General features: G+C 39.6%; 3 protein-coding genes, 2 long non-coding RNA genes and 1 pseudogene across 7 annotated transcripts; 4 read left to right on the top strand and 2 right to left on the bottom strand.

Moving 5' to 3' along the window:
* Positions 1 to 49,525: 49,525 nt before the first annotated feature.
* LOC131015615 (uncharacterized) lies at positions 49,526 to 55,200 on the top strand. Its single transcript, XM_057944056.1, has 8 exons — positions 49,526 to 50,146; positions 50,283 to 50,304; positions 52,045 to 52,101; positions 52,186 to 52,267; positions 54,057 to 54,152; positions 54,280 to 54,404; positions 54,488 to 54,506; positions 54,649 to 55,200. Exons 1-8 carry the CDS (start codon positions 50,047 to 50,049, stop codon positions 54,892 to 54,894), a joined length of 747 nt encoding a protein of 248 aa, XP_057800039.1. The 5' UTR covers positions 49,526 to 50,046; the 3' UTR covers positions 54,895 to 55,200.
* Positions 55,201 to 55,840: 640 nt separating this feature from the next.
* On the top strand, positions 55,841 to 57,607 carry LOC131018529 (U-box domain-containing protein 40-like; annotated as a pseudogene).
* Positions 57,608 to 83,354: 25,747 nt separating this feature from the next.
* On the top strand, positions 83,355 to 99,348 carry LOC131018528 (methionine aminopeptidase 1A-like). Its single transcript, XM_057947247.1, has 8 exons — positions 83,355 to 83,534; positions 83,921 to 84,079; positions 94,655 to 94,726; positions 94,934 to 94,984; positions 95,096 to 95,134; positions 98,884 to 98,983; positions 99,087 to 99,138; positions 99,227 to 99,348. Exons 1-8 carry the CDS (start codon positions 83,355 to 83,357, stop codon positions 99,312 to 99,314), a joined length of 741 nt encoding a protein of 246 aa, XP_057803230.1. The 3' UTR covers positions 99,315 to 99,348.
* Positions 95,722 to 97,374, bottom strand: LOC131015614 (uncharacterized). The gene is made up of 3 exons (XR_009098596.1): positions 97,056 to 97,374; positions 96,085 to 96,136; positions 95,722 to 95,928 (listed from the first exon to the last, which is right to left on the bottom strand). It is a non-coding gene; the product is annotated as an uncharacterized LOC131015614 (long non-coding RNA).
* Positions 99,349 to 104,722: 5,374 nt separating the features above from the next.
* On the bottom strand, positions 104,723 to 109,211 carry LOC131015613 (uncharacterized). Of its 3 annotated transcripts, none has more exons than XR_009098595.1 (7): positions 107,888 to 107,963; positions 107,074 to 107,184; positions 106,651 to 106,699; positions 106,060 to 106,143; positions 105,431 to 105,817; positions 105,071 to 105,095; positions 104,723 to 104,973 (listed from the first exon to the last, which is right to left on the bottom strand). XR_009098595.1 is itself a non-coding variant. In XM_057944054.1 (7 exons), the coding sequence occupies exons 1-5, from the start codon at positions 108,637 to 108,639 to the stop codon at positions 105,516 to 105,518; spliced, it is 528 nt and encodes a 175-aa protein (XP_057800037.1). In that variant the 5' UTR covers positions 108,640 to 109,211; the 3' UTR covers positions 104,723 to 104,973; positions 105,071 to 105,095; positions 105,431 to 105,515. The 3 variants fall into 3 exon arrangements, 2 of the variants coding, with proteins under 2 accessions (XP_057800037.1, XP_057800038.1); XM_057944054.1 differs by lacking the exon at positions 107,888 to 107,963 and adding an exon at positions 108,388 to 109,211 and having other exon boundaries at positions 105,431 to 105,547; XM_057944055.1 differs by lacking the exon at positions 107,888 to 107,963 and adding an exon at positions 108,388 to 109,210.
* A 1,833-nt stretch (positions 109,212 to 111,044) lies between these two features.
* Positions 111,045 to 113,566, top strand: LOC131015612 (uncharacterized). The gene is made up of 3 exons (XR_009098594.1): positions 111,045 to 111,268; positions 112,656 to 112,716; positions 113,319 to 113,566. It is a non-coding gene; the product is annotated as an uncharacterized LOC131015612 (long non-coding RNA).
* The last annotated feature ends 30,613 nt before the right edge of the window (positions 113,567 to 144,179 follow it).

Below are 144,179 nucleotides of genomic sequence, written 5' to 3'. Positions count from 1 at the left end.
TAAGGGTTATTGTGCACAGAGTTGTGATCGTGAGCCGTCTTTCAATCGGTCGATCATGGTGTTGGGAAGGAGGCCTACTTCTCTTCACCTGAGTTGATGTTATATTGCCATAGTTGGTGATACACATATATTGTTTACAGATATATGTTATATATATATATATATATATATGATTGCTTTGATGTTATGACAGGAAATGCATGCACATGTATTTTAAACTCACTTATCCTTGTAATTGCAAAAATGGCAAGTTTGACATATAACTCTAAAGAGCAAAGTTTTCAACTGTTTTGGCTTTTGTTCACTAGGAACCTTTGTACTCAACCCTGCATATATTTTCTAAAATATGCAGGCCAGGCTTGGCGTGGTGATGGGGGAGGATCGTTGGCAATGTCAGTTATTGTTGTCGAGTTCTTTTTCTATGGTCTTTTTTGTGGTCATGTGAACTGTTGTTGTTATTCTGACTTTATAAGTGTTTAGGTTCCCTGCTATATATCTCCATAGATATAGTCACGATTTGCTGCGATACTCTAAAAATTCTTTACTGCACATGTTTGAATTTATCTAAGTCATGTATGATCCCTTAAAGGGAGGCACACTTTTGAACCTTTGAAACCTTATCTATATAAGTATGCTTTGATAGTGTTATGTCATCCTGATTATGATATTATCTTGAATGTTAGTCATAATTATTAAATGCTTCCACTTGAAGTCTGACATTTTCTATTGCTTTCATCCTTTCTTTTATTAGTCATACAATATTTGTTCTACGCTATCACTGGCTAGGCATCGGACTGCAACACCTTGGAGATAGATGAAGTCCAAATCAGTATAGAGCACCCGGATCACAAAGTTCTGATAGGGGCACAACTCGATCCCAAACTGAGAGAGAAGCTTTCCCATTTCTTACTGAGCATTATGATTATTTTGCTTGGTCCCGTGAGAACATGACATGGATTAATCTGAGTATTATTGTTCACGGGTAGACCTGAATTACCCACCAAGGAAACAAAAACAGACAAAATTTTCTCCCAGGTGAAATCAAATCATCAAGAAGAATTCACGAAGCTCTTGTGGAACGAACTCATTCGAGAGGCCCATTACCCCGAATAGCTTCCCAATGTGGTGGTAATGAAGAAAAAGAATGGCGAATGACGAGTGTGCATAGACTTCACGAACCTCAATAAAGCATGCCCAAAAGACACATTCCCGCTACCATACATCGACATATTGGTGGATGCGACAACAAGTCATGAATTGTTAAGTTTAATGGACGCATACTCGGGATACTATCAAATCTGAATGCACTATGATGACGAGGACAATACATCATTTCTGACCAATACGAGATTGTATTGCTACTTATACATGTCACTTGGTTGAAAAATGTTGGAGCAACCTATCAGCGTCTGATCAACCAAATATTTGTTGGCTTGTTGGGTCAATGGAGGTCTACATCGACGACATGCTCGTCATGTCCATCCACACAAAATATCATATCGACCACCTTAGACAAACATTTAACATCCTCAGGGAATATAATATGAAGTTAAATCGTTGACGGAGATGTGTTTCCTTTTTGCCTTGTCGTTGTGCGGTGGAACTCTCCGTGCAAATACATTTATAATTTTCCTATGCCCATAACTAGGTTCCGCTAGCGGTAAGTATAGGGTCGATGTCACGAGGAGTTGGTGTATTCTTCTCTCTTGTCACGATGTCACAGTCACACTGGTATCACTATGGTCAGAGCGTTGGGGACAGAAGGATGTGCCTGGAAATGAGAAACTGAAACGAAACAAAGAAAAACATCAAAAGTAAAGATAACATGGTCTGGGCACAATCTCGTTAAGTTTGGGCATAGTCATCGCTCATAGGTTCAAGGATTTTCATTGTGCCTTCACATCTTTGGTTATGGACAGTAGTCAATAGGCTGGGCCCCTTTTTTACTCGTCACGTGCGCAACCTACCCCATCCTCATCCGCGCCCTTCATGTGGCTGACGGACCCAAATGACCCATAAGCATGTCCGAGGACATACGATCACCTTTCCCACATTTTCCGCACTATGTGGAGTTGGATTTCTCCATTAATGGTTCCACTTGTTGCTTGTAACTTGGTTGTGCCCAGAACGCCATCGGCCGCATGAAGCTCCGGGTTTGCCCAAGTTGTATTGGCATCAGGCCAAGTGCTTCGGGAATGTGACTGCACAACTCCTCTGCCCGTTTTGACCTCACGATTTCATATGCCCATAACTTAATTCGATATGCCCAAACCAGGAAGGAAAAATTAACTAAGCATAAATAAATAAACAAATGCAAAGGAAAAGATAGAAAATAAAATACTTGGATAAATGAAAATGGTCACACGGGAAAGCATCTCTGCTCAAAACCAACCTTGAGAAAAGCAAATAAAAATAAGAAAGTACAAACTAAACTAAGCCAGCCATGGCTTCCCAAAACTACTCTATGACTACATAGTGATAAAGTAAAGTGAACAAAATGATTAAAAGTTGCAGCTCTTGAAATTCGTCCTTTGGGCGTAGGGAAGTGCATCCTTATATAGAGAGTGGAGTGGGCCTTGGGCCAGGTCCATGTAGATTAGGGCTTCTAGGGGCAGCAGCTAGGGTTTCTAGGCATGGCGGCTAGGGTTTGTGGGCGCAGCCATGTTGCTGAGATTTCTTTCCATATATGCTTAGCCCAAATCAATTATGCATCCCATAACTTTGGTAAGTAAAGCATGGCAGATCCTCCTATGTATGGTAAGTGGATATCCGCCTTCTTCTTTCCTTATGTTGATGGGTGCGCGTTGTGTCCTTGTACGCCAGGTTGTGCCTAAAAGTCAGCATCAAAATTCTACTTAATTCTCGTTCGACCTCTGACTTGCGGCTGTGCCCGTAAACACCAACTTTTTCAGCTATGCCCTGGAATGCCAGATTTTGCTCATGTCTCGCCGTTGTGCCTTGGAATGCAATTGGATCCCGCATGGTACTTGGTCTGGGCACATGAGTACAACTGTTATGCCCATGAATGATCTCCAATCTGTGCCTCGAAATATTTTGGGCACAAGAGGACACATTTTGGGCTTAAGGACAGGTGGACGTTTCATTGCTATTATAGCCTCGAAACTTAATAGTGCTAGGACTTTAATAGAATAAAAAGGCGGGGTGTTACACACGACTTCTTCTTCCACAAAGCTGGCAAACATCTTCCGATTGTCAGGTTTTTTTGGGTTGGTCAGGTTGAACATGTTGGTCTAATTGCAGTGATTGATCCGTTTTAGGGCAAGTAGGACAATCTTGTTATAATTGCTGTATATCATGTTTTGCCTTCATGGTGATCTGGTAGCAGGATCTGGAGTCATCTTGTTCTCATTTGATCTCCTTGATGCCTCACTTGGTCGGGTACTTCACCACCTGGTGAAAGGTGGAAGAGACTGCCTCCATATCATGGATCCACGAGCGGCTGAGAATAACATTGAATGCGGAGGGGGTATCAATCACCAGAAATCTTGTTGACATATTGACCCTTTCAGCATAGATGGGAAGGTCGATCTCCTCAATAGTTGTATTGTTCTTACCACTGCAACGTATGAGCACAATGGTCTTCCTGGTTATGTTGGACTCGTTCGAGCTCATTTCCCTAAAAGCATCAATAAACATGATATTGGCATAACTGCCGTTGTCAATTAGCACCCATTTTGATAAACAATTGGCAATATAAATATAAATAACAATAACTAAAGCATCATGATGAGGGTTATGAAGCTTGTCTGATTTAGTAGTTTGGAAGCTGATTGTCTGGGCTGGCTGGTTTGCACTGACTTGACCAACTACATTTCTCTCGTTCTGCTAGACCCATCTTGTCTGCTGTGCTTCTTTTGCAGCAGAGTGTGTGATCCCGCTAACTTCTGAGCCACCAGAAATGACATTAACAGTCCTCTCATAGTTTGGTGGGTTTGGTGGGGTGACTTCTCTGCGCTCGTCTCGTCTATCTGTTCCTTGCTCTAAGGTATGTTGACCCTTATTTGTTATAAACTCGGTGAGGTGGCATTCTTTGAGTAAGTGTGCAACCTCCAATCTCAATGCAATGCAATCCTATGTCCGATGTCCATGGTCAGCATGAAACTCACACCACTTGAATCTATCTCTCTGGTAGGCTGGTGCCCTCATTCTTTCTGGCCACTTGACCTTATTGCCTAGATTCTTGAGTGATGCCACTGTGAAAGATGGAGATGTCATATTCTGGGAGCTTTGCCTTGTCACGTGGGCGTGAGTCAGGTTCCGGGTCATACTCTATTCTTTCTCTGCTTTGCCTATATGTTGGTGGATATAGTTTAACACGTCTGTGACTACCCGACCTCTTGTCAACACGGTAGTCTCTTTCGGGTCTACTTGGTGGACTGACCCTCCGCATGTCATATTGATCATCCTCTCACTTGATATGTGCCCAAGCTTGCATCAATACGTCCTCCATAGTCTTGTACAGATACTTGGTAAGAGTCTTATATAGGTCTGAGCCGGGCAATAGGCCATTGCAGAAGGCCGTGACGGTGGTCTGCTCTCTACAATTGGTGATTGGCACCTTCTCCTTTTTGAAGCAATCCATGTAGTTTTTTTTTTGGGGAGGGGGAGGGGGGTTCTCCACATGACTCTAAACAACGGCGTACAAGTCTTCTGAGATCTTCTCTAATTTCCTACTACTTGCATACTGTTTGAGAAAAACATTAGTTAGTTGAGCCAAAGAACTAATAAAATTATTCGGGAGATTTGTATACCACTAGAAGACAAGTTTTATTATATTAGAACTAAACCCCTTACACATGCATGCTTCCCTCATATCACAAGGGATGGCGAAAGTGAACATACTCTAGCGATACTGAGCAATGTGGTTGTCCGGGTCGAACGCGCCATCAAACATCTTTATGTGAGGGAACCTGAACTTGTTAGGCATTTCCACTAAAGCTATCTCGTCCACAAAGGGGGAGTCGGCATAGCAGCTCTCTACACTTTTTTTAATCGGGGCCAAAACTCTCGGGATTCATTGGATAATGGCCTTCATATCCGTCAATCTTCTAGCTAAGGCGGGGTCCAAATTCGGGTGAGTGTTGGGCATGCCTTATCTGCCTAGCTCGATTTAGGGTGGTTGATCTTGATCGCTGATATTCTGACCAACTGAAATTGTTCACCTCAAAACTCCATCTGGTTGACCCAGTGGGACGTTGCGCATGTGATCACCTTCAAGTTGTCCGGTTGGTATTGTGTACCCTTGGGCGATGTCGGTCTGTCCCTTCTATCGTTAGGTGGACCTGAGTGGGGGTTCCCACAGGGAGCGTCAAATTGTTGGAGATGGATCTAACAATTATAGAGTAGGACGTCAGGTACGTTCAGATCGGCGGGCACTAACAACCTGAAATGACAAATACGTTAGAACCCGTCTAGGAACACCAGTGGGGTTGTCGATGGAAGGGCCTACGATGCTCAAGTTAGTCCAGTGATAAGAGTAGTTGAGATAATGGATCTTGTAGGCCGGACAAGTCAGCCTGACTGGTCAGGGTCAGTCCGAATTTGAGAACGTGAGAGCATGGAGGGGGATTCATTAAGCAGGGAAGTGAATCATGTAGAGAACGTGTGTAAGTGGAGGTGATAAGAGATGAATGATTGGATAGGTCAGTAGGGTTACTAATTGCTCACTCTATTAGACAGGATTTATCTGGACATTAGTATGCTAACATTAGTTTGTTGTTCTGTGTCATCCAGCTGACTCATTATCAGCTAACCTGCCTTAGAACACTCGAGTTGAAAAATGAGCAAAAAATGATAACCGAAGTATTCGTCCCCTCCCCCCTCCACCCACCCACCCACCATATACTTGTACATACTCCCATCGGGACCAACAATATATATATATATATATATATATATATATATATATATATATAGGGGAGGGCTAAAATAAGTACACTTCTTAAGATATAAAATAAGAATCATTTTCAGCCCTTAGATCATTAAGATCTACGGTTGATTGATCATCATGTTGGATGAATTCATGGTCCTGAGTTCGAATCCCAAAGGTAGCAAAAATTTATTTTTCGCTATTCATACCTTTATACAGCGAATTCATGCGTGTTCTACATAAAATTCATACATTTTTCTAGTTCTTATTTCTTATTTTAAGAGGTGTTCTCACGGTAGCCCTTCCCTATATATATATATAACTAAATAAGCAGATCTGGAAACCCCCAATCCCAAATATATATATACTTAATTTGAAAGGGTGTTTTTTGCAATGAATATCATAAAAAAAAAATCGTTTATGCAATCAAATGGGAGATTAATGGACGAGTGATATTTTATTTATATATAGTGAGAAAGAGATTTTTGATAGTATTAATAATGAGTCAATCATGCAAATATTTTGATTAATGAAAATTTATAAATTTTAATTATAATCAACTTGAATTATTATACAATATTTTTTAATATATTTTATATTTTTGATTATTTTTGTATTCCAAAGTAAAAGAAAAGGTTAAATCTGCACCTGCTAGATGCTATGCGTAAACCTATCTAGAAGCCTTCTACGGTTTTGAGTGGGGAAATTCTTGCAGTAACCTATGCCTTGCACTTTGCATCGAGGCTGGCTTATCTGTTTTGAAAGTTCGTGTCCTTTCTACCATTGATCTGTCCTCGTCTTTGCTGGATGAAGACACGCAAGTAGAGCTGGCAAATCGGGCGGGCCGGGCCGATCCGGCCCGCCCAGCGGGCTTTTCGGATTTACCGAGCTGGGCCGGCCCAGCCCGAAATTGACCGGGCTGCCAATTTTCAGGCCCAGCCCAGTCTCGACCGGGCGGTCGGGCCAAACCCGCCCAATAATTTTTTTTTCTCTAATTCTTTTTTTTACAAAAAATTAAATAAATTAAAATAAATCCAAATAATAAATATAGGCAAAATAGAAATATAAAATCCTACGTCTACTACAATCGCAATTCAACATGAATAGATTCAATTCAAATAGTCCGACACTTAAATGAAAACTAAAAAATACAACTCCAAGTCCAAACAACATTGAGGTGTATAAAATCTTGTTTACTAATGAATGGAACAAAATCTTGTTACGGTAGGGTTTCACTAATCATTGGGCTGTGGATTGTGAGAGTACGCAGGGTGGTCGACGGGGTGGTTTATGCCTTCTCTGGATGGATGATATATCGGTCACTATAAAATCTTGGTCTCCAAATCATATTTTGGCTTCCATTGTTGATTCTTGTCAACTGGATTGGGATTTCTGTGGTATCTATGGATGGAGTCGAACGGAGGATCATCATCTCACTTGGACGTTGATGAGGTCCCTTTTAACTCAAGTTGCGGATAGATGGTTGTGTGGTGGAGATTTCAATGAAACCTTATTTCACTATGAGAAAAAAGGAGGTAATACTAAGAGTGATGCTCGATTGGCTTCTTTTCGGGCGGTGGTGGAGGATTGCAGACTTACGGATCTTGGTTTTAGTGGAGAGCCTTATACGTGGACTAATAATCAGAGCGGTGATGACCATATTCTTGAAAGATTGGATAGGTTTTTTGCTAATGAGGCATGGATTAATACTTTCCCTGCTTATCATGTTTCTCATTTCAATCGGAAATCCAGCGATCATTGCCCAATTTTATTATTACTCGAGAAACAGGAAATGGATTCTCAACCGCGACCACGGCCATTTCGCTTTGAAGCGATGTGGTTAAAAGAAGAGAAATGTAAAGAGTTTTGTGCCTCTTTATGGGAGAGTGGAGGAGCTGCTAGCAATATTGGGGATTTGAGTAGAAAACTGCTGGATATGGGGCCTGCGCTGAAAATTTGGGAAAAACAGGAATTTGGTCACATTAAACAACGTTGCAATACTATCAGAAAGAATTTGGCGGATTTGCAAAAACCTTCGAGAGATTCTTTTACAAAGGCCGAGCAACGTTTGTTGGAAGCGGAGCTGGATGATCTTCTGGCTAAGGAAGAGATTATGTGGAAACAAAGATCCAGGGCTGATTGGATGGCGGAAAGTGATAGAAACACTGGTTTTTTCCATAACATGGCGGAAGGCAGGAAAAAGCGAAATCATATCAAAGAGATACAAAGGGGAGATGGTACTGTTACTCGGAAGGGTGAGGAGATGGATGATGTGTTTAGGTCTCATTTTCGGACGCTTTTCACGACCGGTCCGACCCATAACCCTGAAGAGGTTCTTAGCTCCATTGAACCAGACGTGACAGAGGAGATGAACAGGTCGTTAACTGCCCCTTGTACCCAAGAGGAGATCGTTCACGCTCTCAAAAGCATGCATCCTCTTAAGGCCCCCGGGCCTGACGGTATGCCTGCTCTTTTCTACTCATCGTGTTGGTCTTCTGCTGAATCTGATTTAATCCCTCGTCTCCTTAGTGTTTTGAATTCTGGTGTTTCCCCTAGACCCCTTAACTCTACTTTCCCGTGTCTTATCCCTAAGAAAAAAAAGTGTCTCGTCCCCAGTGATTTCCGCCCCATTAGCTTATGTAATGTTATATATAAGTTAATATCTAAAGTTATTACAAATCGTCTTAAGCTTATTCTTCCTTCCGTTATTCATGATAGTCAATCTGCTTTTGTTCCTGGACGTCATATCACTGATAATGCTATCCTCGCTTTTGAGATTTTTCATATGATGAAAATCAATAAAGCCAAAGCCCACGGTGTTTTTGCTTACAAATTAGATATGGCTAAGGCTTATGATAGGGTTGAGTGGAATTTTTTGGATGTTATGATGCGCCACCTTGGTTTTCACCCGTCGTTTGTTGATCTTATTATGCGCTGTGTCACCTCTGTGTCCTTCCGTGTTCTTGTGAATGGTTTTCCAGGTACTGAATTTGAACCCAGCCGTGGATTGCGCCAGGGCGATCCTCTTTTGCCTTTTCTCTTTCTCTTTTGTGCTGAAGCTCTCTCGGGCTTACTTCGCCGTGCTGAAACCCGTGAGCTTCTTCATGGTGCACGTCTCTGTCGTTCGGCTCCAAGGATTAGTCATCTTCTTTTTGCAGATGACTGCATTGTGTTTGGTCGAGCTAACACCGCTGAAGTTGTTGTGATTAAGGATATCCTCCATAGGTATGAATGTGTTTCTGGGCAGATGGTCAATTTGGAGAAGTCTACAATTTCTTTTAGTAGTGGAGTTGTGGAGGAGACGAGATCTTTATTGGCTGGGCAGCTTGGTGTTCAATGCCAAGGTAGAAGTGGCAGTTATCTGGGCATTCCAAGCATTGTTGGTCGATCTAAGACAGAGATTTTTCAAATGCTTGTGGATCGTACAAGGAAGAAATCAAAGGATTGGAAACGTCGTCTTCTTTCGGGAGCCGGAAAAATGGTTCTTATTAAGTCGGTTCTTCAATCTTTTCCAACATACCTTATGAGCTGCTTTATGATTCCGGACCAAATCTGTCAACAGCTTAATAGTGTGGCGGCGAGTTTTTTTTGGGGGCAGAAGTTGGATGAAAGGCGTATTCATTGGAAGAGTTGGAAAAAGCTTTGCTTGGCCAAAGCTGAAGGTGGTCTTGGTTTTAGGGACCTCCATCTGTTCAACCAAGCGATGCTGGCAAAACAAGTGTGGCGGCTTGGTCAAAATGATACCTCTATTTTAGCTCGTTCTCTAAAAGCTCGTTATTATCCCCGAACGGACATCTTACTAGCTAGTAAAGCCCATAATCCTTCTTATGTCTGGACTAGCTTACTAGTGGGAAAGAAGTTGCTGGAAGAAGGGATTGCATGGAGGTTAGGTGATCGAGCGAGAATTCGAATGGGGGTTGATGCTTGGTTACCAGATGGGAAAGGGAATTATCGGACAGCTTCGGTGCCGTGGGGTTTGGAGGAAATTCATCCGAGTTCTGTGTTGTTGGATGACTTCAATGCGTGGGATATGAGCAAACTTTCTGATCTATTACCTGCTGCTGAGGTTTGGACAATTTCTTCTAATTTTGCTATTAATCCTTCAAGGAGTGATAGATTCTTCTGGCCTCACGGTAAAAGCAACACTTATTCGGTTAAGTCGGGGTATTTTTTTGCACAATCCATGCAACGTAGGGAGGAGGCTTCTTCTTCGGCAGACATGAGCAGTCTTTGGAAGTGTATTTGGAGTTTGAATGTCATTCCTAAAGTCAAGTTATTTTTGTGGAAAGTGTTAGCAGGGGCTCTTCCAACGGCACACGGGCTTTGCCATCGATCCATTGATGTAGACCCGTTATGCCGCAGATATGGAATTGAGGTTGAAACTACAGAGCATGCTCTGAGGGATTGCTGCTGGTCTGGTTTTCTTTGGGAGGTTTCTCCCCTTCGCCGTCGGAACGCTGCTCATTCAGAGCCTCTTCACTTGACTGACTGGTTTGAAGAGATTCGATGTATACCCCATAAGGAACTCCACGAAGTGTTTGCTAATCTTGCTTGGAGTATTTGGTATGCACGGAATTTATTTCTCTTTCAAGGAAAAGAGATCTCGCATACTGACTGTCTTCTCATTGCTCAACGAGTTTCTTGGAAAAAAAGTGTGTGCGATCGGCCCGGTAACTATAAACCTTCTAGGATCGTCTGCAACCATGAGAATCAAGTTAAACTATTGTGTGATGCAGCGGTGGATCCTTCTGTGGGTATGGGTTTCGGTATCTTGTGCAAGAATGTTGAGGATCAGGTGATAGGCAGCAAGAATGGCTTCTTACCGGGGGTTTTCATGCCGATTGAGGCTGAGGCTAGAGCAATGTTGGAGGGTTTGAAGTTTTGCAATGAGAAAGGGCTCAATGATGTCATTCTCGAGACGGATTGTCAAGTTCTTTACTGGTTGCTGGTTAAAAATGAAGTTGATCTTTCTTATCTGGGTTCGACGCTTGAATCCATTCGTTTGTTGGCGGCGAGTTTACAACATCACGCGTTTAGTTGGACGCCCCGTGAAGGAAATGAGGTGGCTGATAGTTTAGCTAAGCAAGCTCTGCGTTTTCATTTTCCTGTTTTTGTGTCTACTGATTCTCCCTTTCTGTTGAACTCATAAGCTTTGTTTTAATGAAGTTCTATTTTCCCTCAAAAAAAAAAAAACATTGAGGTGTATACATAATAGTCCGATACTTATCCCAAGTCACATAATTTTTCTTCAATGAAAAAAATATCTGATTCTTAATAATTTCGGACAGCAGCAAAGCAAAAGGAGTGGGGGAAAAACAAAATCAAGATTCCCTAATTTATACTTTGTTTGCATCTTAATCTAAATATTAATTTTGCCACTTCACCAAAATTCTGCCTCGAATCAAGCAAAGATGATGACACCATATCATCTTATACAATATACATGTTATTAAGATCCAATATGAATGCAAAACCTTATTAAGAAAAACTATATCATCCAAAAGCTTACGATTTAATGGAAACTACCATATACATAAAAAGATAAAATTAACTAAGCACCTTAAAATTCTCTATTTTCAATTAAATCAAGACCACAAAAAATTCTAGTAGCCGCCATAGATTAATTGGAGATTAAAGATTTTACGAAATATTCGCAATGCAAACTTTCAACCATTGTTCCAAAACCAAAACCCATTAAGCTCATATCTCAGCCGAAAACACAGAAGCTAAAAATATCAGAAACGTGTGAAACTATGAACAGAACATACCTTTTTCGTTTTCAGTCGACATTGAGGTGTATGTTTCGCCGGCTGCACTGCGGCGCTCCGATGATCGGCGACAGAGTGGTGCGGCGCTGGGTGGTAAGAATTTTAGGGTTTCAGAATTTGAGAATCAATACAGTCATTCACGTCTTTGAGGTTAAACATTAGGTTAATAAAATTAAAAATAGAATATTTAATTAACACTAAATTAATAAAAATAAATTTTTAAAAAAATCAACCGGGTGGGCTTTTTAGCCCGAAAACCCCGGACTTTTTAGCCTCGGGGCCCGATCAGCCCGGCGGGCTGATTGGGCGGGCTTTTTAGGCCCGAGTTTTTTCGGGCCTATATTTTGTACAGGCCAGCCCAGCCCTACACACGGGCGGGTCGGGCCGGCCCGCTGGGCCAGGCACGTTTTGCCAGCTCTACACGCAAGTTATGATGGAGCGTGTTACTCAAAGTTTTGTCATCAATACTTTTTTCATGTGTATGTAACTTCATTAACAAGTCCAAGTATTATACTATATGTGTCCCAACTTTTAGTATCCATTTGAGAGTAACACGAGTTTTAATAAAGTGATTGAGTGTGTTGTGAGTGGAATAAAAAATCTATTTTTTATGTGAGTGTTAAAATAATTAAAGTGGAGTAAGGGTTCCACTTATTTTTACTAAAAATAGAAGTGAATATCAAAAGAGTAAAATTTTGAAGTAGCCAAAATGAAGCATAAAACACAATTTATGGCCACACATTGAAAAAATATAAATTTTGGCCATTTTTATTGATTTGGACGTTTTTGCCCTTAATGAGGCGGACCGGATAGGATCAGGCACGCGGGTCGCGTGTCGGGTCGGGTTAGACACTTATAGCACTATTAGTGCCATAAGTGCCAAGATTTTACTTTGGTTTATTTTGGATTTCCGATGGCACTAATCATAAGTGCCATCGGAAATCCAAAATAAAACCAAGTAAAATAGTCATTTTGGCACTTATGGCACTAATAGTGCCATAAGTGCCAACGGAAATTCAAAATAAAACTAAGTAAAATGGTCATTTGGGCACTTATGGCACTAATAGTGTCATAAGTGCCATACGTGCAGCACAAATACAGAAACAACAACATCATTTAAACCCTAAATGGAACATCTAAACCCTAAATGGATAATCTAAATCCTAAATGGAACATCTAAATCTCAAATGAATAATTTAAACCCTAAATGGAATCCCTAAATGGAATATCTAAACCCTAGGGGGAAGTGTGCACTTATGGCACTATTAGTGCCATAAGTGCCACACGTGCAGCACAGATCAGATCAGATTCGTCGATGGCTGAAATCGAAGAAGGCGAAGATCAGATCTGTCGATGGAGGAGGCGGCGCAATGATCAGATCAGATCCACCGCCGCCTCATAAGATCAGATCTGTCGCCGCCGCCGCCTCATCCTCCGCCACCTGACCGACCTCCTCCACGCCGCCGATTTCAGAGGACCGGATCTCCTCCATCGCCGCCGCCTCATCCTCTACTACGACGAAGTCTGCCTGTAACACCCCGTACCTTTCCTTATGATAAGAGATAGTGTTTTAACACTACTGAGAATACTGAGATGTCGAGATGTGAAGATTATGAGTTATGAGTGGACAAACTCATGATGGAGTTAGAGTGAAGAGATTAGAGAAACGAGTCGAGTTATAGATGCTGATTATTTTGAGTCGGGATTTTATTTATTTCCGACTACCGGGAATAGAATTTCCGGATACCGAGTTATCAGAGGTTGACAGTCCTATTAAGAAAATAGGAATAATGAGTTTGACATAGAGTCAAGGAAGTTGCCGATGAATGGCGAGATGAGTAAAATGGAGATGTTGATAGGATTGAGAGTGATGTGCGAGTTGAGATGAAGATGGTAATTTGATTTTGATGATGAGATGAAAGACGAGAGATAGAGTCGAGGTAGTGATTGTGAATCACTATAAAGAGGATTAAGTTAGAGTGATGATGAGTGATGATCCGTTTTTAATGTGATAACGGTGTGAGTTATTTAATTGACGTTATGTGATTTATTTGATATGTGCGCACTAAAATTTATTTTGAGTCAGTCTGATTCTCGAAAATCACCAGTCAAAACCGAGATGAAATACTCCGCTAAAGCTAGCCTTAAACACTTTCCACGCTTGTTTCAAGAAGATTTGTTGAGTTATAACCCGAAGAAACCGATAAAGACGCCCTTTTCTTGAAACTCTTGAGTAAGTGTTCTGATTTTTTTTGAGTCTAGACTTGCTGTGAGAGTATGTGATGATATATGTGTGGAATAAGATGTTTAAGCATGAGAAACTCCCCCTTCACCTTTTTTGTCATTTTCGAAAATTTGGGTTCATGCCCTTTAAAAATCTTTCTGATTATTTTCTAAAAATGGGGTGAGAAATGAGTTATATGTGATGAGATGTATGTTATACGTGATGATTTGAAGTGATTTAGAGGTGTTTTTCAAAACTGAGTCTTGAGCATGAGTTTTTACAAAATTTAGTTGGATACAAGAAAAAGGGAAAAATCTGTAAGTTATGTCTTGAATGATGTTTTGACGATGAGCATGAATAGATGAAAGGATTAATGTGATGGTTGATGATTTCTGAGTATGAAAAGTCAATGAAGTGTAGAGTTACTCTTGTTCGCTTTGTTCTGCCTTGAGTTTTGCTCTGCCGAGTCGTTTCCCCGCTGGCATGTCAGAGAAGTCGTTTCCCCGTTGGCATGCCAGAGAAGTCGCTTTCCCCGCTGGCATGCCAGAGAGTTCATTTTCCCGCTGCTCTGCCAGTGAGTTCATTCCTCTGAGTTCGAGTCCTCTGAAATCGATTCCTCTGAGTTCATGCCTCTGACGATCGATTCCTCTGAGTTCGACTCCTCTGACGATCGATTCCTCTGAGGATCGATTCCTCTGAGTTCGATTCCTCTGACGATCGATTCCTCTGAGTTCGACTCCTCTGACGATCGAGTCCTCTGATGATTGATTCCTCTGACGTTCACCATTCCTCTGGCGACAGCGAGTTCATGATTTCGCTGCCTTGGCAAGTTGATTCCTCTGCCCTGGCGAGTATTTTTCGCAGTATTGCCAAGCTGCTCCGCTCCGTTCTACTGAGCTTTTCCACCTTGACCACCGAGCATTTCTCTGCTCTGGTCTCCGAGTCAAACATATGATTGATTGTTTGTGATATGTTTATATGTGAAGTTGCATGCTTATGTGATTGTGCATGCCAATGTGCTTTTGCTTTGAGTATGGTCCGAGTTGAGAGTTAAGTCGAGAGTAAGACGTGAGAATCCTTAGAAGTTGAGTATGCCTAGGGATTTAGTTTTACTGAGTAAATATACGTTGAGTGAGAAGTTATCAATGAAACGAGATTGGATTTCAGTATCGAGTACTAACTAAGGTTGTTTTATCACATGAACCTTCGTGATGATGTTGATGATTTATGAAGACCCGAGCAAGACGAAGAAGTAAGTCCCCTGTTCCTATCCGAGCTTAAGCGAAGGACTCCAGGTGGGCATTATTTTGAGTATACAGTTTAAGAGCTTTTCTAAACTGTTTTAAATGATGATGAGATTATAAGATGTTTGATGCTTTGAGATAAATGATGTTTATGAACTGTTTGACTTGCCAAAATTTTGATGATAAGTTTGTGTGTTACCCTCTACTGATGAGACGAATTCGGTCCTGCCAGAAGCGGGATTTTGTGCACAGATGTGACTGTGAGCCGTCTTCGGGTCGGCCAGTCACGGTACTTGAGAGGGAGGCCTACTTCTCAGTATCGATAAAAATGATAATGTTGTAGACGTGGTATATACATGACGAATATTTTGACTGCAGTCATTTCTTTATGATGTTATGATGTTTAAACCTGCATGCACAGATTTCATTGATGATAAACTTATTTCTGTGTATTGCTGATGATATGGCAAGCTTCAAACATATAGCTCTAAGAGCGCCTTTGATATTTTTCCGGCGATTGCCCACTGAGTATTATTACTCACGCCCTGCATATATTTCTAAATGTGCAGGTTAAGCTTTGGAGCGAGATTGGACTGGTGCTGGTGGGGATGGATTCACCGATGAAGTTTTCCTTGATTGTTTCCCTTTGATGTTAGAGTCTAAGGGACGATGTACTTTGTTTTCCTTCTGATGTTGATAAAACCTTAGTGAGATGATATACAAATCCTTTAAAATCAAGCAATATACTCGCGATTATATGTCTTCATACATATAATTGATACGTCTTTTGCTGTGTTACTCTTGATATTATGATTCCTTATGGAAAATAAGCAGTACCTACTTTGTTTTTCTTCTTGAAATTCCTAATATTCAAGGAGTCATAACGATATTGATGAATACACCCTTGAGCCAAACTATGAGTCTTTGCCTTGGCATGTTCTGATGTAAGCTTCCGCGCCGATGTTCAATTTAAGTCTTATGGTTCTTTATCCATTTATTTTAGTCGTATCGATACTCGTACCCCGCTATTATTAGCGTTGGGATTTCGGGCTGCGACAGAGTGGTATCAGAGCAGGTCATCTGCTCTGAGTTAATTGCTTGATTGAGTACTAGTCTAATTTGAGTTCTTAGACTAGTTTGAGAGAGAGTCTTTGTGAAACGAAACCCCAGCACCCCATCTCCTCCGGCTTAACGAGGTAAGCGGTTGATGTTGTTTCTTAATGCTTTTCTGATGAGAATTGAGTTTGATGTACTAATGAGTGATGTATTGTTTTGATGGCGAAATTGTTTGATGATGATGAATTCTGATGTGAGGAAGTTGATGTGGAAGATGAGAAGAGATGTTGAGGCTAGTATAGCCAATGCCCCACCATACCAAATGAGGATGAGATGCCGAGTTATATTGAGATAGCGATACAGCGATGGTTCAGGGAGTATATCCCGGACGAGGATGACACCTTGGGTGAACTTATGACACGAATGTCGAGGATAAGCCGAGCGATGATAATGTGTATCGGACCATGGACGAGTATGAGGAGAAAGAGACGAAGTCGAGTAAGGATGCACCAACTGACGATGCTGAGAGTAGGATATCAGATGATGGCGATGACGACGACGAGATGGGAGAGTGATAGATGACGACTAAGACTATCTAGAGATGTATAGATATATCTATAGTAATGCTTAGCTAATGTACATAGCTAGAACCATAGTATAGAACATATATGACGTCTGGTCCCTATGATGCTTGCATAGTTAGAGCATCATTTTGGAGTTAGAGCTTTGGTACATAAGATTTTACTTTCGTAAAAGACCTCGAGAGAGAGGGGCAGCTTTCCTTATATATATATATATACAGAGAGGTTGATGGTTAGTGAGTTTCACTTTCTTTAGCGGAGCTTTGAGAATGATGATGATGTAGATGCTTGATAATAGATGAGAAATAGAGACTGACGATAATTTCAAGAGTTGATAAACGAGAACTAGAGTGGACGAGAATGTTGAGAATTTAGAGATCACTTATAAGCTTTAGAAGCGATGTGAGAAAAAGAGAAATTGTATTTTGTTTTAACAAACTGCTAGTTTCGAAGTCGATAGTTTTATAATTGTTTTCCCCTCTATGGTTTACCTCCGAGAAGAAGAAGGAACGGAAGGGATATAAACCGGGAAGAAGACGAAGAAGAGAAGCAGAAAGGGAGATAGTTGAGATAATGCGATAAGAGTTAGAGTTTTCATCGCGATTTATAGACACGACCCTACTAGGGCAAACGTAGTATGGAGACCTCATGGGATGCATAGATACTGTTGACCAATTGTACTTCGTGATAGAAGTACTTTAACCGGGACCGCGTTTACTATCGCTAGAGTAATCATGAGAGTAAACTCATTGAGTCCCTATCCCGCTTGGTCGTTTTGAGATTTTTCTGCATCCAATTGAACTCCTACATGAGATGAACTAATTGCTATTGAGCAGATCCACTGTGTTCGAGCCTAAACCGTTTGTGTTGGAAATCTTTACCCCTTGTTTTAACAGTGGACAATTTATTCATTTTTCCACTTAGTGGATTGCTTCTACTTCCAGTATTGGTTTACCCCCATCATATTACATCTCAGTTTTTATCTGAGTTTCTGTCCTAACTTTTGATCTTCCTTTGATTATAACTTCTTCATTATCCTTGAGATAGCACTGGCTATTATGAAATCATTCCATTACTTGAGCTCTTCTTGTTCAAGATCAGACATTTTTATTCATCACATCCTAGTCCCTACCACATCCGACAAGAGATAAGAATGTCTAGGTAACTAGGATGGCGTAATAAGAAGAGTGTTTGGAAGGAAACACGATTTATGGGAGCAGTCGTAGAATGTTATTACAGGACGAGCACAACAGTTAGATTATGGATTTTCTTATATTAGCCAAGTACGTAGAAAGCTAATCATTTCGAGGATGAGAAGAAGTGATGCTAAGCCAGAATAGGCAATAGCAGATTCAAGGAGATCGAGATGACAGATTAGAACAGATGACGGTTTTCACGATAGCAGACTGAGATGATGACTAGTATGGGAGTAGCAACGACGAAGTATTACGGGATATTTTGTTTCCGTTATGCCCCGCTTAGGGTACAAGTTCTCGAAAGAGAAAATTTTTCTTACATACCTATACGATGATGACCTGAGAGTCTCTATGCTTGAGTAGAGTTTTGAGCTGATGTTACGATGATAGACATGAGAGATGTCTTTGACGTTGAGTTATGAGGATTGAGGAAATAGTATGATGTTGAGTAAAAGTCTTATGACTTGCGAATTATGAGAATTTGTTCTGAGGTTGATACATGTCCCCTTAGATCTTGATGAGAATGAGAAACCGATTGAAGAAAGAAATAGAATTGATGATATGAGATGAGGCAATAAAACCGTAAGCTAAATACGAACGTCAGTTTCGTGACTTGGTTCGGTGTGCCACATATCGAGAAGAGATAAACGAGAAGATGTCAAAATTGCTTCGATTAGATTTGAGATAAGATGTATGAGACGATGTAACGAGTCAAAGGAAGGATTATGAGTAATGATGCATTAAAAAGAGCTTTTGATATAGAACTGGCAATGCAGCCAGAGAACGCGATTTAAGAAAGAAAGAGAAGACGGGATGACTGAAGTCAAGATCCTAAAAGCCGTGGCAGAGTGAGAATGCGCCACCGCGATTTTAAAATTTAGACAAACGGCCTCATGATGGCCCAACTGCTCCAGAAGCAGTAGATTTTCAAGAATCGCGAGGGATGTCGCCTTGACGAAGAGCAATAAGCTACTTTTGAAATGATGTAAGATGGAACAGACCAACGGTTACACCTGCAGAAGGGTCGGGCACTACTCGAGCTAGTGTCCGAATCGGCAGCAAAGTGGAAGCGAAGGACAGCCGAGTCAGTTCGGCCACAGCATAAAGCAAGGAAGGGAATCCTAATGCTACCTCCACCACAGCGACAACAACCAGCTTTTTGACCACGTTAATCAAGAAGGCAACCGCCAGCCCCGCAGGCGAATAAACCGCATCGACAGAGACTGTTCGCGCTTGAGCAGAAAGCACCAGACATGAATCGAGAAAAATTTCCAGAGATAAACGAATTGAAGGGTGTGTCCACGGTATTTTGTTCGACGCCGAACGAAGAGCCTGTTCCACAACCTCTAAAGAGTAATCACACTCATAAGCTAAACCACTACGGTTTCATCCGTGTGCCCTGACTCAGAATACGAGTGAGATTGATTAAGCTCGAGGCGAGAAACCTGAGATTGATGCCTATATGGCACTTGGATATAACTTCTAGAATGTACTGGTTAGAGGAAAACCATGTGACGACACAAGACAAGGAGAGACGAATAACGTTTCAATTTCCAGGCCAAGAGCCTACCTCGGTTATGGGTATTGATAAAAGATGGAAGAAGACGCTGATCATTTCGGCACTGCGAGCAAGAAAGTCCTTGCGGAGAAATGATACAACCGTGTATGTTGTATATCTGAGCAAGAGAGAGAGACGAATCCAAAGAAAAACGCTGATGATGGCCGTCGTGCGAGAGTATAAAGATGTTTTCCCTAAGACTTTATCGGGATTACCCCAGACCAACAGTTTGGGTTATGATTTATTTGGAGCCTGGCATGTCACCGACGTCGAAAGAGCCATACAAAATGGCCCCCACCGAGTTGCAAGAGTTGAAGCCGCAACTACAAGAACATCTCGAAATGGGTTTCATTCGACTTAGTGTTTCCCCGTGGGAAGCACCAAATTCGTTTGTTAGAAAGAAGGATGGAAGTTTGAGGTTGAGTATCGAGTATCGAGAATTGAATGAAGTGACGATAAAGAATGAGTATCCGTTACCCCGGATTGATGATCTGTTCGATCAACTGCAAAGAGCGAGCACTTTTTCGAAGTTTGATTTGAAAATGATGTACCATCAGCTGAAGATACGATCGGAAAATATTTCCAAAGGCAGCATTTCGTACGAGATATAGATACCATGAGTTTATAATGATGTCTTTCGGTTTGAATGAATGACCCGACCGTATTCATGGATCTCATGAATCGCGTTTTCATGAATACTTAGACAAGTTCGTGTTAGTCTCCATAGACGATATCCTGATTTACTTGAAGAGTAAACGAGAACACGAAGAGCGGTTGAGGATCGCGTTAGAGAGATTGTGAATTGAGAAGTTAAATGCGAGTCTTGGACTTGAAGAGGTCAAGTTTGGTTGGCCGGACGTTTGTGAACAAAGTTTTCAAGAGCTAAAGAAGAGACTTAGTATGCAATTTACATTGATGCATCGAAGGATGGTCTAAGATGTGTGCTGATGCAAGGGAGAAAAGATATCTTATCTTTCGATAGTTATAGCCGAGCTCTGCTCTGGAAGCAGAACTGAAGTTGAGCTCTGCTCTGCTCTGACGACAGAGCTGAAAGCATTCCTCTGCACTAGCGCCGATTTCTCTGCCCTCGTGCGGAACTAATGTTAGAAAGAAAGGAGTTAAAGCAAGTGGAGACCACGCGAGATGAAGTATCTAACGCAAGATTTAGATTTAGCAGCCGTAGTGCATGCTTTGAAGACATGGAGACACCATCTTTATGGAGTACAATGTGAGATGTACACCGATCATAAAAGTCTCAAATTTTTCTTTGAGCAACGAAGGAGACGATCAGAGTCAGTGAAGGACTACGAGCATGATTCATGAGTTATAGAAGGATGATGATGATTTAAGTGAGATGAGTTACCCAAGATTTTGGGAAAAATCTTGGAGTTCATAAGTCGATTTGAGGATTTAAATGTATATGAGTTCTCGAGCATGCTATGATGATTAAATGCTAGTTTGGATTGATGATTAGAAGTGTTGAAATGAGTTCTGTTTGTTTTGCCGAGTGCTGTTGAGTTTAGCTTTGCTCTGGCAGAGAATTAGGGATTCCGCTGACAAAGTGATTCCGCGGACGAAGTGATCCCTCTGACATTGTAACTGACGCGTTAAGGAGAGAGAATCGGGGAGAGTTAAGATTTTTCCTTACTCGAGAAGTGAATTAAGGAATTTGAGAAGATGAATTTGAGGGTGATAATACCCCCGCAAAGTACTGAGCATTACACCAGACTCACGATCGAAGAGCTCCACTCTACCAATAGAGCCTATGTGTTGAGCGGTCTTTGTTTTAGACAGAGCTGACGCCGATTCCTCTGCTCTGACAGAGAAATCTCGATTCCTCTGCTCTGGCAGAGAAGGATGAGAAGATGAGAGGGTGGAAAGTTTTCGAATAAAGTTTCGAACCGAGAGAGAGTAGAGAATTATTAAGAGGCGGCATATAATGCCATTTTGTTTAAGAAAAGAGACTGAGCATGCCTGATAAAGAAAAGCTGAAGAATGGAATCACGAGTGAATCCATACCTTTATGAGTTATAGTAGTGTCGAAACACTGCAGAGAGTACTACGGTACTGAGATATGAGATTTTTATTAAGATGAGATGGAGTTATGATGATAAATAGAGATATTGAGCATTTGAGTTACACTTTTGATAAGACTAGAGCACTGAGATATAAACATAAGGATAGGACGAGATGAGATGTCTACGCCAGAGCGGAAGCCTTTTCTCTGACGTTTCATTCCGCTGCTCTGGCATCCGATTCCTCTGGATTTACGAATTCGCTGCTCTGACTAGTGATTCCTTTGCTCTAGCAGGGAGATCACCACTTCTCCGCTGACAACTGCGGACAGAACTCGAGAGAAGACTGCTGAAGCATTATGAATGAAGATGATGTAAGTACAAAGGGTTATGACATCGATTAGCAAAATCGAGAGAAGGAAATTCGATAGTTGAGAAATCACTGATAGATTCTTTTGATGTTAGAAACGATGTTTACGTAAGTTTTTCCCTATCTCGGGGAGCGTGTTAGTTCGAGTTATAGAAAGACTCAAACCGAGATATATATATATATATATATATATAGGACCTTACGATGTATTAAAAGGAGTAGGCCAAGTAGCCTATAATTAGCGTTGCCTCCGAGCTTCGCGAACGTTCAAGACGTTTTCCCATGTTTCTCAACTGAGAAAGTAGGTGTTTGTTTCAAAACACGTCGCCCAGGAAGAAGAGTCCCTGGAACCAGTTTTGAGCTACGAAGAGAGAGACCTGATGCTATACTGGACCAGAAGATCCAACAATTGAGGAGCAAGTCAATTCCTTTGGTGAAAATCCAATGGAGACATCACGGTCAAGAAGAGTCCACATGGGAACGTGAAGAAAAGATGATTGTAAACAGATGTTTAAAGCAATAGTTACAAAATAGCCAATCTCCAATAACCTCGAATGGCTACGGAGCACAAAATTCTAGATGACTAAAAAGCGAAGAAATTGATTGTCACATATAATGGACTACTTGGGATTAACGGGAATGTATTTTCAGAGCTTGAAGAGAAGATGAGAGAGAAGTACCCAGAGCTTTATCCCGGAGATGAATAACTCAAATTTCGGGACGAAATTTCTTTTAAGGGGGGTAGGATGTAACACCCCGTACCTTTCCTTATGATAAGAGATAGTGTTTTAACACTACTGAGAATACTGAGAATACTGAGAATACTGAGATGTCGAGATGTGAAGATTATGAGTTATGAGTGGACAAACTCATGATGGAGTTAGAGTGAAGAGATTAGAGAAACGAGTCGAGTTATAGATGCCGATTATTTTGAGTCGGGATTTTATTTATTTCCGACTACCGGGAATAGAATTTCCGGATACCGAGTTATCAGAGGTTGACAGTCCTATTAAGAAAATAGGAATAATGAGTTTGACATAGAGTCAAGGAAGTTGCCGATGAATGGCGAGATGAGTAAAATGGAGATGTTGATAGGATTGAGAGTGATGTGCGAGTTGAGATGAAGATGGTAATTTGATTTTGATGATGAGATGAAAGACGAGAGATAGAGTCGAGGTAGTGATTGTGAATCACTATAAAGAGGATTAAGTTAGAGTGATGATGAGTGATGATCCGTTTTTAATGTGATAACGGTGTGAGTTATTTAATTGACGTTATGTGATTTATTTGATATGTGCGCACTAATATTTATTTTGAGTCAGTCTGATTCTCGAAAATTAGCGTACATGATTTATTTTCCACCACACGTTCCTACACTCACACCCATTATTTTAATCCCTTCTCACATGTGGGTAATTAGCCGATTTAAGCTTGCTGCTAAGGGAGGAGACAAGCTACTATTGAGCATTTAATGCTACTTATCTTAAGGGATAAGAATCTTGATAAAACCGAAGCATCTCTCTCTCTCCGTCATTTCTCTCATTTCGGTCTTTCAACTTCTTCTCTCTCTCAAGACATTTACTCTCTCCTCCATTGGAGACTAAGCTCGAAGCTTCACCAGTCAAAACCGAGATGAAATACTCCGCTAAAGCTAGCCTTAAACACTTTCCACGCTTGTTTCAAGAAGATTTGTTGAGTTATAACCCGAAGAAACCGATAAAGACGCCCTTTTCTTGAAACTCTTGAGTAAGTGTTCTGATTTTTTTTTAGTCTAGACTTGCTGTGAGAGTATGTGATGATATATGTGTGGAATAAGATGTTTAAGCATGAGAAACTGTCGCAGCCCGAAATCCCAACGCTAGTAATAGCGGGGTACGAGTATCGATACGACTAAAATAAATGGATAAAGAACCATAAGACTTAAATTGAACATCGGCGCGGAAGCTTACATCAGAACATGCCAAGGCAAAGACTCATAGTTTGGCTCAAGGGTGTATTCATCAATATAGTTATGACTTCTTGAATATTAGGAATTTCAAGAAGAAAAGCAAAGTAGGTACTGCTTATTTTCCATAAGGAATCATAATATCAAGAGTAACACAGCAAAAGACGTATCAATTATATGTATGAAGACATATAATCGCGAGTATATTGCTTGATTTTAAAGGATTTGTATATCATCTCACTAAGGTTTTATCAACATCAGGAGGAAAGCAAAGTACATCGTCCCTTAGACTCTAACATCAAAGGGAAACAATCAAGGAAAACTTCATCGGTGAAACCATCCCCACCAGCACCAGTCCAATCTCGCTCCAAAGCTTAACCTGCACATTTAGAAATATATGTAGGGCGTGAGTAATAATACTCAGTGGGCAATCGCCGGAAAAATATCAAAGGCGCTCTTAGAGCTATATGTTTGAAGCTTGCCATATCATCAGCAATACACAGAAATAAGTTTATCATCAATGAAATCTGTGCATGCAGTTTTAAACATCATAACATCATAAAGAAATGACTGCAGTCAAAATATTCGTCATGTATGTACCACGTCTACAACATTATCATTTTTATCGATACTGAGAAGTAGGCCTCCCTCTCAAGTACCGTGACTGGCCGACCCGAAGACGGCTCACAGTCACATCTGTACACAAAATCCCGCTTGTGGCAGGACCGAATTCGTCTCATCAGTAGAGGGTAACACATAAACTTATCATCAAAATTTTGGCAAGTCAAACAGTTCTTAAACATCATTTATCTCAATCGTTTGATAAACTCATAACATCATCATCAATCATTTTAGAAAACTCATACGATAAACATATACTCAAAATATTGCCCACCTGGAGTCCTTCGCTTAAGCTTGGATAGGAACAGGGGACTTACTTCTTCGTCTTGCTCGGGTCTTCATAAATCATCAACATCATCACGAAGGTTCATGTGATAAAACAACCTTAGTTAGTACTCAATACTGAAATCCAATCTCGTTTCATCAATAACTTCTCACTCAACGTCTATTTACTCTCGACTTAACTCTCAACTCGGACCATACTCAAAGCAAAAACACATCGGCATGCACAATCATATAAGCATGCAACTTCACATATAAACATATCACAAACAATCAATCATAAGTCTGACTCAGAGACCAGAGCAGAGAAATGCTCGATGGTCAAGGTGGAAAAGCTCAGCAGAACGGAGCGGAGCAGCTTGGCAATACTGCGGAAAATACTCGCCAGGGCAGAGGAATCAACTTGCCAAGGCAGCGAAATCATGAACTCTCTATCGCCAGAGGAATGGTGAACGTCAGAGGAATCAATCATCAGAGGACTCGATCGTCAGAGGATTCGTCGTCAGAGGAATCAGACATCAGAGAAATCGATCGTCAGAGGATTCGATCGTCAGAGGAATCAAACATCAGAGGAATCGATCGTCAGAGGAATCGAATTCAGAGGACTCGAACTCAGAGGAAACGAACTCAGAGGAATCGATTTCAGAAGACTCGAACTCAGAGGAATGAACTCGCTGGCAGAGCAGCGGGGAAATGAACTCTCTGGCAGAGCAGCGGGGAAATGAACTCTCTGGCATGCCAGCGGGGAAACGACTTCTCTGGCATGCCAGCGGAATCACAACTTAGCAGAGCAAAACTCAAGGCAGAACAAAGCGAGCAAGAGTAACTCTAAACTTCATCGACTTTTCATACTCAGAAATCATCAAACATCACATTAATCCTTTCATCTATTCATGCTCATCGTCAAAACATCATTCAAGACATAACTTACAGATTTTTCCCTATTTCTTGTATCAAACCAAATTTTGTAAAAACTCATGCTCAAGACTCAGTTTTGAAAAACACCTCTTAATCACTTCAAATCATCACGTATAACATACATCTCATCACATATAACTCATTTCTCACCCCATTTTTAGAAAAGGATCAGAAAGATTTTTAAAGGGCATGAGCCCAAATTTTCGAAAATGGCGAATAAAGTGAAGGGGGAGTTTCTCATGCTTCAGTCATCCTTTTAAACACATATATCACATAAAAAGTCTAGATCCCAAAGGATTCAAACACTTACTCAGGTAGTTTCAAGAAAAGGAAAGCTCCGGTCTCTATTCTTCAAGCATCAAACTCCACTAAACTTCTTGATTTATGAGTAGTAAGTGTTTATGGACTAGATTTAGTGGAGGATTTCACTATGGTTACGTCTGTGTAAACTCGAGCTTGGTCTCCCATGGAGGAGAGAAGAAATGTCTTGAGAGAGAGAGAAGAAGTTGAAAGGCCGAAATGAGAGAAATGACGGAGAGAGAGAGATGCTTCGGTTTTATCAAGATTCTTATTCCATAAGATAAGAAGCATTAAATGCTCAATAGTAGCTTGTCTCCTCCCTTAGCAGCAAGCCTAAATCGGCTAATTTCCCACATGTGAGAAGGGATTAAAATAATGGGTGTGAGTGTAGGAACGTGTGGTGGAAAATAAATCATGTACGCTAATTTTCGAGAATCAGACTGACTCAAAATAAATTTTAGTGCGCACATATCAAATAAATCACATAACGTCAATTAAATAACTCACACCGTTATCACATTAAAAACGGATCATCACTCATCATCACTCTAACTTAATCCTCTTTATAGTGATTCACAATCACTACCTCGACTCTATCTCTCATCTTTCATCTCATCATCAAAATCAAATTACCATCTCCATCTCAACTCGCACATCACTCTCAATCCTATCAACATCTCCATTTTACTCATCTCGCCATTCATCGGCAACTTCCTTGACTCTATGTCAAACTCATTATTCCTATTTTCTTAATAGGACTGTCAACCTCTGATAACTCGGTATCCGGAAATTCTATTCCCGGTAGTCGGAAATAAATAAAATCCCGACTCAAATTAACCGGCATCTATAACTCGACTCGTTCCTCTAATCTCTTCACTCTAACTCCATCATGAGTTTGTCCACGCGTAACTCATAATCTTCACATCTCGACATCTCAGTATTCTCAGTAGTGTTAAAACACTATCTCTTATCATAAGGAAAGGTACGGGGTGTTACATCCTACCCCCCTTAAAAGAAATTTCGTCCCGAAATTTGAGTTATTCATCTCCGGGATAAAGCTCTGGGTACTTCTCTTTCATCTTCTCTTCAAGCTCTGGGGAATACATTCCCGTTAATTCCAAGTAGTCCATCAAATGTGACAATCAATTTCTTCGCTTTTTAGTCATCTCGAATTTTGTGCTCCGTAGCCATTCGAGGTTGTTGGAGATTGGCTATTTTGTAACTATTGCTTTAAACATCTGTTTACAATCATCTTTTCTTCACGTTCCCATGTTGACTCTCCTTGACCGTGATGTCTCCATTGGATTTTCACCAAAGGAATCGACTTGCTCCTCAATTGTTGGATCTTCTGGTCCAGTATAGCATCAGGTCTCTCTCTTCGTAGTTCAAAACTGGTTCCAGGGACTCTCCTTCCTGGGCGACGTGTTTTGAAACAAACATCTACTTTCTCAGTTGAGAAACATGGGAAAACGTCTTGAACGTTCGCGAAGCTCGGAGGCAACGCTAATTATAGGCTACTTGGCCTACTCCTTCTAATACATCGTAAGGTCCTATATATATATATATATATATATATATATATATATATCTCGGTTTGAGTCTTTCTATAACTCGGACTAACACGCTCCCCGAGATAGGGAAAACTTACGTAAACATCGTTTCTAACGTCAAAAGAATCTATCAGTGATTTCTCAACTATCGAATTTCCTTTCTCGATTTTGCTAATCGATGTCATAATCATAACGTGTGATCTCGCTTCTATTGTGGAAGTCTCTAACAGGTAAAATGGTATGAGGCTGCCAAAGTGGCGCCTACACGTGTTAACACATCGAACATCCTTCTATTAAAAGTGCCATCACTTGCTTCTCATCTCTATTTAAAACGTCATTTTAGTCTTGGCACGTATTCATACTTTCTCTGTCAGAGCAGCGAATTCGTAAAGCCAGAGGAATCGGATGCCAGAGCAGCGGACTGAAACGTCAGAGAAATGGCTTCCGTTCTGGCGCAGAAATCTCATCTCGTCCTATCCTTATGTTTATATCTCAGTGCTTCTAGTCTCATCAAAAGTGTAACTCAAATGCTAAATATCTCTCTTTATCATCATAATTCCATCTCATCTTAATAAAAATCTCATATCTCAGTACCGTAGTACTCTCTGCAGTGTTTCGACACTATTATAACTCATAAAGGTATGGATTCACTCGTGATTCCATTCTTCAGCTTTTCCTTATCAGGCACGCTCAGTCTCTCTTCTTAAATAAAATGGCATTATATGCCGCCTCTTAATAATTCTCTACTCTCTCTCGGTTCGAAACTTTATTCGAAAACTTTCCACCTTCTCATCTTCTCATCCTTCTCTGTCAGAGCAGAGGAATCGAGATTTCTCTGTCAGAGCAGAGGAATCGGCGTCAGCTCTGTCTAAAACAGAGATCGCTCAACACATAGGCTCTATTGGTAGAGCAGAGCTCTTCGGTTGTGAGTCTGGTGTAATGCTCAGTACTTTGCGGGGGTATTATTATTACCTTCAAATTCATATTCTCGAGTAAGGAAAAATCTTAACTCTCCCTGACTCTCTCTCCTTAACGCGTCAGTTACAACGTCAGAGGGATCACTTCGTCCGCGGAATCACTTTGTCAGCGGAATCTCTAACTCTCTCTGCCAGAGCAGAGCTAAAACTCAGCAGCACTCGGCAAAACAAACAGAACTCATTTCAACACTTCTAATCATCAATCCAACTAGCATTTAACATCATAGCATGCTCGAGAACTCATATACATTTAAATCCTCAAATCGACTTATGAACTCCAAGATTTGTCCCAAAATTTTGGGTAACTCATCTCACTTAAATCATCATCAACCTTCTATAAACTCATGAATCATGCTCGTAGTCCTTCACTGACTCTGATCGTCTCATTCGTTGCTCAAAGAAAAATTTGAGACTTTTACGATCGGTGTACATCTCACATTGTACTCCACAAAGATGGTGTCTCCATGTCTTCAAAGCATGCACTACGGCTGCTAAAATTAAATCTTGCGTTAGATACTTCATCTCGCGTGGTCTCCACTTGCTTTAACTCCTTTCTTTCTAACATTAGTTCCGCACGAGGGCAGAGAAATCGGCGATAGTGCAGAGGAATGCTTTCAGCTCTGTCGTCAGAGCAGAGCAGAGCTCAACTTCAGTTCTGCTTCCAGAGCAGAGCTCGGCTATAACTATCGAAAGATAAGATATCTTTTCTCCCTTGCATCAGCACACATCTTAGACCATCCTTCGATGCATCAATGTAAATTGCATACTAAGTCTCTTCTTTAGCTCTTGAAAACTTTGTTCACAAACGTCCGGCCAACCAAACTTGACCTCTTCAAGTCCAAGACTCGCATTTAACTTCTCAATTCACAATCTCTCTAACGCGATCCTCAACCGCTCTTCGTGTTCTTGTTTACTCTTCAAGTAAATCAGGATATCATCTATGGAGACTAACACGAACTTGTCTAAGTATTCAAGAAAACGCGATTCATGAGATCCATGAATACGGTCGGGTCATTCGTTCAAACCAAAAGACATCATTATAAACTCATGGTATCTATATCTCGTACGAAATGCTGTCTTCGGAAATATTTTCCGATCGTATCTTCAGCTGATGGTACCTCATTTTCAATTCAAACTTCGAAAAAGTGCTCGCTCTTTGCAGTTGATCGAACAGATCATCAATCCGGGGTAACGGATACTCATTCTTTATCGTCACTTCATTCAATTCTCGATACTCGATACACAACCTCAAGCTTCCATCCTTCTCTCTAACAAACGAATTTGGTGCTTCCCACGGGGAAACACTAAGTCGATTGAAACTCATATCGAGATGTTCTTGTAGTTGCAGCTTCAACTCTTGCAACTCGGTGGGGGCCATTCTGTATGGCTCTTTCGACATCGGTGACACGCCAGGCTCCAAATAAATCATAACCCAAAGTGTTGGTCTGGGGTAATCCCGATAAAGTCTTAGGGAAAACATCTTTATACTCTCGCACGACGGCCATCATCAGCGTTTTTCTTTGGATTCGTCTCTCTCTCTTGCTCAGATATACAATATATACCCATAACCGAGGTAGGCTCTTGGCCTAGAAATTGAAACGTTATTTGTCTTGTGACACGCCAGGCTCCAAATAAATCATAACCCAAAGTGTTGGTCTGGGGTAATCCCGATAAAGTCTTAGGGAAAACATCTTTATACTCTCGCACGACGGCCATCATCAGCGTTTTTCTTTGGATTCGTCTCTCTCTCTTGCTCAGATATACAATATACGCGGTTGTATCATTTCTCCGCAAGGCTTTCTTGCTCGCAGTGCCGAGATGATCAGCGTCTTCTTCCATCTTTTATCAATACCCATAACCGAGGTAGGCTCTTGGCCTAGAAATTGAAACGTTATTTGTCTCTCCTTGTCTTGTGTCGTCACATGGTTTTCCTCTAACCAGTACATTCTAGAAGTTATATCCAAGTGCCATATAGGCATCAATCTCAGGTTTCTCGCCTCGAGCTTAATCAATCTCACTCGTATTCTGAGTCAGGGCACACGGATGAAACCGTAGTGGTTTAGCTTATGAGTGTGATTACTCTTTAGAGGTTGTGGAACAGGCTCTTCGTTCGGCGTCGAACAAAATACTATGGGCACATCTTTCAATTCGTCTATCTCTGGAAATTTTCCTCGATTCTTGTCTGGTGCTTTCTGCTGAAGCGCGAACAGTCTCTGTCGATGCGGTTGATTCGCCTGCGGGGCTGGCGGTTGCCTTCTTAATTAACGTGGTCGAAAAGCTGGCTGTTGTCGCTGTGGTGGAGGTAGCCTTAGGATTCCCTTCCTTGCTTTATGTTGTGGCCGAACTGACTCGGCTGTCCTCCGCTTCTACTTTGCTGCCGATTCGGACACTAGCTCGAGTAGTGCCCGACCCTTCTGTAGGTGTAACCGCTGTTCTGTTCCATCTTACATCATTTCAAATGTAGCTTATTGCTCTTCGTCAAGGCGACATCCTTCGCGATTCTTGAATATCTACTGCTTCTGGAGCAGTTGGGCCATCATGAGGCCGTTTGTCTCAATTTAGTATCGCGGTGGCGCATTCTCACTCTGCCACGGCTTTTTAGGATCTTGACTTCAGTCATCCCATCTTCTCTTTCCTTCTTAGATCGCGTTCTCTGGCTGCATTGCCAGTTCTATATCAAAAGCTCTTTTTAATGCATCAGTACTCATAACCTTTCTTTGACTCATTACATCGTCTCATAACTCTTATCTCAAATCTAATCGAAGAAATTTTGACATCTTCTCGTTTATCTCCTCTCGATATGTGGCACACCGAACCAAGTCACGAAACTGACGTTCGTATTTAGCTTACGGTTTTATTGCCGTATCTCATATCAACTCTATTCCTTTCTTCAATCGGTTTCTCATCTTCGTCAAGATCTAAGGGGACATGTATCAACCTTAGAACAAATTCTCATAATTCGCAAGTCATAAGACTTCTACTCAACATCATACTATTTCCTCAATCCTCATAACTCAACGTCAAAGACATATTTCATGTCTATCATCGTAACATCAGCTCAAAACTCTACTCAAGCATAGAGACTCTCAGGTCATCATCGTATAGGTATGTAAGAAAAAAAAATTTCTCTTTCGAGAACTTGTACCCTAAGCGGGGCATAACGGAAATAAAATATCCCGTAATACTTCGTCGTTGCTACTCCCATACTAGTCGTCATCTCAGTCTGCTATCGTGAAAACCGTCATCTGTTCTAATCTGTCATCTCGATCTCCTTGAATCTGCTATTGCCTATTCTGGCTTAGCATCACTTCTTCTCATCCTCGAAATGATTAGCTTTCTACGTACTTGGCTAATATAAGAAAATCCATAATCTAACTGTTGTGCTCGTCCTGTAATAACATTCTACGACTGCTCCCATAAATCGTGTTTCCTTCCAAACACTCTTCTTATTACGCCATCCTAGTTACCTAGACATTCTTATCTCTTGTCGGATGTGGTAGGGACTAGGATGTGATGAATAAAAATGTCTGATCTTGAACAAGACGAGCTCAAGTAATGGAATGATTTCATAATAGCCAGTGTTATCTCAAGGATAATGAAGAAGTTATAATCAAAGGAAGATCAAAAGTTAGGACAGAACTCAGATAAAAACTGAGATGTAATATGATGGGGGTAAACCAATACTGGAAGTAGAAGCAATCCACTAAGTGGAAAAATGAATAAATTGTCCACTGTTAAAACAAGGGGTAAAGATTTCCAACACAAACAGTTTAGGCTCGAACACAGTGGATCTGCTCAATAGCAATTAGTTCATCTCATGTAGGAGTTCAATTGGATGCAGAAAAATCTCAAAACGACCAAGCGGGATAGGGACTCAATGAGTCTACTCTCATGATTACTCTAGCGATAGTAAACGCGGTCCCGGTTAAAGTACCTCTATCACGAAGTACAATTGGTCAACAGTATCTATGCATCCCATGAGGTCTCCATACTACGTTTGCCCTAGTAGGGTCGTGTCTATAAATCGCGATGAAAACTCTAACTCTTATCGCATTATCTCAACTATCTCCCTTTCTGCTTCTCTTCTTCGTCTTCTTCCCGGTTTATTCGTCAAAACAAAATACAAATTCTCTTTTTCTCACATTGCTTCTAAAGCTCATAAGTGATCTCAAAATTCTCAGCATTCTCGTCCACTCTAGTTCTCGTTTATCAACATTTGAAATTATCGTCAATCTCTATTTCTCATCTATCATCAAGCATCTACATCATCAACCTCTCTCAAAGCTCCGCTAAAGAAAGTGAAACTTACTAATCATCAACCTCTCTGTATATATATATATATATAAGGAAAGCTGCCCCTCTCTCTCGAGGTCTTTTACGAAAGTAAGATCTTATGTACCAAAGCTCTAACTCCAAAATGATGCTCTAACTATGCAAGCATCATAGGGACTAGACGTCATATATGTTTTATACTATGCTTCTAGCTATGTACATTAGCTAAGCATCACTATAGATATATCTATACATCTCTAGATAGTCTCAGTCGTCATCTATCACTCTCCCATCTCGTCTTCATCATCGCCATCATCTGACATCCTACTCTCAGCATCGTCAGTCGGTGCATCCTCACTCGACTTCGTCTCTTTCTCCTCATACTCGTCTATGATCCGATACACATTATCATCGCTCGGCTCATCCTCGACATTCGTGTCATAAGTTCACCCAAGGTGTCATCCTCGTCCGGAATATACTCCCTGAACCATCACTGCATCGCTATCTCAATATAACTCGGCATCTCATCCTCATTTGGTATGGTGGGGCATTGGCCACACTAGCCTCAACATCTCTCCTCATCTTCTTCATCAACTTCCTCACATCAGAATTCATCATCATCAAACAACTTTGTCATCAAAACAATACATCACTCATTAGTACATCAAACTCAGTTCTCATCAGGAAAGCATTAAGAAACAACATCAACTTCTTACCTCGTTAAGCCGGAGGAGATGGGGTGCTGGGGTTTCGTTTCACAAAGACTCCCTCTCAAACTAGTCTAAGAACTCAAATTAGACTAGTACTCAATCAAGCAATTAACTCAGAGCAGATGACCTGCTCTGATACCACTCTGTCGCAGCCCGAAATCCCAACGCTAGTAATAGCGGGGTACGAGTATCGATACGACTAAAATAAATGGATAAAGAACCATAAGACTTAAATTGAACATCGGCGCGGAAGCTTACATCAGAACATGCCAAGGCAAAGACTCATAGTTTGGCTCAAGGGTGTATTCATCAATATAGTTATGACTTCTTGAATATTAGGAATTTCAAGAAGAAAAGCAAAGTAGGTACTGCTTATTTTCCATAAGGAATCATAATATCAAGAGTAACACAGCAAAAGACGTATCAATTATATGTATGAAGACATATAATCGCGAGTATATTGCTTGATTTTAAAGGATTTGTATATCATCTCACTAAGGTTTTATCAACATCAGGAGGAAAGCAAAGTACATCGTCCCTTAGACTCTAACATCAAAGGGAAACAATCAAGGAAAACTTCATCGGTGAAACCATCCCCACCAGCACCAGTCCAATCTCGCTCCAAAGCTTAACCTGCACATTTAGAAATATATGTAGGGCGTGAGTAATAATACTCAGTGGGCAATCGCCGGAAAAATATCAAAGGCGCTCTTAGAGCTATATGTTTGAAGCTTGCCATATCATCAGCAATACACAGAAATAAGTTTATCATCAATGAAATCTGTGCATGCAGTTTTAAACATCATAACATCATAAAGAAATGACTGCAGTCAAAATATTCGTCATGTATGTACCACGTCTACAACATTATCATTTTTATCGATACTGAGAAGTAGGCCTCCCTCTCAAGTACCGTGACTGGCCGACCCGAAGACGGCTCACAGTCACATCTGTGCACAAAATCCCGCTTGTGGCAGGACCGAATTCGTCTTATCAGTAGAGGGTAACACACAAACTTATCATCAAAATTTTGGCAAGTCAAACAGTTCTTAAACATCATTTATCTCAATCGTTTGATAAACTCATAACATCATCATCAATCATTTTAGAAAACTTATACGATAAACATATACTCAAAATATTGCCCACCTGGAGTCCTTCGCTTAAGCTCGGATAGGAACAAGGGACTTACTTCTTCGTCTTGCTCGGGTCTTCATAAATCATCAACATCATCACGAAGGTTCATGTGATAAAACAACCTTAGTTAGTACTCAATACTGAAATCCAATCTCGTTTCATCGATAACTTCTCACTCAACGTCTATTTACTCAGTAAAACTAAATCCCTAGGCATACTCGACTTCTAAGGATTCTCACGTCTTACTCTCGACTTAACTCTCAACTCGGACCATACTCAAAGCAAAAGCACATCGGCATGCACAATCATATAAGCATGCAACTTCACATATAAACATATCACAAACAATCAATCATAAGTCTGACTCAGAGACCAAAGCAGAGAAATGCTCGATGGTCAAGGTGGAAAAGCTCAGCAGAACGGAGCGGAGCAGCTTGGCAATACTGCGGAAAATACTCGCCAGGGCAGAGGAATCAACTTGCCAAGGCAGCGAAATCATGAACTCTCTATCGCCAGAGGAATGGTGTGTTGGATTTGTATACTGAAAGCAAGAACTTTATGCTTGTATACAATGATTCCTGTTATTCACTATTCTTATCTCCTATCTGATTGTGTTCATGATTGCATATGTATGTTCTTTATCTCTGTATAAGTAGATTATATGGTGTGTTGTAGATCACAGAAGACCATATAATTGGAATAACCTTAAGAGATATAATATGATCACAGCCGAAATAACTCTAGGACAAGTTATTGGTTTAGGCTGCAGTATAGATGGAAGTAGTTTGTCTTGGCTACTTGTCTATACTGGTACGTCATTACGTATTGATAGGACCAACAGTTGAGATGTATTCTTCTATCTGACTTAAGTGAAGAATCAAGATCTCGGTGACTTATAAATCTTAATACTAATAAGTATTCAGATATATATGTTAATTCGTATATCACTTTGACTTACTATGAGCGAGAGTTAAATACTAACTCGAGTACTCTGTATCTTGGGTGATAGCAGTTAATATATGATATTTGATTATCTGTATTAGTACCCGTATCCGGTATAGGATAATGACATCCCCTTAAGGAGCTCAATAAGGTTTATTACGCTAAACCCTGCAGGTTGATTAAGTTCAGGCGTAATAATAAAGATTGAGTGGTACTGCTTAAGGAATTATTAAGAGATTAATTAATTTAAGCTGTCAGAGCTCTAATTAATTAATGGATGTCGGATATTTTAAATACGGAGATTTAATAAGTCTAAATACAAGCCCCGACTCATCACCGGCAATAAAGGGGTAAGTCAGTATCGGTTCTCTAGTGGAATGAACTGATATTTATAAATTAATTATGGTCTGGGCTGACCATGGATGAATTAATTTATTTGAGGCCCATCTTTATTCCTTGTATCTGGTCCCTGGGCTGGCCCAATGTCTCCTAGCCCATGAAGACAGAATTTTCGGCCCTAGCACTGTAATTGGCGCCTCCTCCTTATTTCTGTATTATTAAATACAGCTGTCAGCTCTCAGGAAAATACACTGATAAAATATTAGGGTTTGAGAGCAGAGGGAGGCGCAGAAAATCGTGAGGTGCCATTCTGTCTTGGGAGTTCTCATAGCTCGTTGTCCATCCAACGTTGGGAATTGAGCGGGATACAGTCGAGAAGATCAGAGCTGGAGTCTGAATCATTCAACGCGATTATCAACCATTTGTGCATCCGATTCTCAAGTAAGTTTTCCTAACACCTATGTGCAGCTGTTAAATTCATAGGAGCATGTTAGGAATTAATCGTTGTATGGCAAATTAATAATAACCAAGAAACGATCATCGGGCAAACGGAACGTTAATTCAATTTAATATTCCTTCAATTGGTATCAGAGCCCAGGATTAATTTCTTGGCTCTATTATTAATTTGTGTACGATTAATAATGTGCGTTGTCTTTTAACTGCTGTTGTTCTTCGTGATTCGTTGATTCGTGGGATACGTCGTTTGACGTTGTAATCGTTTTTCACCACGAGAAAATCCGTGGTTAGATTAGGATTTCAATTGTATTTGTTTTTTCCGTTGTAAATCTGTAAAAATTGAAGAACGAGACGAGGACGACGACGAATCAACGACGAGGAAGGTGTAAGGAGGAGCAACGGGCACGGAGCGAGCAAGGCCGCCGGCGCCAAGGGCTGCGCGCGCGCTGAGCGCCGCGCGCCTGGGCAGGCGCCGTGCGCCTTTGCTGCTGCTGCTCGATGCGAGGCGAGGCGGGGCTGCTGTGCGGGTCGGGCAGGGAAGGGGGCTGCAGCCGGCAGGGGCTGTGCGCGCTCGGGGCCGCGCCTGCGCGCTTCGCGCGCTGCGCGCCCAGCGGGCGGCGCACTGCCGCTGCTGCCGCTGCTGCTGTCCACGCCGGGATGCCTGCTGGAGCTGCTGCCGCTGAGAGCGCCGGAGTCTGCTGCCGCTGTGCGCGCGCTGGAGGCGCGCTGGAGGCGCGCGGAGGCTGCTGCCGACTGTTGCTGTTCGCCCGGTGCCGCGCAGAGGCTGCTGCCGCTGGGCTGCTCGCTCGCCGGGCTGCTGGTGCGGCATACGCCGGTCTGCCGCGCGCGCCGGGGCGGCTGTGCAGAGAGGCGGCGGCGCCTAGGGTTCCAAACCCTAGGTGGCTGCGTTTCAAACCCTAGGGGGCCCAAACCCTAGCTTGACGGGCCCATGTGTTCGGGCCGAGTTTTATCTTCAGTTTTTGGGCTTGTTTTTCTATTTTATTTTGTAATAGAATAGATGTTGGGTTTCCACGAATGGATCACGAAGAATTTTAATTCTTTTATTACTGTTCTTTGCATGTCGTGGTTGTTAATCCCTTATGCTCTTTACCTGCTTTTTGCACGTCTTTGCTTGTTAATATTTGTTTATTAATTGCGCTTAGACGAGCATGTTAGTAGGTTTGCCGTTTTCTTAAGCATGTTTTAGAATTCTGCGAGCATGATTTACATGTTGCGTTCTAGAGAAGCATGTTTAGGTTTATGTGCTTGAGCATGAACAAACCTTTTGAAAGAAAAAGACTAAGCAGTTTAATAATTTTTATAGTAATTAAAAATTATTTTAGACCTCCACATGCGGTCTCTAGACAAAGTGATTAGCAATATGAGTAAACGTCCACCCAACGTGGCTTACTTCATATTTGTTTTTCATAAGTTTGTCAGAAGAGGTTTCTATAAAAAATATTTAAACCATTAAAGTAGTGGGAGTTATGCAGTAAACGTCCACCCAACGTGGCTTACTTGTGTAATTTTCACAAGTACTTTGGAGAATGGAATTAAATAAGATAACCAAGAAAATTAAATTGAAAGCGGCATGGTCCTAGTGAGTATGCTAATTTCGAGAATTTAATTTTCAAGGTTAAAATGTGGTCATTGCTTAGATATCATATCAAGTACAATGTACAACTCCCAAAGGAGTCCCTTCTTGATGATGATATGGTCTAGTTAAGGTGCCAACTATTAATTTCCTTTGTCAAAAGGTTAAGTTGACATGGATGGAAATTAAATGACTAGGTAAATAGTCTGGTTGAGGAGTTCATGTGTAAACGTCCACCCAACGTGGCTTGCACATGGGATTCTTTGAGCCGTTGGAGGTTTCATTAATATTGTTTTATCAAAAGGTTACAATATTACTGTTACGAACTATATGCGTTTCATGTTCTTACATGTTTATTTGTTTACTTTCAGATATGTCTATGTCTCCGATTATTAACATTCTAGCCAACAATCCTCTCACCGGTCCAAATTACACTGAATGGAAACGCCATATTATGTATATTCTTGACGCTGATGAGCACAGTTTTGTGCTTACCACTCCACGTCCCGCGGCCTTAACTGATGAGTCGACTGATGCGGATCGTGAGGCGCATAAAAGGTGGCACAAGTCGAATAATATGGCCAAGTGCTATATTATGATGACTATGTCGCAAAATTTGCAACTCCAGCATCAGGTCATGGATGACGCAGCGACCATCATGTTAAACCTCAGTGAGGTTTATGGGGAGTCCGAGAGGTCTGCTCGTTTTAACTTGATGAGAGAAATCTTGTCTTGTAAAATGAGCGAGGGCAGCTCGGTGCACGATCATGTCATGCATATGACAAATCTGTTTGACAGGCTTGATCTGCTAGGAGGGGGTATCGAAGGCGAAGCCAAGGTCGATATCATCCTCAATACTCTCCCCAAGACTTTTGAGCATTTCCGTCTCAATGTCGTTATGAGCAAGGCCAACTATACTCTTAATGAGTTGTTGAATGCTCTAGTTTCGGCAGAGGGGGTCATGGGCACGCGCAATGGGAAAGAGGTCCTTGTTGCTGCCAAGGGATCTACTTCTTCGTCGAAAGGCGGGAAAAAGAAGTGGAAAGGTCCAAAGGGCAAGCATGACCATGAGGCTAGTGGGAGCGGTAAAGCCAAGGTTGATGGCCCTAGCGGCGGCGTGAACAAGCCGACAGCCAAGGGAAAGTGCTTCAAGTGCGGCAAGGTTGGGCATTGGAAGAAAGATTGTCCAGTGCTCAAGGCAAAGGGACAAGGTACGTCACAAGTTTTAGTAACAGAAACATGTTTAGCTTCGTTTTCTACTCATTCGTGGGTAGTGGATACGGGGGCAACTGACCATGTTTGTTACACCTTGCAGGGGTTCAACCCAACAAGGGAGCTGGCAAGTGATGAGATCACCATCTCCATGGGCAATGCGTCGAAGGTCGCAGCTGTTGCTATTGGAGATTTATCTTTATGTTTTGGTGATGACATTTTAGTTTTGAGAGATATTTTATATGTGCCGGAGTTTCGGCGGAACATAATTTCTGTTTCAAAGTTGTTTTTGAATGGATATTCTGTTACTTTTGATGGGGGTGTCTCTATCATGAGAGATAACAAGATTATTTGTTCTGGAATTTTGAACAACTCTCTCTATACTATTACATGTCCAATGAATAACTCTGTCCATGTTGCATCTACATCACAAATTCTTCCAAATCCTAATAAGAGAAAATATTACTCTCATGAACAATATACACATACTTGGCACCTAAGATTAGGCCACATCAATCTAAATAGGATCCAAAGGCTCGTTTCAAATGGAATCTTGAAAGATTTTCAAGCTGTGCCATTTAGAACCTGCGAATCCTGTATAGAGGGAAAGATGACGGCAAGGCCTTTTAAGGCAAAGGGGAATAGGGCCTCGGATGTGTTAGAATTGATTCACTCTGACTTGTGTGGACCGATGTCCACTAGAGCTCGTGGAGGATACGAGTACTTCGTCACTTTCATTGACGATTACTCAAGGTATGGGTATATTTACCTACTTCAACGCAAGTCTGAATGCTTTGAGAAATTCAAAGAATTCAAGGCGGAGGTGGAGAAGAGAACGGGTAAATCTATCAAGTCATTGCGGTCTGATCGCGGTGGCGAATACCTCGGGAACGAGTTTCTGCAATACTTGTCAGATCTTGGGATTACATCCCAATTGACTGCACCAGGTACTCCCCAACAGAACGGTGTAGCGGAGAGAAGAAACAGAACTCTTATGGAAATGGTACGATCTATGATGAGCTATGCATCATTGCCTATTTCGTTTTGGGGATATGCCTTGGAAACAGCGGTTTATTTGCTGAATCGGGTACCGTCCAAATCGGTTCCTAAAACTCCTATTGAGTTATGGTCAGGGCGTAAGCCCAGCTTGAATCATATAAAGATATGGGGTTGTCCTGCATACGTGCTAGACAAGGAAGCGAGGAAATTGGAGCCGAGATGCGAACTAATGCTGTTTATAGGATACCCTAAGGAAACGAAAGGTGGTTACTTTTATAATCCGAAGGATCAGAAAGTGGTTGTTAGCACCAACGCACGATTCTTGGAACACGATTATGAAAGTAATCACAAGTCTAAGTCCGAGATTGCCCTTCAAGAAATCGAAGGCAATGGACAGGCGATTCCATCACCCCAGCCAAGTGTGCAAGTGAATGCACCACAAGACCCTGCACAAACCATTGTCACAACTGTACCACCACCGCTTCGTCGTAGTGGGAGGGTTGTAGTTCAACCCGATCGATTTATGTTCTTGGGAGAATCTTCGGATCTACTCCCTGTTGATGAACAGAAGGATGTCGACCCTGATAACTATAGACAAGCGATGAAAGATCAAGATGCAGATTCTTGGTACGAGGCCATGGTTTCTGAAATAGAATCCATGGGTGCTATGGATGTATACGAGAAGACCGAACTACCAGATGGCTTCCTAGCTATAGGTAGTAGGTGGGTATACAAGAGAAAGAGAGATTCGGATGGCGAAGTCGCAGCTTTTAAAGCTAGACTGGTGGCGAAAGGTTATACCCAGGAACAGGGTATAGATTATGATGAGACCTTTTCGCCGGTTGCCATGCTTAAGTCTATCCGAATACTCCTTGCCATAGCAGCCCACATGAACCTTGAGATTTGGCAAATGGATGTCAAGACCGCTTTCCTAAACGGTTTCCTTGAAGAAGGAAGGGACATCTATATGCAGCAACCTGAAGGGTTTGTGAAGAAGGGCGAAGAGCATCTTGTGTGGAAGCTTAAGAAGTCCATTTATGGACTTAAGCAAGCTTCGAGGTCATGGAACAAACGTTTTGACGAGGTCATTAAATCCTATGGATTTACTCGTTGTGAGAACGAGAGTTGCGTGTACCGTTTAGATGCCAATGGTGACGTGGTTTTCCTTGCACTTTATGTAGATGATATCCTCCTCATTGGCAACAATGTTGAGCTATTATCGGACATAAAGAAGTGGTTATCCGAACAGTTTCAAATGAAAGACTTAGGAGATGCAGCGTACATCCTGGGGATCAAGGTCGTCCGTGATCGCCAGAAAAGGATGTTGAGCTTATCTCAAGCGTCTTACATTGATACTGTGATTGCTCGTTTTAGCATGCAGAATGCCAAGAAAGGCTTGCTACCTTTTAGACATGGCATTCCTCTGTCTAAGGACATGTGTCCTAAGACGCCTAGTGAGGTTGAGGAGATGAGGAAGATACCCTATGCTTCCGCCATAGGTAGCCTCATGTATGCGATGCTCTGCACGAGACCTGATATTTGCTATGTCGTTGGCATGGTTGCAAGATATCAGTCGAACCCTGGACCAGGACACTGGACTGCGGTAAAGCATATTCTCAAGTACCTGAAGAGGACTCGAGATTATAGGCTAGTTTACCAGTCAGACAGTCTATTTCCTTTGGGTTACACCGATTCGGATTTCCAGGCTGACCGGGATGAGAAGAGATCTACCTCTGGTTATGTGTTTACCTTGGGAGGTGGAGCCGTATCATGGCGGAGTGCAAAGCAGAAGTGCATTGCAGACTCCACCATGGAAGCCGAGTATGTAGCTGCTTCGGAAGCTGCTAAGGAGGCTGTATGGTTCCGGAACTACCTCTTGGATCTAGGAGTGGTCCCTAATTTGCCTAAGAGTATCATAATTTATTGTGATAACTCGGGTGCAGTGGCAAATTCTAAGGAACCCAGGAGCCACAAGGCGTCAAAACACATAGAGAGAAAGTACCACATTATACGAGAAATCGTAAACAGAGGAGATGTGCTAGTAGAGAAGATTGATACATTGGAGAACCTAGCTGATCCTTTCACGAAAAGCTTACCGCAAAAGACCTATGAGAAGCATGCTCGAGGGATGGGATTGCGGTTGATGCCACCCACTTAGAGAAAAACTTTCAGTATAAGTGGGAGAGATGAAGTGAAGTTTTGTAATAGCTAGTATTTAGACACATTGTATACTAAAAGTTTTGCTTTAGTATAAGTGGGAGATTGTTGGATTTGTATACTGAAAGCAAGAACTTTATGCTTGTATACAATGATTCCTGTTATTCACTATTCTTATCTCCTATCTGATTGTGTTCATGATTGCATATGTATGTTCTTTATCTCTGTATAAGTAGATTATATGGTGTGTTGTAGATCACAGAAGACCATATAATTGGAATAACCTTAAGAGATATAATATGATCACAGCCGAAATAACTCTAGGACAAGTTATTGGTTTAGGCTGCAGTATAGATGGAAGTAGTTTGTCTTGGCTACTTGTCTATACTGGTACGTCATTACGTATTGATAGGACCAACAGTTGAGATGTATTCTTCTATCTGACTTAAGTGAAGAATCAAGATCTCGGTGACTTATAAATCTTAATACTAATAAGTATTCAGATATATATGTTAATTCGTATATCACTTTGACTTACTATGAGCGAGAGTTAAATACTAACTCGAGTACTCTGTATCTTGGGTGATAGCAGTTAATATATGATATTTGATTATCTGTATTAGTACCCGTATCCGGTATAGGATAATGACATCCCCTTAAGGAGCTCAATAAGGTTTATTACGCTAAACCCTGCAGGTTGATTAAGTTCAGGCGTAATAATAAAGATTGAGTGGTACTGCTTAAGGAATTATTAAGAGATTAATTAATTTAAGCTGTCAGAGCTCTAATTAATTAATGGATGTCGGATATTTTAAATACGGAGATTTAATAAGTCTAAATACAAGCCCCGACTCATCACCGGCAATAAAGGGGTAAGTCAGTATCGGTTCTCTAGTGGAATGAACTGATATTTATAAATTAATTATGGTCTGGGCTGACCATGGATGAATTAATTTATTTGAGGCCCATCTTTATTCCTTGTATCTGGTCCCTGGGCTGGCCCAATGTCTCCTAGCCCATGAAGACAGAATTTTCGGCCCTAGCACTGTAATTGGCGCCTCCTCCTTATTTCTGTATTATTAAATACAGCTGTCAGCTCTCAGGAAAATACACTGATAAAATATTAGGGTTTGAGAGCAGAGGGAGGCGCAGAAAATCGTGAGGTGCCATTCTGTCTTGGGAGTTCTCATAGCTCGTTGTCCATCCAACGTTGGGAATTGAGCGGGATACAGTCGAGAAGATCAGAGCTGGAGTCTGAATCATTCAACGCGATTATCAACCATTTGTGCATCCGATTCTCAAGTAAGTTTTCCTAACACCTATGTGCAGCTGTTAAATTCATAGGAGCATGTTAGGAATTAATCGTTGTATGGCAAATTAATAATAACCAAGAAACGATCATCGGGCAAACGGAACGTTAATTCAATTTAATATTCCTTCATGGTGAACGTCAGAGGAATCAATCATCAGAGGACTCGATCGTCAGAGGATTCGTCGTCAGAGGAATCAGACATCAGAGAAATCGATCGTCAGAGGATTCGATCGTCAGAGGAATCAAACATCAGAGGAATCGATCGTCAGAGGAATCGAATTCAGAGGACTCGAACTCAGAGGAAACGAACTCAGAGGAATCGATTTCAGAAGACTCGAACTCAGAGGAATGAACTCGCTGGCAGAGCAGCGGGGAAATGAACTCTCTGGCAGAGCAGCGGGGAAATGAACTCTCTGGCATGCCAGCGGGGAAACGACTTCTCTGGCATGCCAGCGGAATCACAACTTAGCAGAGCAAAACTCAAGGCAGAACAAAGCGAGCAAGAGTAACTCTAAACTTCATCGACTTTTCATACTCAGAAATCATCAAACATCACATTAATCCTTTCATCTATTCATGCTCATCGTCAAAACATCATTCAAGACATAACTTACAGATTTTTCCCTATTTCTTGTATCAAACCAAATTTTGTAAAAACTCATGCTCAAGACTCAGTTTTGAAAAACACCTCTTAATCACTTCAAATCATCACGTATAACATACATCTCATCACATATAACTCATTTCTCACCCCATTTTTAGAAAAGGATCAGAAAGATTTTTAAAGGGCATGAGCCCAAATTTTCGAAAATGGCGAATAAAGTGAAGGGGGAGTTTCTCATGCTTCAGTCATCCTTTTAAACACATATATCACATAAAAAGTCTAGATCCCAAAGGATTCAAACACTTACTCAGGTAGTTTCAAGAAAAGGAAAGCTCCGGTCTCTATTCTTCAAGCATCAAACTCCACTAAACTTCTTGATTTATGAGTAGTAAGTGTTTATGGACTAGATTTAGTGGAGGATTTCACTATGGTTACGTCTGTGTAAACTCGAGCTTGGTCTCCCATGGAGGAGAGAAGAAATGTCTTGAGAGAGAGAGAAGAAGTTGAAAGGCCGAAATGAGAGAAATGACGGAGAGAGAGAGATGCTTCGGTTTTATCAAGATTCTTATTCCATAAGATAAGAAGCATTAAATGCTCAATAGTAGCTTGTCTCCTCCCTTAGCAGCAAGCCTAAATCGGCTAATTTCCCACATGTGAGAAGGGATTAAAATAATGGGTGTGAGTGTAGGAACGTGTGGTGGAAAATAAATCATGTACGCTAATTTTCGAGAATCAGACTGACTCAAAATAAATTTTAGTGCGCACATATCAAATAAATCACATAACGTCAATTAAATAACTCACACCGTTATCACATTAAAAACGGATCATCACTCATCATCACTCTAACTTAATCCTCTTTATAGTGATTCACAATCACTACCTCGACTCTATCTCTCGTCTTTCATCTCATCATCAAAATCAAATTACCATCTCCATCTCAACTCGCACATCACTCTCAATCCTATCAACATCTCCATTTTACTCATCTCGCCATTCATCGGCAACTTCCTTGACTCTATGTCAAACTCATTATTCCTATTTTCTTAATAGGACTGTCAACCTCTGATAACTCGGTATCCGGAAATTCTATTCCCGGTAGTTGGAAATAAATAAAATCCCGACTCAAATTAACCGACATCTATAACTCGACTCGTTTCTCTAATCTCTTCACTCTAACTCCATCATGAGTTTGTCCACTCGTAACTCATAATCTTCACATCTCGACATCTCAGTATTCTCAGTAGTGTTAAAACACTATCTCTTATCATAAGGAAAGGTACGGGGTGTTACAGAAACTCCCCCTTCACCTTTTTTGTCATTTTCGAAAATTTGGGTTCATGCCCTTTAAAAATCTTTCTGATTATTTTCTAAAAATGGGGTGAGAAATGAGTTATATGTGATGAGATGTATGTTATACGTGATGATTTGAAGTGATTTAGAGGTGTTTTTCAAAACTGAGTCTTGAGCATGAGTTTTTACAAAATTTAGTTGGATACAAGAAAAAGGGAAAAATCTGTAAGTTATGTCTTGAATGATGTTTTGACGATGAGCATGAATAGATGAAAGGATTAATGTGATGGTTGATGATTTCTGAGTATGAAAAGTCGATGAAGTGTAGAGTTACTCTTGTTCGCTTTGTTCTGCCTTGAGTTTTGCTCTGCCGAGTCGTTTCCCCGCTGGCATGTCAGAGAAGTCGTTTCCCCGCTGGCATGCCAGAGAAGTCGCTTTCCCCGCTGGCATGCCAGAGAGTTCATTTTCCCGCTGCTCTGCCAGTGAGTTCATTCCTCTGAGTTCGAGTCCTCTAAAATCGATTCCTCTGAGTTCATTCCTCTGACGATCGATTCCTCTGAGTTCGACTCCTCTGACGATCGATTCCTCTGACGATCGATTCCTCTGAGTTCGATTCCTCTGACGATCGATTCCTCTGAGTTCGACTCCTCTGACGATCGAGTCCTCTGATGATTGATTCCTCTGACGTTCACCATTCCTCTGGCGACAGAGAGTTCATGATTTCGCTGCCTTGGCAAGTTGATTCCTCTGCCCTGGCGAGTATTTTTCGCAGTATTGCCAAGCTGCTCCGCTCCGTTCTACTGAGCTTTTCCACCTTGACCACCGAGCATTTCTCTGCTCTGGTCTCCGAGTCAAACATATGATTGATTGTTTGTGATATGTTTATATGTGAAGTTGCATGCTTATGTGATTGTGCATGCCAATGTGCTTTTGCTTTGAGTATGGTCCGAGTTGAGAGTTAAGTCGAGAGTAAGACGTGAGAATCCTTAGAAGTTGAGTATGCCTAGGGATTTAGTTTTACTGAGTAAATATACGTTGAGTGAGAAGTTATCAATGAAACGAGATTGGATTTCAGTATCGAGTACTAACTAAGGTTGTTTTATCACATGAACCTTCGTGATGATGTTGATGATTTATGAAGACCCGAGCAAGACGAAGAAGTAAGTCCCCTGTTCCTATCCGAGCTTAAGCGAAGGACTCCAGGTGGGCATTATTTTGAGTATACAGTTTAAGAGCTTTTCTAAACTGTTTTAAATGATGATGAGATTATAAGATGTTTGATGCTTTGAGATAAATGATGTTTATGAACTGTTTGACTTGCCAAAATTTTGATGATAAGTTTGTGTGTTACCCTCTACTGATGAGACGAATTCGGTCCTGCCACAAGCGGGATTTTGTGCACAGATGTGACTGTGAGCCGTCTTCGGGTCGGCCAGTCACGGTACTTGAGAGGGAGGCCTACTTCTCAGTATCGATAAAAATGATAATGTTGTAGACGTGGTACATACATGACGAATATTTTGACTGCAGTCATTTCTTTATGATGTTATGATGTTTAAAACTGCATGCACAGATTTCATTGATGATAAACTTATTTCTGTGTATTGCTGATGATATGGCAAGCTTCAAACATATAGCTCTAAGAGCGCCTTTGATATTTTTCCGGCGATTGCCCACTGAGTATTATTACTCACGCCCTGCATATATTTCTAAATGTGCAGGTTAAGCTTTGGAGCGAGATTGGACTGGTGCTGGTGGGGATGGATTCACCGATGAAGTTTTCCTTGATTGTTTCCCTTTGATGTTAGAGTCTAAGGGACGATGTACTTTGTTTTCCTTCTGATGTTGATAAAACCTTAATGAGATGATATACAAATCCTTTAAAATCAAGCAATATACTCGCGATTATATGTCTTCATACATATAATTGATACGTCTTTTGCTGTGTTACTCTTGATATTATGATTCCTTATGGAAAATAAGCAGTACCTACTTTGTTTTTCTTCTTGAAATTCCTAATATTCAAGGAGTCATAACGATATTGATGAATACACCCTTGAGCCAAACTATGAGTCTTTGCCTTGGCATGCTCTGATGTAAGCTTCCGCGCCGATGTTCAATTTAAGTCTTATGGTTCTTTATCCATTTATTTTAGTCGTATCGATACTCGTACCCCGCTATTACTAGCGTTGGGATTTCGGGCTGTGATACTGCCCAAGCCGCGAGAGCTCCGACGAATTCTCGAAGCTCGGCGCCGCTGGAGAGAGAGAGGGAGATGAGAAAGAGAGAGGAGAGAGAGAATGGTAGAATAGTCATGACATGCATACAAAAAATGGTCAAAATTTATGTTTTTTCAAATTGTGGACAAAATTTGATGTTGTATGTTGAATAGGGCCAATGGAACGACAAAAAAAAATGAAATACTAAAAATCGGATGGAGTGAGTAATTAAAAAAAAAAAAAACCAAGTTCAAGTATTAAAAGGAAAATCAGTCAACTCTCTTTATCGTGTTTCCCTATAACTCTATAATGAAGTAAACTTTTGAATAATTTTATCAATTATCTAGAAGAGTCTTAAAAGGTTCGACAAATTTGCAAAACTCTTAAATAAACATTAAATACCAAACTTGAAGCAAAATGTAACCTCGTAATTTCCTATCAATTTGACCGCATGCATCTTGATAACATCCTTATTGCCAATCTAGATCATATGATACCTGCCACCATATAAATAATATTGATACATTTTATTTGTTAATAATAATATTGATACATTTATTTGTTAAACAAATTTGTGTTAATAGGGTCAAATATCTATTTTCATAATTTATATATGAAATATACTTACCTTCATAATAAATATGATAAATTTACCTAAATTTATGTGAAGCACCATTCTTATTTTTGGATGTTGATAGGTTTGCATTATTTTTTGATAAAAATTCTTACACTTTTCTTACAAAAAGGTACTTGTATAAGAAAAATATATATGTGAAGCACCATTCTTACTTTTGGATGTTGATAGGTTTGCATTATTTTTTTATAAAAATTCTTACACTTTTCTTATAAAAAAGTACTTGTATAAAAAAAATGTACAATTATTAGTTGAACTATGTACAAAATATTAAAATATGGCAATTATTGATAATTTACGTCACTTTCACCTATTAATTGGTGAAAAAAACTTAATCATGTAGTATATTATACATGTTGAATTTTTAAAAAATAAGGATATGTTGGTTAAATTGAAACATCAATATAAAGGTGAAAATATTAAAACATTATATATTCCGCTCCAAATTAAATTATCTATCTAAAAATCTGATTAATCGTCGAAAATTAATTTATTAAGGACACTAGCCGACGACGTTGACCGTCGCCGACTAAGGCCCTTAATAAATAAATTTGTGGTGGCTATTTTTATGGTACTTTCTATATTATAATTCTAAATACGTACTTAATTAGTTTTTTTTCATTTCAAACAAAAATTTGTATAAACATGCACAAATAACGATTAAATATTCAAAATACAAGTAATTAAATACCAAACCAAATCAAACATAATTAAATAATTCCTACACCCTCAAATAACAATTAACCGCCGTAAATTATTTTTTTTGACTGAACTTAATTTTTGTTAGATATTTGAAATTAAATTTTTGAGGATCAGACTAACCATCAAACTAAAAAATTTATGGAAAAAGTTAATCTATATATATATTTATCTCGAAGATCATGTATTTAGACTACACGACATTTTATTTTTTTAAAAATAAAATTACAAGAGATATTTATAAGACACAAATTCACACAAAAAACTATACATAACAAGAAAAAGATAAAATGAAAATAAATATTTCAATAAAATCATCCAACCGGAAATGGCCAAGAAAGATTGGACCGTCAATCCATAACAACCATTTCTTCATCCAGTTTTGCTTTTTGACACATGACAAGTTTATTGTTTTTAATAAATAGAGCCCAGCATTAATATAACTTGAAGCACAATAAAAATGTTTTTTTTTTTTTCACTTATTCAATATTTAAATCACATATTTTCTATTTGCTCACTTATTTTACATCATTTAAAGTTATGGATCCAAATAATGTAATTCTTGTTATTCTTATTTTAAGAGTTTGTAGTTTTATTTAGGCACGTAGTAATTATTTTGATTATTACAATTACAATTACAATTACTAATTTAGAATATTATAGATATTTTATACTATATTTTTAACTATTTAAATATAATAAAAATTTATCATAGTATTGATAAAGTATAAAAATTTACCATTCTAAATTTATGTCTCGAAAATGAAAGTCAAAATCTTAGAAGATTCAGAAAGAAGTCATCCAACCTACTTCGTAGAAACCCCGGGGACCGACCCTTGAGCTTATACCTTGTCAATTTCTCAATCACTCTTTCCCAGAAACGCTTCCTCTTCTTCGTCTCCGTTTCTTCCTCCCCTAAGAAATCCAAATCGGAGCTCAATTTAGGGAGATTTGTTGCTGGTAGCAGCAGAGATGGGGTCTCAGGCGAAGATGGACAAGATGCAGCAGCGCCAGAATTACCGCAACCTCTGGCACACCGATCTTATGCGCACCATCCAAAACGATCCTCCATGTAAGTATTATTATGTATAAGTTTCTCTATCCCTACGCGTAGCTCTATTTCTACGTTTACGCCCAATGTGTTTATGCGTGTGTGCTTATTTTGTTTTCGCAGCTGATTTGATTTTATTTTTATGCTCTTTTGGCAGATTGTTGCTTGTCGTTTTGGTGGTAAGTGTTTTCGTTCATTCGTTTATGATTTTTATATTCTTTTTTTCGGATTGTTTTCGTTGCTAAGCAATTACGATCTGCTTTTAGGTTTTCTGCGCAGTGTTTATTTGTTTTATAGATCTGAGTTTCGTTTTGGTTAATATGCTTTTATTAAAGGTTTGAGACCAAGTTTTTAAGGCTCGGATCAGTTAAGTTGGCTTTGAGACGTTGTTGTGACTCAGGGTTGACTTGGATTAGTTAATTTCTTACCTCATATATTTGTACTTAAATTAAGATTAACTGGCCCTTTTGGAGTTTTTATTTTCATGGATTGAAAGATGATTCCAATCTACTAATTACTGATTTTCTGCATGAATGTAAATTCATGTATATAAATATTATGCAACAGTATCAATTTATTCTTGATCGTTTTATGGATAATCTGTGAGCAATGTCCTTGCTATGCATTTTGAAACTTAGGGATGAGGGGATGTTGGGACGATGATATAGCTTGATTCCTCTTGCTTCTTTGATTATGTTGGTTTATACCCTTGACCTCGATTAAATTTCTTTTTTCCTGATCAAATACTCTTAATTAGCCGATCAATAGCTAAGAAACTGCCTCAGCCCTCCCAGTAGTCGTTTCTGCAAAGTTTTTACTATTAAACCTGATTAACCAAGCCTGTAAAATAAGGGAATTAATACAGATTATCTATGTGATCTCTTGTCCTCAAACTCTTCTTACAGGAAAATTAAGTATCAAGTACATGGCATAAATGAAACATTATGAGCTTGACACTTATGCTATATGATGGACCCTGAAATGTCCTCACTTTGTCTGTTAAGCTCCTAGGAGATGCTCATCTGGTGAAGCAATTTTCTTGGGAGAAGGGGAAAATGGATAAGTTTTTGTTTTTTTGTTAAGTGGTTAATTTTGTTTTTTCGATTATGATAGTTATCGTCATAAAGTATATGCATTTATGATATCTGTGGGTGCAAACCGACCTTTGAATAATTTTGCACACTTTAGATTTTGTCAATCAAATTGTTTTTGGATATTTCTTGTGGAAACTTTGGCATTATTTTCCTTGTTGTCTCTTATGCACAAACTATTATGGTTTGGGATTGAAAATTATTATCTGTTACTCCCTCCGTCCCATTAATAATGACTCAATTTTCTTTTTGGGCTGTCATATATATAATGTCTCAATCCATAAAAGGGAATAACGTAGTGCCCTAATTGTACTAAAGGGAACATGTGGGTCCCTTCCACTCTTTGATTAAAGCATTTTTAGTTTTCTCTCCTCATTAAACAAGTGCGATACCGCCACTTTATGTTCTAAGCAACTATTTCTTAATTTGCGTGCCCCAATTTGTTTAGACGTTATTAATGGGACAGAGGGAGTATTTTTTTTCGCTTATCCTATAATCAGTCACAGACTCCCCAAGGATATGAGGAAGCTATTTAAGAGCATTTTAGGCCCAGTTTAGGATTTATGTTGGTGAATTTAGTTTCAAGTTTTTCCAGCAGCTTGCGAATTTCTACTTGCATTTGATGTGTAGTTTTGTTGCAAGATCATAATTTCTCAAGGTATTAATATGTTGGTGATAATAGGATTTAAAATTAAGCATGTATTTGGACAATCATGAAATAAAGGCTTTTTACTCCGCCCTTGATTCTGCATCTACTTATAATTTATAAATTAAAATAAGTTTTTTTGAACAATTTTGAAGTAATTCTTTGTGCTTTCCAAATTACAGTGGACCCTGCGTGTCGTATATGCTCCGCAAAAGAGCACTCTACAATGACATGTCCCGGTAATTAAAAATTCTCTCTCATCTTCTATATTGTAATCACAACCACCTGTTGTTATAATGGTTTTTAACTCTTTCATGTGACAGGTATGTGTGTTGTGCTGGATATATGCCTTGCAGTGGTCGATGTGGTGAAAGCCGTTGCCCACAATTTTGCCTTGCAACTGAGGTGATATGAAGTCTAATTTTGTTGAGGTTCTCTATCTTAGGAGGTGTTTGGCTAAGCTTATTTTAAAGAGCTTATAAGCTCCAACATCTTATAAAATCTTTCATGAGCTTATAAGATATCCGTTTTAAAGAGCTTGTAAGTTGCTGAAGTGTTTGGATAACTAAGCTCATGCGCTAGTGAGAGAATTTTGAGTTAGAGAGGGAAAGTCTTTGTTCAAGAGAAAATTGAAGAGAGATGAACTTGAAAGGGTATATAATGGAAATAACAAATCATAGTTGAATAGTTTTTGTAAATCGATTGTTACATATAAGATAATGAAAAAATAAGTTGGGTAGAGGAACTTATAATTTGAGGAGCTTATAAGTTGTTGCGGCTTATTTTTACAACTTATAACTTGTTTAGGAGCTTAGCTTATTTTGCCAAACACTTTGAAGGAGCTTATAAGCTCCAAAATAACTCATATGCTGTTTTAAAAAGCTTATAAGCTCAGGCAAACACCCTCTTAATCTATGAAGTACAGGGATGTCCCCACCCCTGCGTTCCCATTCCAGGGGACGGAACCAATAAATACGTTCTCCCCCTTTTTTTAATTAATTTTAATAAAAAATTTGCTAAAAGATATGGTCAAAATACGCTTTGACCAAAAAATACATTTTTTTTTAAAACCCTAATCTGAAAACCCTTGTTTGCACCGGCGTTTGGGTTTGCGTTGCCGCCACTGGGTTCGCGCCAGCATCCTGTTTCACATTGTCGCCGACTGGTTCGAGCTGCTGTCTACTGAGTTTGCTTCATCATCAACCTTTTGTTTGCAGTTCGCAAGCCCTAGTTCTCTATTTGGGAAGTAAATAAAGTGACTGGGTAGCACAATTAGGCTTTTTAATTATTAATTCTTTTTTTTATTTGTATGGGTAGTGTGAGAATTATTGGGTAGGCGCTGGACAGTTTTAGGCATCTTTATTTCTTATTTATTTGGTATTGCTTAATTAATTTTTTCTTAATGAATTATAGATTTTTAAATATATAAAATATATATTAAATAAAAAATAAAAACGTATTTTTTGATGTATCGTATCTTTTTTTTTTTTTTTTAAATTGACGTATTTACGTCCTCGTATCGTACCGTATAAGTATTTCGTATTTGTCCCCATGCTCTTAGCTCTTAATAATGAACCAAGATACTTATATAAAGCTTATTTTCTGGGACGATAAATTTTCCCGGAAGCATGTAGAATAATTCCTGTTTCTCCTTTAGGTATTTGAGTAATGGATACCCTTCTTTCAATTCTAGCAGCCTATAAATTGTTTTCACCAGTATTGATAATCTTCTATGCTGGCATTGATTTCTTTCTGTATACTTGTATCATGAGGATGATTCAACTAATTTTGGAGGAATCAATTGCAAAGTTCTAAGCTTTAAGATTTATGATATTATTGCAACAATTCTAGAAAGCTAAAGCAAATTTCTCCAACTATGATACCATTTCTATATTTTTCTTTTATCTCATGCTAAAATTTGCTCCTGTAAGTATCAACTACCCATAATTTATTTATTATTTTTATCTCACAATAAGACCAAAGAATTCCTTGATTCTGGCTCCGATGTGAAATTTGAGGTCTGTAAACTCATAAGCTTGTAGTTTAATGGGTTTCTGAGTTTCTTACCCACTCTTTTCCAGTGTGTATTAAGTTCATTTATTCTTGTGTTACTCCTTTGTCTGTGTGTGTGTTTAAATACTCCTGCTGCTACTGAGCATAGCAGATACTAAAATAAATCGAAATGCAATTTCAGGTTGTCCTGTGCTTTGGAAATTCAGTTGCCTCTACTCGGTTTTTATTGCAAGATGAATTCAACATACAGACTACACAGTGTGATAATTGCATTATTGTACCCTCTCTCTCTCTCTCTCTCTCTCTTCCCCCAATCACACACACACGCGTGCGTGCGTGTACACCCTCACTGTATGAATTCTCAAGTGGTATACAGCTTGACCAACTGCTAGTTATGTATCTAGGGTTTCATGTTCTGCCTTCAACAAGTTGCTTGCATTTTCTCCATCGTTGCTATGATCGTTGGAAGTGAAGAGATCTCAGAGGCTTCTCAGATTCTGTCTTGCTTGTCTGATATGGTGTATTGCACGTAAGAAAATTTTACAGTATGTTTTGATTGTTAATCCTCAGTTTGTATCCCCTACTAAGTTAGATATAATTTGGTTTTTGCAGGGTTTGTGCTTGTATGCAGGTAAGCTAATGCCACTAGATTTGTAAATTTAATGCTTTAAACTGCTTGTATCATAACTTATCTGCATAAAAAAGGTGATGTTAGTAGTTTTGGTTCACAAGTTCTACCATGAAAAATATTGTTTTCTCCGTCTGAATATCAGACACAACACAAGATTGAAATGGACAAGCGCGATGGCAAGTTTGGCCCACAACCAATGGCAGTTCCACCCGTCCAGCAAATGTCACGCCTTGATCAGCCGTATCCCTCTGCTGTTGGATACCCTCCACCCGCTTATGGGCAGCCAAACTATCCTCCTCCACAGGCTGCTGGTTATCCACCACCCAGTGGCTATCCTCCTGCCGGATACCCCCCTGCCGGATATCCCCCTGCAGGCTATCAGAGGTGATCTCGTGTTCTTCACCGTGTCTAAGTGGAAATTGCTTTTCTGTATTGTTGTTGGCTCGCTGGTTGGAGACGGAGTTCTTCGAGTACATGATGAGGGGGTTAATAGGTATTCAAATCGGTTTATAAAACAGTGTCTGCTGCACATTTTAGAATTGGTTGGTACAAATGTATGGGAGTCTTTGTTTAGTGCTGCATCTTTGTTTTTGTTTGGGTTTGTATCTATAATTTCTGGGACAACGTATCTGTGTCATATATCGTTTACGGTGTAAGACCTAATTTTTTAAAGCCTTGCCATGGCTTGAAATCATGCATGTGTTTTGGTTCGACTTTAACAACTATATATGCTAGGCATGTTTTTCGACATTTATTATCGACCAAGATTTTAAAGTGCCTAATTCGAGAAGGGGGTTGTGGCCAAAAAAATACATGAACTTTGAAAAAAGTTGTAATTTTCACCTGAACTTTCAATTAAGCCTCAAAATACATGAATTTATATTTTTGTTGCAATTTTCATTGAAGTTTGACTTTTCAGAAATTCACCTGATGTTGATCTAATTTCTAATAATGATGAGTATTTAAAGCTCGAAGGTCTAAGAAGGAAACAATTAATATATTTGACTTAGTTTTGATTGTCAATTAAGCTCTAATTTCATTGAAAGTCAAATTTATGTGAAAATTATAACAAAATATAAATTCATGTATTTTGGGGCTTAATTAAAAGTTTTGACGAAAATTGCAATTTTTTTCAAAGTTCATGTATTTTTTTGTCATAACCCCTTCAGAAGCAAATTAAAATGAAATAGGAGGTTTGTATCTACCTGTCACCGCATTATAGTGGCATCTGGGGTTTCTAACGTGACTTTTAAATCATTGAACCAAATACACAACTTTTTTGTAATAAATTTTGCAGCGATTATGAACACTTAATTTAATGGAAAGTAGAACACATGAATGGTTAGAAACAAATGATTGATAGAGTCTTAATGGGCGGCTGCATTTGACGTACACGTTTAGAGCGGTGTGGGGCATCCCCCCATTAATTTGAAGGACGCCTCTATCATCATTTAATACCACACCCATAGTTTTCTTTTAAGTACAATGTAGAGAATATAGTAAAATAACTAAATTATATTTTTATTTTAAAAAATAAATTAAATAAATCAAAATTTTCCTTATTAGACTAGTGTGTGAGTGGCCACAATGTGACTGCATAGATTTATTGTTCTTTTAAAACTAAAATATGAGATACTAGATATTACAAAAAGGTTTAAATAACTCACAATATAATCAAATTAATTCATATTTAAGTGAGAATCAAAGTTCAACCCTTCACTAAAAAAAGGCTTTGAAGATCCCAGTCTTGTTATTTGGACTAGACTTCACTGGGAATACAATACTGATATTAAGGAAATATGAGATAATATTCGAACATGGACAATACAATTTACATCTAAAATAGTAATATTAGTTATGATAACAGAGTCTTCATAGCGTCAATTTTACTCCATATAGCCTCTAATTTAATAAAATATTAATAAAAATACCATTTCATCCTTATAGCCTCTAATTAAAAGCTACTCTCCTTCCAGCCCTCCTTTCTCTCTCCACGCACGCCGCTGCAGATTTCTCTGCCGTCATCTCCAACCTCGCCCTCCACTCCAACATCCTCAATTGGTCCGCCGCCACCACCTCGACCCCCCCGATTCCCCTCAACTTATACCCTGCCGATAAAATCGTCGTTAATTGATGCCCTCGTCGCCGTCGCCGTCGCCGCCCCGATTTAACTTGATCGCCGTCGGCCGTCAGCTCGGAGGAGTCGCGGTCACGGACTCCTCTCCCCCTAATCAACTCGACTCGCCCTTCGTGCTACTTGTTTTCCTCCTCATCCAGCGAAATCGAGATCATGTCGAATCTGATTCTATTAGGAAAGGAAGAATTGTAGAAGAAGCTGTAAAGAAATCAAATCGACGAGCAGGAGGCGGCCGAAATTGATGCAAAACAGAGAGGATACCGCACTTGCACACCGCAGATGCTAACAGCTCTGAAATTGTTGATCGCCTCGAGATACTCAAACCTGCACATAAACGCGCGGCGGCGCTGGAGTAGCAGAACATGGTGAAAATCGTGCGGTCAGGAATCGTGCCGCCGCTGATCAACGTTGTGATGGGCGGACATGGCGAGGTGCAAGACCACGCAACCGGCGCGCTTTTCAGCTTATCCCTGGACGAGCAGAACAAGAACGCGATTGGGGTTTTGGGGGCGCTGTCGCCGCGTCTCCACACGCTGCGGTTGGACTCGGAGCGAACTCAGTACGACTCGGCCCTGGCGTTCTACCATCTGTCGCTGGTGCAGAGTAACCAAGTGAAGATGATTAAGGTCGGGGCGGTGCATATTCTGCTAGGGATGGTCAAGTCGGAGCATATGTTGGGTCTGATTATTGGCTTTGTGTAATTGGCGGGGACCGGGGAGCGTGGAAGGGACAATTTTGATGTTTTTTGTTGTCAATCGACGAATTCTTCGTTGTAGGAAGAAAGATTGAAGAATTTGTAATTAATCTCCCCTTTATTTCTTTTCATATTTTCAGAGGCTACGGGACGTTACATGTAAAATAAATTGGGGGTTATAAGGGTGAAATAGTAATTTTAATATTTTATTAAATTGGAGGCTACATAGAGTAAAATGGGGGCTATGAATAGAATCACCCCTCGGTTATTTATCCATTGGTACACCGTGTTCACACACACATGTATATTATAATATCGGTACCGTATTTAATAATTAGTGAAATAATGTGTTCGTTCGTAACGAACATATGAAGAAGATTCATTCTACATTTTGATTATTATATGCATGGTAGGTTCTTCTCAACATATAATTTATTGAGGTCGTCAAAGTGCTGTCCCTTTTTTGCCTTCTTTTATTATTATTAAGGGAATGTGCCATGAAAAACAACATGAAACGTCATGCACAAATAAATTAAGTATTTCTCAGTAATCTTCTTTTTTGGATCGGAATGAATGTGGGTGAGATTGAAGTTCTCAACTTACCCTTTATACAAATACAAACTAAAATTACACTATTTAGTGAAATATCTTGTATGTTAAAGGAGGTGTAAATAATGAAGAATATGATAATGTAGTTCATTAATGTTTTTTTTAGCTTTTTTAATAATAAAATCCAGTTCTTTCTTTGCGGTAATTTTAAATGGATAAAAATTGAAATGTTGATGTGTTACGACAATTTCCACGTATGCATGAGGAGTGCATGTGTGAATATACACTCTTGAGGGACTCAGTTGCAAAGGGAAGGAAGTTAGTTGTAACTAACTCACAACTTTCATCATGTGTGTGATTACTTACTTATATATAGTTTAGACTAGAGGGCTATTGAATAATTTTGCATTATTGAGTACTGAGAGATTCACTAGTTTTCTGGATAGAAGAGAAAAGGCTTAGGAGATTTAGTTAGATCAGTTTTTTCTTCGTTCATCTTCTTGAGTTTGTAATTGTAAACATCCTTATCAGTTCATAGTGAATTCTTGGTGACTGTGCCGTAGATGTAGGTTCATTTGAACCGAACCACATACATCTTGTGTTTTAGTTTTAGGGCGTTGCATTCTCATATTGTGTGCGTGTGTATCTGTTCTTGGGAGTTCACTCCGAAAAAGTTCATAACGGATTGGTGTTGTTCGTGGGAAATGTAACCATGATGCGCACACTGAAATTTGATGCCGAAAAATTTAATGGCAAGAATGATTTTGCCCTATGAAAAATCAAGATGCGAACCATGCTAGTTCAACAAGGTTTGGCTGGAGCGCTAGAGGGAGAAAAAAGATTTCCAGAGGATATCAAGAAGGTTGAGTGTGATGAGAAGATACAAAAGGCACATAGCTCGATAATCCTTTGCCTCGCAGACAAGGTGCTCCGAGAGGTGGCAAGGGAGGAGACTGCTGCGTAGTATGGAAGAAGTTGGATTCACTTTATATGATAAAGTCTGTAGCCAATCATCTTTATATGAAACAAAGATTATATTCGTATAAATTCATGGAAGATAAAGAAATTAAGGACCAACTTGATGAGTTTAATAAGTCTATTGATGATCTAGAAAATATAGATGTTAAGCTTGAGGATGAGGATAAAGAAATTCTTTTACTCAATGTACTGCCTAAGAGTTATGAGCATCTTAAAGATGCAATTGTTTGGGAGAGATAACACCATAACTCTAGATGAAGTACAAAATGCATTGAGGGCAAAAGAATTGCAGAAAATAAACGAGGGCAAGAAAAAAGCAACAAACGAGGCTCTGAATGTCAAGAAATTCAAGAAAAATAAGGGCAAGAAAGCTTAACCAGACTGGAAAAAGAATGGAAAAGAGAAAGATATGGATCTTAACAAGGAGACATGCAAATGTCACTTCTGCAAGAAGTTAGGTGACCTCAAGAAGGATTGCTTCTCCTGGAAGAAGAAGCAACACGGTGATAAGAACCCAACTAATAACACTACTAAGGAATATGGCACTGCAGAAGTTTTAAATGTGGTGGATGATCATGTGGATCAACATTGGATATTAGACTAGGGTGCAACTTCCACATGTGCCCTAATAAGGGGTGGTTTTCAGAATTTAAAGCAAATGAAGAATGTTCAATTATGATTGGAAATAATGAAGTTTGCTCTATCAAAGGCATTGGGAACATAAGACTCAAAATGCATGATGGTTCCATAAAGATGTTGTCTGAAGTGAGATACATTCCTAAGCTCAAGAGGAATATGATATCATTAGGTACACTAGAACTGAAGGGTTTCAACAGGAAATCAGAGAATGGTGTACTGCAAGTAATGAAGAACTCAGATGTTGTCATGAAAGGCATCAGGAAATCACATCTCTATTATCTGGTTGCTGAAACTTTAGTTGGAGAGTGTGAATATGTGGCTAAAGATGAGTACATGAGATGGCATGTTAGGTTGGGTCATGTGGGAGAAATAAGATTAAATGAGTTGAAATGATAAATTGAATAGGAAAGTACAAGAAAAACATATGTAAACAATGTATTTTGAGGACGAATAAGAATCAACCATTTAGCACTGGACAACATCTATCCAAATCACCATTGGATTATGTATATGCTGATCTTTGGGGGCCGACTAGAGTTGAGAGCCTAGGTGGAGGAAGGTATTTCCTTTCCATCATGGATGGCTACTTAATGAGGATCTAGGTGTATATTCTCAGAAATAAAAGTGATGCTTTGGATAGATCCAAAGCATGGTGCAACTCTATTGAAGTTGAGAAAGGAATTCAATAATGGTGTCATTGAGCGGATGAACATGTCTCTACTTGAACGAGTGAGATGTATGCTCTTGAGCATAGGAGCACCAAAGGAACTGTCACCAGTCCAGGGGGAAGAACAACAATATCAGTCAGAAACTGAAACCAGTTCAGTTCCGAAGAGAACAACATCCATGGAGACAAAGCTATGATAGGTCCAGACGAGCCAAACGGCATTCACGATGACAAGAAACTGGACATCGTATGACTCATGTTCCATAACATCAGTTAAGTCTCCATCAGTCAAGAGTTCCACAACATCAGTTAAGTCTCCATCAGTCAAGAATGATTCAAGTATCTCAAAGAAGATATTTTGCAGACCAAAGAAGACCTCAACTACTCACCAGACAAAGCTTCTACAAGAGTGAGGTTCTCAGAAAGAAAGCGCAACAGAAGATTGCTCATGTGCCGACTGAAGCACCGACTACTTCAGTCAGACAACCGACAAAGCGCAAGAGATCAGCACTAAGACCGGTTCTGAAGCAGATATGGGTTCCAAAAGGAACACGAGCTAACAATGAAGGACCCAAACATTGATTGGGTACCTAAATTAACTATTCCTTGCAGGTCAAAAATAGGAAACACAAAAAGAAGGAAGAAGTTAAAGCCTCAATCAGAACATGGTACCTGGATAGCGGCTGCTCGAAGCACATGACGGGCTTCAAAGAATATCTAACTCAATATGTTGAGAAAGCTGGATCAAAAGTTGCATTTGGAGAAAACTCAATCGGAAAAACAAAAGGCTATGGTGTGCTCGACATGGGTAACGCTAGTATCAGTAATATTAGCTATGTTTCTCGACTAAAACATAATTTGTTGTCTGTGAGTCAATTTTGTGACAGCGGTATCGTAGTGAAGATCAAAAAGGATGAATTCACTGTCAGAAACAGTCAAAGAAAGGTGGTTCTGAGAGGGATCAGACAAGGAAGTCTCTACGTCGTCTCATGGAAAGACAGCCCTCCAGAAACATGTCTCACCAGCAAAACTAGCTCGGAGCTCAACTGGCTGTGGCACAGGAGACTCAACCACCTCAACTTCAAAATGATCAACAAACTTGCTAAGCATCAACTGGTAGAAGGTTTACCTTCTATTGTGTTCCAGAAAAAGCAAGAATGTGAAGCATGTCAAAGAGAAAAGCAGACTAGGATGTCATTCAAGTCAAAGACAGGACACTCCTCTGAAAGAATTCTTCAACTACTTCACATGGATCTGTTTGGCCCAATCTCTCCCAGAAGTTACAACGGTACAAAGTATACCTTAGTTGTCGTGGACGATTATTCACGATATACTTGGGTTATCTTTCTCTACACCAAGAGAGAGACACTGTTGGAATTGCCAAAGCTGCTGAGAAGACTAAGCGCTGAAAAGGAAGTCAACATCATCAGCATCAGATCAGATCGAGGGACTGAATTTCTCAATGTTGTCATTCGTGACTATTGTGAGGAACAAGGAATCAGTCATCAAACTTCTGCAGCAAGAACTCCTCAACAAAACGGAGTAGCAGAAAGAAGAAACAGGTCTTTGAAGGAAGCAGCAAGGACGATGCTAGCCGAATCAAAACTCCCTTTAAAGTTTTGGGCCGAAGCAGTCAACAACGCATGCTACACGCATAATCGCTCATTCCTCACTCAAAGACATGGGAAAACCCCATACGAGCTATGGAAGAACAGGAAGCCTTCGATCTCATATTTTCATGCTTTCGGTTCTAGATGTTTCATCCACAACAATAATAAGAGAAGATTAAACACATTTGATAGCAAGGTTGATCCTGGAATCTTTCTTGGATACTTTGGAACTGAACGGTCCAGCAAAGCCTATCGAGTGTTAAATTCTCAAACTCTTTGTGTTGAAGAAACACCACATGTTGTTCTTGATGAGTTTATTGATGATTTCAGGAAACATGAAACTGAAAGAAGTGTTGAGAACACTGAAGTTTCCACAACTGAAATAAACAACACCGAACCTTCTACAGTTTTGTGTGGGGACCAGGAAAAGAAGAAGATACTGAAAAGCTTCAGTATCAGAAGATCAGTCAAAGGTCTGAAGCTCAGACTGGAGCCACTGCAGATGGCATCAGTTAAGGGGGAACTCCAGTAGCCAAAGAACAAGTTGAACCTGCTGAAGCAACTCCAGTTCAACACTCCCCAGCTCAAGAAAATGCTCAACATTTCAGAACCATTCTGACTGAAGAACTTTCACCATCACCAGAAGAGGTCAAGAAGTATCGAAGATGGTTTGAACTTCATTCAAAGGAGAACATCAATGGAGAACCATCAGACGGTGTAAAGACTCGAAGATCAATGTGCAATCTCGCCTTTGATATCAACCAGAATTGCATCAACGAAGATAAGAACTTCAATTGTTTCTTATCATCTACAGAGCCCAAGGACATCGAAGAAGCTCTGAAGTACAGTCAATGGGTCATCGCAATGCAAGAAGAACTGAATGAATTCAATCGAAATTTAGTTTGGGAACTTGTGGATTGACCAGACGATGCAAAGGTGATCGACTTGAAATGGATTTTCAAAAATAAGAAAGACGAAGAAGGAAATGTTGTGAGAAACAAAGCAAGGCTAGTAGCAAAAGGTTACAATTAAGAAGAAGGAATCGACTACGATGAGACTTTTGCCCCTGTTGCCAGATTGGAAGCAATCAGGCTCTTCATAGCCTTTGCAGCTCACAAAGAATTCAAGGTACACCAAATGGATGTGAAGTGCGCATTTCTCAATAGAGTGCTCACCGATTAAGTCTATGTGGAACAACCTCTAGGTTTTGAGGTTGCAGGACCAGAAAAGGTGAACAAGCTGAAGAAAGCGCTCTATGGTTTGAAACAAGCACCAAGAGCATGGTACGATACTCTTTCTGAGTATCTTATTGAACAAGGATTTAAGAAAGGATCAGTGGACAGAACTTTGTTCACTCTCAAGGAAGGATAAGATCTTCTACTTGTTCATATTTATGTCGATGACATAATCTTCGGATCCAAATCCGAACGCATGTGCAAGAAGTTTGCTGATATCATGACTAACAAGTTTCAGATGTCCATGATGGGAGAAATAAATTTCTTTCTTGGAATACAAGTCAAGCAGACCAGCGAATGAATACTGATCAATCAGTCAAAGTACGTCAAAGAACTGATCGCCAAGTTCAGTATTCAGCACATGAAATCAGTCAAGATCCCAATGAACACAAACTGGAAAGTTGATCCAGGATCGGAAGAAAAATCTGTATCGTCAACCAAATACAGAGAAATCATTAGATCATTGTTGTATTTGACTGCAAGCAAACCAGATATCACGTATGCAGTCGGGGTTTGTGCAAGATATCAGTCAGATCCAAAGGAAGCTCATATGGATGCTGCAAAATGAATTTTGCGATATCTCAAAGGCACACCCAACTTAGGATTGTGGTACCCAACTGATGATGACTTCAAGCTCACCGGATATTCAGACTCGGATTTTGCAGGATGCAAAATTGATCGCAAATCAACTTCGGGAACTTGTCAATTCCTAGGCAACAAGCTCATTTCTTGGTTTTCAAAGAAGCAGACTTCAGTCGCCACCTCCACCACTGAAGCTGAATATGTTGCTGCGGAAAGCTGCTACTCACAACTCCTATGATTAGTCCAACAACTGAAGGACTATGGGATCGAAGAGAAGGAAGTCCCAATCTATTGCGACAACTCCAGTGCTATTGCAATCTCACAGAATCCAGTTCATCACACCAGAGTCAAGCATATTGCTATCTGATATCACTTCATTCTTGATCATGTCAAAAAGAAAGATATCTCTGTTGAATGGATTCCGACCGCAGTTCAGAGAGCAGACTTGTTGACCAAAGCTCTTCCTGAAGAAAGGTTCAACGATCTGTGTGGAAGGATCGGCCTCATCAACCCAGAAGAGTGATGCTGTGTTTGAAGATCTCCTCAAACAGTCACGATGACTGGTGGTCAACCAACTGGTGCTCCACAACTGCTGACGTGGAAAGCAATGAAGATAAGTCTTCATCTGAAGAGAACTCATCCTGATAAGTCAACCAGGATCAGTGGTATCGACTGACTACAAAGATCAGTCGATCAGTAAGTATCTTCAACTTACTATTTAAAAATCAGTTAGTTCAGTTATGAGTCTTTTGTCTGTTTTCAAAAGTCTTCTCTAACTGATCAGTTTGTTTCAAAATCTTTAACTGATTGTTGGAAAATGGAATATCCGAGAAGGACAAGTACTTTTAAAAGGAAAAATATGTATTTGATTTAACTTGTCCTGATCATTTCTTAAAAATCTTTCCAACCTTTTGCCTCTGAAATGAAAATCTTGAGAATCTCATTGATTTGACAAAATGCAATGATCTTTCTCACCTTTTGAAGCTTCCGTCCTCTGCAGTGACGACGGACGTGAAATTTTCCTTAAAAAACATTTTAGGCATAATTTTCAAAAAACTTTTTCATCTTCCTTCTTGGTAAAATTTGTCTATTTATACCTTGATGTCTTCGCTTGTTTTCTGCATCAACTAACAATTCTCCACAGTCTTCACTGTGAGAACAATTTTCAATCTTTCAAAAAGTGCAGAGAAAATTTTGTTCCGACAAATGAGAAAATCAATGACTACAAAGTCATGGAGTGGGAGAATGACGCTCACATACTTGGTCTTCACCGGACCCTTCCACTGGATCTCAATGTCTCTCCGACGTCAAAGCTTGCTTCAAATATTCTCACTTGTATCCAGCGACGAGAGTGTCTTCCATCCTCATGCCTGGCGCCAAGAAGCTTCACAGCTTCTGGAGGATATCAACTTTATTTTAGATATCTTGTACACCTCCTTGGCATGCAACAACAACGAGCATTCTCTCGTTGTCAGCCGGCATCTTTAGCCGCACAAGGTCTATTCTTCAAAGACCTCGTGCTGGCAAATCGGCAGTGTTAGTCATCAAGGCTGTCACTGTTTCGATTTTTCCTTTTCACATCCTTCTCCCATACTCTCCCTCTTTCTCCATCCCCGTCCCCTCTCTCTTCTTCTTAAGCCTCTCATTCTCGATTCAAGGCAACCTTCTCCCTCTCTAAGGCAGCCTTCCTCATTTTTCCGTCTCCCTCATCCCCTAGCTCTCCTCCACTTCTCTGTGTCCCTCCTCACCTCAGCCGACACTGGCGTCTTCCTCTTCTGCATCTCTGGACTCATCCTCTTCTCAAGTCCTTCCACAAGTGCTTGAGAATCGGAGTTGAGTCCTATCCGATCATAGCTTCCATCATCAGCTCTCTTTTTGATGTTGCCAAAAAGGGGGAAAGTAGGAAGTCAGAGAAAAACCTTCTCGAAGGTTTTTTCCTGCATCTTATCGAAAGACTGAGGATGGTAAAGCAAAAGAATCACCAGAAGTTGTAAGGATGACGTTTCAGTAAAGACCTCAAGTCAACGGAAAACAAGTGTGAGTGAAACAAGCTTAGGAACATGAAGACTGAAGATCAAGAAGTTCAAGGCGCAGACAAGCAGACTGCTGGAGTCCATGGGTGGTTTCCCATGTGTTTTGTTTTGTTGTTTTTACTCTTTTGTAAGCCTTGCCCTGTACCTTGATTGTTGTCTCATCAGTCTTTCTTTTAATGAAAAGAACTTCTTTTGATCTCAACCTGAAGACAATGACTCTTTGTCCAGGCTCTGATTAATATTTTTCTGTCTTGTCCTTGTTATATTTTTTAACAGTTGTGTTCTTTCTCTAAATACAAATTTTTAGGTTCTATTGTTAAGGGCGAATAGTATTCACCCTGTTTTAGAACTTGTGCTCTGAGTTCAGTCTTTTTCTTGCCTAGAACTGTTGTGTGGTTTTGGCATCATCAAAAAGGGGGAAATTATTGGGAACTTTATGGCATATCCTAATCCTTGTTTTGATGATACCAAAATCCATATGTTTCATTTGTAATAGACTAGAACTGCTCGAACTCAAGTGTTAGAGTTCTTTTTCTAGTTTAGTTGATGTTCCGAAGACTGAAGACTGAAGTTACCGACTGAAGCAGCAGTTGAAGAATCATTCTAGAACTGATTACTTAATGCAAGCCACGTGGAATCAGCGGACTGATACTAAAGTCAAGTATCAGTTAAACAATCTTCCTCAGACTGAACCTCCAACGTTCAAAGGAAGCCACATACTCCAGAAGTACAGCCGCATTAAATGCAGAGATCTCAGGATTGTCCTTTCTTTGTAGAGGTCATTCCTATTTGGTGACTACTTTATCAGAGATGTCACATCTCCTGCTCTTCAACATAGCCGTTCTCACCAAACAAGGAACCTCGAAGATTGAAGCCTCAGCTTAAGTTCAAATTACTCTCTAACGGAAGAAATCTTGAAGACCTTCTCCGCCAACGGATCTATTCAAGACTTCTCCTATAAGTAGCACTCGAGGATCACTTCAATCTTCACCGATTCAACAACATAAGCTGAAGCTCTGCCAAAATTGCTTCTCAGCCAAAAGCTCAAATTCCCCAAAGGTTGAATCGAAGAAGAGAATCCCAAAGCCAAAAATCAGTTACTGCTGATTACATAAATTCTCTTAGACCTTAGGCAAACCTTGATTATCCAAAGCCTAGGTCAAACTAACTCCAAAGAACTTGTTCTTTGAAGTTCAGTTGGCAAGATTTCAAACCTCCCTTCGACCGATAGAATCGAGTGTTTGAGTTGCAAAAGAGTTCAGGAAGGTACTCTGTCTCCGTGAGGTCCTAGTGTCAGTTCGTGCTAGGAGTGAGAAATCCAACAAGGTGTGTTGGTACTGAAGATTGGATCTTCAGTTGTTTTGGTTGTGTGCACCCGCAAGCACACGGTTCGGTTTGCTGTGCACCTGTAAGCACGAGCATCGGTTTGCAGTGCACCCGTAAGCACTTGCAGAGTGAAGTTGTTGGTCTGATCAACCGACCGTGGATGTAGGAAGTATTTTCCGAACTACGTAAAAATCTCTGTGTTATTTACAGCTTTCAGTATTTCATTTGTTACTTGTGCTCTTCTTCATTTCAACTGAAAACTGATTAATTGCAAAGAGATACATAAGACTAACAACGTGCTCAACCCAAAAGGCTATTGCGAAATAAAAGATTTCCGCTGTGTGTGCTATCAGTCTGACTGATCTGTCCTCTGACAGTCGGTGAGATTTATAATATCTCTGTTTATCAAACTCGACTGAAGCCTTACGTGCATCAGTTAAGTTCTTGTGATGTAATACCCGGGCTTTTCATGACGTGTTTGATTGCTTGAGTTTGAGTAATTAAGGTTTAGATCCCTTGTTTAATTGCTTTGTATAGAGATGAGGAGTTATACAAAGTTTTCTTGTTATATTTTTAATTGTTGTGATGTCCTTTTAATGATGATGTGAGAATGATGTGGGATTTTATATCCGTAATTGAGTTAGAGTATTCGAATAATTTGAGATAATTATTTGATTGAGAACGGTGAACTCGGAAGTGAGATCTGAGTCTGTTAAGACGTTTTTGAAGTTTTTGACTTTTTGACGATGAATAGTAAAATACTGCTATTTCGTCTTTTTGTCGACTTTCAAAATCTTACGTACACGTCGTCGAGAAATATTCTTAGTTTTTTCGATACGAGTCCAACGACGAAAGTTTTTATTTTTGGACGACGAGTGAATAGTGAATCGAAATTTCTCGATAAACGAACCGAACTCGTTTATCAGAATTTCGAGAACGAGCTTGAGTATTCTATATTTATATAGAATTACGAGTGTAATAAAAGTGAGTAGAGGTTGAGAGGGCGAGTAACGAAGAGTACGGGTAGTTAGTCGTTAAAACGAGACGAGACGAGACAAAATGAGATATTTAACGGCTAAATATCTAGACCTACCCTACCCTTGACCACCCCCCAACCGCCCAAGCCTCCTTTTCTTTTAAAGTGTCGGCTGTTAGCAGCCAACACCCCTCACTTTTCATTTTAAAATATCTCACACACACTAAACACACACACAACTCACGCATGCTTCATTAAAGCTTGGAGTTGGAGCTTCCAAGCTCCGATTTGAGCACCGAGATGAGCGCCGATCATCTTTTGGATCACATATCTAAGTAGGTAAGATCTCTACCTACGTTTTGAAGGTTTTCTTTTAGATTTTCGTCGGCGTCGAAAAACGTCGATTCTCGACTTTATTTTGAAACGACGTCGGATCGTCATGAGTTTTTAGTATGTTGTTCTTGGGTAGATGTTGAGCCTGTTTAATGAAGGAGTTAAGGTTGGTTTGAACCATAGCAAGGGAACCCAAGAGGGCAGCCCGACTATGTTCTTCGTCGTCGTCACTTCTTCTTCGATTTTTGTTAATCGATGTAACTTGTGTTTGTGTTTTAGGAGCATGCTAGGTTTGTTCTTTATTTATCATTGTTTTTACCAAGCATGATAGATTGTAGGTTGTACAAATGGTTGTACTGTGCGTGAAACTTAGAAATGCATAATAGGATTTTCTTGAGTTTTGTGTTCTAAGTTGAAGTTGAGCATGATAGGTTAGGTTTAAAGTTTTGAGGAGTGTTAGATCGAGTGAGAGCATGTTTGAGTGTTGTTATTGTTGAGTCTGCTGCGTGAAATCCAGCTTTGCCGAGCATAGTCAGCTCTGGCAGTTGATGTGCTGTTGAGTTCAGCTCTGGCAAGTCCGCTCTGGCCTTGAAAAGTCAGCTCTGGCGAGTCAGCTCTGGATGTTGAGTCATCTCTGGCAAGTCAGCTCTGGAGGTTAGCTCTGGAAGTTAGCTCTGGAGGACTTCGCTGCTCTGGCACCCTGTTGATTTCTCTGGCAGGCGATTTCTCTGGCAGGCAATTTCTCTGGCAGGCGATTTCTCTGGCAGACGATTTCTCTGGCAGGTGATTTCTCTGGCAGGTGATTTCTCTGGCTGGCGAGTTCAGCTCTGGCTGTGAGTCAGCTCTGCCGAGTCAGCTCTGACTGCCAAGTCAGCGCTGAAAGGGCAGTTGAGTTAAGTGATAAGTTTTATTTCCCTATTTGAGCTTAAGAATAGGAAGTTAGTTTTCTGTTTAATGATTCTTCTTCTTATCGATTCTTCATAACAAGAAGGTTCGTTTGGAAGTGACGACTTGAGAGAGAGAGTGACGTTACGTGTTTGCATAGACGCAACGAGGTGGGCTTTTCTACGCTAAAATCAAGATGTTTATGCGTTTGATATTGATGTATGATGTATTGATGTATGATGTATTGATGTATGTGTTGGATTTGTATACTGAAAGCAAGAACTTTATGCTTGTATACAATGATTCCTGTTATTCACTATTCTTATCTCCTATCTGATTGTGTTCATGATTGCATATGTATGTTCTTTATCTCTGTATAAGTAGATTATATGGTGTGTTGTAGATCACAGAAGACCATATAATTGGAATAACCTTAAGAGATATAATATGATCACAGCCGAAATAACTCTAGGACAAGTTATTGGTTTAGGCTGCAGTATAGATGGAAGTAGTTTGTCTTGGCTACTTGTCTATACTGGTACGTCATTACGTATTGATAGGACCAACAGTTGAGATGTATTCTTCTATCTGACTTAAGTGAAGAATCAAGATCTCGGTGACTTATAAATCTTAATACTAATAAGTATTCAGATATATATGTTAATTCGTATATCACTTTGACTTACTATGAGCGAGAGTTAAATACTAACTCGAGTACTCTGTATCTTGGGTGATAGCAGTTAATATATGATATTTGATTATCTGTATTAGTACCCGTATCCGGTATAGGATAATGACATCCCCTTAAGGAGCTCAATAAGGTTTATTACGCTAAACCCTGCAGGTTGATTAAGTTCAGGCGTAATAATAAAGATTGAGTGGTACTGCTTAAGGAATTATTAAGAGATTAATTAATTTAAGCTGTCAGAGCTCTAATTAATTAATGGATGTCGGATATTTTAAATACGGAGATTTAATAAGTCTAAATACAAGCCCCGACTCATCACCGGCAATAAAGGGGTAAGTCAGTATCGGTTCTCTAGTGGAATGAACTGATATTTATAAATTAATTATGGTCTGGGCTGACCATGGATGAATTAATTTATTTGAGGCCCATCTTTATTCCTTGTATCTGGTCCCTGGGCTGGCCCAATGTCTCCTAGCCCATGAAGACAGAATTTTCGGCCCTAGCACTGTAATTGGCGCCTCCTCCTTATTTCTGTATTATTAAATACAGCTGTCAGCTCTCAGGAAAATACACTGATAAAATATTAGGGTTTGAGAGCAGAGGGAGGCGCAGAAAATCGTGAGGTGCCATTCTGTCTTGGGAGTTCTCATAGCTCGTTGTCCATCCAACGTTGGGAATTGAGCGGGATACAGTCGAGAAGATCAGAGCTGGAGTCTGAATCATTCAACGCGATTATCAACCATTTGTGCATCCGATTCTCAAGTAAGTTTTCCTAACACCTATGTGCAGCTGTTAAATTCATAGGAGCATGTTAGGAATTAATCGTTGTATGGCAAATTAATAATAACCAAGAAACGATCATCGGGCAAACGGAACGTTAATTCAATTTAATATTCCTTCAATTGGTATCAGAGCCCAGGATTAATTTCTTGGCTCTATTATTAATTTGTGTACGATTAATAATGTGCGTTGTCTTTTAACTGCTGTTGTTCTTCGTGATTCGTTGATTCGTGGGATACGTCGTTTGACGTTGTAATCGTTTTTCACCACGAGAAAATCCGTGGTTAGATTAGGATTTCAATTGTATTTGTTTTTTCCGTTGTAAATCTGTAAAAATTGAAGAACGAGACGAGGACGACGACGAATCAACGACGAGGAAGGTGTAAGGAGGAGCAACGGGCACGGAGCGAGCAAGGCCGCCGGCGCCAAGGGCTGCGCGCGCGCTGAGCGCCGCGCGCCTGGGCAGGCGCCGTGCGCCTTTGCTGCTGCTGCTCGATGCGAGGCGAGGCGGGGCTGCTGTGCGGGTCGGGCAGGGAAGGGGGCTGCAGCCGGCAGGGGCTGTGCGCGCTCGGGGCCGCGCCTGCGCGCTTCGCGCGCTGCGCGCCCAGCGGGCGGCGCACTGCCGCTGCTGCCGCTGCTGCTGTCCACGCCGGGATGCCTGCTGGAGCTGCTGCCGCTGAGAGCGCCGGAGTCTGCTGCCGCTGTGCGCGCGCTGGAGGCGCGCTGGAGGCGCGCGGAGGCTGCTGCCGACTGTTGCTGTTCGCCCGGTGCCGCGCAGAGGCTGCTGCCGCTGGGCTGCTCGCTCGCCGGGCTGCTGGTGCGGCATACGCCGGTCTGCCGCGCGCGCCGGGGCGGCTGTGCAGAGAGGCGGCGGCGCCTAGGGTTCCAAACCCTAGGTGGCTGCGTTTCAAACCCTAGGGGGCCCAAACCCTAGCTTGACGGGCCCATGTGTTCGGGCCGAGTTTTATCTTCAGTTTTTGGGCTTGTTTTTCTATTTTATTTTGTAATAGAATAGATGTTGGGTTTCCACGAATGGATCACGAAGAATTTTAATTCTTTTATTACTGTTCTTTGCATGTCGTGGTTGTTAATCCCTTATGCTCTTTACCTGCTTTTTGCACGTCTTTGCTTGTTAATATTTGTTTATTAATTGCGCTTAGACGAGCATGTTAGTAGGTTTGCCGTTTTCTTAAGCATGTTTTAGAATTCTGCGAGCATGATTTACATGTTGCGTTCTAGAGAAGCATGTTTAGGTTTATGTGCTTGAGCATGAACAAACCTTTTGAAAGAAAAAGACTAAGCAGTTTAATAATTTTTATAGTAATTAAAAATTATTTTAGACCTCCACATGCGGTCTCTAGACAAAGTGATTAGCAATATGAGTAAACGTCCACCCAACGTGGCTTACTTCATATTTGTTTTTCATAAGTTTGTCAGAAGAGGTTTCTATAAAAAATATTTAAACCATTAAAGTAGTGGGAGTTATGCAGTAAACGTCCACCCAACGTGGCTTACTTGTGTAATTTTCACAAGTACTTTGGAGAATGGAATTAAATAAGATAACCAAGAAAATTAAATTGAAAGCGGCATGGTCCTAGTGAGTATGCTAATTTCGAGAATTTAATTTTCAAGGTTAAAATGTGGTCATTGCTTAGATATCATATCAAGTACAATGTACAACTCCCAAAGGAGTCCCTTCTTGATGATGATATGGTCTAGTTAAGGTGCCAACTATTAATTTCCTTTGTCAAAAGGTTAAGTTGACATGGATGGAAATTAAATGACTAGGTAAATAGTCTGGTTGAGGAGTTCATGTGTAAACGTCCACCCAACGTGGCTTGCACATGGGATTCTTTGAGCCGTTGGAGGTTTCATTAATATTGTTTTATCAAAAGGTTACAATATTACTGTTACGAACTATATGCGTTTCATGTTCTTACATGTTTATTTGTTTACTTTCAGATATGTCTATGTCTCCGATTATTAACATTCTAGCCAACAATCCTCTCACCGGTCCAAATTACACTGAATGGAAACGCCATATTATGTATATTCTTGACGCTGATGAGCACAGTTTTGTGCTTACCACTCCACGTCCCGCGGCCTTAACTGATGAGTCGACTGATGCGGATCGTGAGGCGCATAAAAGGTGGCACAAGTCGAATAATATGGCCAAGTGCTATATTATGATGACTATGTCGCAAAATTTGCAACTCCAGCATCAGGTCATGGATGACGCAGCGACCATCATGTTAAACCTCAGTGAGGTTTATGGGGAGTCCGAGAGGTCTGCTCGTTTTAACTTGATGAGAGAAATCTTGTCTTGTAAAATGAGCGAGGGCAGCTCGGTGCACGATCATGTCATGCATATGACAAATCTGTTTGACAGGCTTGATCTGCTAGGAGGGGGTATCGAAGGCGAAGCCAAGGTCGATATCATCCTCAATACTCTCCCCAAGACTTTTGAGCATTTCCGTCTCAATGTCGTTATGAGCAAGGCCAACTATACTCTTAATGAGTTGTTGAATGCTCTAGTTTCGGCAGAGGGGGTCATGGGCACGCGCAATGGGAAAGAGGTCCTTGTTGCTGCCAAGGGATCTACTTCTTCGTCGAAAGGCGGGAAAAAGAAGTGGAAAGGTCCAAAGGGCAAGCATGACCATGAGGCTAGTGGGAGCGGTAAAGCCAAGGTTGATGGCCCTAGCGGCGGCGTGAACAAGCCGACAGCCAAGGGAAAGTGCTTCAAGTGCGGCAAGGTTGGGCATTGGAAGAAAGATTGTCCAGTGCTCAAGGCAAAGGGACAAGGTACGTCACAAGTTTTAGTAACAGAAACATGTTTAGCTTCGTTTTCTACTCATTCGTGGGTAGTGGATACGGGGGCAACTGACCATGTTTGTTACACCTTGCAGGGGTTCAACCCAACAAGGGAGCTGGCAAGTGATGAGATCACCATCTCCATGGGCAATGCGTCGAAGGTCGCAGCTGTTGCTATTGGAGATTTATCTTTATGTTTTGGTGATGACATTTTAGTTTTGAGAGATATTTTATATGTGCCGGAGTTTCGGCGGAACATAATTTCTGTTTCAAAGTTGTTTTTGAATGGATATTCTGTTACTTTTGATGGGGGTGTCTCTATCATGAGAGATAACAAGATTATTTGTTCTGGAATTTTGAACAACTCTCTCTATACTATTACATGTCCAATGAATAACTCTGTCCATGTTGCATCTACATCACAAATTCTTCCAAATCCTAATAAGAGAAAATATTACTCTCATGAACAATATACACATACTTGGCACCTAAGATTAGGCCACATCAATCTAAATAGGATCCAAAGGCTCGTTTCAAATGGAATCTTGAAAGATTTTCAAGCTGTGCCATTTAGAACCTGCGAATCCTGTATAGAGGGAAAGATGACGGCAAGGCCTTTTAAGGCAAAGGGGAATAGGGCCTCGGATGTGTTAGAATTGATTCACTCTGACTTGTGTGGACCGATGTCCACTAGAGCTCGTGGAGGATACGAGTACTTCGTCACTTTCATTGACGATTACTCAAGGTATGGGTATATTTACCTACTTCAACGCAAGTCTGAATGCTTTGAGAAATTCAAAGAATTCAAGGCGGAGGTGGAGAAGAGAACGGGTAAATCTATCAAGTCATTGCGGTCTGATCGCGGTGGCGAATACCTCGGGAACGAGTTTCTGCAATACTTGTCAGATCTTGGGATTACATCCCAATTGACTGCACCAGGTACTCCCCAACAGAACGGTGTAGCGGAGAGAAGAAACAGAACTCTTATGGAAATGGTACGATCTATGATGAGCTATGCATCATTGCCTATTTCGTTTTGGGGATATGCCTTGGAAACAGCGGTTTATTTGCTGAATCGGGTACCGTCCAAATCGGTTCCTAAAACTCCTATTGAGTTATGGTCAGGGCGTAAGCCCAGCTTGAATCATATAAAGATATGGGGTTGTCCTGCATACGTGCTAGACAAGGAAGCGAGGAAATTGGAGCCGAGATGCGAACTAATGCTGTTTATAGGATACCCTAAGGAAACGAAAGGTGGTTACTTTTATAATCCGAAGGATCAGAAAGTGGTTGTTAGCACCAACGCACGATTCTTGGAACACGATTATGAAAGTAATCACAAGTCTAAGTCCGAGATTGTCCTTCAAGAAATCGAAGGCAATGGACAGGCGATTCCATCACCCCAGCCAAGTGTGCAAGTGAATGCACCACAAGACCCTGCACAAACCATTGTCACAACTGTACCACCACCGCTTCGTCGTAGTGGGAGGGTTGTAGTTCAACCCGATCGATTTATGTTCTTGGGAGAATCTTCGGATCTACTCCCTGTTGATGAACAGAAGGATGTCGACCCTGATAACTATAGACAAGCGATGAAAGATCAAGATGCAGATTCTTGGTACGAGGCCATGGTTTCTGAAATAGAATCCATGGGTGCTATGGATGTATACGAGAAGACCGAACTACCAGATGGCTTCCTAGCTATAGGTAGTAGGTGGGTATACAAGAGAAAGAGAGATTCGGATGGCGAAGTCGCAGCTTTTAAAGCTAGACTGGTGGCGAAAGGTTATACCCAGGAACAGGGTATAGATTATGATGAGACCTTTTCGCCGGTTGCCATGCTTAAGTCTATCCGAATACTCCTTGCCATAGCAGCCCACATGAACCTTGAGATTTGGCAAATGGATGTCAAGACCGCTTTCCTAAACGGTTTCCTTGAAGAAGGAAGGGACATCTATATGCAGCAACCTGAAGGGTTTGTGAAGAAGGGCGAAGAGCATCTTGTGTGGAAGCTTAAGAAGTCCATTTATGGACTTAAGCAAGCTTCGAGGTCATGGAACAAACGTTTTGACGAGGTCATTAAATCCTATGGATTTACTCGTTGTGAGAACGAGAGTTGCGTGTACCGTTTAGATGCCAATGGTGACGTGGTTTTCCTTGCACTTTATGTAGATGATATCCTCCTCATTGGCAACAATGTTGAGCTATTATCGGACATAAAGAAGTGGTTATCCGAACAGTTTCAAATGAAAGACTTAGGAGATGCAGCGTACATCCTGGGGATCAAGGTCGTCCGTGATCGCCAGAAAAGGATGTTGAGCTTATCTCAAGCGTCTTACATTGATACTGTGATTGCTCGTTTTAGCATGCAGAATGCCAAGAAAGGCTTGCTACCTTTTAGACATGGCATTCCTCTGTCTAAGGACATGTGTCCTAAGACGCCTAGTGAGGTTGAGGAGATGAGGAAGATACCCTATGCTTCCGCCATAGGTAGCCTCATGTATGCGATGCTCTGCACGAGACCTGATATTTGCTATGTCGTTGGCATGGTTGCAAGATATCAGTCGAACCCTGGACCAGGACACTGGACTGCGGTAAAGCATATTCTCAAGTACCTGAAGAGGACTCGAGATTATAGGCTAGTTTACCAGTCAGACAGTCTATTTCCTTTGGGTTACACCGATTCGGATTTCCAGGCTGACCGGGATGAGAAGAGATCTACCTCTGGTTATGTGTTTACCTTGGGAGGTGGAGCCGTATCATGGCGGAGTGCAAAGCAGAAGTGCATTGCAGACTCCACCATGGAAGCCGAGTATGTAGCTGCTTCGGAAGCTGCTAAGGAGGCTGTATGGTTCCGGAACTACCTCTTGGATCTAGGAGTGGTCCCTAATTTGCCTAAGAGTATCATAATTTATTGTGATAACTCGGGTGCAGTGGCAAATTCTAAGGAACCCAGGAGCCACAAGGCGTCAAAAACACATAGAGAGAAAGTACCACATTATACGAGAAATCGTAAACAGAGGAGATGTGCTAGTAGAGAAGATTGATACATTGGAGAACCTAGCTGATCCTTTCACGAAAAGCTTACCGCAAAAGACCTATGAGAAGCATGCTCGAGGGATGGGATTGCGGTTGATGCCACCCACTTAGAGAAAAACTTTCAGTATAAGTGGGAGAGATGAAGTGAAGTTTTGTAATAGCTAGTATTTAGACACATTGTATACTAAAAGTTTTGCTTTAGTATAAGTGGGAGATTGTTGGATTTGTATACTGAAAGCAAGAACTTTATGCTTGTATACAATGATTCCTGTTATTCACTATTCTTATCTCCTATCTGATTGTGTTCATGATTGCATATGTATGTTCTTTATCTCTGTATAAGTAGATTATATGGTGTGTTGTAGATCACAGAAGACCATATAATTGGAATAACCTTAAGAGATATAATATGATCACAGCCGAAATAACTCTAGGACAAGTTATTGGTTTAGGCTGCAGTATAGATGGAAGTAGTTTGTCTTGGCTACTTGTCTATACTGGTACGTCATTACGTATTGATAGGACCAACAGTTGAGATGTATTCTTCTATCTGACTTAAGTGAAGAATCAAGATCTCGGTGACTTATAAATCTTAATACTAATAAGTATTCAGATATATATGTTAATTCGTATATCACTTTGACTTACTATGAGCGAGAGTTAAATACTAACTCGAGTACTCTGTATCTTGGGTGATAGCAGTTAATATATGATATTTGATTATCTGTATTAGTACCCGTATCCGGTATAGGATAATGACATCCCCTTAAGGAGCTCAATAAGGTTTATTACGCTAAACCCTGCAGGTTGATTAAGTTCAGGCGTAATAATAAAGATTGAGTGGTACTGCTTAAGGAATTATTAAGAGATTAATTAATTTAAGCTGTCAGAGCTCTAATTAATTAATGGATGTCGGATATTTTAAATACGGAGATTTAATAAGTCTAAATACAAGCCCCGACTCATCACCGGCAATAAAGGGGTAAGTCAGTATCGGTTCTCTAGTGGAATGAACTGATATTTATAAATTAATTATGGTCTGGGCTGACCATGGATGAATTAATTTATTTGAGGCCCATCTTTATTCCTTGTATCTGGTCCCTGGGCTGGCCCAATGTCTCCTAGCCCATGAAGACAGAATTTTCGGCCCTAGCACTGTAATTGGCGCCTCCTCCTTATTTCTGTATTATTAAATACAGCTGTCAGCTCTCAGGAAAATACACTGATAAAATATTAGGGTTTGAGAGCAGAGGGAGGCGCAGAAAATCGTGAGGTGCCATTCTGTCTTGGGAGTTCTCATAGCTCGTTGTCCATCCAACGTTGGGAATTGAGCGGGATACAGTCGAGAAGATCAGAGCTGGAGTCTGAATCATTCAACGCGATTATCAACCATTTGTGCATCCGATTCTCAAGTAAGTTTTCCTAACACCTATGTGCAGCTGTTAAATTCATAGGAGCATGTTAGGAATTAATCGTTGTATGGCAAATTAATAATAACCAAGAAACGATCATCGGGCAAACGGAACGTTAATTCAATTTAATATTCCTTCAGTATGATGTATGATGTATGACTAATTGGATGTTAATTGCATTGATGTTTTATTTTCCTTTAAAAGCATGAACTGTAAATATATTTTGAAGTTATTGTATTGCCAAATATTCGAGATTTTAGTATGTTATCTATCTGTATGAGAAATGATATCGGTTCTACGCGAGGTAGAATTAGTGTACACAGTGATCGTGAGTCAGCTTCCAGGTTGGCCGATCACAGTGCTGCAGAGGGAGGCCTCCCTCTCAGTACATGAGTTAACAGATACGATACTTACTTGACGAGAAAAGTCTGCGCAGACAACTTTGAGAAATGAAAATGAGTTTAGCGAACATAAGGCCTTTTAGATAAATCCCTTATGTTTTGCATATGAAATGGCAATGATAATATGTATGATGTTATATGCATGAAGTGTTTGGCATGTGTTCACTGAGTACTTTTGTACTCAGCCCTGCATATCTTTTTCAAAAATGTGCAGGTTGAGCCGGCGTGATGACGGTGCTGCATTGAGCGGAGTCACAGAGTTGTTAATAAATATGTAACCTGACTAGAATATGTCTTCATACATATGTCTAGCTACATTTCCGCTGCAGAATACTTTTAGTATTGATATGTCATACTATAAGTTTTAGAGGATGTTTCCGTCGATGTATTAACTTGATTAATGTCTTATTAAGTTTTATGTCTTCCTTCTTTAATGCTTTAATTGAGTTTTACGTTGTCTTTCATTAGACTGTTTTATTAAGCATTAATGAGTAAAAAAAAAGACGAGTTTATTAAGATGAGTAAGTTTTACGGTTATAAATGACGCCCCTTTCTTCCCCATCTTCTTTAACCCCATCCCTAGTCGTGGATCACTCGGCCTAGCTATCCTTAGCTAGGGCGGGCTGCGACAGAGTGGTATCAGAGCATGCCAAAGCTCTGAATTAGAAGTCTTGAGTTTAGGCTAGAATGAGTCACTAGGCTAATAGTTATTAACAACCGTGAGCTCAGCGCACCATCACACCAAGCTCAACGAGGTATGTAAAGTTTCAAAGTTTAATTGTCATTAAATTTTGAAGAGCATGATGTTGAGATTATATGATGAGTTATGATGTTATACTTTGAAGATGCATAACTTGAGTTTGAGCATGAAAACATGATTAATAACGAGTTATTATGTTGCATGAGATATGATGTGATGTATTTTAGATGAAGGAGTCTAATGTCTTGTTAAGAAAGATTTTCTACTAAGTAGAAGGATGAAATGAGAACTTAGAGCTAAAGCTTTAGAGAAATTGCAATTGCTTTAAGTACTTGTTGTATGAGTTATGAGTTTGAGTTATGAGCTTGAGTATAATAGCATGATTAATGATGAGTGATTAGCATGCTGCAATGAGATATTGTATGATTGTTAAGATGTTTTGTGACGCAAGTTACTTGCGCACGCAACTTGAATGGTACTTGAGAAAGTATCATGAGCCATAGCCTTTGGAAATGGCTTTGAGAGAGAATTGTTTGAGTTGTCTTACTGAGTCACGATGATTTAGATTAAGGGATCTAATATCATTGTTTAGAGAGGTTACCTATTAAGTAAAGATGGGACGAGATGAGAATTTAGATGTTTTGAGCTTGAGTTTTAAGAGAACAGTACTACTTAGTAGGAGTATTGCTAAGTATGTTTTGTTTATTTCTGTTGCTTGAGCCGAGTAGAGTTAGTTCCTAGAGTCACCTTTAAGTTCTCCTTATAGGTTGGCCAGGACTGTTGGCACCGCACGAAAGTGGACTGCTGTGAGATCGAACTCAGGGAATATCGGATACGAGGACGAAGCGTACAATATGTGGTACAGAGATACCCTAATAGATTTTCAAACACACGTTCATAGACTATGAAAGGGAGACAACCTTATAGTTGTTACTAGACTGGATGGCATCGTGCACCTAGTTAGAGTTGTCAACTGGGCCGGGCCGGCCCAGCCCGAACCGGCCCAAGCCCGGTATGGGCCGGCCCAGGACCAGCCCACTTGATCGAATGGGTTAGTTGGGCCGGGCCAGCCCTTTGAAATGGGCTCCATTTGGGCTATTTATCAAACCCAAGCCCGGCCCAGGACCAGGATCGTTAGAAGCCCAGCCCAAGCCCGACCCAGGACCAGGACCAGGCCCAGCCCAGGACCGGTCCAAGCCCAATAATTTAGGTTAAATATTATTTATATATTTATTCCTCTTATTCAATATTCAATTCCCTACACAATTTAGCAATACTAAAATATTAAACCCAATAAAATATTAAACCTATTTAAAGCCCAAGGACCATTTGTCAAATATATAAATAAGCTCAAAATAATTTAAAGATAATAATTACAAATTTAAAACAATCTAAAATTGAAAACTCATTCGTACCCAACTGAAGCTCATTCCGTCATTCGAAGTACAACCCAGTATAAGCCCATCATACTCGACCCAGCATAAGCCCATGTGAGGCCCGGCCCATTTGAGGCCCAAGCCCACTAGACATGTGGTCCTGAATCGGGCTGGGTTCGATATTTTATAAAAAGCCCGGCCCAGGACCGGCCCATTTCAAATGTGGGCTTGGGCTGGGCTGGGCCTAACTCCTTACGGGCTCAACCGGGCCTGGGCCGGGCCGGGCTGGCCCAGCCCAGTTGACAACTCTACACCTAGTCCCTGTGCTACCAATCGAGTGGTAGGATTGAGCAAGAAAGAAAGCCTCTCAATATGATGGGATGTGTCGTCTTGAACACTGGGCCCACAAGAGATGGGATTTGTTACAGATACCCAAATTTTCTATGCGGATATACTGCCAGGATGCCTATTTTTCTACCAAGGACTCCAGAAGAGTGTAGTAGATATCGAGCCGATCCTTGAGTATCGGTTACCGAAGATGATAAAACGATAAACGATAAGGATGAGAAGGAGCCGAGGAAGGCTAGAGTTGATGAGGATGAGAAGGAGCCGAGGAAGGCTAGAATTGAGAAGGATGAGAAGTAGCCGAGGAGGGCTAGAGTTGATGAGGATGACAAGAGAAGTCGATGTAGACTAGAGCTAAGGATGATCTTGAGAGTATGAGCGGTACACCCTCGTTTTTGATTAGTTTCAATTACTTTGCGATGTATATAACTTACTTAGGAGATATTGGTACTTGAGCTTTTCACATGCTGATAGATAAGCATGTGAATATAGTACCCTACTAATATTAGATAGATGGATGTTCCTAGTGTGCTAAAGTAGCAACTAGATGAGTTAACTAGTAGCAATTACCGTAGGAGGTCCAGACCGAGACATAGTACTATTTATGGTGTTAGCTTAGAAAGGACATCACGATAGATACTATGGTTTTCGTAGGGTTTATATGACCCCTTTATGTAAGCCCTCAAAGGAAAGAGGCATTCTACTAATGGACATATTTGGTGGACCAGAGTGGTCTTTATGTTAGCAATTCGTGAGCGCTTATTGCTTCATAGATGAATGTTGAGGTGACCGTGAGGGTTTCCTTAGAGTTGAGTGAGTGAGTGGAACTTGAGTTTCGAGGACGCTTAGAGTGATGGTTGAGTTGAGGGTTTCAAAGACCCAAAGACGAAGCTTTTAGCTTGCTGTTGCATACATAAGTTTTCTTATGTATAGTATGTTGAGGGTCTCAAGGACCCAGAATTTTCAAGTTCGGGATAGTATTTCCCGTGTGACTGGGGAGTGATTATGTTGGACCTGGCCAGTCCGCGTGATCCAAATCTCAGTAGACGTGTTTTGGGTTTATAAACCCACGCGTTTCAACTTTCGGTTGAAAAAGATCAGATGGGTTCTTACTCTAGGTCATTTTGTTCGACCTGGTAGTTACTTCATTCTACCCTCTGGTCATTCATTTGAGTCTCTTGAGCAAATTTGTTTGCAACAATTTGTTTTGATGTCATTCTAGGGTTGAACCCTTACAACTTTTGAGTTGTCCTAGTAGTTTCTTTTGATGTATAAGACTAGTGAGAGACACGTCAGAAGACTCTGACACCCGAGCAACTGGTAAACTACACTTGAGAACGTTACAAGGCTACTCAGAAGTATGTACCGAGGAGTACCGTAAGCAGTGAGAGGCTGAATATCGAAGTTGGATGTAAGGAAAGAAATCAATTATAGAGTATAACCGAGAATTCTGTGAGCTATTACGTTTCACTCATCAGAAGATGGATACTGACGAGAAGACGTTTGAGTTTTATATGCCGATTTAAGGCAAGACTTAAAGTAGTATTGGCAAGTCAGAGTGCCTTGTCATACACCGAGGCTTTGAATCGAGCCTTGGATATGGAGATTGGCTTTACAGCCAGAGAAAATACTGCAGACACCCACACTGCCGTTGACTCAGATAAAAACACCTAGAGGACAACAGACTGTACCTCAAGGATGTAATGGAAAGAGAAAGTGGGAGGACAAAGCACATGGCAACAAAAAGCCGTGTTAAGGTCAAGTCCATCAACAACAGGGTAAGCAACAATATCCTGGACAGTCATCAGGACAACAGAGGACGTCGCCGTGCGCCAAGTGCAATAAGATGCACTTGGGGGTTTGCAAAGCTGAAATTAATAGTGCGTCAACTGTAGACAAGCTGGTCACTACTCGTCACACTGCTCTGGTAGACAACAAGAAATGGTGGAAGGGAAGCCTAATCAGAATTCGGCTCAACCCGTGAGCCCCATCATGGGATATCCCCAACGATAGCGTCAACCGCAATGTCCACAGAAACAGCAGCAGCAGCAGCAACAACTTCCACAGCCGCCACAACATCAGAGAGCTTTTGCGCTAAATCAGATCGAAGCAGCCCGGGAGAAAAATCAGGGAAACCTGAGAGGTAGGGGCAAGTTATAGGATGTACCAGTGGGGATTCTGTTTGATACAGGAGCCTCGCATTCTTTAATTGTTTGAAGTAGATACCTTCAAACTCGAGCCAAAACGAGCTAGTCCCGAGTTGAGAGTAATCACTCCTGTAGGAAGAGTTACTACAGTTTCTCACGTAATTTCTAACTTGGAGCTTGAGTTAGGATCACTAGAGATGAGAATAAGAACCTTGCACTTAATGCCTATGTGGAACGTAGACATTAGTCTAGGGATGGACTGGTTAGCAGAGAACTTTGCCCCGAGTGATTGTAAGAAGATACAGATAACTTTCCAACCACCTGGGAAGGAACATACATGTTTTTCACGGCATTAATAGAAAGAAGAGAGTTCCAATCTTTCGGCATTTCAAGCGTCGAAGTTGGTAGAGAAGGAAGGAGCACAAGCTTACCTAGCTTACTTGAATGATGAAGGAGAATCAAGTAAAAAACTTAGAGGATGTAGCAGTGGTAAGAGAATATAGAGATGTACTTCCCGAGACCTTACCAGGATTTGCCACCAACAAGACAGTTGGAGGTTACTATCGATCTAGAACATGGATCAGCACCAGTGTCGATGGTACCCTACAGAATGGCACCTAAGGAGCTACAAGAGCTGAAAATTCAGCTACAAGAACTGCTCGAGTTAGATTTTATCAGACCTAGTGTATCCCCGTGGGGAGCACCAGTCCTTTTGTCAAAAAGAAGGATGGCACATTGAGAATGTGCATAGATTACCGAGAGCTGAATAAATTGACACTCAAGAACAAATGTCCTTTACCAAGGATAAATGACTTGTTTGATCAATTAAGAGGAGCGAGCATTTTCTAGAAGGTTGACTCGAGATCAGATTACCACCAGCTGAAATTTTAACAGAAGGATATACCTAAGACAGCTTTTCAAACGAGGTATGAGCACTATGAGTTCATAGTTATACCATTAGGTTTGACAAAGGCACCAGTAGTTTTCATGGATCACCTGAATCAAGTGTTCCATCAATAACTGGAGAAATTTGTCCCAGTTTTCATAGGTGATATTCTCATCTATTCGAAGAATGAGCAAGAGCACCAACAACATGTGAGAGTAGTGTTGGAAACGCTTAGAGCTGAGAAGCTTTTCGCCAAATTCACCAAGGGTGAATTTTGGTTGAACGAAGTAACGTTCCTAGGACATATTGCTTCATCCAAAAGGATTAAGGTTGACCCCGCCAAGGTACAAGCTGTACATGAGTGGAGATCACCAACTACGTCTAACGAGATTCGTAGCTTCTTAGGCTTAGCAGGTTACTATCGGAGGTTTATTAAAGAATTTTCCACGATAGCGAGACCGATGACCCAATTACTTAGAAAAGAAGCTAAGTACAATTGGATAGAGGAGTGTGAAGAGAGTTTTAAGAGCTTAAAGAGGATGACTGCAGCACCAGTGCTGATAGTCCCAGAAACGGATAAAGAGTATACCATCTACGCAGATGCGTTAGAGAATGGGCTAGGATGTGTTTTGATGCAAGAAGGAAGAGTTATAGCCTATGCACCACGACAACTTAGACCCCACGAGATAAATTATCCAACACATGATTTAGAACTTGCAGCCGTTGTGCATGCCCTGAAAATTTGGAGGCATCATCTCTACGGAGTTAGATGTAGAATTTTCACGGACCACAAAAGTCTGAAATACTTTTTCGAGCAGAGAAGGATCTTAACATGAGGCAGAGGAGATGGCTCGAATTAGTAAAGGATGTTGACTACGACATTAATTATCACCCCGATGAGTCCAAGGTAGTAGCCGACACATTGAGCCGAAAGGTCTCGTCAAAGTTAGGATGTCTCCTCACGAGAGAGGATGAGCTTATAAAGGACTTTGACAAGATGAGGATAGAGGTGATAAAACCACCAGGGACAATAGCGAGTATTGTTACGACGATGCCTAGTTTGAAGAAAAAGGAGGAATGAAGTACAAAGGAAAGATGAGACAATGAGCAAGTTACGAGAAAGGATGAGAGCAGGAGATCTCAAGAATTACAAAGAAGCATTAGACAATGCTATCTTGTTTGAGGGAAGAATATGCATTTCCCACGATGATGAACTTAAGAATAAGATCATGAGTGAGACTCATGACACGCCTTACACCGCCCACCCAGGAGGCACAAAGATGTGTCAGGTTTTGAAAAAGAGATTTTTGTGGGACGGAATGAAACGAGACATAGTTTCGTTTGCAGAGCGATGCTTAGCTTGTCAGCAAGTGAAAGCATTACACCAACGACCCTATGGGAAGCTAAACCCACTAGAGATTCCCGAGTAAAAGTAGGATCACATAGCAAGGGGTTTTGATCGACTAACAAAATCTGCACTTTTCATACCGATTCTAATCTCGTATGGATCAAATAAGTTAGTACAATTGTACGTTCGTGAGATTAAGATTTCACGGAGTACCGGTGTAGATCACCTCAGATAGAGATCCAAAATTTTACGCCACGTTTTGGATGAGTTTACAGAGAGAGTTGAGTACAAAGATGAATAGAGTTGGAGTTAAAGGACAGCTTAGACCCAGAGTTATGTGTCCTTATGAGTTTTTGTGAAAGATAGGTCCAATAGCGTACAGGTTGGCATTGCCACCTAGCTTTCGAAACGTACATAACGTGTTTCACGTGTCACATTTGAGAAGATATATTTGAGAAGATATATTTTCGACCCAGACCATGAGGTTTACTAAGAAGAAATGATCTTAGAACCAGACTTGAGTTAAGAAGAGAGAGACCTTAGATGATGCTATATCATAAAAAAATTCGGCAATTGAGAAATAAGTCGATTGCATTGGAAAAGGTCCAATGGAGACATTATAGTTAGAAAGAAGTGGAAAGAGAGCTTGAGGATATGATGTGAGAGAAGTACCCGAAACATTTACAAGAGGTACAAATTTCGGGACGAAATTTATTTTAAGGGGGAGGGTATGTAATACCCGGGCTTTTCATGACGTGTTTGATTGCTTGAGTTTGAGTAATTAAGGTTTAGATCCCTTGTTTAATTGCTTTGTATAGAGATGAGGAGTTATACAAAGTTTTCTTGTTACTCCCTCCGTCCACGAAATAAAGGCCTACATGCCAAAACACGGGTTTTAAGAAAAAGTGTATTTTTATTAGTTGAGTGGAGAAAGGGTCCCACAAAATGTATTGTTTATTGATTGAGTGGAGAAAGGGACCCACAAAGTGTATTATTTATTAGTTGAGTGGAGAAAAAGTGTATTGATTATTGGGACCCACCAATTAAAATATGAATAAAAACTTACCAAAAATAGGTAGGCCTTGTTTTTGTGGACATCCCAAAAAGGCAAGTAGGCCTTTATTTCGTGGACGGAGGGAGTATATTTTTAATTGTTGTGATGTCCTTTTAATGATGATGTGAGAATGATGTGGGATTTTATATCCGTAATTGAGTTAGAGTATTCGAATAATTTGAGATAATTATTTGATTGAGAACGGTGAACTCGGAAGTGAGATCTGAGTCTGTTAAGACGTTTTTGAAGTTTTTGACTTTTTGACGATGAATAGTAAAATACTGCTATTTCATCTTTTTGTCGACTTTCAAAATCTTACGTACACGTCGTCGAGAAATATTCTTAGTTTTTTCGATACGAGTCCAACGACGAAAGTTTTTATTTTTGGACGACGAGTGAATAGTGAATCGGAATTTCTCGATAAACGAACCGAGCTCGTTTATCAGAATTTCGAGAACGAGCTTGAGTATTCTATATTTATATAGAATTACGACTGTAATGAAAGTGAGTAGAGGTTGAGAGGGCGAGTAACGAAGAGTACGGGTAGTTAGTCGTTAAAACGAGACGAGACGAGACGAGACGAAACGAGATATTTAACGGCTAAATATCTAGACCTACCCTAGCCTTGACCACCCCCCAACCGCCCAAGCCTCATTTTCTTTTAAAGTGTCGGCTGTTAGCAGCCAACACCCCTCACTTTTCATTTTAAAATATCTCACACACAACTCACGCATGCTTCATTAAAGCTTGGAGTTGGAGCTTCCAAGCTCCGATTTGAGCACCGAGACGAGCGCCGATCATCTTTTCGATCACATATCTAAGTAGGTAAGATCTCTACCTACGTTTTGATGGTTTTCTTTTCGATTTTCGTCGGCGTCGAAAAACGTCGATTCTCGACTTTATTTTGAAACGACGTCGGATCGTCGTGAGTTTTTAGTATGTTGCTCTTGGGTAGATGTTGAGAATGTTTAATGAAGGAGTTAAGGTTGGTTCGAACCATAGAAAGGGAACCCAAGAGGGCAGCCCGGCTATGTTCTTTGTCGTCGTCACTTGTTCTTTGATTTTTGTTAATCGATGTAACTTGTGTTTGTGTTTTAGGAGCATGCTAGGTTTGTTTTTTGTTTATCATTGTTTTTACCAAGCATGATAGATTGTAGGTTGTACAAATGGCTGTACTGTGCGTGAAACTTAGAAATGCATAATAGGGTTTTCTTGAGTTTTGTGTTCTAAGTTAAAGTTGAGCATGATAGGTTAGGTTTAAAGTTTTGAGGAGTGTTAGATCGAGAGAGAGCATGTTTGAGTGTTGTTATTGTTGAGTCTGTTGCGTGAACTCCAGCTCTGCCGAGCATAGTCAGCTCTGGCAGTTGATGTGCTGTTGAGTTCAGCTCTGGCAAGTCCGCTCTGGCCTTGAAAAGTCAGCTATGGCGAGTCAGCTCTGGATGTTGAGTCATCTCTAGCAAGTCAGCTCTGGAGGTTAGCTCTGGAAGTTAGCTCTGGAGGACTTCGCTGCTCTGGCACCCTGTTGATTTCTCTGGCTGGCGATTTCTCTGGCAGGCGATTTCTCTGGCAGGCGATTTCTCTGGCGGGCAATTTCTCTGGCAGACGATTTCTCTGGCAGGTGATTTCTCTGGCGGGCGATTTATCTGGCTGGCGAGTTCAGCTCTGGCTGTGAGTCAGCTCTGCCGAGTCAGCTCTGACTGCCAAGTCAGCGCTGAAAGGGCAGTTGAGTTAAGTGTTAAGTTTTATTTCCCTATTTGAGCTTAAGAATAGGAAGTTAGTTTTCTGTTTAATGATTCTTCTTCTTATCGATTCTTCATAACAATGAAGGTTCGTTTGGAAGTGACGACTTGAGAGAGAGAGTGACGTTACGTGTTTGCATAGACGCAACGAGGTGGGCTTTTCTACGTTAAAATCAAGATGTTTATGCGTTTGATATTGATGTATGATGTATTGATGTATGATGTATGATGTATGACTAATTGGATGTTAATTGCATTGATGTTTTATTTTCCTTTCAAAGCATGAACTGAAAATAAATTTTGAAGTTATTGTATTGCCAAATATTGGAGATTTTAGTATGTTATCTATCTGTATGAGAAATGATATCGGTTCTACGCGAGGTAGAATTAGTGTACACAGTGATCATGAGTCAGCTTCCAGGTTGGCCGATCACAGTGCTGCAGAGGGAGGCCTCCATCTCAGTACATGAGTTAACAGATACGATACTTACTTGACGAGAAAAGTCTGCGCAGACAACTTTGAGAAATGAAAATGAGTTTAGCGAACATAAGGCCTTTTAGATAAATCCCTTATGTTTTGCATATGAAATGGCAATGATAATATGTATGATGTTATATGCATGAAGTGTTTGGCATGTGTTCACTGAGTACTTTTGTACTCAGCCCTGCATATCTTTTTCAAAAATGTGCAGGTTGAGCCGGTGTGATGACGGTGCTGCATTGAGCGGAGTCACAGAGTTGTTAATAAATATGTAACCTGACTAGAATATGTCTTCATACATATGTCTAGCTACATTTCCGCTACAGAATACTTTTAGTATTGATATGTCATACTATAAGTTTTAGAGGATGTTTCCGTCGATGTATTAACTTGATTAATGTCTTATTAAGTTTTATGTCTTCCTTCTTTAATGCTTTAATTGAGTTTTACGTTGTCTTTCATTAGACTGTTTTATTAAGCATTAATGAGTAAAAAAAAAGACGAGTTTTATTAAGATGAGTAAGTTTTACGGTTATAAATGACGCCCCTTTCTTCCCCATCTTCTTTAACCCCATCCCTAGTCGTGGATCACTCGGCCTAGCTATCCCTAGCTAGGGCGGGCTGCGACATGTGACTTAACTGATAACTTCTTACTGAAGAGTCTTTCAGTATCAGTCGTCAACCCTATTTTGGTCAAAACTCTTTTCAGTAAACAGGTGTCTGAGTTTGTGTTTGTAGTTTCGCTTTTGATCTCTGTTTTGAGACCTTGATTTTGAAAAATAGCCTATAGGTGTATTTCCCCCCCCCCCCATACACCTATTCGAGACCCTCCGGACCTAACAGTCGGTAACATTCTGGGCACGGCCAAGTTACAAGCAGTACATGGGCTTAACTTTGGAGAAATGTTTGTCCACAAAGTGTGACAAATACAAGAGGTGGTAATATGCCCTAGGCATGCCTATGACCATTTGGGTCTGCTATGCCATAATGCGTTCTGGGCATATCCGCACAACTACAGCTTGATACGGGGAATCTACCAGGATAGGAGGAGGGGTGTACACCTCCACCCAACATGAAAGGCGTGGATGAGGGCTAGGTAGGCTCGTGCACGTGACACTGTGACAATGGGGGCACAACCTGTTGATCAACGGCCCATAACCAAAGACATGAAGGCACAATGAAAACCCTTGTATCGATGACCGAATGAATAACCCAATACCATACTTAGACTATGCCCAGACCAGGTTTCCTTTATTACTGATATTTTCCGTATTTTATTTTCAGTTGTTACATATTGCCCAGAGTATATTTAAATTATGTTTTGGCCAAAGATTAGCAAGTGACACCTTTTCCCAGAGAGGGCAGCCCTATATCAACTATGACACTGAGTACCGAGATACACCTATTCCCTGTGGGTTTGTAATACCCCGGATTTTTGATCCTATGATTCATAATATCTTATTGATATTATTAAGATATGATAGGTCCCTAATTCCCGGTTAACAAGAATAATTATCTTCGCGATAATTTAATGAGTCTTGATGCCTAGGCTTTCTCTTAAGAAAAAAAATGAAAAATAGATTTTTTTTTGTGTGATATTGATTTAAATCAATATGTATATATATGCATACCTTTTCATTTCAAAGTATGAAAAGAAAAGTGCATATTTGTTTTAATACGTGTTTGTTTTTAAAAAGGGTTGAGCGAAAATAGGTTCGTAGAAAGGGCCGAAGGGTGGGCCGATTTTTGGACAAGCCTTGGGCCTATTTTAGGCCATATTATTTAGTTAAATACCAGCCCAATTTTGAAGTCCAAGCCCACATGTGATTAGCCATCTTTATTTTATTATTTTTGCCAACATAATGATTAAAGGTGTATGGGAACTAGTAGAATGTGACCTCCAATGCATACATACATTGGTGGAAGCCACCCCCTCCTGTACCCTAACCTAAATTTCGTGCCCCAATACTCTCTAAAGACAAAAGTTGGCTGATAACTCTTCTCATTCACTCCATTTCACTCCAACAAAAATGCCAAGGCAAGAAAAGCTCTCACTCTCTCCTCTCCTCTCCATTTTCATCCCTCCTCTCTTCCCCCACTCTCACAAATTTTCTCCCACTATTATCACACTTCATAGAAGACCTTGAACCCCAAGAGAAGTATCAAAGCAAGGGATAGCATGGGAAACTCAGGGCGTAAAGTTAGAGAGAAGATTGTGCTTCGAGGGTGAGTTTTCTTTGGTTTTCCTCAAACTGAAAATGCTTTAAGACTATGGATTTTTACACATATGTGTGCTATATTGTGTGAAGATATATTTTATGATTTTGGATGTTGATTTTGATAAAGTTTTATGGGTGAAAAATCGTGCATGAGGTAAAGCTGCGAATCGGCCATAAGTACAGTGCTCTGCCAGTATTTTACTAGGCGAATCCAGCCATCCCAACGGTGCCCAAATATTCCCAAATTATTTTTTTATCATCTTTCATATGTTTTCTATACAATGGTAAAATTTCAGAATTGTTGGAGCTCTTATGATATATTTCTGAATTTTTAAACATCACTGCCCGTCTGGAATGCATTTCTGGTAAACACTCTTTGGGAGGCCATAAGAAAAGTTTCAATTGGTGAAAACCTTTGAAACTCGAATATGTCACTCTAAACTCCTGTATCTTTCTTTTGGCACCGGCCTCATCATTTTCGAGTAAGGGAAACAACCGGTATAAATTCTTGAAATCTAGTTCTTATTCCTTGTATCCTCCAGTAGGTTTTACAAACCTACGACTTTGAGGTGGCAAAGACCAACATAAACTTTTGATTCTCAAGCCTATTTTTATACTGAATATGAAATGACATGTTGGGAACTTATTTGTTCATTTTTAGAATTTTTGGTGTAGTCTAAAGTGATTTTTGCAATTTATGTTTTGAATCTGCCCTTTTTTGTGCACTGAAATTTAGACATTCATATCTCCTAAACCATGAACCTTTTGGGGTAAATTCATCTAGAGAGTGTTACACTCTCTCCCTAGTTTTCGGATTGACATTTGGTGTTCCCAATGGACTTTTGTAAAGGGAGATATTAATTTTTAACGTATGCCCACTGACTTGGTTCTAATCTGGAAATAAAAAATTTTCAGATTTTTGCTTGTTAAATACCCATCTTTGATAGGGCATATCTTGCTCGTTTGAACTCTGTTTCATTCGATTCAAATTGGGGAATGATCCTTGAAATGCCTAGTTTCCAGAATATCCTTTAGAGCCTCATTTGGAGATCCGAGGCAGATTTGGTGTCTATTGCAAAACAGCCCCTTAAGAGCTTAAGTTGTTGAATTATTTTCTAAATATGAAAGTTGATTTTAAAGGATGTTTCATGAAGATTAACTATATGTGCATGACGAGTTTGAGCCATGTTTTGTGCAAAGTTTTCATGAAAATGAGTGAGTTAACCTAGATAAGGCGTCAAGATAAGCTAATGTATGTAAAATGCATAATCCTTAGTTTGATTATGTGTTGTAAGTCCGGGAATAGATTGACCTAGAGACCCTAAGTAGACAACGGTTTTCGTTATCCATGATATGTGCTAAGTGTTAAGAACTCGCCTTGTAGGAATTGGTCCGCAGGACGGTGCCACAGCTTAAGATCACCTCTCTCTTCCACACCGAAGATCAGATAGGTTATATTTGCAAAAGTATGTTGGGTTAGTAAGCTCTCTCTTTAAATACAAGCAAATATGTTCAAATTGTGAATGCATGTAAAATATTTTGTTTGGTTGTTACGAGTTATAAATCGAGGGTACCCGCAAGGGTAGGGTCCTGATAAATCGGGAGAACCGCAGACGGGGTCCCGGGTTATGATCGGCTTTGTCCCGCAAATAGGTTAGGTTCAGAGTAGTTTACACGAGAAATATGGGCCTAGGTTTGGGGATTGATTCGGCTGAGTCTCATCAAACCTAGCACCATGCAGGTAACACCAAACAAGGAAAAAATGCGCGTGGTATTTAGCTTCAGCTAAATGTTTTTATATTGGAATTTATAGTAACTATTTTATAAAGGGTTGCTATACATTCTTGCATACATGCATTTCACTGAAAAATACAAATTTCTTTAAACAACTTTAAAGAAAAAGGGGCATTAACTTCATTGAGTGCATTAGTACTCAGCCCAAAGTTATTAAATCCTTTCAGGTTATTGGAGCCGGGCGCAGTGGAGGCTAGGTGGTTGTGGAGTAATCAAGAGGGTCCCTTAAGGAAATTTACTTTCTCATAGCTTCGATCACAAACACGTCATTTTGTTGGTTATGCCCTGCGTGGCATTTATGAACTTATTTTCTGTTTTCCCATGAACACCTGAACAATTGAGTTGCTTGCGGGCACTCGAAAACCTTGATATCGAACTCCCCAGACTTGATTGGAGTCCTCATACTTCGTGTCAAGTCGGGTTTCCTTTGAGCAGAACGATTATATATTAGGTTAAATAAATTCTGCTAATTAACCGAGTTTCTCTACCAAAATAATTAGGTTATTCATTTCCAATAAATAACCTTGATAATCACCCTGAGTTCAGCGTGGCTGGCCCCTAGATAAGTCGGGCTGTCACAGGGTTCGACCATATACTTGCCATTAACTGACCTTGATTGCAAGGCATAGAAAATTACAAATATCATTTGCCCGAAGTCTTAACGATGGGCTTCGGCAAGCCCCTACCATGTCCAGAGTTTTCTTGCTTATGTCCTCTACCAAGAATTCCACGCCACATGTCACGGACTCGTGCCTCTCCACCTAAAAGGTAACAACATGAAAAACAAAAATCAAAACTAACTAAATGCAAAACTCAAAATTGAAGGGAATTAAAGGAAAAAGTCTTGAAGTCTTACCGATAGTAAAAGGCAAGCAGTATCAACGCTGAGTTTGTCAGCATCCTCACCCTACATTTTTGCCACATCAGCCTCGTGGCCCCAGCTCATGAACAGTTGGTAGAGTTCTGGCTCGAATAGGTTCAGAATAGGGCAAGATGTCTCGCCAACGGTCTTCTCAGATGCCGGTGTCCTCCAAGCAGATAGGGAGGAGCCTCGAAGCTAATATCGCTTCAATCTCTTCGCACGGGCAAAAGTATCCAAAACTTTCTCATATTTTCTCTTGGAGGAGAGAGGATCAATTTCCACCACATTCTGCTTATTGGGTTCATCCCAGAGCTGAAAGGCATTGCCCCCTTCAGAAGTCAGCGATTGAAACAGTAAGGTATTCCCGACCCCACTCAAAGACCTGCGAGTTGCATCCTGCCACCGGGAGAAGATGTAGCGACCCGCTCTTTTATCAGTATTTAATTTCAGTTTTGCATGTTTATTTATCTATCTGCCAGTACATGAAGCACTTTATGTTTTCAACTATGTTCTGAATTCACTACTACAAAAGTTTACATACATAACAGTGCATAGATAACGATTTTTTTCAAAAACCGTTATGTATGAGCGCACTTTTAGGAATAGATAACGGTTTTGGAAAAATCCGTTATCTATGTAGTGTTGTCTATATGCATAGATAACGGTTTTTGAAAAACCGTTATGTTTTTGCGTTATCTATTAGTTGCATACATAACGGTATTACAAAACCGTTAAGCCACTGTTATCTATGACCATCTTTTATAACGGTTTATTCATAACGTTAAAGAACCGTTATGTATAAGAGTCATTTACAACGGTTTTGGAACCGTTATGTTTGAGCGTATCAAAAAATCGTTATGTATAATTTTTTTTAATTTTTTTAATTATTTTTTTTTTAATTTTTTTAAAACTTATATTATATTATATCATTTGAAACTTTCTCTCAAATCCCTCCAAGATCGAGCTCCCCTAAAAATTTACACAAAGAACATTCTCTCCCCCTTATCTTTCAAGCTGAGCGGACCAGCTAGGGCTCTGCCGCCGCGGCCGCCGAAGTTTCGGCGAGGAGCACCGGCCTCGCCCACCTTATCTCTCATTCTTTTGACTCAATTCGGGCATTCACAAACTCACACCACCGCCCAATTTCTCAATCTCCGGCGAACGGCAGTGAGGCCGCCGCCACTCTCCCTCAAAATCTCACTTAACCACCGCCTCAATTTGAAAAGGTTCCAGCCGCCACCACCGCCTGTATCTCAAGAGGCGGCGCCGCTCTCTCCTCTAAACCCTAGATCCCTAATTCCTCCGTCTGAAACCCTAGGGCCCCAGATCTAGACTCCACCCTCTCCGGCCTCTGGCATCAATAGCAGCTCCTCGCCGCCGTGCCTGGACTTCCTTGATCCCGAGTCAGACGGCGGCTAATGGTCACCGCCGTATCCAATATCACAGAAACGTATAGTACCTGCCCATATTGAGCAACCTGACTGTGCAATTGATGTAAGTTTCTTAGTTCATTTACTTCTAAATGATTGCTGTGTTAAGCTTTGGATTTTTATACTGTATACAGCATTAATGGCTTGTGTAGGTATTAGGTTGATTAATGGTCATGAGGACTTTTTTTGAGTGAGAAGACATAATTGCTATTCTGCTAATACTCATGACTATATCATGTGCATTAACACCTATATTTTTAACCTTTTTCAGGGAATTCCTAAAATTGAGCCCAATAGTGATCTGCAACATGTTGTGGAGGTAGTCACTGTTCTCTGAGGTTATGTGCACTTTTTATAGTCTGACCTTTAATTTTTGGTGAACTGGATATGACTGGATGAAATTACTTTTCATGATATAATTTTTTATTCCAAGACTCCAGAGCAAATTGAGAGAATGAGAGAAACTTGCCGGGTAAGCCTCTTTATTGTTCTGTTCTTAATGAAGAAAATTATGCATACATGTTTGTCTGAAAATACGGGAGTTGGAGGAGAAACACACACCATAGACACACTACACACTACTACAAATTCTCTCATACTCTACAGTTTTTAACTGTAGAGTATGAACATTCCCCAGTGTAGAGAATAGGTATGTAGAGAAAGCCCCCTCCTTTTCTCTACGGTCGTAAAACCGTAGTCTATAGCTATCTTAGACTACGTAGTTGCACGCACATAGTCTACAGTTTTCAACCGTAGTCTATTGTGCTCAATAGACTACAGTGCTCCATTGTAGTCCATTTCTTCCAAACTGTAGTGTATTTATACTTTTGTCTACGTTTTTAATAGATAATCGTAGTCTGTGTTTTTAAAATACTACACTTATGTTGTTATAGACTACAGTTTAACGGTGTAGTCCTTATGAAATATAGACTACAATTTTAACACCGTAGTTTTTGCCTATTACTGTGGTTTTATAACCGTAGTAACATATTGTTGTTCACTTATTTTAAAATCCTAGAATCCAAACGAAATTAAAATAAAATATATTTTATTTGCATTCAAAATCAAAATATTTCATCCAACAATCTTGTAGCAAGTATTAATACAAATGTCATACCCAAAATTCGATTCAAAATTTACAGTATAAAATATCGACATATTGCATAGCTAAAATAAAAATCTATCATATTATATTTGTTCCAGCAACAGGCTTGCCCACTCAACACGAACATCAGCAATATCCTTTCGGTCATAAGTTTGATTATCCTGCATATTAAGAATTAAAAATTTAGCTATTAACACTATTTTATATAAACAAAAAATTAACTTAAATTTGAATAAGTGAGATAAAAGATAAAATTTCTTTCAAGAAAACGTGGAGATTTGGAACCACTCCCTATAGTATTTTCAATAAATATTTACCAGTAGATGAAGAAGAATCTAGACGTCACTCCCTAGATATCTGTTGGCATCCCTGAATAAGCTAAGATTGAGAATCACATAAAGATTAATTTGTAAAAGCAACATCATACACTTCCAATCATAAAATGTTAATACTTTGCACAGGAAAAAACATAAATGAAAAAAACAGCTCAAGAGGAGTAAATCACTGACATTACTTGTATAAGAAATCAATTCTGTAACAAGGCCACTCATTTTCTTTTGAATGAACGAAACTTAATCTTTACTATAGGCTCACTAGAAAGAATCTAAAATTTAAAATATACATAAAGGAAAAACTCAATTGGATCTTGCAGATAAACCAGAAGTACTGTCTTAAACGAAGTATGTAATTATCTCATGTAGAATCAAGGCAAATGATAATACATCTACTTTCATTTCGTAATATATGCTATTCACAAATACATCATAAAATCTAATGGAGTCTTAACAAGGCCCAAGCAGAGCAGCATGAGGCAAAACTTAATTTATTACTACAACCTTCATATATCTCTACAATTAACTAAAAAAAGCTCAAGTTTTTAATGAAATATTGAAATGTGGCAGAGAGTTTCTGTTTGTAAATTTATATACTAGATTATTGCATTATAACCTCACAATGACATAAATCACCTACACCTTTGAAGTACTAGGTGGAGAAATAATCTTTTCAAGTGCATAAGGAATTGTCATCTCAATTATAGGTCTTCGAGAAGGTATCATATTTACAGAATCCAAACAAGCAGATTCAATCTCCTCCATACTAATTAAATCTTAAACTAGAAACTCAGAATCGAAATGTAGCAAAATTGCAGCAGCATTAGCACTTCACAATCTTCAATTCATATCACAGACACAAATATCACAAACTCTAATACATTATCAAACTTGAAAAATCTTTCTATCACAGAAATCACATTCTAAATCTACAGGTATCAAAACTCGAAACTAACCTCAGTATCATTCTCCAACTGTTGGAACTGAGCAACACGGCGGCGTGGTGACAGCGGCGAATGGGAAATGAGAGAAAACGAGTCTGACCAACACGGCGACGTCGCGGCGGCGCGGGGACTGAACTGGCATTGTGGGTGTGCCAAGCAGAGGGTGACTGTTATGCCGACCGAGCAGGGGTGGCAACGACGCGGCATGGTGACGGCAGCACGGTAACCGACGCGATGATAAAGGCGTGAGAGAGGGCGTGTGTGAGAAAGCAACAGCGGTTTTCAGGGTTAAAGACGACGAGGGCTACGGTAGTGGGTGTTTGATCTTAAATTTGATTAAATGCCATTGGCTGGAGTGATAGAGTCCTTCAATGTCTCTAATAAGTCATGGTACGATTCTCATTACCTACATAACTTAAATTATTTATTTTTTAAATATTTACATGTAATATAATTTAGGTTTTTAATATTAAAATAATTTTAATAAAAAAATATTAAAATAATTTTAAATAAAAATAATATTTTACATTGTAAATTATTTCTTATTTAAAAAATATATTTTAATTATTTACAAAATTTATTATAATTCTTATTTAAATAAATTAGATAAAAATCATTGTACTATATAATTTCTGCTCATTTTATAATTTATAACATATAAATTCATTTTTATTAAATATTTAAACGATCAATAAAAATTATTATAATATAAATTCACTCTTTAATTGTTAAACTATAAAAATTCATTTAATTTTTAAATATTTCAATCAATAATATTAATAAAAGAATATTTAAAATAACATATTAAAAAACTTTTCTATAATATTTTTACAAATTATTTGATTTAAAATCTTAAGATTAGAAATAGTGTTTTAATTATTTTTACTATATAAAGTTATAATATTATTTACTTTTATGTAAAATTCTTTAATTTTATTTATTTAAATTATAAATCATTGTTTAAAATAAAAATATTAGTCATTTTCAGTTTTTTAAATAATAAGGTTTTTTGGTTTGTTTTTTTGTAATTAAAACATTCTTATATTTATTTATTAAATACTAAATTAAAACAATTCATTTCATTTTGGATATTTAAATTAATAATATTAGTAAAAAATGTATTATTTAAAAGTATAATATTATAAATTTTTCTTTAATATTTTTCAAGTTTCAAACAACCTATTATACACTACAATTTTATAAGCAATTGTAGACAAAAGTGAAGATTCATATCATATACTACGCTCTAGAAAACTAATGTAGTCAAAACTTCATACACAACAAAGACATACACTACGGTAGTTCATAAACTGTAGAGACAAACTTCAAAAACACGCTCATACACTACGGTAGCTCATAAACTGTAGAAAGAAACTTCAAAAACACGCTCATACACTACAGTTTTATGGGAACTGTCGTAATAGACTACTATAGACTACGATTGGGACTACATTTTGTTCGCCAGTGTAGTCTAAAATTAAAAAATGACGCTCATACACTACAGTTCACCAAAAAAAACGTAGTCTATACAAATACACTACGTTTTTCCTATAAAACCGTAGTTATAGGGGTGTAGAGATAGCCTAAATTTGTAGTAGTGACATCACTAAAGTTAGGAGAAAGCTGCTAAAAGGAGACATTTTCCCTACATGTGCTACATGTTCATCTGACTGAAAATTCAGAAAAAACATTCTTGCTTGGAATGTGTAGCTGAAACAACATTAGATGGCATCTTGTCTTCTGGAGATTCAGATTATCATTATTTTATACATTCAGTACAATATATTTTCAGCAATTGATTCTAGTTTTGACTTACTCCTAAGCATTTTCTTACCTCCAGATTGCAAGAGAAGTTTTGGATGCTGCTGCTCGGATTGTAAGACCTGGAATTACTACTGATGAAATTGATGCTGTTGTTCATGAAGCAACTATTGCTGCTGGTATGATCTACATACCTCACATTTCACACTGTATCTAGAGAATTTTGTTGTTGTTTTATGTGGTAGAATGATGTTTCTGTGTTCACTTTATTTTTTCCTGCAGGAGGATATCCATCTCCTTTAAATTATCATTTCTTTCCAAAGTCTTGCTGCACGTAGGTATTTCTTACTTTGAATTTTCTCTCTATGTTATTCACATTGCAGTCCCTGAATACATAAAATATGAACTCTTAATTCTCTCAGGTCAGTAAATGAAGTTATCTGCCATGGGATTCCTGATGCAAGGTATGTTGTGAACTCAAGCAAGAAATATATGTACAATAGCTGCTAATGTGTAGCACATACTTTTGTATAGCCATTGAAATCCATTTCTTATATGATCATCCATTCATCCTACTAGCCATAAATCCGGTGTCTGATGGACTTCTAGTGACTTGGGTCTTCCATAATGTTATTTAGATGGACTCTGGAAACAGAGAGGCCTGCATAATTCTATCATGGTTTTAACTTTACACAGATGGAGATGCTATTTTGCTCGACAGTTGTTGGTTTGCCTTTCCTATTGGAATAAATTGAGCATAATGCATATTATCAAGGTGGAGTTTCTTTACTTTCACGGCGTATGTACTTACTCGATCCAATTTGTGCAGCATCCTTATGTGTACGGTGTGCTTGTGTTTGAAGCAATGGCTACATTTATTGGCCAAGTCTCTATTTTATCACTCATTGCCCTTTTTGGGGCGGCCACCACTGCTATGGTACCTTCACATCTACTTCACACAAAGCTATTAAGGGTGGATATGATGATGGACTAAGCATGAATATTTTGATACAACTCTTAAGTTAATTGTTATATTCGTCTCCTGTATTATTCGCTGAGGTTAGCTGACTGCCCAACTGCTTCCTACTTTAGCTAACCATTTTGAATCTTAATTAGCTTCATAGGTACCTTACCATTATCTATACAATCTCGTACTCGATGGCACTTTATGCGTTGTTGGCCTTGTTTTATGTAGCTTGCAGAGATTTACTTCAGCCATTCAATCCTGTTCCGAAGTTCATCATAATCAAATCTGTAGTATTTCTTACATACTGGCAGGTAAGCTGTAAGCTCAGTATTTCTTACCTATTTTTAAGATGGTGAGTGTCAAAGTTTTGAGCTTTATTTTGTTTCTTTAATGTTATGTATTTTTCTTCGTATATGTCTGCCTTTTAATTAAAAAAATCTCATGTTCTGTTTGCAGTGTGATGTAGTGGACATTTCAGATGATGAGGATTCCTTTTTGCTGGAAAATGATGCTGGAGTTATACCCAAGGATGAGAATTTGGATTATGATTTACCACCGCCGAAAATATTCTCAATGCCAAGGGAGGTATGATTCTCCTTAATAAAATACAGCAAATTCGTTAAGGATTGGGGAAAATCATGTCTTGGTTAAGTTTAATGCTGAAAGAGTGAGATTGATTCCACTACCGTTGTAGCTTCACGACTTGAAGGACATGTTTTCTTCACCTTACATTTCAGGTGAAGAAAACAACGAACTGATACTGGAAGCTCTTTTTTCATATGATGTAAGTGTTAATCCTCGCAAGATAAAAGTGATAAACTACCATATTTTCATACCTCTGGATTTTGGGTTAACATGACACACAAGTTTGTCTTTCACCATGCCATATGTAATTTTCCTTTGAATTAGACTGTTGCCCATTTAAACTCAATCATTTGACTTTTTATCCTTACATCTATCATGTTGATAAGTTATGGCTGACTGCTGGTATTTCTATGAAAGACTTCTTTCCTTTTGCAGCTTATAATGCTTGAATTAGACATGTTTTTCCCAATTGAAGTTAGCCTTTTCCTTTGACTAGGATGCTGAATTGTGCCATGCATATCAACACAGAATTTAGCCTTTTTTGTTTAACTCTGCGTATGAAGTTATGCTGTCCATCCCTAATTGAACAGGCCCTTCAGAAACCAAAGAATGAAGTTCTTGATAATAGTTTTTCTGGGGAATGCAGTGATAGTTTAGCTGGATAACCTATCTCGTGTGCCTCATCATAATGAAAAGTGATGCAGGAGAACCAGTAAAGTACATGGGCTGTGGGGACTGCGAGAATCTCAGTAAAGTACATGGGCTATGGTAGCTTGGGATGGCTTGAGGTCAAAAGACAACCAGAGAATCATAGCAGGTTGATTAACTAGTTCTTGAGGAATTGGTGCTGGAAACATTGTATGATAGATTTTTGTTTTAGCTATAAGGTAGTTGGTATTTTCAATTTTGAATCGAAATATGCAATGATGATGTATACTTGATATTTGGTTCATTTGTATAATAATGTATGAATTTTTTGGATGATATATAATATTGTTAACGTTGATTTTATCATTTTGTCGTTTTATAAAAATTGCAAAATTTAAAAATATACTACAATTATATAAAGTGCAAAAAACTATTATAAAAGGTGCAAAAAATCGTTATGTATTCTAATTAAAGATAACGGTTAAAATCGTTATAAAAACTGCAAAAATCGTTATAAAAAGTGCAAAAAATCGTTATAAAAAGTGCAAAAAACTATAAACTATGATAAAAAAAAAATTAATACATAACGGAAAAATCTTAATACATAACGGTGAAAAACCGTTATGTATTCTATCAAAGATAACGGTTAAAACCGTTATAAAAAGTGCAAAAAACTGTTAACTATGATAAAAAAAAAATTAATACATAACGGAAAAATCTTAATACATAACGGTGAAAAACCGTTATGTATAACCTTTATAGATAACGGATGCGTACTATTATGTATGACACATCGTACCGTTATCTATGCTACTATACATAACAGTTTTGAAACCGTTGTGTATGACGTATAGAATAGATAACACCACTATACACAACGGTTTTTTTGCTCATAGATAACGGATAAAATCCGTTATCTATGAGCGTTTTTCTAGTAGTGATTACGTTTTTTGGAGACAGAGTCACTACACTAACAGTATGCATTTATTTATCTTCGCGTGTTTAAGACCGCGATGAGAATCTTTGAGTCGATGAATTATTATTACTCGAGGTTATAACCAACTTAGCTAAGTTGTGTTATTTAAATTTATCATGATGGAGTTTATTTTCGCATGGTTGCTCAAGTCGTGAATTAATTCCGACTTTAAGGATAATTAAATCTACGGATTTAATTTAAGTATTAGAATGACGAACGAATTAAATCTACGGATTTAAATTAGCATTATCGTTTTTAGCAAACCCGAAACTAGTATTTCTATTACAGAGAAGCCAACACTGAGAGGTTTTAGTTAGATCTTTTATTTAAATCACACGACCACCTCTCTACCTCTCTACATCGGCTACACCTAGGATTAAAAAGGAAAGAAAGAAGGATAAGGATGTGAGCAAGTAGTGCTACGAAAGCAACCCCTTCTCTATGGCCACGGCAGCGGCAACCCTTGCCATTGGCCGAGCAGCCGAAGGGCCGCACTCCACGCCAGCAGCAGCAGCCACGGCAGCAGCCCCATTGGCTGGGCAGCCGAAGGGACTCCCACGCCTCACCTACTGCACACTCCACCTCCACGCCTGCCGAGCTCAGCACGGCAGCAGCAGCAGCAGCCCCTCCATTGGCCGAGCAGCCCAAGGGTCTCCCCTATCCCACGCTAGGCAGGGCTACAGCCGAAGCTCTTCCCCTTAGGCACTCAAGTGCACCTACCAAGCTCCTATATAAACTCTCCTTCAACCCCTTTGTGCCACCCCTTTCTCTTGTTCGGCACTCTGAAAATCCAGCAGCAACAACAAGAGCTCCATCTCTTTCGACGCCTTGCACGGAGAGGAGTAGACCGAGATCTTTACTACCTACGTCCAAGTTTGCACCTCGACGATCGAAAAATGAGAAAGAAACCACCCCCTTCGTCCGACCAAAGCACGCGACAACAAGGTAACTCTCGACCTCTGTTGCTACTCCTTTCAGCATGAATCACACCCTCGCAGAAAGCATGTTTTAGGCTCTAGATACGAACGAACACGAGAAGCATGTTAAGTCACTTTTTCGATAGAACCCACGACTCGAAACCTCGATAAACGACGAGAACTTTAGCTTTAAACGTAGATAAACTTGAACAAGCACAGCATGCTCACGTAGGTAGAGATTAAGGTCTGTTTCCGAGTGAGAATCGAGGCGTAATAAGGACGGAGAACTCTGGTTTTGGAAACTGGAAGTCCTCGTCGTTCTGCCCATAAATACCAGAGAGAGAACTGGAAATTCCAGAGCAGAGCTGGAAATTCCAGAGCAGAGCTGGAAATTCCAGAGCAGAACTGGAAAAAGGGCCAGAGCAGAGCTAGATATCCAGAGCTGACTTCAACAGTCAGAGTTGACTGGCCAGAGCTGACTTTCCAGAGCTAAGTCGCCAGAGATGACTTTCGGAGGCCAGAGCTGACTTTCCAGAGCTAAGTCGCCAGACCTGACTTTCGGAGGCCAGAGCTGACTTTCGGAGGCCAGAGCTGACTTTCCAGAGCTAAGTCGCCAGAGCTGACTTTCGGAGGCCAGAGCTGACTTTCCAGAGCTAAGTCGCCAGAGCTGACTTTTCAGAGCTAACTCAGCCAGAGCTGACTTAGAAGCCAGAGCTGATTTCCAGAGCAGAGAGCGAAGAGACAGAGCAGATCGCGAGAGAGAGAGAGAGATAAGAACTTAGGGTGTTTGAGTTTTATTCATTTTCCCTTTGCCTACACGAAGGGGGAATTATGTTTAAGTGGCAGTTTAGAACACCCTAATGAGAACGAATCAATATAGTTAATTACTTGACTTCATGAGACGAAACCTAGTTGGTTTAAATTGTTTTTAATAACAAGGACTAGTGATAAAATTTCCCTAAGTATTATCTCAGTAAAAAAAAAGGAATATGAGCCATGCATAATTATTTTTACGCATTCTCCTTTACTGAGAATTTTTTTTAAGACAAATGTCTTACCTTATATACTCGCTTTAAAAGGTCAAGTAGGCGAGTAAAAGCTAGTCAGGAGTCACTAAGTTATGACAAAGGTTTGCTTATCAGGTGGGCATTACTTTCATATATATCAAACACTACTAGAAAAATGCTCATAGATAACGGATTTTATCCGTTATCTATGAGCAAAAAACCGTTGTGTATAGTGGTGTTATCTATGATACGTATCATAGACAACGGTTTAAAAACCGTTATGTATGTGAGAATAGATAACGGTACGAGACGCTCATACATAACGGTATGAAACCGTTATCTATAATGATTATACATAACGGTTTATACCGTTATGTATGAGGATTTTTCCGTTATGTTTTGTATTTTTTTTGTTTTTTTTCTTATCATAGTTAACAGTTTTTTTTCTATACATAACGGTATGAAACCGTTATCTATAATGATTATACATAACGGTTTATACCGTTAAACCGTTATGTATGAGGATTTTTCCGTTATGTTTTGTATTTTTTTGTTTTTTTTCCTATCATAGTTAACAGTTTTTTTTCTATACATAACGGTATGAAACCGTTATCTATAATGATTATACATAACGGTTTATTACCGTTATATATGAGAATTTGTCCGTTATTTTGTATTTTTTTTTGTTTTTTTCCATCATAGTTAACAGTTTTTTTACTTCTTATAACGGTTTTTGCACCTTTTATAACAGTTTTTTTGCACTTTATATAATTGTAGTATATTTTTAAATTTTGCAATTTTTATAAAACGACAAAATGATAAAATCAACAATAACAATATTATATATCATCCAAAATATTCATACATTATCATCCAAATATAATGAAAACTTCACATATATTCTATTTAGCTAGATGTTTAATTAAAAAATATTACAAATGCGCGCAACTTGTTAGACATTTGAAACGACGTTCTCTGCTTCAGCCTTCTCGTTTGTAGTAGTCCTCATAGCTCATCGACTCCCATCTACTTGATCCGCCAAGATGATAAACTCAATCACAATAATGAACTGGAGAATTAAAAAAATCCGGCAACATGTGAGTTACATAAGTAATCTTCAAGATCTCAATGTTCTATCTATATTGTTAAAATGAGAAGAAGATTACCCTGCACCAACACGAGCGAGTTCACCTGCAAAACATAGCCAACCCGAGCTTCTTAAATAAAAGAAATATGAAAGAGATATTTCAACTCTGCTCTCTCTCACAACGTTACATATATACCGTATAGTTGAATATAGTCCGAGGGAATGAAGAAGGGAATAACTGAAACATCAATTACTTAGCAAAAACATAAATTAAGAAAAGCATGTAGCATATTAATATATTAAGAAAAGCATGTAGCATACTGAGTCATGAATGACGTACGGCCAAAAGAATCAAAATTTTCAGACAAAGTTCCATGGAGATGCCTCACAAATAAACTGTTCAACACACAAATTATATGCATCTAAAGATGAGATCAACCTTCATTTGTTTGGAGAAAACGTTCGAATGGAAGCAAATGTGCCATGCTGATACATACATCCGACCATGATACAAGAATGATCTCTCAAGTGCACAAGAATAGCTGTGTTCCACAACCTGACAAAGAGCATTACTGATATCAGCCACTAAATTTACCTAAAGTTGTCCAAAAATATTCAAGCTTTTAAACACTCAACACAAAGAGAGAAGGCATCAATAAGAATATGTTAAATCTAATCATGTCTGTCATATGCAGGGAACAATATCTCATCAGGAAGAAGATTAAAAATTGTTTGCAGTGGCCCAGGTTTTTGATGAACAACTGTAGGTCCTTGTTTATCCAAAGGCCTTCTTCGAGGATTAGTACCAGCATAGCCATTCAAAACCCTAAAAAGAAGTAGATTAAACTATTTCAGGCACCTTATTTAAGGAAATCATTCACAAATAATTTTGTACATGATCAAGATTAGCATTGCCAAAACTGTAAAATTTGAAGTTAAAACCATTCAAACTCCTCCTCCCTTAGTGCTATGGTAGTAAACTGCTTGGCAATTGTATTTTTAACACAAGCACACAAAGGAAAATAAGACAGTAATAGATTGAACAGGACATGGTCCCTCTATTTGAACCTTGATGATGCTGCCATTTTAAAGCCTGACCAATCAAAGCCATCAATCGTGAAGGTGGAACTACTGAAACTTCAGCCGCAACAGCTGAAAATACAGTTGAACGATGCGAGTAAGAGCATACATCACATAAAGAGAAACTAAGACATATAGAAAATTCAAACTCATCAAGGCATAGCTGTCTAATGCTGTTCAATCAATGTAGCGATATTACATTGTTTCGGCTTCCATTGCCAAATAAAAGTGTCCTTGGAAGTATTAGGTATTCAGTTGCAGAGACCGTAGGAGAACTAAGCCCGACTAGTTTGAAGTTTGACTTTAATGTATGTTCAAAGGCAGCACATCTTTCTAATTACAAGTTTAATGCCAACAGCTCAATGTAGATAATTAGACATCAAACACACTTAAATCTCCCAACCAATTACTCAGCAACTAGTTTGAGTATACCTGATCAGTAACTCTGTAAGATGATCTTTTAGGTTATAGCATAAGAAAGGAGCAAATAAAAAACAAACAAACTTCATCGTGGGTGGCACAGCATATAAAACGAATATGATGAAACAAAACTAAACTAAAAAAAAATCAGAATAAAACCTTGGGCTATTTGAGCACGTCTTTTCTCCTTTGTAGAGTCTTGATACACCTGTGAGTATGTAACAGGTATTACTTTAAAAAATTGTGTGAAAATGAAAAAGAAAACCTATGAGAAAAGGCAAACATCACTTTTCACTAGAAATTAGAAAGCAGGTAATTCAAAAAAGTAGCTAAATATCTAATAAAAGACTAAAAACTAATTTAAATAATTGGAAACACAAATTGAAATGATCCACTTGCAAGAAGACACCTATCCTGAAGAAGTTATCCTCAGAGTTGTAAAAGTAACTATATACACAATTCTTGGGTGGAAATATGTCCATATGTATACTTCAAATTCTCATAGGTATGCATGCTTAGGTGAACACGAAGGCCAAATTCAAAGGTAAGAAAGCCTTGATAACAAGGAGCTATCTCATATACCTCATTTGGGTCAAAGTAAGTCCGAACCAGTAGATGCTCAAGCCGTAAGTATCTCTCTGGTTGCTCCTGTTTCATGACACCCATCACCTGGGTTTGCCTTAAAGATGTAATCTGCAGCACCATAAACCAAAGCAAAAATTAAAGTAGCAATTTCTAGTCTTGTCACTAAAAATTCAGAGAACTAAAAGGAGTTAACTTTAAAGCCTACTAGACTATTAGTCTAAGACTCTGATCCACAACTTAATTTTGAAAATTTATCTTTCTTTGATCTTATAACTAACAGAAGATAGTTAAGGGCCGCGTAGATGAGGATATAAATAAATATAGAAATAACATGAAAGACAAACAACACTGTTCGACCCATACAGATATTTAGTTTGTCCACTTGCTTATTAATGTTAGATTTCTACACAATTTCAAATGTATACCTCTGTATGCAAATATTCAACCACCTACTATAATGAATGTAAGAGCTTTACACATAATTCACCTGACTTCTCCAATTATGCAAACAGCAGAGACAAACTCTTGCATTTCAGTATTGTTTCCCGCTAGCAGCTAGCAAAAACACAGTAAAAACATGTTCCACAACAGCTAAATCTTTTAGCGACTTGTATAATTTGGAGCATAGTTTTCATGTGAATTTTAGTACAGGAATCATGCAATTAGAAAGAAGTCATTTCTAGCTAAAGTGCAAATGACTGTTACTCATAAAGGAAGATATCTTTAAACTTTCCAAAAACACAGCCATGCATATCATAACAGGCACAAATAAGCTTTGATAAGCAATTAGTAAAAAAAGTTACTGTATTACCATTCCAGTAGAGCTTGGAATTGCAATGGAGAATTTCTGCTAAAGACACAAGAAACCTGCAATCACTTGCATTTCCTACATTATATTGTTTCCTACATTATTATAACGTAATGGAAATAGTACCTCAGAAGCATTGGTTTTGTGAAATTGATGTGATTCAGTATTAAGTGACTGCTTATACAAGAATGTATGAGAAGAAAAGTACAAGATTCAGGTTAGTGGGGAATCACTTCCACGCCAAAGAAATAATAAGCTTCAGATAAATTAGGGAAAAAGGGAAAAAAATCAATAAATAGTAAACATTAATGCATTGCAAAAGCACCACAAATTATCCAGTAACTAACCAAAAAAACCAAACTTCCAAATCTCACAACTCAATATCTTTAAGCAAAGAAATCAAATAAGACAATTCCTATCAGCTGGAAGTTGCTATCAACAGCCAATTTAGGGCAAGACAACAATCAAACAGGATAAATTGGTTATATGGAAAGTATCGATACCTGGCAACCGAGGAAACCCTTGTAATTGAGAAGGTAGTGGGAGAAGGAAATACAGGCGGGGTCACAAAAGCGGGCGGCACGGAAGTCGGCGACGAAGGCGGAGCGAAGTGAGGAGTCGGTGGGAATATTAAGATGAGCTAGTTGCAGAAATCTGGAGATGTAGAAAAAAATACAAAAAATATAATAAAAAAATTCAGAAAATCTGGCAGCGACGGTGTCTAGCGGAGAATTAGGCGGCGGCGGCGGAGACATAGAAGTGGACGGGATCTCCGGTGAATCGTGGAGTAGGGGGGGAAATTGCGGAGGAGGCGGAGCCTGGGCCGAAGACAACAATTCACGGCGGGGGCGACTAGTAGAGCCGAAGAGAAAGGCAATGAGATGGAAATGACGAGGGAGAGATGCGTAGAGGGTGAGAGCTGGCCTGCCTTGTAGGGCTCCGAAGCATGGTAGCGGCGATTGGAGGAGCGAGGGTGGCGGCGACGAATTAGGGCTATAGATTTGGGGGTGGGTGAGAGGGTAAAAGGTGAGGAGAGAGAGGGAGAGGCGAGGGGTAGGGGCCAGGGGGTCTGGGCAGAGAGGTGACAGGAGAGAGAGACGAACGTAACCACCGCGCCGGAGGCGGTGAGAACCGGTGAAACTGCCTGAGAAGGAAGACCGGGAGAGAGCGGCGGGAGAGCGTAAGATGAGGGAAGAAGAGATAAAAATTCATACCAACAATTATTTACTTCAATTTATTTAAATGATATTAAAAAAAATAATTATACATAACAGATTGAGGCGCTCATATATAACGGTAAAAGCAACCGTTATAAAAACATGCTAATAGATAACGGTCGGCTCAACGGTTTTGTAATACCGTTATGTATGCAACAAATAGATAACGCATAAACATAACGGATTCACTAAAACCGTTATCTATTTCCATGGACAACAGTACATAGATAACGGTTTTTTGTCAAAACCGTTATCTTTTCAAAAAATGCGCTCATACATAACGGTTTTCTAAAAAAAGCGTTATGTATGAAGTGTTATGTATGTGTAATTTTGTAGTAGTGAAATGAGTTTAAATGTTACGTTCAAGCAAGTTATTTCATGACAAAATCTTTGAATGAAAGTTATTTCAAGTATTGTCTTGCCATAAAATGTTTCAGTTTTAGTATGATATCTATCTGCTTTGGCTTTGCCAATGATGTAATCGAATTCGGGTCTTGAGCAGTTGATAGCTATCCTGCCTTGACTAGTGTACACGAGGGACCGTGAGTCATCTAGCGGGTTGGCCGGTTAAGTGTCCGTGAGAGGTGGCCACCTCTCCGGCACATAGTTCCAGATATGATAGATGACGAGAGAACTTAGTCTGCGCAGACGAACTTTAAGTATCACGAAAGAATTTAGTAAGCTTGGGCCTATTTCACGAAAACTCCCTTGCTGTACTGTTTATGATGGCATGACAATTTACAGTTTCATGAAGCATGGTAATGTTTATACTTAGGCATACGTGCCCACTGAGTACTCTCGTACTCAGCCCTGCATATATTTCTAAATGTGCAGGTTGAGCAGTGGCTGATGAAGATGAAGTGAGGAGCGGAGCTTTTGTCATAAGTTGATTGAATAAACTCTTGGATACATGTCTTCATACATGTGATCAGATTATTTCCGCTGCGTATTCTTCAGTAATAAGCCCTTGTCATAAGTTTATTTAATGAACTCTTGGATACATGTCTTCATACATGTGATCAGATTATTTCCGCTGCGTATTCTTCAGTAATAAGCCCTTGTCATAAGTTTATTTAATGAACTCTTGGATACATGTCTCCATACATGTAGTTCAGATATTGTTATTCCGCTGCGTACTCCCGAGTATTATGTCTTTTAAATTAAGTCGGATTCATCCGAACTTACTAGTTATTGAATCTTTGTGGCTAAACATAAGTTATATTATAAATGTCTCCTTCATTGTCAATGATTATGTAGTGACCCGCTCTTTTATCAGTATTTTAATTACAGTATTGTGTGTTAAATTTTATATCTGCCAGTAATTGAAGCGTTTTATGTTTTCATCTATGTTTATGAATTTCGTATTTTGGAGACAGAGTCACTACACTAGCAAGTATGCATTTATTTATCTTCGCGTGTTTAAGACCGCGATGAGAATCCTTGAGTCGATGAATTATTATTTTTCCGAGTTATAACCAACTTAGCTAAGTTGGGTTATTTATCAAGATGGAGTTTATTTCACATTGTTACTTAAGTCGTGAATTATTTCCGACTTTGAAGCTAATTAAATCTACAGATTTAATTTAAGTATTAGAATGACGAACGGATTGAATCTACGGATTTAATTTAGCATTTATCGATGTTAGCAAGCACGAAACCAGTATTTTAATACTGAGAGTGACCGACACTGAAGGATTTTATTTAGATCTTCTCTTAGATCACTTCACCACTCACGCCACCCAATCCCAACGCTTGCCAACGCTACAAGTAAAGAAAAGAAGGAAAATTTAAAAGGGGACAAGAACCATCATGACTTGGCATTGGAACTACCAAATTGCATGCCACAAGGTACCTTCCATTGGTGGCAGCCACCCCCACCCTATCCTACCCCAAATTTTCGTGCATAGCCTCCTCAAAAGCAAGAGTGGCTGCAAACTTTTCTCATTCCATTCATTTTCACTCCAAGAAAGTGCTAAGGCAAGAAAGTGCTCTCACTCTCTTCTCCCCTCTTCATTTTCGTCCCTCCACATCTCCCCCACTCCCAAGACTCTTCTCCCACCATTATCACACTCCATAGAAGCCCTTGAAGCCCCAAGAGGAGTATCAAAGCAAGGGAGAGCATGGGAAAACTAGGGCGTAAAGTTAGAGTGAAGGTTGTGCTTCGAGGGTGAGTTTTCTTTTGTCTTCTCAACTGAAAATACTTTAAGACCACGGATTTTTACTCATATGTGTGCTATATTGTGTGAGGATATGTTTTATGGTCTTGGATGTTTATTTTGGTAGAGTTTATTGGGTGAAAAATCGTGCATGAGGTAAAGCTGCGAATCTGCCATAAGCACACTGCTCCGGCAGTATTTTGCAAGGCGATTTCAGCCGTCCAAACGGTGCCCAAAAATTCCCAAATTAATTATGTATCATATTGTATATGTTTTCTACACTATGGTATAATTTCAGAATTTTTAGAGCTCTTATAATTTATTTATGAATTGTTAAATATCACTGCCCGTCTGGAATGCATTTCTGGTAAACAATCTTTGAGAGACCATAAGTCACGTTTCAATCGGTAAAACCCTTTGAAACATTAATATGATACTCTAGACTCCCTTATCTTTCGTTTTAAGCTGGCCTCACTATTTTTGGATGAGGGAAATGCCCGGTATAATTCTTTGAAGTCTAGTTCTTATTCTGTGTATCCTCCAGTAGGTTGTACAAACCTACGACTTTGAGGTGGCAAAGGCCAACCTAAATCTTTGATTATCAAGCCCATTTTTATATTGAATATCCATTGACATGTTGGGAACTTATTTGTTCATTTGTAGAATTTTTGGTAAAGCCTAAAGTGGCTTTTCTGAATTAATCTTTGAATCTGCCGAACTTGAACTCTTTTTGTGCACTGAACTTTGGATGTTAATATCTCCTAAACCATGAATCGTCTTGGGGTAAATTCAACTGGAGAGTGTCACACTCTCTCCCTAGTTTTCAGATTGACCCTTGGAGTTCTCAGTGGCCTTTGTTAATGGGAGATATGAATTTTTAAAGAAGGCCCATTGACTTGGTTCTAATCTGGAAATCTGAAATTTCCAGATTTTTGCTTGTTAAGTACCCATCTTTGAGTGGGCATATCTTGCTCGTTTGAACTCTGTTTCATTCGATTCAAATTGGAGAATGATCCTTGAAATGTCTAGTTTCCAGAATGTCCTTTGGAGCCTCATTTAGAGATCCGAGGCAGAATTGGTGTCTGTTGCAAAACAGCCCCTTAAGAGCTCAAGTTGTTGAATTATTTTCTAAGTTTGAAAGTTGGTTTTAAAGGATGTTTCATGAAATATTATGTATATGTGCATGACGAGTTTGGGATATGTTTTGTGCAAAGTTTTCATGAAAATGAGTGAGTTAACCTAGATAAGGCATCAAGATAAGCTAACGTATGTAAAATGCATAATCCCTAGTTCGATTTTGCGTTGTAAGTCCGGGAATAGGTTGACCTAGAGATCCCAAGTAGACAACGGTTTTTGTTATCCATGATATGTGCTAAGAGTTAAGAACTCGTCTTGTAGGAATTGGTTCACAGGACGGTACCACCGCTTAAGATCACCTCTCTTCCATACCGAGGATCAGGTAGGCATTACTTTCACTATACGTATATGGAGATCCCTTGCGTGTCGTAGGCCTCTTATACAGATAAATGCATGAGATGATTTAACTGTTAATTTCAGTTTTATATGTCTATCAAAAGAGTTTAATGCTACCTTTGAACAAGTTATTTCGTTACAAAATCTTTGAATTAAAGTTATTTCAAGTATTGTCTTGCCATAAAATGTTTCAGTTTTAGTATGATATCTATCTGCTTTGGCTTTGCCAATGATGTAATCGAATTCGGGTCTTGAGCAGTTGATGGCTATCCTGCCTTGACTAGTGTACACCAATGACCGTGAGTCATCTAGCGGGTTGGCCGGTCAAGTATTCGTGAGAGGTGGCCACCTCTCCGACACACAGTTCCAGATATGATAGAATGCAAGAGAACTTAGTCTGATCAGACGAACTTTAAGAATCACAAATGAATTTAGTAAGCTTGGGCCTATATCACAAAAACTCCCTTGCTGTACTGTTTATGATGGCATGACAATTTACAGTTTTATGATGCATGTATTTTATATTTAGGCATACGTGTCCACTGAGTACTCTCGTACTCAGCCCTGCATATATTTCTAAATGTGCAGGTTGAGCAGTGGCTGATGGAGATGAAGTGAAGAGCGGAGCTTTTGTCATAGGTTAAATGAATGAACTCTTGGATACATGTCTCCATACATGTAATCAGATTATGTTATTCCGCTGCGTACTCTTAGGTTTTATGTTCTTTCAGTTAAGCCAGTTTTATCTGAACCTACAAGTCTGTTCAAGTCTTGTGACTAAACATCAGGTGTATTATAAATTTTCCCTTCTTTAAACAAATTTTAGTTCGATCCTCTATTATTTGTTCACCCCCTTTTTTTCGCCGTCGATAACTGTGTCCTTAGTTACATTTTCCTGGCTTATTTATCCTTAATTAAGTTCGGTCGTGACAGAAACTCCCTTTCTATCGCCGTCGATAACTGTGTCCCTTCGTCGCGGTTTCCCGGCTTAGTTATCCTTAATTAAGTCGAGTAGTGGTCGTGACAGATTAAGTTCGATCCTTCATAATTTTCACACCCCTTTCTATCCCCGCTTCTAATCTTCCTCCCTTCGTCACGGTTTCCCGGCTTAGTTATCCATAATTAGGTTCGGTCGTGACAGAGTGGTATCAGAGAAGTTCGTTTGCTCTGAACCCAAGAGTTATCTATTAGCCTTAGTTTGGATATTAATATAAAAGTGTCGGTCGACAAGAGCTCAGCACTTCATCACATCGTCATGCTCAACAAGAAAGAAAATGGTAATGATTTTCAAACGTTGAAAAGTTCACGTTTCATGAGAATGTACTGATGCTTACATTCAAGATATATGTTTTATTGATTGATTAGATATCTCAATGAACTTAGATACGTTAAGAATGTATGATCACTATTACGAGAAGAACAACAGAAATTAGAAACTCAATTATCTTTCACTATAGCCATAGTGAAGAGCCAAATCAAATGTCACTTGAAGAGACACGAGAATTCAATGAGAAGGTATGCAATGAGATGAAAGGAAAAGTGTCACACACGAGTTAGTGACACGGGCATAGTGTTTCATTCATATTGTTCACGCGAAACAGAACACCGAATCGACTAGTGCCTTATTTGATGATAGATCACGTGAGTCATTGCACGTAGCGACGAGTGCGGCTTATGTAATCAGATAGCTAGCGCGTAATTAGCTAAGCCTCATTTCAGATTTCTTGGTTATTACCAGTTATTGCATGATGAGAACCTTTATGATTAATGTTTGAACCTCAGGGTTAGACTCACATAGAGTCATAACACATTGTGTATGATGTCATAATATTGCGATTAGAACTATTTGGCTTACAGTTTTAGATATTCGAAACCTTTCTGATTAAAGTTACCTATTACGTTACACGTGAGCTTGTTTTAGAACCCATGTTGATTACGATCACCTACTACGAATCGAAGGACGAGATGCGAGGGGAATGAGTTCCCGAAGATGGTTAAGAGTTCAATAAGAGTTAGAAGCATCGACAACGGATCGATATTGAAGTTAAGGAATTGGGATTCTAATGAGACACTGCGAGTATACTCAAGTTAAGTATACATACCTTAGACTATCAGAGACATCGCCCTTGTTAGAACGTATTGGATTAGACATTTAGTTTAGTAAGAAGAATGAAAGTGTTGACTAAGATCATTACATGCCTTAGCATTACGTATGGTGACACATACCCTGTAAAGATGCTCAGAGAAACAAAATCCACTTCCTGATGGAAGGTATGATGATTAAGAAGGTCTTTAGCAAAGGCATGGGTGAGCGCTTCAAATTATATGGTTGCATTTCAAGCGCTATGAGAAGGAACACAAAGTACTAGAAGTACTACATTAAGATCATGTAGAGGAAGATTGTTGAGTAAGGTTGAGCCTACCTTATTTCGCCTATAGAAGATGTTTAGGGATTGCATTAAATTAGGAGGCACACTCCAAGTTTGAGAAGCTCTAGAATATTTTCAAGGACATGTTCAAGATGTTAAGGAGAAGTGGTGATTTTAGACCAAATATACCTTTTGCAGCCAATGAACAAGAGTTACCAAGTTCGGGAAAGTATTTCCGAGTGACTGAGAAGTAGTTGTGTCGGACCTGACCAGTCCACATAGCCAAAATCTCAGTAGTCGTCATATATGGGTCTTTAAACCCATATATTTTAAACCTTCATCTGAAAAGCCAAACGGGTTCAGACTATTAGGTCATTTCGTTTCGACCTTTCAGTCAATTCATTTCTACCCTATGGTCATTTATTTTCAATTGTTTGGCAAATTATTGGAACACTTTGCCTAATTGCCAATTGTGATTTGAATCATTGCGATCCACTAGCTGTTGGTAGATTTTCTGTAACCCAAGGACAAACAGGTATTCATCAGATTAAATCAGTCAGACACGAATGCCTCGACCCAAGGGTCAAGCACGTGATGCTTTTAGACCATCCCGTATGTTTTTAGTAGGATGTTATTCGTGTTTTTTGGAAATGATGGTTGTTCTGATGCGGTTGTATGCCCCTATGTTGGCTTAGTTGTTTTGACTAGTACTAAAACGCTGGTCCACCGGACGTAACGTGACTAAGTTCTTTTGTGATGATTTTTGCTAGACCGCTAGTCCATCACGTGTAGTACCTGGATAGATCAGTAGATCCAGATTCGAATATTGATGTAAAAGTCCTCATCAAGGCAATTTTCCATAACTATTTAGTAACCTCATCGATCTTTTACGGCAAGCTACTTCCGCCAAGTTTTGGAAACGTCCACAACGTTTTTCACGTATCACCACTCAGGAAGTACGTTCACGATCCAAAGCATGTGATCCACTAAGAAGAGATGATCCTTAGCCCAGACTTGAACTATGAAGAAAAACCCTAAGCTTTTTTTTAGTAGAGATATGCAAATTTCGGGACGAAATTTTTGTTAAGAGGGGTAGGATGTAGCGACCCGCTCTTTTATCAGTATTTAATTTCAGTTTTGCATGTTTATTTATCTATCTGCCAGTACATGAAGCACTTTATGTTTTCAACTATGTTCTGAATTACGTTTTTTTGGAGACAGAGTCACTACACTAACAGTATGCATTTATTTATCGTCGCGTGTTTAAGACCGCGATGAGAATCTTTGAGTCGATGAATTATTATTACTCGAGGTTATAACCAACTTAGCTAAGTTGTGTTATTTATCATGATGGAGTTTATTTCCGCATGGTTGCTCAAGTCGTGAATTAATTCCGACTTTAAGGATAATTAAATCTACGGATTTAATTTAAGTATTAGAATGACGAACGAATTAAATCTACGGATTTAAATTAGCATTATCATTTTTAGCAAACCCGGAACTAGTATTTCTATTACAGAGAAGCCAACACTGAGAGGTTTTAGTTAGATCTTTTATTTAAATCACACGACCACCTCTCTACCTCTCTACATCGGCTACACCTAGGATTAAAAAGGAAAGAAAGAAGGATAAGGATGTGAGCAAGGAGTGCTACGAAAGCAACCCCTTCTCTATGGCCACGGCAGCGGCAGCCCTTGCCATTGGCCGAGCAGCCGAAGGGCCGCACTCCACGCCAGCAGCAGCAGCCACGGCAGCAGCCCCATTGGCTAGGCAGCCGAAGGGACTCCCACGCCTCACCTGCTGCACACTCCACCTCCACGCCTGCCGAGCTCAGCACGGCAGCAGCAGCAGCAGCCCCTCCATTGGCCGAGCAGCCCAAGGGTCTCCCCTATCCCACACTAGGCAGGGCTACAGCCGAAGCTCTCCCCCTTAGGCACTCAAGTGCACCTACCAAGCTCCTATATAAACTCCCCTTCAACCCCTTTGTGCCACCCTTTTCTCTTGTTCGGCACTCTGAAAATCCAGCAGCAACAACAAGAGCTCCATCTCTTTCGACGCCTTGCACGGAGAGGAGTAGACCGTGATCTTTACTACCTACGTCCAAGTTTGCACCTCGACGATCGAAAAACGAGAAAGAAACCACCCCCTTCGTCCGACCAAAGCACGCGACAACAAGGTAACTCTTGACCTCTGTTGCTACTCCTTTCAGCATGAATCACACCCTCGCAGAAAGCATGTTTTAGGCTCTAGATACAAACGAACACGAGAAGCATGTTAAGTCACTTTTTCGGTAGAACCCATGACTCGAAACCTCGATAAACGATGAGAACTTTAGCTTTAAACGTAGATAAACTTGAACAAGCACAGCATGCTCACGTAGGTAGAGATTAAGGTCTGTTTCCGAGTGAGAATCGAGGCGTAATAAGGACGGAGAACTCTGGTTTTGGAAACTGGAAGTCCTCATCGTTCTGCCCAGAAATATCAGAGAGAGAACTGGAAATTCCAGAGCAGACCTGGAAATTCCAGAGCAGAGCTGGAAATACCAGAGCAGAGCTGGGGAATACCAGAGCAAAGCTGGAAATTCCAGAGCAGAGCTGGAAATTCCAGAGCAGAACTGGAAAAAGGGCCAGAGCAGAGCTAGATATCCAGAGCTGACTTCAACAGTCAGAGTTGACTGGCCAGAGCTGACTTTCCAGAGCTAAGTCGCCAGAGATGACTTTCGGAGGCCAGAGCTGACTTTCCAGAGCTAAGTCGCAAGACCTGACTTTCGGAGGCCAGAGCTGACTTTCCAGAGCTAAGTCGCCAGAGCTGACTTTCGGAGGCCAGAGCTGACTTTCCAGAGCTAAGTCGCCAGAGCTGACTTTTCAGAGCTAACTCAGCCAGAGCTGACTTAGAAGCCAGAGCTGATTTCCAGAGCAGAGAGCGAAGAGACAGAGCAGATCGCGAGAGAGAGAGAGATAAGAACTTAGGGTGTTTGAGTTTTATTCATTTTCCCTTTGCCTACACGAAGGGGGAATTATGTTTAAGTGGCAGTTTAGAACACCCTAATGAGAACGAATCAATATAGTTAATTACTTGACTTCATGAGACGAAACCTACTTGGTTTAAATTGTTTTTAATAACAAGGACTAGTGATAAAATTTCCCTAAGTATTATCTCAGTAAAAAAAAAAGGAATATGAGCCATGCATAATTATTTTTACGCATTCTCCTTTACTGAGAATTTTTTTTAAGACAAATGTCTTACCTTATATACTCGCTTTAAAAGGTCAAGTAGGCGAGTAAAAGCTAGTCAGGAGTCACTAAGTTATGACAAAGGTTTGCTTATCAGGTGGGCATTACTTTCATATATATCAAATGAGTTTAAATGTTACGTTCAAGCAAGTTATTTCATGACAAAATCTTTGAATGAAAGTTATTTCAAGTATTGTCTTGCCATAAAATGTTTCAGTTTTAGTATGATATCTATCTGCTTAGGCTTTGCCAATAATGTAATCGAATTCGGGTCTTAAGCAGTTGATAGCTATCCTGCCTTGACTAGTGTACACGAGGGACCGTGAGTCATCTAGCGGGTTGGCCGGTCAAGTGTCCGTGAGAGGTGGCCACCTCTCCGGCACATAGTTCCAGATATGATAGATGACGAGAGAACTTAGTCTGCGCAGATGAACTTTAAGTATCACGAAAGAATTTAGTAAGCTTGGGCCTATTTCACGAAAACTCGCTTGCTGTACTGTTTATGATGGCATGACAATTTACAGTTTCATGAAGCATGGTTATGTTTATACTTAGGCATACGTGCCCACTGAGTACTCTCGTACTCAGCCCTGCATATATTTCTAAATGTGCAGGTTGAGCAGTGGCTGATGAAGATGAAGTGAGGAGCGGAGCTTTTGTCATAAGTTGATTGAATAAACTCTTGGATACATGTCTTCATACATGTGATCAGATTATTTCCGCTGCGTATTCTTCAGTAATAAGCCCTTGTCATAAGTTTATTTAATGAACTCTTGGATACATGTCTTCATACATGTGATCAGATTATTTTCGCTGCGTATTCTTCAGTAATAAGCCCTTGTCATAAGTTTATTTAATGAACTCTTGGATACATGTCTCCATACATGTAGTTCAGATATTGTTATTCCGCTGCGTACTCCCGAGTATTATATCTTTTAAATTAATTCGGATTCATCCGAACTTACTAGTTATTAAATCTTTGTGGCTAAACATAAGTTATATTATAAATGTCTCCTTCACTGTCAATGATTAAGTTCGATCCTTCATAATTTTCACACCCCTTTCTATCCCCGCTTCTAATCTCCCTTCCTTCGTCACGGTTTCCCGACTTAGTTATCCTTAATTAGGTTCGGTCGTGACAGAAAAAGAAAGGTAAAGGTACCTCTGAAAGTAGAAAGGCCGGTATAGGGAAATCCCGCACTGAAGAGCTATGTGCAGCTCCCCCAGCTGAAGACGGGGTAGAAATAGATTGGGTGGAATCTGAAGGTGTCTCTACTGCCTCTTCAACCTGTTCCGCCCGCTGAGCTGCTTCCAAACGCCTCAGCTTAGCCCTTTGTTGGCAGCTCATATCTGCCAGAAGAAGAGCAAACCAAAAATCAGTACAAGTCAACCCTGCAGAGATAAAATCAAAAGTAATACTAAAAATTTACCAATTAGATGTCTGAAATAACGGTCAAATAGCCTTGAGGAGGCCAAATTAGAGTTGTCTTGGCAAATTTTCTTTAAATTAAAGGGCTCAGACTGCTCAAGGCTGTTTATCTGATGAAAAATAGTTCGAACGTGATGGAGACGCTAAGCGTTAGCAGTGGGATGAGAATGTTTCATGGAATGCCAACGGGTAGACCTCTAACCAAAGCACGGCCCCAATCACTGGCGTGGACCTCAATGAAGAAATATTGAGACTTGAAGTCTCGGTCATAAGTATTAAAACAGTACAGGAAATTGATACAATATTTAGAGAGATAGGAAAAATTGTAAAAAATATTGATTTTCTTCAAGATTTAGGTTTCGCATAAGACGCGGGCAGTGTTTTCAACACCATAAAAATTGAGGACAATGTGAAAGGCAAGAGCCTTACGAATAGCAGAGGGAGCGAGTTGAAAGAAAGGTATACAAAAATAATTGCAAACGTTAACCAGGAATTTAGGAGGAGGTAAGCGCAACCAAGCAGTAACCTGAGTCTCCCAAAGAGGAATTACGCTAGGAGGAACTTCAACGTCATCAGGCTTCTCGAAAGTATGTGACTGTGTGTGTAAGGTAAACTCGTGAAGAAGAAAGTCGAAGAGTTTCTTATAATCATCTAGGTCTCTCTCATGAACCATAGAAGGAGGAAGGTCCCTACAGTCCATCATATAGTCGGGTTCTTTAGTTGTCATGCTAGCAGCTACCAAACGAAATCGGGAAGACAAAGGTAAAGCTAGTACCTGACGATGAGGATGAAGCTGAAAGAATGGTAAAATATTCGGAAGCACAAGCAGTTGGAAATGGCAGAATCGCCAGAGGAAAGCAGTAAAAGTAACAAAGGTAAAGTGAAAATTTAAGTCGAAGTGAAATGTAATTAAAGGAATACCGCGGAAAAATCAACGGCTTATATGATGGTGATCACGACTAGAATAGGGGCAACTACAAAGATAAAGCGTGTGAGGAAGATAGACCGTTAATACGCGCGAAAACGTGGCGAGACACTCGTAAAGTGGAAAACGTGGGTTGACCGCATTAAAGAAGATTGTTTTTAAGAATAGACCCCTCTACCCTGCACAGTATTCTGGACAAAAATTAAAGTTGTTCCACATAAATCAGCCCTGTAAGTTCGAGATTGCACCTTAGATGGAATTGCCTCATCTCCTAAGAAGCTTAAGCACAAAAGAGGGTCAAGAATAACAACGTTGTTACGACAAATTTAGCCCTGCTACTTGAAGTTCTTTATGAAGGATTATAGCCCCAATAGGATCGTTTCTCGAATATCTTAATTCACCATACAACGATTAATCCCTAACATGCTCCTATGAATTTAAGTGCTGCACATTGGAGTTAGAAACACTTACTTGTAAATTGTATGCAGAGGCTGTCGATGACTGAATTGAATGACTCAAGTTCTGACCTTCTGAACTGTATCCGGCTCAACTCCCACCGTTGGATGGACAACGAGCTGTGAGAATTCCCAAGGAGAAACTCGGCCTTCTCAAGTTAGCGCCCCTCTGCTGCTCTCGAAAAACCCTAAATATCGTGTGTGTCTTTCTGAGAGCAGACAGTTGTATTTAAATACAAAATACAGTCCTAGGGCACCTATAACTGTGATGGGTGAAAATTCTCCTACTAGGGCACATGAGACTTTGGGCCAGTCCAAGGACCAAATACAAGGAATAAAGATGAGCCTCTAATGAATTAATGGCTATGATCAACCCAGATCATAATTAATTCATAAGTATTAATTCATTCCACTAGAGAATCAATACTGACTTACCCCTTTATTGCAGGTGATGAGTCGGGGCTAGTATTTAGACTTATTAAATCTCCGTATTTAAAATATCCGACATCCATTAATTAATTAGAGCTCTGACAGCTTAAATTAATTAATCTCTTTGTAATCCTTAAGCAGTACCACTCAAAACTTATTATTGTGTCTGAACTTAATCAAGCTGCAGGGTTTAACGTAATAAACCTTATTGAGCTCCTTAAGGGGATGTCATTATCCTATACCGGGTACGGGTACTAATACAGATAATCAAATATCATATATTGATCGCTATCACTCAAGATACAGAGTACTCAAGTTACTATATAACTCTCACCCATAGTAAGTCAAAGTGATATACGAATCAACATATATATTCGAAATCTTATTAGTATTAAGATTCTATTAAGTCACCGAGATCTTGATTCACTTATGTTAGATAGAAGAATACATCTCACTGTGATCCTATCAATACGTTATGACGTACCAGTATAGACAAGTAGTCAAGACAAACTCCTTCCATCTATACTGCAGCCTAAACCAAAGACTCGTCCTAGAGTCATTTCGGTTGTGATCATTTTATATCTCTTAAGGTTATTCCAATTATATGGTCTTCTGTGATCTACAACACATCATATAATCTACTTATATTGAGATAAAGAACATACATATGCAATCATGAACACAATCAGATATGAGATTAAATAGTGAACACATGAATCATTGTATACAAGCATAAAATGTTCTTGCTTTCAGTATACAAATCCAACAATCTCCCACTTATACTAAAGTAAACTTTTAGTATACAATGTGTCTAAATACTAGCTATTACAACACTATCACTTCTCCCACTTATACTGAAAGTATCTCTAAGTGGGTGGCATCAACCGCCAGGGCCGGTCCTGAGGGTGGGCGGGCATGGGCGACGGCCCAGGGCCCCAAAAATTTGAGGGCCCAAAATTTTTAATATGTCCTATTAATTATAGATCTTATGTATACTAACAAAATAGTTCATCTATTGATTTTGGGCCCAACATAATTTATTGTCAAATTTATATCTATACTATATTAAAAAGAGAGTTTTCAATTTGAAATCAATTTCAAATTAATTTCAAAATTGAGTGACAATTTTGTAGTTATAATAAAATTGAAAGTTTATGTTTAAACTATATATATTTCTTTTTATTTTCATTTTTCATTTTCTTTAACTTCTTATTTGTTGTTACATTTCTTTCCAAAATTGTGAAATTCAATTAATTATAAAATATTTAATATGCATATCAAATTAAAGATCATGATAAGAGCTTTAATATGATACTATATTTTATGAAAATATTTGATTTAAAATGTAAAATTTATGCATGTTTAAATATTAAAGTTTTATAAATTTCTCTCTCATCTCTCATCTTTTTAAATAAATATATTTTTAATTCTTTTAAATTAGGAGTATTTTATTTTTAATTTTTTTAACTTATTTTTTTATTTTTGTTTTTAATATCAAATTTTATAATTGTGAATTCTTTTTTATTTTTTTTAAGATTCAATTCAAATATATTCAATTAAATTTAATTTTTTATTATATTTATAAGTATAATAATTAAATTAGTATTAATTTTATACAAATAGTAAAAACAAAAAATATTTTCAGTGCATTGCACGAGATGCAAATGCTAGTTGCATTTAAAAGTTAAAGTTCAATTTAAAATGCAAATGCTAGTTGCACCTCGCCGCCGGTAATATATTTAAGTATATAAATTAATTAATATTAACAATACCAGCGGCAACGCCGTCGGTGATCACCGGAGGCATCCTTGCCACTGGTATTTCCGCCACTATTTTGAAAAACACGGTCGTCCCCTCCATTGTCGGTGGGCCGCCGGTAATTTTGGTCGCAAATTATATATTTTTTTGTAGTGGTAGTATGATATTATATTAGGGCCCCATTTTTTAATTTCGCCCAGGGCCTCAGTTTTGTCAGGACCGGCCCTGTCAACCGCCATCCCATCCCTCGAGCATGCTTCTCGTAGGCCTTCTGCGGTAAACTCTTTGTGAAAGGATCAGCTAAGTTCTCCAAGGTATTGATCTTCTCAACCAGCACATCTCCTCTTTGTACGATTTCTCGTTTGATGTGGTAGTTTCTCTCTATGTGTTTGGTCGCCTTGTGGGTCCTGGTTCCTTAGAATTTGCCACTACACCCGAGTTATCACAATAAATTATGATACTTTTAGGCAAATTAGGTACCACTCCTAGATCCAAGAGGTAGTTCCGGAACCATACAGCCTCTTTAGCAGCTTCGGAAGCAGCTACATATTCGGCTTCCATGGTGGAGTCTGCAATGCACTTCTGCTTTGCACTCCGCCATGATACGGCTCCACCTCCCAAGGTAAACACATAACCAGAGGTAGATCTCTTCTCATCCCGGTCAGCCTGGAAATCCGAATCGGTATAACCCAAAGGAGTTAGACTGTCTGACTGGTAAGCTAGCCTATAGTCTCGAGTCCTTTTCAGGTACTTGAGAATATGCTTTACCGCAATCTAGTGTCCTGGTCTAGGGTTTGACAAATATCTCGCAACCATGCCAACGACATAGAAAATATCAGGTCGCGTGCAAAGCATCGCATACATGAGGCTACCTACAGCGGAAGCATATGGTACCTTCCTCGTTTCCTCAACCTCACTAGGCGTCTTAGGACACATGTCCTTAGACAGAGGAATGCCATGTCTGAAAGGTAGTAACCCTTTCTTGGCAGTTTGCATGCTAAAACGAGCAATCACAGTATCAATATAGGACGCTTGAGATAAGCTCAACATCTTTTTCTGGCGATCACGAACAACTTTGATCCCCAAGATGTACGCTGCATCTCCTAAGTCCTTCATTTGAAACTGTTCGGATAACCACTTCTTTATTTTTGATAATAGCGCCACATTGTTGCCAATGAGTAGGATATCATTTACATAAAGTGCAAGAAAAACCACGTCACCATTGGCATCTAAACGGTACACGCAACTTTCGTTCTCACAACGAGTAAATCTATAGGATTTAATGACCTCGTCAAAACGTTTGTTCCATGACCTCGAAGCTTGCTTAAGTCCATAAATGGACTTCTTCAGCTTCCATACAAGATGCTCTTCGCCCTTCTTCACAAACCTTTCGGGTTGCTGCATATAGATGTCCATTCCTTCTTCAAGGAAACCGTTAAAGAAAGCGGTTCTGACATCCATTTGCCAAACCTCAAGGTTCATGTGGGCTGCTATGGCAAGGAGTATTCGGATGGACTTAAGCATGGCAACCGGCGAAAAAGTTTCATCATAATCTATACCCTGTTCCTGGGTATAGCCTTTCGCCACCAGTCTAGCTTTAAGAGTCGCGACTTCGCCATCCGAATCTCTTTTTCTCTTGTATACCCACCTACTACCTATGGCCAAGAAGCCATCTAGTAATTCAGTTTTCTCGTATACATCCATAGCAGTCATGGATTCTATTTCAGAAACCATGGCGTCGTACCAAGAATCTGCATCTAAATCTTTCATCGCTTGTCTAAAGTTGTCAGGGTCGATATCCTTTTGTTCATTATCAGGGAGAAGATTTAAAAATTATCCCAAGAACATTAATCGATCGGGTTGGATGATAACCCTCCCACTACGACGAAGCGGTGGTGGTACAGCTGTGACAATGGTTTGTGGAGTGTCCTGTGGTGCATTCACTTGCACAGTTGGCTGGGGTGATGGAATCGCCTGTCCATTGCCTTCGATTTCTTGAAGGACAATCTCGGACATAGACTTGTGTTTATCTATATAATCCTGTTCCAAGAATCGTGCGTTGGTGCTAACAACCACTTTCTGATCCTTAGGATTATAGAAATAACCACCTTTCGTTTCCCTTGGATATCCTACAAACAGCATTACTTCGCATCTAGGCTCCAATTTGTTTGCCTCTTTGTCAAGCACGTATGCAGGACAACCCCATACCTTTATATGATGCAAGCTGGGCTTTCGCCCTGACCATAATTCGATAGGAGTCTTAGGCACAGACTTGGACGGTACTAGATTCAGCAAGTAAGCCGTTGTTTCCAAGGCATATCCCCAAAACGAAATAGGCAACGATGCATAACTCATCATTGATCGTACCATTTCCAAAAGAGTTCTATTTCTACTCTCCGCTACACCATTCTGTTGGGGAGTACCTGGTGCAGTCAATTGAGATGTAATCCCAGAATCTGACAAGTATTGCTTAAACTCGTTTCCGAGGTATTCGTCACCGCGATCAAACCGCAATGACTTGATAGATTTACCCAATCTCTTCTCCACTTCCGCCTTGAATTCTTTGAATTTCTCAAAGCATTCAGACTTGTGTTGAAGTAAGTAAATATACCCATATCTTGAGTAATCGTCGATGAAAATGATGAAATACTCATACCCTCCACGAGCTTTTATGGACATCAGTCCACACAAGTCAGAGTGAATCAATTCCAACACATGTGAGGCCCTATTCCCCTTTGCCTTAAAAGGCTTTGCCGTCATCTTTCCTTCTATACAGGATTCGCAGGTTCTAAATGGAACAGCTTGAAAATCTTTCAAAATTCCATTCGACACGAGCCTTTGGATCCTGTTTAGATTGATGTGGCCTAACCTTAGGTGCCAAGCATGTGTATATTGTTCATGAGAAAAGTATTTCCTTTTATTTGGATTTCGACAAATTTGTGATGTAAAAGCAACATGGACAGAATTATTAATTGGACATGTAATAGTATAGAGAGAGTTGTTCAAAATTCCGGAACAAATAATCATGTTATTTTTTATGATAGAAACACCTTTATCAAAAGTAATTGAATATCCATCCAAAAATAACTTTGAAACAGAAATTATGTTTCGCCAAAACTCCGGCACATATAAAATATCTCTCAAAACTAAAATGTCATCACCAAAACATAAAGATAAATCTCCAATTGCAACAGCTGCGACCTTCAACGCGTTGCCCATGGAGATGGTGATTTCATCACTTCCCAGCTCCCTTGTCGGCTTGAAGTAACAAACATGGTCAGTTGCCCCCGTATCCACTACCCAAGAATGAGTAGAAAACGAAGCTAAGCATGTTTCAGTTACTAAAACTTGTGATGTACCTTGTCCCTTTGCCTTGAGCACCGGACAATCTTTCTTCCAGTGCCTAGTCTTGCCGCACTTGAAGCACTTTCCCTTTCCCGTTGGCTTTTTCACGCCGCCGGTAGGGCCGCCCACTTTGCTACCTTGCCCTTCGGACCTTTCCATTTCTTTTTCCCGCCTTTCGATGAAGAAGCAGATCCCTTGGCAGCGACAAGAACCTCTTTCCCTTTGCCCAAGACTCCCTCTGTCATAACTAGAGCATTCAATAACTCGTTAAGAGTATAGTTGGCCTTGCTCATAATGGCATTGAGATGGAAGTTCTCAAAAGTCTTGGGGAGAGTATTCAGGATGATATCGACTTTGACATCCCCTTCGATACCTCCTCTGAGTAACTCGAGCCTATCAAAAAGATTTATCATGTGCATGACATGCTCGTGTACAGAACTGCCCTCGCTCATCTTACATGCTAAGATTTCTCTCATTATGTTAAAGCGAGCAGATCTCTCGGACTCCCCATAAATCTCAGTGAGGTTCAACATGATGTCAGCCGCATCATTCATGACCTGATGCTGGAGTTGCAAAGTTTGTGACATAGTCATCATAATATAGCACTTGGCCATATTATTTGACTTGTGCCACCTTCTATGCGCCTCTCATTCCACATCAGTCGACTCATCAGTAAGGGCCGCGGGACGTGGAGTAGTAAGCACAAAACTGTGCTCCTCAGCGTCAAGAATATACATAAGATGGTGTTTCCATTCAACATAATTCGGACCGGTGAGATGATTGTTTGCAAGAATAGAGATTATAGGAGACACAGACATATCTAAATGTAAAACAAAATAAACATGTAAGAACATGAAGCATATTATTCGTAACAATAATATTGTAACATTTTGATAAAATAATATTAATGAAACCTCCAACTGCCCAAGGAATCTCACGAGTAAGCCACGAGCGTGTGGACGTTTACACATGAACCCCTCAACCAGACTATTTACCTAGTCGTTTAATTTCCATCCATGTCAACTTAACCTTTTGACAAAGGAAATTAATAGTTGGACCTTAACTAGACCATATCATATTCAAGAAGGGACTCCGATGGGAAGTTGTACATTGTACTTGAAATGATATCTAAGCAGCGACCACAATTTAACCTTGACAATTAAATTCTCGAAATTGGCATACTTACTAGGACCATACCACTTTCAATTTAACCTCTTGGTTATCTTATTTAAAATCCATCCTCTAAAGTACTTATGAAAATCATATGAGTAAACCACAATCGTGTGGACGTTTACCGCATAACTCCCACTACTTAAATGGATTTAAATATTTTTAATAGAAATCTCAACTTAACAAACTTGTGAAATCAAACATGAAGTAAGCCACGATCGTGTGGACGTTTACTCATATTCTCAATCACTTTGTCTTTAGACCACATGTGGAGGTCTAAAATAATTTTTAAACATCATAAAAATTATTAAAACAGCTTAGTCTTTTTCTTTCAAAAGGTTTGATCATGCTCAACATATAATCCTAAACATGCTCTTCTAGAACGCAACACATAAAACATGCTCGCGGAATTCTAAAATATGCTTAAGAAAATGATAAACCTAGCATGCTTGTCTATGCGCAGTTAACAAGAAACATATTAACAAGCAAAGACAAAACAGCAGGCAAATAGCATAAAGGATTAACACCACTGCAGTGTTTACGTTTTTTAGTTTTTCTTTTCTGTTTTAAATGTAATAGATTAGAATTGGGACCCATCTTTGAAAACTAGGGTTTGGGAACTGACTCAACCTAAACACTACTCTATATTGACTCGCAATAGGACGAGATCTATTGTAACGTGTAAGTTAACCCAAGTCGTCTCACAAGGAAAGTCTTAAAGGGCTTTCAGTAGTATCGTAGGAAAAAGCAATGAAAGAAGATTTAAAACTAAGCTTGAACTTAAAACTTAAACTTAAATTAAACTTGACTCGAATTTAAACTTAACCTAGGCAAGAATTTAAATAACTTAAATTAAACCTAACTTATGAAACTAAATACTTGTAAATTTAAAGAACTTCTAATCTAGGCGTGAAACTAAAGTGCATAATTTAAATTGCGTAATTAAAAAGAAAGCATAAACATGAACGAAAAACATAAACATGATTAAGCAAAATAAATAGAATTGAATTACGAAATACCAAAACGTCACGAGGATGAAATCTGTCACTTGATTACACCTTCGAAACTAAAATAAACTAACTTGAAAGCAAACTAGAACTAAAAACTCGAAAACTTGAAGAAACTAAGAAAGCAATAAAATTCCTAAGTCTCGGATGCCAAGGGAAAAAGATCTCAAAGGCGTCTAAAACTAGGGCAAAAGATTATTTTACAATAAAAATTAAACCCTATTTATAGACATCAAATTTCTCTTGATCACCATGAAAGTTGCCATGCAAAGTAGAACTCTAAAGGCAATAAAATCGTGTAAGATAAGGCAACTCCAGCTGGATGCGCGCTCTGCAAAACACTCCTACTCTGGCTAAATTCGCAGCTCTGCATCGGCATGGCAGAGCTAAAAATCAGCTTTGTAGTAACGCACTCTGAGAAGTGCAGAGCTGAAAGTCAGCTCCGTAAAGTTCAGCTCTGGCGATAAGTGCAGAGCTGAAAAGTCAGCTCTGTAGAGTTGACTCTGGCGAGTAGTGCAGAGCTGAAAAGTCAGCTCTGTAAAGTTGACTCTGGTGAGTAGTGCAGAGCTGAAAAGTCAGCTCTGTAAAGTTGACTCTGCTCCTCCGGGTTTACTCTAGCGCGTATTTTAGCTCTGTCGAGTTAGCTCTGTGTTTAGCCCTATTTTGTGATGAATTTGTGGGTGTTTACGTCTTATATTGACTTTTATTTTGGTCTCTTTCACTCAAGAGTTGATTGATTTGAGCTTTTGTGCTAATTTTGTTGTCTCAGGATTTTATGCTCAAATTGATTGATCTGTGGACAAAACTAAAGTCAGACTTTAGTTGATTGGTTTGAAGAAGAATCGAAGTTCGTCTCGATACGAGTTCGTAGGCGAAAACGGGTCCAAAATCCGACTTGAAACGAGGGAGAACGGACCAAAACAAAAATGCTGCGCATTGCAGTCTGCGAAAGGCATACACGGCGCCGCCGTCCCACGGCGGCCGCCGTCCCTGGGCGCGTTTTTTCCATTTAAAAGTCGTTTTTTTAGGGTTTTTCACCCCACACTCGATCCCAGCAGCCTCTAGGGAGATTTCCACTCTTTTTCCTTGGTTTTTAGAGATTCAAAACATCAACATTCGCTCTCGAATTCATTGGATTATTGTTGATTGCAATTTACATTCCGTTGGATTAAGTTCACTTGGATCATATGCTTTTGTAAGAACTCACTTGATTCTCTTTAGTTTATTTGAATCCTTTGATTTGTCTCATTATTTGTTTATGCTCTTGATGATTGATAGTTCTAGAATACCTTCTCTGATGTGGATGATTGATTATGATTTAAGTTATTCGGTTTGTTCTTTGTTGATCGTTGATGAATGCTCTTGATTGTTTGTTGAGGAATCTTTCTAAGGAACAATTAGAGTTTGGTTTGAATTTGAATTTCATGTTTGATCTTGTCTTCATGCCTAGGTAGTGATTATTCGTTGTTTACGGGTTTATGATTATTCGAATTGACGTACTAGAAACAACCCTAGTTTGATAGGTTTAATGTTTAATGCTTAATCTCTACGTTTTTAGCTACTACATATCTACTGCATCGTTAATGTTTACTGCTTTTTCCCGATTATGTCTTGTTGATTAGAGAGCGAGTTAGTGCCAGACCCAACTACCCGATTAGAGTGTTTAGGTTTTCATTCAGTTTCCTGTGAGTAACACAATTAGAGCCCTGCTAAGCCTTCCTTGAGAGATGACTTGGGTTAGCTTATTACACTAGGACGACCTCGTACGATTGCGAGTCAATCCCTTAGGTGCTTTGGGTTGAGTCAAATTTTGGCGCCGTTGCCGGGGAAGGCTTTAGGCGTTTCGTTGTGCTACTTTGTTTTCTGTGTTTATTTTATTTTTATTTTTGCTCGGTTATCTTATTTCTCCCACCGGTGCGGTTGATCTGTTTTGTTGAGTGTTGTGTTGCTAGGGAGTTAAAGTCTTAACTGGAATTTGGCATTCTACTTGACAACACTCACCGTGCACGCGAGGTGCTTGAAGCCTAGGAGAGGGTACCGAGTCTCTTTTGTATAGCGTTGGAGTTGAGAAGATGGCAGGAAGAAAATTGCAGTACATGGGGGATTTTACCCGTCCTGTCATAGAGGCCACGAACTCAGCTATTGTGCTCCCCACTGCAGTCAGGAATTACAACCTGAAGCCCAATGATTCAAGTCTGTTCCCCCTCTTTTATGGGCTGCCGAATGAAGATGCCCTGCAGTTTATCCGGGACTTCTGCACCCAAGTGCAAACGTTTCCACTGTTGGAGATCACAGAAGATCAGCTGAAGCTTAAATGTTTCCAGTATGCACTTAAGGATCGGGCAAGGACTTGGCTTCTCTCCTTACCGCCTAGTTCTATCACTACTTGGGGAGAGGCCTGTGAGAAGTTTATGTTGAAGTTCTACCCAAATCACAAGACACAAGAGATTAGAACTCAAATCATGAACTTTGTTCAAGGAGCCGATGAGCCACTTCATGAGGCTTGGGAAAGATTCCAGGAGCTCCTCCGCCAGTGCCCGCAGCATCAGTTAACCTCAGTGATGTTGATGCAACTATTTTATGACGGGTTGCTGCAGACTTCTCAATTTATGGTGGATAGCACGGCAGGAGGTAACATTGCAAGGAAGACTCCCGATGAGCTAAAGAATATTTTCAAGGCCCTAGCTGAGAGCTCGTAGCAGAAGCCGGTCCGAGGAAGGAAAATTGAAGCTAGTGCAGTGGCACCTAACTATGAGCTGCAGAAGCAGGTTGCTGAGATCATGAGGGGGATGCAGCAGCTAAAAATGAGTAAGGTGGAACCACCTCCAGCCCGTGAGCCCATTGTTGAGAGTTGTGGCATTTGTGGTGATTATGGCCATGGAGCCAACGAGTGCCATAGGATGGGCGAGCATACTTATGAAAGAGGAGTAGAAGTCTTTGCTGCACAAGGGTATGCGAGTAGGCAACTTCAGGGTCACATGCAAGGACACGTGCAGAGTTCTCAATACTGTCAATTCCATCAGCCTATGGGTTATCAGAACCAGCAGCAATTTTACCCACCTCAGCAGCACCAACCTCCAGGCCCCTTATTTGAGGATCAGATGCAAGCTTTCATGCAAGCTAGCAAACAGGCGATGGAGGCTCAGAGTGCTACCATCAAGCGCCTCGAGACTACAGTTGAGCAACTAACAGGGGCCTTGAATCAGTTGCAGCAACAACAACCAACTGGGAAGTTTCCAAATCAAGACGAACATCCGCATCAAGCTCATGCCGTGGCGGTAGTCAAGGAAAATGCCCCAATAACCATGGGGAAATGGAGAAGCAAAACCGTGGAAGCAATCAAGGCTTTCCAACTCCCTAGTGAGCCACTGCCACCTGTCACTGTTGCACCAGACCAACCACCACCCAAGCAAGGAGATCCAGGTAGCTTTGTTATTGATATTAGCTTAGGTAGGGTTGACAAGGTTTTGGGAATGCTCGATTTGGGCGCGGCAGTCAATTTGATGCCGCTTGATATTTTTGAGAAATTGGGTAATAAAGAGCTTAAACGCACGAATATGAAAATAGAGCTAGCTGACGGCTCCATTAGTAGCCCACGGGGCCTTGTTGAGGATGTTGAGATTGTTGTGAGGGGGATTAGTGTTTTGGCTGATTTTGTTGTCCTTGATGTGGGAAAAGGGATTAGAGGCGAGAATGGGCATCTCGTGCTGCTTGGCCGACCTTTTATGGCAACCACCCATACTCGCATCGATGTGAGTACGGGAACTGTGAGTATGGTAGGGGCAGGTAGAGCTGTAACATTCTCAGCTTTTGATAAAAAACCTACTACCCCAACTTTCTTAATTCAAAACTGCTCTTATGTTGAAATATTTGATGCTTTGGATGAGGATTGTATTGTGCAGGAATTCCTTAATAAGCTACAGGAAGAGGACGAGATCGTGGAAGAATTTCTTGCTAACTTTCAAGATGAAAGTGAGATTGAGCAAGAATTCCTGGATAAGCTGCAAGAGGAAGATGATAAAGAGCAAGGCCTTCTGTGTGCCTTGCTACTGGAAGAGAAGCTTGATGAGGTTGTGTCACTCGATCTCCTTGGATGTGTGGATAGAAAACCATCTCATGATATGAGCATGGAGCGCTCATTTGGAGGACCCGCAGCTACAATCCAAGAAGACGTGTTTACAAGGGCGTTAAGGCAGCTAGAGCTTCAATCGAATTTTGGTTAAGGGGTTCTCTTAGTCGGGCTGGCGACTTAAAAACTAGCGCTGCATGGGAGGCAACCCATGTTTTCTTGCTTTTTCTTGTTTTCATTTTTTTTTTTCGTTTTGTTTGGGTTTGTGTTTCTGTTTTTTCTGTTGTTGGGTGCAGGTTGGTGCGTTGGAGATTGTTTGTTCTATGGATGAGAGATAGGCAAACACTATGGGAAACTACGGGCTCGCCACTTGGATCGATATTCAGGGAAGTTTTTCTCTTTCACCCCTCTTTTTGCGAGCACTGAGGACAGTGCTAGATTTTAAGTGTGGGGGGGTGTTTGTTGATCCTGTGGGTGCCTTTTTGTTGTGATTTTGGGCTTTCTTGTGCGGGGCAAATGGTCTCCTTTATCTTGATTGTTGTTTGGCTTCAAGTAATAATGCACACTTTGATGATTTGTTCACAAGTAAATTTCATGCTTTGTGTTGGCTTGGTTGCTATCTTTGTCTCTCAGGCTATGCATATTCCTCTCTTGATGTAAGTTGTTTAATGTTTTGGATGCAACACCCTTATGAGCTATTCTTGACGTGATTTGTCCGGTAGATGCTAGAGGGAGTGTTTTCATTGTGATAGCCTACGATCTTATCCCTTGAGTTTGAATGTTGGTTTGTTGTGAAGTTTTCTATAGCTCTGGGTCTCTGCTCCTCTGACGGTAGTGTTATGAGCATGGAAAACCACATGAGAACATTTTGGATTACCTCCAAAAGTGTTGATCTCACGAAAGTTGGCCCATCTATTGAGAATGGAATAACATCACCTTGAAAAGAAAGATGTATAAAATTAGATTTGGTTTGATTGTTTATCATCTTCAAGGAAAATGGGATTTGATTATAAAGGCAATCACATTATGGAATTCACCTCTAGCGGAGAATTGAGTCTGATCGGATTGAATTGTATCATGTGGTTGTTGCTTCTTAAAATCTTAACAATGAACATCTCGTGAGGAATGTGAATGGCTAAGAGACTTAGATTGGTTGGAGATGTGAATGGTGAGGAAGTTTTCTTGTGAACTATCTTTTGGTGTCGTGACTTTGCTTGAGGACAAGCAAAGGATCAAGTGTGGGGGGGTTGTTTAGCCCTATTTTGTGATGAATATTTGTGGGTGTTTACGTCTTATATTGACTTTTATTTTGGTCTCTTTCACTCAAGAGTTGATTGATTTGAGCTTTTGTGCTAATTTTGTTGTCTCAGGATTTTATGCTCAAATTGATTGATATGTGGACAAAACTAAAGTCAGAATTTAGTTGATTGGTCTGAAGAAGAATCGAAGTTCGTCTCGATACGAGTTCGTAGGCGAAAACGGGTCCAAAATCCGACTTGAAACGAGGGAGAACGGACCAAAACAAAAACGCTGCGCATTGCAGTCTGCGAAAGGCATACACGGCGCCGCCGTCCCTGGGCGCGTTTTTTCCATTTAAAAGTCGTTTTTTAGGGTTTTTCACCCCACACTCGATCCCAGCAGCCTCTAGGGAGATTTCCACTCTTTTTCCTTGGTTTTTAGAGATTCAAAACATCAACATTCGCTCTCGAATTCATTGGATTATTGTTGATTGCAATTTACATTCCGTTGGATTAAGTTCACTTGGATCATATGCTTTTGTAAGAACTCACTTGATTCTCTTTAGTTTATTTGAATCCTTTGATTTGTCTCATTATTTGTTTATGCTCTTGATGATTGATAGTTCTAGAATACCTTCTCTGATGTGGATGATTGATTATGATTTAAGTTATTCGGTTTGTTCTTTGTTGATCGTTGATGAATGCTCTTGATTGTTTGTTGAGGAATCTTTCTAAGGAACAATTAGAGTTTGGTTTGAATTTGAATTTCATGTTTGATCTTGTCTTCATGCCTAGGTAGTGATTATTCGTTGTTTACGGGTTTATGATTGTTCGAATTGACGTACTAGAAACAACCCTAGTTTGATAGGTTTAATGTTTAATGCTTAATCTCTACGTTTTTAGCTACTACATATCTACTGCATCGTTAATGTTTACTGCTTTTTCCCGATTATGTCTTGTTGATTAGAGAGCGAGTTAGTGCCAGACCCAACTACCCGATTAGAGTGTTTAGGTTTTCATTCAGTTTCCTGTGAGTAACACAATTAGAGCCCTGCTAAGCCTTCCTTGAGAGATGACTTGGGTTAGCTTATTATACTAGGACGACCTCGTACGATTGCGAGTCAATCCCTTAGGTGTTTTGGGTTGAGTCACTCTGCTCTGGAGATTTCAACTCTGCTAGGGAAGTTCAGCTCTGGAGATTTCGGCTCTGCTCTGCATGTTAGCTCTGCTCTGCTTTGCAATGCGGGCCTTCACACTCTGGCGTGGGCCTTCAGCTCTGCAGCGGGCTTGTCAGCTCTGCAGTCCAGAGTATGCGCATAAACACGATTCTTAGCCCAAAATCTCCAAAATTTGCACTCTTCCATCTATAAAACCTAAATCTCCTGCAAAGCATAAAATAACACATAAAACGCACCAATTTCCAGAAGATTATCTTAAAATAAGCTCATGCAAACCCCAAAATTTAGAACAATTAAGCATAAATCAGGAACCCCTAGGGTTAGCTTCGAGATACGTGCGCTACTTTCTCCGCAGCCTCGGCAAAAACAGAGCAACGACATCTTCTGGCCAGAGCAGAGACCACTCAAAAGATAGAGCAGAGACCGCTCAAAGCCAGAGCAGAGACCGCTCACACGCCAGAGCAGAGCTCACTCACACGCTAGAGCAGAGACCACTCACACGCCATAGCAGAGCTCACTCACACGCCAGAGCAGAGCTCACAGCCAGAGCAGAGCTCCCAGCCATAGCAGAGCTCGCTCATCTCCAGAGCCAGAGCACAGGATGCTCAGAGTCAGAGCCGAAACTCAGACTGCCCAGAGCCAGAGCCGAAGCCCAAAGTGCTCAGTACCAGAACCAACTCCAGAGGGAGAGCGCAGCAGCTCTGAAGCCAGAGTGCAGCAGTTCGCGAACCAGAGAGTAGCTCAGCCTGAAACCTGTTCATCCACTCCAAAAACCTATTCTTCGTTCTCCGTCTGATCGTCGTTGTTTGCATCTCGCTTAACCATATTTACAGATTACAGCTGAACAACAAAAACAACAACGGAAGTCCTAATCTAACCATGGATTTTCTCGTGTGGAAAAATGATTACAACGTCAAAAATGACGTATCCCACGAATCAACAGACCACGAAGAACATGAAGGAATATTAAATTGAATTAATACTCGATTTGCCCCGAATATCGTTTCTTGGAATATTATTAATTTATCATACAACGATTAATCCCTAGCATGCTCCTATGAATTTAACAGCTGCACATTGGAGTTAGAAAATACCTGAAGAATTCCTAAGAATTCGTCAATCCGTTGCTGAACAGGTCAGCCAACTTCAACACTCTGTTTGACCCCTCAAACGACCTCCAATCGTATTTTGTGCAGAAATACAACTTCTTCGTCTTCGAAAGAGCTTTCCGTGGCCATCTGTTTCACCTTAATCAGACTTCTGTAGAGGAAGTTATGGCTGTTCTTCGGAGACTGCCAGAACTTGATTTCCTGCGAAAATCTGACTCCAGCTCAGATCTTCTGAACTGTATCCCGCTCAGATTTCACCGTTGGATGGACAACGTTCTATGAAAGTCCCAAGAGAGAATGCTCCACTTGATTTCCTGCGCCCCACACAGCTCTCAAAACCCTAATTTTATCAGTGTAGGCACAGAATTAGTGTAGGGGGCGTTTTTCTCTTCTTCTAGGGCTAGGAGACTTTGGGCCAGTCCAGGGACCAGATACAAGGAATAAAGATGGGCCTCAAATAAATTAATTTATCTATGGTCAGCCCAGACCATAATTAATTTATAAATATCAGTTCATTCCACTAGAGAACCGATATTGACTTACCCCTTTATTGCCGGTGATGAGTCGGGGCTTGTATTTAGACTTATTAAATCCTCGTATTTAAAATCTCCGACATCCATTAATTAATTATAGCTCTGACAGCCTTAATTAATTAATCTCTTTTGTAATCCTTAAGCAGTACCACTCAAACCTTATTATTGCGCCTGAACTTAATCAACCTGCAGAGTTTAGCGCAATAAACATTATTGAGCTCCTTAAGGGGATGTCATTAACCTCTACCGGATACGATTACTAATACAGATAATCAGATATCATATATTAACCGCTATCACCCAAGATACAGAGTACTCAAGTTACTATATAACTCTCGCTCCTAATAAGTCAAAGTGATAAACGAATCAACATATATATCTGAAATCTTATTAGTATTAAGATCTTATAAGTTACCGAGATCTTTAATTCTTCACTTAAGTCAGATAGAAGAATATATCTCACTGTGGTCCTATCAATACGTAATGACGTACCAGTATAGATAAGTAGTCAAGACAAACTACTTCCATCTATACCGCAGCCTAAACCAATAACTTGTCCTAGAGTTATTTCGGCTGTGATTATATTATATCTCTTAAGGTTATTCCAATTATATGGTCTTCTGTGATCTACAACACACCATATAATCTACTTATATAGAGATAAAGAACATACATATACAATCATGAACACAATCAGATAGGAGATTAGATAGTGAACTTAGGAAACATTGTAAACAAGCATAAAACGTTCTTGCTTTCAGTATACAAATCCAACAGAACAGCAGCAGCAAAACCAAAACCAACGCATATTATTAATCGTACGCGAATTAACTGACAGAGCCAAGAAAAGCAATCCAGGCTCTGATACCAATTGAAGGATTATAGCCCCAATAGGATCGTTTCTCGGATATCTTAATTCACCATACAACGATTAATCCCTAACATGCTCCTATGAATTTATGTGCTGCACATTGGAGTTAGAAACACTTACTTGTAAATTGTATGCAGAGGATGTCGATGACTGAATTGAAAGACTCCAATTCTGACCTTTTGAACTGTATCCCGCTCAACTCCCATCGTTGGATAGACAACGAGCTCTGAGAATTCCCAAGGAGAAAATCGGCCTTCTCAAGTTGGCGCCCCTCTGCTGCTCTCGAAAAACCCTAAATATCGTGTGTGTCTTTTTTAGCGCAGACAGTTGTATTTAAATACAAAATACAGTCCTAGGGCACCTATAACTGTGATGGGTGAAAATTCTCCTACTAGGGCACAGGAGACTTTGGGCCAGTCTAGGGACCAGATACAAGGAATAAAGATGGGCCTTTAATGAATTAATTTCTATGATCAGCCCAGATCATAATTAATTCATAAGTATTAATTCATTCCACTAGAGAATCAATACTGACATACCCCTTTATTGCCGGTGGTGAGTCGGGGCTTGTATTTAGACTTATTAAATCTTCGTATTTAAAATATCCGACATCCATTAATTAATTAGAGCTCTGACATCTTAAATTAATTAATCTCTTTGTAATCCTTAAGCAGTACCACTCAAAACTTACTATTGCGTCTGAACTTAATCAACCTGCAGGGTAATACAGATAATCATATATCATATATTGACCGTTATCACCTAAGATATAGAGTACTCAAGTTACTATATAACTCTCACCCATAGTAAGTCAAAGTGATATACAAATCAACATATATATTTGAAATCTTATTAGTATTAAGATTCTATTAAGTCACCGAGATCTTGATTCTTCACTTATGTCAGATAGAAGACTACATCTCACTGTGATCCTATCAATACGTTATGACGTACCAGTATAGACAAGTAGTCAAGACAAACTCCTTCCATCTATACTGCAGTCTAAACCAACGATTCATCCTAGAGTCATTTCGGCTGTGATCTTTTTATATCTCTTAAGGTTATTCCAATTATATAGTCTTCTATGATCTACAACACACCATATAATCTACTTATATAGAGATAAAGAACATACATATGCAACCATGAACACAATCAGATAGGAGATTAAATAGTGAACACAGGAATCATTCTATACAAGCATAAAACGTTCTTGCTTTCAGTATACAAATCCAACACTTTAGCCAGCTAAAACACTAGAGTTTTCGTGTTTTGACTAAACTAGTTGGAGAGAAGTTGATGAGGACAAACATATGCATCCCTTGAAGATCGAAAGATTAAAGGGAATCTAGCCCGAATTCACGGTAACAGCGCGGTTAACCCGGAAGACAGCTCTGATTTCCCGGGCCCTAACTCGATCCAAAAGAGTCCCACGTATCTCGACCCAAACAAGATCAAGGAAAAATACGAGATATATATCAAGAGTTAAAGTCCAATTATAAGTATAAAAGAAGTCCTATTCCTACTAGAATTCTTGATATTTTAGTCTATAAGTACATGTAAAACCTCATTGTAAAATCATCATTCATAAGCTCTCAATCACTCAAAAGTCTTATGCTATATTCAATACAAAAGTTTTCTATATGTTCGCCCTATTCTCGAATACTTTTAGGTTTGTGTTATAGACGATAGTTTTGGGCACAACAATATAGTAGTAGGATATTGATTGTGGGAGGGATCTTGTGACATGTGGTGATGGGATTGTGTAGGACTATGAGTAATTAACAAATAGCATCACAAGGTTACAGTGGATTATATTTTTCAAAGTATGTTAGAGTTGTTAAGCTCTGATGTTGCTAAATAAAATGTGGTAGGTCCATAAAATGATTTTACATTCTCCCACTATTTAGTGCTCTTATGATGATAAATGTAATTTTTAATAGGTCTAAGGGTGGTGTATTGGTAACTCATTTCCCTTTTTAAGAACTTGGGAGCTAGCTTCATGTCATTGCAAGTTAATGTATTGGCATAATTCTTTAAAGTTGGCTCCCAAACATGGAACCCAACTCCATACACATCAAGAAAAAAGTGGGCCATAGCTGAAAATTCACCTTTACATCAGTTTTTTTTATCTTCTATATCTTAAATTTTCGTAGTTTGGTGGCAGACTTATTGGCCAATTTATTTTGTAAAAGAATTGGTAACGACACTTGTTGGCTCATTTGCATCATTTCACTTTTTTATTTTCTTTTAATGTTTCAACTTTTTTATTTTTTTTATTTGTAATTTTTATAATGTGCTATAGTTTATATTAATGAAATTAAAATTTTAGACGAGACAACAATTAAATTAAGTCAAGAATGGATATAGTTCTTCCATAAGTACCAACATAGTGTTTATAAAGGTTACTGAAAAGCCCAAGGCTACAGTGCCTAAGGAAAAGGGTACAACGCCTGGTATCAAGCCTAAAGGCCCTAAGATTCAATTACTAAGAAGACCTAATCAAATCAGGCAGCCACAAGCAAATAAGCATAAGTTTGTACAGTCTAGGTGGTCTCAACTGATGAAATCTAAATTACATGTACTTGAGGGCATGAACAATCGAAATATTGTATTAGTGTTTAATGCACACCCTAATCACAATGGAAATTTATATGTGCATACTCAACCTCACATGAATACATCATGCTCACACATTGTACCACGTCAAGTCAGAAAAAAGATGATTAAGCATAGGTTTTTGTAAATCTTAAAAGAAAATAGGTCAAACCTTGTCCTTAGACAAGTCAAATAAGTCAAATATAGGTTCTAATGATCTCTGATCTGAATAAGCCTAGACTTGTTTACACTAACTTTAATAGGAAACGAATTCGTCCTGATCAGCACACGAGTGCTAAAAGAAATCTAGGTTCCAAAATCAACTACTAATGATGAAGGACCCAATCTTGAGTGGGTACTTATGATCTAATTTTGTGATTCATGGGCAAGCTGAAAGGAAAGATCATGGAATCAATGAGCTACAAAGAATGGTACTTGGACAACGGATATTTAACCCATGTGATTAAATTCAAAGATCTTCTTTCAGATGTCAAAGCCAAGAATGGCTCAAAGGTAATGTTTGGTGATAACTCAGTTGGTTACACCAAAGGAATTGGTACTTTTATTGCTAGAAATTCTTTAATTAAATATGTTAAATATGTTGATAGCTTGAAGCATAATTTATTATCTATTGGTCAATTCTGTGATGATGAATATATTTTTTAGTTTTTCAAAGACAGATGCATTGTGAAAACCTTTATACTGCATCATGGAGCGAGTACAAATTGACAACTTGTTTGGTTTCACAAACTGCCAACGAGCTGAGTTAGATATGGCACTGCAGACTAAATCGTATCAACTTCAAAACTATCAACAAACTTGCAAAGCATTGACTTGTGGAAAGGCTACTAGAGATCACTTTTTTCAAAGACCAAGTGTGCAAAGCGTGTCTACAAGGAAAGAAGATCGTGCATCCTTTTAAGAGCAAGACATGTCACACACCAAAAGGACTCCTTCAACTACTGCACATAGATATATTCTGATCAATCTCTCCAGTCAGCATTAATGGTATAAAGTACTGAAGAAACTCAGCATGGAGAAAAGGTTGATGTCGTAGCAATCTACTTAGACAAAGGAACTGAATTCGTCAACTCAGTTGTCATAAAGTATTGTGAAGAAAAATAATTACACATCAAACTTCATCAGCTTGAACTCCGCAGCTAAACGGGCTAGTTGAAATGAAGAATCGATCGCTGAAGAAAATAATAAGGACCATGCTAAGCCTACTCCAAGTTGCCACTCAAATTCTGGGCTGAAGCTATCAACACAGTCTGTTACACCCAGAATAGGCCATTCGTAGCTCAGAGACATGGGAAAACTCCATACGAGCTATGAAATAATAAGAAGCCTATTATTTCTTATATGCGGGTATTTGGTTGTTTGTGTTATATCCATGATAATGGAAAATCCAAATTAAGAACATTCGATAGAAAAATTGATCAAGAAATATTATTTGGATATTCCAATGGTCGACCTAGTTATCGAGTATTTAACAAAAGATCTCTTACTGTGGAAATAACACCCCATGTTGTTTTTGATGAAGCTGCTACTGAGAACATGAACAAAGAAGCTGAATTAACTCAAGCGGCCCAACAAACCGTCATAGTAGAAAATCTGGTATGGATTATGATGATGAAGAAATTGAGGCATAAAACTTTATACCTCAAGATCGTATACATGAAATGTGAATCACTCATAACTTTTTAGAAATTCAGGCCTTATAGCCAAGTGAAACGCCATCTACATCGATGTTAGCTCAACCATCATCAACTCAAGCTGATACTGCTGAAGAACGATTAGATCCACCAACCTTGCCATCCGCTAATGTAACAAATAAAACGGATCCACCAAATCCAGCCAGTTGATCAACCAACTAAAGAGAAGCAGATCAAATGGATCAAAGACCATCAAAAGAGTCGAATCACTGGTGATCCTGGTGCAAGAGTCAGAACAAGGAGATCTCATGTTGAAGCTCAAAACAAGACTACCTTGTTCAGCTGCAACTTATTTCAGATTGAGCCAAACAGTGTACTCGAAGCCCTCGATAATGTTAACTAGATAATGGATACGCAGAAGGAGCTCAACGAGTTTATGAGGAATGAAGTTTGGGAACTGGTAGATCGACCAGGGAATCATAAGGTCATCGGACTTAAATAGATTATTAGAAACAAAAGGGATGAAGATGGCCATGTGATCAAGAACAAGGCAAGGCTAGTTGTAAAGGGCTATTCTCAAGAAGAATAAATCAACTTCAATGAAACATTTGCCCTTGTTGCAAAATTAGAAACCATTAGATTGTTTCTAGCCTATGCTATACACAAAAAGTTCAAATTCTTCCAAATAGATGTGAAGTATGCATTTACTGACAAACGAAGTACACGTGAAACAAGCTACAAGAGCTTGGTATGATACTCTGTTTAAGTATCTCCTTGAAACAAAGTTTAAGAAATGTTGAAAAATGGTAATGATATTCTTTTAATCCAGATCTATGTTGATGATATCATTTTTGGATCTCAATCAGTTGAATTGTGTAAAATATTTTCCGAGCTAATAACCAATAAATTTCAAATGTCCATGATTGGAGAAATGAAATATTTCTTTGGACTGCAGGTCAATCAATCAATTCAAGTACACCAAGGAACTGATAAACAAGTTTGGAGTGAAACAAGCAAAGATCACGAAGCTTCCTATGAATACAAACTAGAAAGTGGATCCTGGAGCTGACGACAAACCGGTGAATCACACTCTATAGAGGAATCATTAAGTCACCGCTTTATCTCACAACCAGCAGACCAGACATTTTCTTTGTCGTAGAAGTCTGTGCTCGTTAGCGAGCTGATCTACACGAAGCATATCTTAAAGATGCAAAGAGGATACTCAGATATGTATGAGTTGCGCCCAATATGGGGTCATGGTATCCCTGTAGCGATAACTTTGAGCTAACAAGATACTCATATGCTTATTTTGCAGGTTGCAGAATAGATAGAAAATCAACCTCTGGCACATGTCAGTTTTTAAGAAGCAACTAATATACTGATTCTGAAATAAGTAGACTTCAGCGGTCACTTCAACGACTGAAGCCGAGTGCATGGCCCCTAGAAGTTAATACTCTCAAATTCTCTTGTTAAAACAATAGCTGAGAGATAATGAGGTCGCAACAACTGAAGTTTCAATTTTTTGCGACAGCTCAAGCACAATAGCGATCACTCAAAATCCAGTTCTTCACACCAGCAGCAAGCACGTGGATGTCATACATCACTTCATTAGAGACCACGTCGAAAACAAGGACGTGAATGTAAAGAAATTCACACTGACATTCAACGTGTTGACATTCTTACAAAGCCTTTAGTTGAGGATCTGTTTAGAATGTTATGCGGAAAACTGGGTTTGCTCAACCTAGAGGAACGCATGTGACTCCCTATCAACTAGACTAATCACTCATCAGTCAAATACAAATGACTGTTGAAGCAAGGGGGAACACATGGTCTCATAAGCCACCTCTATCAGCTGATTGTATCACTTAATAAGTTTAGTGGCTCGAAACTATGTGGTATCTGGTGATACTATATCAACAGATAAGTAAGTCGCATTTAATTCATTATATTTAAATTAATTTCACTAACTATGGTTAGATGAATTAATTGCACAATCTTACATTCATTAGTCATAATGTACAATTGTTATCTCTCCATTAATGTCTTAATGAATGTGTATATAATTGTTGGTAAAAATA

Source organism: Salvia miltiorrhiza, chromosome 3 (genome assembly GCF_028751815.1).
Source record: "Salvia miltiorrhiza cultivar Shanhuang (shh) chromosome 3, IMPLAD_Smil_shh, whole genome shotgun sequence".
In the NCBI taxonomy this organism is placed as follows: Eukaryota; Viridiplantae; Streptophyta; class Magnoliopsida; order Lamiales; family Lamiaceae; genus Salvia; species Salvia miltiorrhiza.
Note: the sequence above shows the minus strand (reverse complement) of the source record. Positions and strands in the feature narration are given on the sequence as shown.

Excerpts from the sequence above, each read along its gene's own strand:
- LOC131015615 (XM_057944056.1), top strand. The coding sequence starts at position 50,047 with ATGGGGTCTCAGGCGAAGATGGACAAGATGCAGCAGCGCCAGAATTAC. Across the intron at positions 50,147-50,282 it reads CATCCAAAACGATCCTCCAT|ATTGTTGCTTGTCGTTTTGG; the intron begins GTAAGTATTATT and ends CTCTTTTGGCAG. Across the intron at positions 52,102-52,185 it reads CTCTACAATGACATGTCCCG|GTATGTGTGTTGTGCTGGAT; the intron begins GTAATTAAAAAT and ends TTCATGTGACAG.
- LOC131018528 (XM_057947247.1), top strand. The coding sequence starts at position 83,355 with ATGTACTTCCCGAGACCTTACCAGGATTTGCCACCAACAAGACAGTTG. Across the intron at positions 83,535-83,920 it reads TAGATTTTATCAGACCTAGT|AATGAGCAAGAGCACCAACA; the intron begins GTATCCCCGTGG and ends ATCTATTCGAAG. Across the intron at positions 84,080-94,654 it reads TTAAGGTTGACCCCGCCAAG|TCACCGCCGTATCCAATATC; the intron begins GTACAAGCTGTA and ends GGCGGCTAATGG.
- LOC131015613 (XM_057944054.1), bottom strand. The coding sequence starts at position 108,639 with ATGTCTCCGCCGCCGCCGCCTAATTCTCCGCTAGACACCGTCGCTGCC. Across the intron at positions 106,700-107,073 it reads CTTACTTTGACCCAAATGAG|GTGTATCAAGACTCTACAAA; the intron begins GTATATGAGATA and ends ACATACTCACAG. Across the intron at positions 105,548-106,059 it reads AAAATGGCAGCATCATCAAG|GTTGTGGAACACAGCTATTC; the intron begins GTTCAAATAGAG and ends GCTCTTTGTCAG.